The sequence below is a fragment of the Microcebus murinus genome, chromosome 10, assembly GCF_040939455.1.
Source record: "Microcebus murinus isolate Inina chromosome 10, M.murinus_Inina_mat1.0, whole genome shotgun sequence".
In the NCBI taxonomy this organism is placed as follows: domain Eukaryota; kingdom Metazoa; phylum Chordata; class Mammalia; order Primates; family Cheirogaleidae; genus Microcebus; species Microcebus murinus.
In genome coordinates, this window is record NC_134113.1 from 58,436,340 (window position 1) to 58,576,762 (window position 140,423).

The 140,423-nt window shown below is 47.2% G+C and overlaps 5 protein-coding genes and 1 pseudogene across 10 annotated transcripts in view; 1 reads left to right on the forward strand and 5 right to left on the reverse strand.

Moving 5' to 3' along the window:
- The first annotated feature begins 14,577 nt into the window (after window positions 1-14,577).
- On the forward strand, window positions 14,578-35,960 carry COPZ1 (coat protein complex I subunit zeta 1). 3 transcript variants are annotated; one of them, XM_012764457.2, is made up of 10 exons: window positions 14,632-14,653; window positions 24,681-24,760; window positions 26,583-26,651; window positions 27,984-28,065; window positions 28,694-28,785; window positions 30,105-30,160; window positions 31,826-31,903; window positions 32,058-32,109; window positions 33,356-33,394; window positions 34,568-35,960. In XM_012764457.2, the coding sequence occupies exons 2-10, from the start codon at window positions 24,758-24,760 to the stop codon at window positions 34,613-34,615; spliced, it is 519 nt and encodes a 172-aa protein (XP_012619911.1). In that variant the 5' UTR covers window positions 14,632-14,653; window positions 24,681-24,757; the 3' UTR covers window positions 34,616-35,960. The 3 variants fall into 3 exon arrangements, with proteins under 3 accessions (XP_012619903.1, XP_075863443.1, XP_012619911.1); XM_012764449.2 differs by lacking the exon at window positions 24,681-24,760 and having other exon boundaries at window positions 14,578-14,653; XM_076007328.1 differs by lacking the exon at window positions 24,681-24,760 and having other exon boundaries at window positions 14,602-14,653; window positions 26,499-26,651.
- Window positions 35,961-46,718: 10,758 nt separating this feature from the next.
- On the reverse strand, window positions 46,719-48,740 carry GPR84 (G protein-coupled receptor 84). Its single transcript, XM_012764469.2, has 2 exons — window positions 48,665-48,740; window positions 46,719-48,132 (listed from the first exon to the last, which is right to left on the reverse strand). Exon 2 carries the CDS (start codon window positions 48,122-48,124, stop codon window positions 46,934-46,936), a length of 1,191 nt encoding a protein of 396 aa, XP_012619923.1. The 5' UTR covers window positions 48,125-48,132; window positions 48,665-48,740; the 3' UTR covers window positions 46,719-46,933.
- A 3,626-nt stretch (window positions 48,741-52,366) lies between these two features.
- Window positions 52,367-73,515, reverse strand: ZNF385A (zinc finger protein 385A). Of its 3 annotated transcripts, none has more exons than XM_012764481.2 (8): window positions 73,452-73,515; window positions 66,799-66,935; window positions 58,726-58,836; window positions 56,892-57,054; window positions 54,681-54,923; window positions 54,151-54,320; window positions 53,851-53,946; window positions 52,367-53,706 (listed from the first exon to the last, which is right to left on the reverse strand). In XM_012764481.2, exons 1-8 carry the CDS (start codon window positions 73,459-73,461, stop codon window positions 53,476-53,478), a joined length of 1,161 nt encoding a protein of 386 aa, XP_012619935.1. In that variant the 5' UTR covers window positions 73,462-73,515; the 3' UTR covers window positions 52,367-53,475. The 3 variants fall into 3 exon arrangements, with proteins under 3 accessions (XP_012619935.1, XP_012619943.1, XP_012619953.1); XM_012764489.2 differs by lacking the exon at window positions 73,452-73,515 and adding an exon at window positions 68,032-68,137; XM_012764499.2 differs by lacking the exons at window positions 66,799-66,935; window positions 73,452-73,515 and adding an exon at window positions 61,954-62,084.
- A 4,423-nt stretch (window positions 73,516-77,938) lies between these two features.
- On the reverse strand, window positions 77,939-100,479 carry ITGA5 (integrin subunit alpha 5). Its single transcript, XM_076007329.1, has 30 exons — window positions 99,998-100,479; window positions 93,152-93,282; window positions 91,808-91,920; window positions 91,542-91,662; window positions 91,300-91,361; window positions 91,163-91,208; window positions 90,771-90,896; window positions 90,497-90,541; window positions 90,312-90,355; window positions 87,832-87,888; window positions 87,607-87,659; window positions 87,098-87,306; window positions 86,628-86,819; window positions 86,359-86,404; window positions 86,084-86,185; window positions 85,835-85,890; window positions 85,549-85,703; window positions 85,140-85,277; window positions 84,938-85,005; window positions 84,447-84,597; window positions 84,269-84,361; window positions 84,025-84,104; window positions 83,833-83,913; window positions 83,619-83,724; window positions 83,073-83,225; window positions 82,022-82,105; window positions 81,798-81,911; window positions 80,771-80,872; window positions 79,681-79,803; window positions 77,939-79,024 (listed from the first exon to the last, which is right to left on the reverse strand). Exons 1-30 carry the CDS (start codon window positions 100,366-100,368, stop codon window positions 78,941-78,943), a joined length of 3,306 nt encoding a protein of 1,101 aa, XP_075863444.1. The 5' UTR covers window positions 100,369-100,479; the 3' UTR covers window positions 77,939-78,940.
- A 29,875-nt stretch (window positions 100,480-130,354) lies between these two features.
- LOC109730922 (thioredoxin-dependent peroxide reductase, mitochondrial pseudogene) lies at window positions 130,355-132,560 on the reverse strand (annotated as a pseudogene).
- A 2,754-nt stretch (window positions 132,561-135,314) lies between these two features.
- Window positions 135,315-140,423, reverse strand: part of GTSF1 (gametocyte specific factor 1) — a 16,617-nt gene continuing 11,508 nt past the window's right edge. For both annotated transcript variants that reach the window (XM_012764516.2, XM_012764506.2), the window contains exons 6-9: window positions 140,011-140,074; window positions 138,751-138,845; window positions 137,783-137,819; window positions 135,315-135,416 (exon numbers count right to left, since the gene is read on the reverse strand). In XM_012764516.2, the coding sequence (XP_012619970.1) occupies window positions 137,803-137,819; window positions 138,751-138,845; window positions 140,011-140,074 (176 nt within the window). In that variant the 3' untranslated portion in view covers window positions 135,315-135,416; window positions 137,783-137,802. The remainder of the gene's footprint in view (window positions 135,417-137,782; window positions 137,820-138,750; window positions 138,846-140,010; window positions 140,075-140,423) is intronic.

Sequence of the window (140,423 nt, forward strand, 5' to 3'; positions counted from 1 at the left end):
CAATTCACTTCAGAGAAAATCCTTTCAAATGTTCAAGTATCTCACCTCCTGTTTACTATCTTCTCTCTTTCCTTCTCATATCCTATTACCCATCTTCCTACCCTAACATCCTTCCTGTCACCCTAATAGCCCTCCTCCCACAAAGATCTCTCAACCATTGGTACTATCTGTTTATTTTTTTATTTGTTTTATTTTTTGAGACAGAGTTTCCCTCTGTTACCCAGGCTAGAGTGCAGTGGCGTCATCATAGCCCATTATAACCTCCAACTCCCGGGCTCAAGTGATCTCTAGCTGGGACTGCAGGTGTGCATCATCATGCCCAAAAAATTTGGGTTTTTTTGTTTTTTGAGACAGAGTCTTGCTCTGTTGCCTGGGCTAGAGTGCCGTGACATCAGCCTAGCTCACAGCAACCTCAAACTCCTGGGCTTAAGCAATCCTCCTGCTTCAGCCTCCCGAGTAGCTGGGACTACAGGCATGCACCACACCCAGCTAATTTCTTTCTAATTTTAGTAGAGACAGGGTCTTGCTCTTGCTGAGGCTCAAGTGGTCCTCCCACCTCTGCCTCCCTGAATGCTAGGATTACAGGCATGAGCCACCATGCCCGGCCCCAACTAATTTTTTAATTTTTTTTTTTTTGTAGAGACGAGGTCTCACTGTGTTGCCCAGGCTGGTCTCAAACTCCTGGCCTCAAGCAATCCACCCACCTCAGCTTCCCAAAGTGCCAGGATTACAGGCATGAGCCACCATGCCTGGCCTTTTTATTTTATTTTTTAAATAATCCATAACTCCCCTTCATATCCAGAGCTATAAACTTGCAGATATTGTTGACTTCCTTGCCCCCTTCCCCTCCATCAAACTTTCCTGGAAAAAAAAGTTCTAGTTAAATCTAGCAATTAAGCTTCTCCACATCTATACCTGGGCAGAGCTAAATACTGATGGAGAAAATCTCAGAATCTTGCTGATAGTATCACTTTAAATTTGTGCCCCCAAAACTCAACACTCCCAAATAATTCTATATTTCCCAAGTAAATTCTCTTTTCTACTCTGTGCAATGACTGTTTCACACCTTCTCTCTTCTAAAATCTCCAATACCACCTTTGCTCTTAGCAGATGACCTTGCCTTATGTTTCATTAATAAAATAGATGCAATTAGATGAGACTGCCTTATTTTTCCAATACCAAATCCACCAGCTTTTTTTTTTTTTTGAGACAGAGTCTCACTTTGTTGCCCAGGCTAGAGTGATTGCCATGGCGTCCTAGCTCACAGCAACCTCGATCTCCTGGGCTCAAGTGATCCTACTGCCTCAGCCTCCCGAGTAGCTGGGACTATAGACATGTGCCACCATGCCCGGTTAATTTTTTGTATATATATTTTTAGTTGGTCAATTACTTTCTTTCTATTTTTAGTAGAGACGGAGGTCTTGCTCTTGCCCAGGTCTCTTGCTCAGGCTGGTTTCGAACTCCTGTCCTCAAGCGATCCACCTCAAGCGTCTCGGCCTCCCAGAGTGCTGGGATTACAGGCGTGAGCCACCATGCCCGGCCCTACCAGCTTATTTAAATCTATTCCCACATGCTTGGCCTTCTACATAATTAAGATGAAAGAAGTATCCCTCTTTCTAATGAAGACCTCTGTCACAGTTCTGTAAAGGGACAAACAGATTAGATTTCTCTGAAGGCACAACTAATATTCAATTCTGCCCCACAGTGATGTTGCTCTCTCTGCAGTTGGCTATGTCTGATGCAGTCCTGAGGAAAGGTTGATGAAGTAATTCAGAGGTAGGGGTGGATCTCAAGGTCTAAAGAGTTCATCCAGAAAGCACTCCCAATCCTTTCCCTTGGATAAAAGCAGCAGCTATATAACTCCAGGAATCTTTCTCTGCATGGTCTTAAGTTTTATTGTAGTTGTATGTTGGAGAGACACCTCCTATACCTCAGAGACAAAGCCAGACAGACTGTTGTTAGGTCAGAAAAGTGCCACTCTTCCACTGTCTCCCCAAGACCTGCTTTATTCCCAGAGAATGTCCCACTGAGAACCAAAGACGCAGGGAGTCCTCACGAGTCATCTTGTGGAGGAACTTGCCCACATCTGCAGGTCAACAGCTGTAGCTGCCTACTCCACTGTGCTGGCCACTGTTTGTGCTGCTTCCCATTCTGCAGTGGCTGGAATAGAAGCAATCTATGATTGCTGTAGCAAGAGTCAGAGTAAGCCCTGGGCTGGGAGTTAGTGTCTAGAGCCTAATCTAGGTGAACCGTGTGGTCCTAGACTATTTAAATTGCTTTTCTGAGTCTCTGGTTTCACTCTAGAATGGAAAACAAAACCGCAAAAGATTCCTCTCACTGTCTCTCTGAGCACTTGAAATAAGGCTCCTTCTAAAGTGGGTTGATATTAGAGTGGCAATGATGGAAACATTGCTGATTTTTTTCTCTAAGAAGATCTAAGCCTTGGCTTGAATGCCCAGAAGTTCAATTTTGGTCAATTAATTCATCTTAGGAGAACTGACTTATGCTGCCCAAACTTAGAAGAGCATAATGTATAAGCCACATGGTTGATTTACATATTACTGCATAAAACTTACAGTGGTCTAGACAATTCTATTGGCTAATCATAATCATTGACTACTTTGAAAGTCAAATATGATAATTAGAAAGAAGATCACTTAGTGAACAAATGGAATTAGTTAGATAATTTTAATGACTAATAGAATAGCATCCACCTCCTTTATAACGATGTAAGATGTTCATTCATATTGGCCAAACAGGTAATCCTCTCCCGTAAATGTCACCAGAGAGATATTGACAATTTTTGCAGGGGGAGGAATTCTTTGTAGACTACCTCCCTACTCCCCCTTCTATGAAGACAAAGTTCAATTCAATTGATTGGGTTTCAGCTCTAGCCAAGTTAATATAATTGATTCTGTTTATATTCCCTTCAGCCATTTTATTATAATTGATTGGGTTAGAGTTGGATTGTGTTAGGGCTCCAGCCATTTTACTTTAAGTGATTAGGTTGCTAGAACTTTAGATATATTGATAGAATTATGTTTTCCTGACACTATACCAGATCATTTGCTACTTCTACACATGGCTGATCTCATTTTGACTTTTCCTAATTTCGCTTGTGGTGAACATCTTTTGGGGACATTTTCCTCACTGTTACTACTTTGTGTTCATTGTAACCTGAAAAACTGCAATGGCTTCCCAGTTGATCTTTCTGCTTTCCATCCTTCTTCCAATCCTTCTTGCACACACAGCTGTCAAATTAATCATCTTAAAATTGCTTCCATACAACCTACAAAATAGGAAAAAATATTTCCAATTCATGTATCTGATAAGGGTCTAGTATCCAGAATATATAAAGAACACTTACAACTCAACAACAAAAAGACAAACAACCCAATCTAAAAATGGATGAAGGACTTGAATAGACATTTCTCCAAAGAAGATATGCAAATAGACTGCAAGCATATGAAAAGATGTTCAAATCATTAGTCATCAGGGAAATGCAAATTAAAACCACAATGAGACACCACTTCATACCCACTAGGATGGTTGTTAAAAAAATACAAAAACAAAAAACTCAGAAAATAACGAGTGTTGGTGAGGATGTGGAGAAATCAAACTTCATGTGTTGCTGTTGGAAATGTAAAATGGGGTAGCCACTATGGAAAGTAGTTTGGCGGTTCCTCAAAAAGGTAAAAAATAGAATCATGTCCCAACAATTCCACTCCAAAATTGAAAATATTTGTTACATGAATGTTCATAGCAGTGTTGTTCACAATAGTCAAAAGGCAGAAACAGGCCGGGCGCTGTGGCTCACGCCTGTAATCCTAGCTCTTGGGAGGCCGAGGTGGGCGGATTGCTCAAGGTCAGGAGTTCAAAACCAGCCTGAGCAAGAGCGAGACCCCGTCTCTACTATAAATAGAAAGAAATTAATTGGCCAACTGATATATATATAAAAAATTAGCCGGGCATGGTGGCGCATGCCTGTAGTCCCAGCTACTCGGGAGGCTGAGGCAGGAGGATCGCTTGAGCCCAGGAGTTTGAGGTTGCTGTGAGCTAGGCTGACGCCACGGCACTCACTCTAGCCTGGGCAACAAAGTGAGACTCTGTCTCAAAAAAAAAAAAAAAAAAAAAAGGCAGAAACAACCCAAATGGCTGTCCAGCAACGAATGAATGGATAAACAAAACAGTACATATCCAGCAGTGAAATATTATTCAGCCATGCAAAGGAATGAAGTACTGATACATGCTGAAAAAATAGATAAACCTTGAAAACATTATGATAAGTGAAAGAAGCCAGACAAAAATGCATACATATTGTAAGATTCTATTTATTTTAAATATCCATAGAGACAAAAAGCAGATTAGTGGTTGCCAGAGCTGGGAGGAGGGGAAAATAGGGAGTGACTACGTTATGGGTACCAGGTTTTCTCAAAGGGCGATGAAAATGTTTTGAAACTAGAGCGAGGTGGTGGTTGTACAACATTGTTAATATATGTAACACCAGTGAATTGTACACTTTAAGATTGTTCATTTTTCACATGTATTTCACCTCAATTTAAAAAATTGTTTCCAGGCTGGGTGCGGTGGCTCACGCCTGTAATTCTAGCACTCTGGGTGGCTGAAGTGGGAGGATTACTTAAGGTAAGGAGTTTGAAACCAGCCTGAGCAAGAGCGAGACCCTGTCTCTAACAAAAATAGAAAAAATTAGCCAGGCATGGTGACTCATGCCTGTAGTCCCAGCTACTTGGGAGGCTGAGGCAGAAGGATTGCTTGAGTCCAAGAGTTTGAGCTTGCTGTGAGCTAGGCTGATGCCACAGCACTCTAGCCCGGGCAACGGAGTGAGACTCTATCAAGAAAGGAAAGAAAGGAAAAAGAAAGACAGAAGAGGAGAGAAAGGGAAGAAAGGGAAGAGAGGAAGGAAGGAAGAAAAGAAAAGAAAAGAAAGAGAAGAGAAGAGAAGAGAAGAGAGAAAAGAAAAGAAAAGAAAAGAAAAGAAAAGAAAAGAAAAGAAAAGAAAAGAAAAGAAAAGAAAAGAAAAGAAAAGAAAGATTGTTTCGGGGCAGGCGTGGTGGCTCTGGCCTGTAATTCTAGCACTCTGGGAGGCCGAGGCGGGAGGATCACTGGAGGCCAGGAGTTTTTTTTTGTTTTTGTTTTTTAGATAAGAGTCTCACTCTGTTGCCCCAGCTAGAGTGCCATGCATCAGCCTAGCTCACAGCAACCTCCAACTCCTGGGCTCAAGCAATCCTAGTGCCTCAGCCTCCCGAGTAGCTGGGACTACAGGCATGTGCCACCATGCCTGGCTAATTTTTTCTATGTATTTTTTTTTTTTTTTTTTTTTGAGACAGCGTCTCGCTTTGTTGCCCAGGCTAGAGTGAGTGCCGTGGCGTCAGCCTAGCTCACAGCAACCTCAAACTCCTGGGCTCAAGCGATCCTCCTGCCTCAGCCTCCCACGTAGCTGGGACTACAGGCATGTGCCACCATGCCCAGCTAATTTTTTACATATATATATCAGTTGGCCAATTAATTTCTTTCTATTTATAGTAGAGACAGGGTCTCGCTCTTGCTCAGGCTGGTTTTGAACTCCTGACCTTGAGCAATCCGCCCGCCTCGGCCTCCCAAGAGCTAGGATTACAGGCGTGAGCCACCGCGCCCGGCCTCTATGTATTTTTAGTTGACCAATTAATTTCTTTCCATTTTTAGTAGAAACAGGGTTTCACTCCTGACCTTGAGTGATCCACTGGCCTCGGCCTCCCAGAGTGCTAGGATTACAGATGTGAGCCACCATGCCCAGCCGAGGTCAGGAGCTTGAAACCAGCCTGTGCAAGAGCAAGACCCCATCTCTACTAAAAAAACAGAAATAAATTAATTGACCAGCTAAAATATATAGAAAAAATTAGCCGGGCATGGTGGCACATGCCTGTAGTCTCAGCTACTTGGGAGGCTGAGGCAGGAGGATTGCTTGAGCCCAGGAGTTTGAGGTTGCTGTGAGCTAGGCTGATGCCACGACACTCTAGCCTGGGCAACAGAGGAGACTCTGTCTCAAAAAAAAGAAAAAAATGTTTCCGGTCAGCATGCTGGTTCATGCCTGTAATCCTAGCATTTTGGGAGGCTGATGCAGGAGGATTGCTTTGAGGTCAGCAGTTTGAGACCAGCCTCAGCAAAAGTGAGACCTTGTGAGATATTCAACACTTATTATAAAATAGGCTTTGTGTTAGATGATTTTGCCCAATTGTATGTTAATTTAATTGTTGTGAATACATTTAAGGTAGTCTAGGCTAAGCTATGATGTTCAGTAGGTTTGGTGTATTAAATGCACTTTGTTTTCTATTGTTGTTAAGAAAGTCTCACTCTGTCACCTGGGCTAAGCTCACAGCAACCTCAAATTCCTGGGCTATAGTGATCCTCTTGCCTCAGCCGCCCAAGTAGCTGGGACTACAGACGTGTGCCACAATGCCTGGCTAGTTTTTCTATTTTTTAGTAGAGACCGGGTCTCACTGTTGCTTATCAGTCTTGAACTCCTGAGCTCAAGCGATCCTCCTGCCTAGGCCTCCCAGAGTGCTAGGATTACAGATGTGAGCCATCGCACCTGGCACCTCAGGAACTTCTTGATGTTTAGTGGCTTGAGGTTGTTGATCTATGACTTCCATGATGTATTAAAGTAATGGGGTCTTGATAATAAGTTACTGAAATTGCCTTGTCCTCCCTGAAGTACTGCACAGACAATGTGAGATCTTCAAAGAAGCACACAGACCAGAGCCTTCTTTTGAAGTCCTGTCCCACTTATTTTAAGGAAATTTTTATTCCTAGCTTGTGCCCTAAATAATATTCTCTGTAGAACATTTAAACGTTAAAAAAGAACAGAGAAACTAGAGAATCAAATTAAATTACTCAATGATCCTGCTCCCTATAAGCAGCACACCATTCTTCACATTTGACATATTTCCTTCTGGTCATTTTTCTATGCATGTTAAAATTTGAGATTATACTATATAGTTATGATTATTTTTAATTTATTATTTTAATTGACAGGTTTAATGGTATATCATCTCATAAATAATTTTTCTTGTCATAAAAAATTGTTTTCATAATTTCACACCCTTTGTCAGAAGGGTTCAATGGTGTCCACTTATTTATAAGATTATATCAATAGTAGGGCATTTAACAGTTCACACATATTTTCACATGTTATCTTATTTAATCCTTATTTTATCCCCATTTTGACATTCACTTTTTTCTTTATAAGATTTCTTTTGTTTGTTTGATAGAGATAATGTCTTGCTCTGTCACCTGGGCTAGAGTGCAGTAGCCTCATCACAGCTCACTGCAACCTTAAACTGCTGGGCTCACAGGATCATCCTGCCTCAGCCTCCCAAGTACCTGGGACTACAGGCACATGCCACCACGCCCAACTAATTTTTGTATTTTTGTAGAGACTGAGTCTTGCTTTTGCCCAGGCTGGTCTTGAACTCCTAGCCTTAAGCAGTCCTCCCACCTCGGCCTCCCAAAGCTCTAGGATTACAGGTGTGAGCCACAGTGCCTGGCTTCTTTATAAGGTTTTTGTATGTTGTGTTTTGTTTTTAGAGATGTGGTCTCTCTAAGGTGTGCAGACTGGAGTGCAATGACTTACAGGCATGACCAGAGTGCTCTAACTCCTGGCCTCAAGCAATCTTCTCGCCTCAGCCTCCCTAGTTGCTGGGACTATGGGCGTGCCACCACATCCAACTCTTTATAAGTTTTTAAACTGTAAACACATGCTTGTTGTAAGAAAGTTAAAAAAATACTAACATATATAAAGAAAAACTATTTAAAGTAAAAAAAATACTAATGTATATAAAGAAAAACTATTTAAGAATCCACTCTTTCTATCTCACCCTATAGTAATACTTTTTTTTTTTTTTGAGACAGAATCTTACTCTGTTGCTTAGGCTAGAGTGCTGTGGTGTCAGCTTAGCTCATAGTACCTCAAACTCCTGGGCTCAAGCAATCCTCCTGCCTCAGCCTCCGGAGTAGCTGGGACTACAGGCATGCGCCACCATGCCTGGCTAATTTTTTCTATATATATTAGTTGGCCAATTAATTTCTTTCTATTTATAGTAGAGACGGGCTCTTGCTCTTGCTCAGGCTGGTCTCAAACTCTTGAGCTCAAGTGATCCTCCTGCCTCGGCCTTCCAGAGTGCTAGGATTACAGGCCTGAGCTTCCATGCCTGGCCAAGGTTGGCATTCAATAAATATTTATTGAATGAATGAATAGAATAGAAAAATTTACAAACATAGTTATTCATGATTATGGTTTTACATTTTCTTAAGTGAAAAAATGGAATCATACCACATAAATTACTCTGCAAGTTACTTTTGTCAATTAACATGCCATTGCTATTTCTTCAGGTTAATTACATATAGATCTAACATTCCTTTTTATTAGTTGCATATTATCTCACAGTCTGGATGTACGATAATTTAATGAACTCTTTCCCTATTGATAGATAATGTTATTTTTTTGCCATTGTAAATAATGCTGCAATAAACATTCTTACATATATATCATTATGTATTGGGTTGTGTTTTTATTTCTTTAGGAGAGGATGTATTCATGTTTAATTTTACAGGATATTGCCAGATATCCTGTAATCATACCACATAAATTAGTTTCCAAAAGAGTGTAGCAGTTCCAATTTCCATATCATCTGGTCCCTCTATATTAGCTACCTAGGTTTACTTTCAAGGTGTTTCATAATCTGGGCACAAAGTACTTTTCCAGTTTTATCTCCATTCTCTTCCCTGTTTCTTGATTTGAATTCTCTGTCCCATGAAATCAATCCCTCAAAGATTTTTTTTTTTGAGACAGAGTCTCACTTTGTTGCCCAAGCTAGAGTGAGTGCCGTGGCGTCAGCCTAGCTCACAGCAACCTCCAACTCCTGGGCTCAAGCAATCCTAGTGCCTCAGCCTCCCAAGTAGCTGGGACTACAAGCATGTGCCACCATGCCCGGCTAATTTTTTCTCTCTATATATATTAGTTGGCCAATTAATTTCTTTCTATTTATAGTAGAGACGGGGGTCTCGCTCTTGCTCAGGCTGGATTCGAACTCCTGACCTGGAGCAATCTGCTCGCCTCGGCCTCCCAGAGTGCTAGGATTTCTTTTTTTTTTTTTTTTAAAGCCAGTCAAATTTAGCAGTGGGGTGTTGAATACCAACTTTAGTGACACTAATGGTTTTTTATTTTTATTTTTATTTTATTTATTTATTTATTTATTTATTTTTATTTTTATTTTATTTTATTTTTTTGAGACAGAGTCTCGCTTGTTGCCCAGGCTAGAGTGAATGCCGTGGCGTCAGCCTAGCTCACAGCAACCTCAAACTCCTGGGCTCAAGTGATCCTGCTGCCTCAGCCTCCTGAGTAGCTGGGACTACAGGCATGCGTCACCATGCCCGGCTAATTTTATATATATATTAGTTGGCCAATTAATTTCTTTCTATTTATAGTAGAGACGGGGTCTCGCTCTTGCTCAGGCTGGTTTCGAACTCCTGACCTCGAGCAATCCGCCCGCCTCAGCCTCCCAGAGTGCTAGGATTACAGGCGTGAGCCACTGCGCCTGGCTTGTTTTTTTTAAATATGTGCTAGTGGTGATGGTTGTGTAACAATGTGAATGTAATTAATGACACTGAACTGCACATTTAAAAATTGTTAAAATAGTAAATTTTATGTTACATATATTTTACCATAATAAAAAAAAGGTTAAAAAATTTTCTTACATTTCCTACCTGCCATACTTTTATTCACACCAAACCCTACCTGTCATTTCTTCAATGCATGAATGAATTAAGGCCTAACTCAACATCCTTTCTTCTCCTTGACCTCACATTCCACCAATTCCCAGGGATCATTTCCTTCTCAGTATATGTCTCTTTTTTTTTTTTTTTTTTTTTTTTTTTTGAGACAGAGTCTCACTTTGTTGCCTAGGCTAGAGTGAGTGCCGTGGCGTCAGCCTAGCTCACAGCAACCTCAAACTACTGGGCTCAAGCAATCCTTCTGCCTCAGCCGCCCGAGTAGCTGGGACTACAGGCATGCGCCACCATGCCCGGCTAATTTTTTCTCTATATATATATTAGTTGGCCAATTAATTTCTTTCTATTTATAGTAGAGACGGGGGTCTCGCTCTTGCTCAGGCTGGTTTCGAACTCCTGACCTCGAGCAATCCGCCCACCTCGGCCTCCCAGAGAGCTAGGATTACAGGCGTGAGCCACTGCGCCCGACCAGTGTATGTCTCTTATATGACATTTAATCCTGCATTGCCCTTTGACACAGCCCATTCATATTTGCATCTTGCATTTTCACAAACATTTATTCCATTCAGTAAACACTGTTTGAGTGCACTGTTTGAATGCTAGGTGCTAAGGAAATAAAATAAACGGGACAAACACTGCCTTGGACAGCACGTCTGGTGAGTTAAACTGATATGTTACAATATGGTTGTGACCAGAGTCAATGAGGGCAGCAAGGAGGAAGTGTCCAACTCCACCTGGGGCTATCAGGGAAGGCTTCACGAGGAGAAGACTTTGATTTTTGTCCTTTACAATATTTTCCCCAGTATAACATAACTCTCACACGTTTTAGAACACCTAGAAAATATGGAGTCACTGAAAAAGCCCTATTAAGTCAAAACAGCCACTGGTTACATTTTGATGTATTCCTTTCCAGTCACTTCTCTCTATATATTTAATAAATAGTTTGTAATCATATATACATGGGTATATGATGAGAGAGAGAAACATAAGCATATTTTTTTCCATTTGATTGGCTCTTAAATGTTGAGAAACAGTTTTTCTTTTTTTAAAAATTGGGAGGGGTGGTTGTGAGGAGGGTTGTTCAGTTTCCTTGTTTTACTTTGGTTGTTGTTGAGACAAAGTCTCACTCTGTCACCCTGAGTAGAGTGCAGTGGCATCATCATAGCTTACTGCAATCTCAAACTCTTGGGCTCAAGTAATCCTCCTGCCTCAGCCTCCCAAGTAGCCGGGACTGCAGGCATGTGCCACAATGCCTGGCTATTTTATTTTATTTTTTCTACCTTTGGTAGACACGGAGCAGGTGTCTCACTCTTGCTCAGGATGGTCTGGAATCCCTGAGCTCAAGCAATGCTCCCACCTTGTCCTCCCAGAATGCTAGGATTACAGGCATGAGCCACCATGCCTGGCCCAGAAACAGTTTTCCAAGTGAAGGGGAGACAGAAGCAAAAAGAGCAGCAGTGATCATAGAATTTTGTTTTATTCTATTTTATTTTTTAAAGACTAGTCAATCCAACTTTTCACAGAAGCGTAAAAAAAAAATAAATAAATAAAGACTAGTCAAATGTGAATGAAGGAGGAACAAGGACATCTGTAACTGGCTGTGATGAATTAGATGTAAACACCACTGCATTTGGACGAGCTATAGAATTTTAAAGCTAGGTAGAGCTCTAGAAAGCTGTGGTCTGAACCTCTCCCCTTTCCAGACGTGGCAGCTGTAGTCCATCCAGAGAGGGCACAGGGACTTGCCAGAGGTCTTTCACTGATTAAATCAAAGTCACTACAAAAACTAATGTCTCAGATCCTGTCAGTAGTCTTCCCCCCACAGCATAGTTACCCAACGGGCTGGAGAGCTACGAATCAGCCATCTTCTAAATCAATGTCTTATTGTTAAAATTCGTCAAAATCCACAATCACAGAAAGAGGAGCAAACTACCCCCATGAACCAAACATATCACACATTTTTCCTCCTCATAGTCCTTATAGAATATCTGGCACTGGTATAGGATCCTTCACATAGGACTGGGATGCACAAGAGGCTGTACAGCAAACTAGAGGCGTGGATTACAGGTAAGAACATGGTTTTAGAACCAGCTTTTCTCTGTTCAAATATATGCCTACCAAAATAGTACTAAAACCTTAATTATTTAACTGCTCTGAGCTTCAGTTTTCTCATCTGTAAAATGGGTGTGATAACCATCTACTTCATAAGAGTTTTTAAAAACTGTGTTAAATAATATATTCAAAGATTTAGCTCTGTGCCTGGCACATAAGAGGTCAACAAATGTTAGTATTATCATTAAGCTGCAAAACCATGGACAACCCACTGACTGTGATGCCAGGCACAGTATTTTTTTTTTTTATTTCGGCATATTATGGGGGTACAGATTTTAAGGTTTCAATAAGTGCCCATTTCCCCCCCTCCAAGGCACAGTATTAAATGTTTGAACAACTCTCTGTTCTTTCTGTTAGAAATGGTGCAGTGGCTCGTGCCCATAATACCAGTACTGTGGAAAGGTAAGGCAGGAGAATCACTTGAGGCCAGGAGTTTGAGACCAACCTGGGCAATACCGTGAGACTAGTCTCTACAAAAAAAAAAAGAAAAAAAGAAAGAAAGAAAGAAAGAAAGAAAGAAAGAAAGAAAGAAAGAAAGAAAGAAAGAAAGAAAGAAAGAAAGAAAGAAAGAAAGAAAGAGAAAAAGAAAAAGAGAAAAGAAAAGAAAAGAAAAGAAAAGAACAAGCCCTTACCTCTTCCAGAGATTAGGTATATGAGGTATGAGGCTTGTCACCTGGAACTTCACCAGAAAATCACTTTCCTTCATAGCATATATTAACTCTGTAGTTTTCCCTTTCTTTTCTGTTTTGAGACAGGGTCTTACTCTGTCTCCCAGGCTGGAGTGCACAGGTGCAATCATATCTCACTGCAACCTTGAACTCCTAGGCTCAAAAAATCCTCCTACCTCAGCCTCCCGAGTAGCCCGGACTTCAGGCATGTGCCACCAAACTTGGCTAATTTTTTCTATTTTTGGTAGAGATGGAGTCTTGCTCTTGCTCATGCTGTACACCAACTCCTGGCCTCAAGTGATCCTCCCTCCTGGACATCCCAAAGTGTTAAAATTACAGGCATGAGCCACCATGCCTGGCCATTTTTTTTAAATTAAAGATAATGTTTTGGCTGGGCGAGGTGGCTCATGCCTGTAATCCTAGCACTCTGGGAGGCCAAGACGGGAAGATCATTCAAGGTCAGGAGTTCGAGACCAGCCTGAGCAACAGTGAGAAACTGGCTCTACTAAAAATAGAAATAAATTAGCTGGACAACTAAAAATATATAGAAAAAATTAGCTGGGCATAGTGGCACATGCCTGTACTCCCAGCTACTTGGGAGGCTGAGGCAGGAGGATCGCTTGAGCCCAGGAGTTAGAGGTTGCTGTGAGCTGGGCTGACACCATGGCACTCTAGCCCGGGCAACAGAGCAAGACTCTGTCTCAAAATAATAATAATAATAATAGGGGGGAAATCCCTTTAGGATAATTAAGGCAATAGGTGTTCCTGACCTAAGATGGGTCAAGGACCAAGGAATCGAGGGGTAGGGGAAAGCTAACTTCATCAAAACCCTTTCCTATTGTGAAATCCCTGCATTCAGTAAACTTCTCTTTTTTAAAAAAAAAAAATTTTTACAAGAAAATTCAGAAGAGAAACTTTTCTTATTTTGCAACGACTTGTCCTACTGAAAAACCGCAGAACCTATTCCCTATACCCTCCCTTATTCTAATCCTTTTACTCCTTTGCCCCTCCTAACTACTCTCCTCTGATCTGTAAAGCATCCTATTCCCTGTTTTTTTTTTTTTTTTGAGACAGAGTCTCACTTTGTTGCCCAGGCTAGAGTGAGTGCCGTGGCATCAGCCTAGCTCACAGCAACCTCAAACTCCTGGTCTCATGCGATCCTCCTGACTCAGCCTCCCGAGTAGCTGGGACTACAGGCATGCACTACCATGCCTGGCTAATTTTTTAAATATATATATTAGTTGGCCAATTAATTTCTTTCTATTTTTATAGTAGAGACGGGGTCTTGCTCTTGCTCAGGCTGGTTTTGAACTCCTGACCTCGAGCAATCTGCCCACTTGGGCCTCCCTATTCCCTGTTGAATCAAAGGAAAGCTGCTTTTAGAAACTCGCTGGCTTCTTGTCCTTCCCTGGGCCCAGCAAATCCTCGGAGATTGTTACTGTGACAATCAACTCCTGGCGACCTTGGTTTACCTAGTTAACATGTTGGGGATCTCTTGGCTGTACTGTATGGTTGTGCAGACTTTCTGTGAGGATGCAGAAGTGACTTTAACAAGCCTGAAGGGAGAGATAGGCGTGTTTGCTTCGGCAATTACCAATACCATGGACCTAATGGAGGCGCTGGGAATAGGGATTAGGGTATGATTCCTGTCAGGAGGAGCCAGTGTTAAAGCCTAAAAAGACATGGCGCCCCCTAAAGGGAGTGCGGATTAAAGTCGCTGAAGCAGGCCTATAATATCACGTGCCCTCGGTCCTACCAATTGAAAATTAACACTCGCTTCCTCTGTTCCCCATGGAAACAACCCCCGCCCCAGTGACCCTCCCGCCCCAGTCAGACGTGAGGTTTTGGCGTTTTATTGAGGGTTCAAGCTGACAATCAAGTACTTGAGCCTTTTGGCTGGACACCTTGCTTCCGCTAAGCAAGCTAGTACAATGATTGGTCAACAGAGTAATGGCTGGTTTATCTTTATCCAATGATGCTTATCCTGGGCGGGGTCTGGTGAGGACGTAGAGCCAATCAGCGGCGGCGTTGCTTTTGCGGCTCCACGTCGGCACCAGCTGCGGGGCAAGATGGAGGCGCTGATTTTGGTAGGATCCGGAGGGGCGGCGGAGATGCTGCGGTGTCCAGAAGGGCCTAGAGTCAGGGGTGCAGGCCAGTTGAGATGGGGGGAAAGGGAGTTCCGGGTAATCCTCAGGGATTGAAGGTTCTGCTGGTCCCTGGAACAAGTGTGTGGCCTAATGCAGGAGCTAAAGCCTTGATTTAGAGTAGGGAAGCCCTGCTGCAGAGAGAGGATAGAGTTGGTGGAAAGTTGAAGGGAGCACATGGAGTCCTTAGAATACATAGGATTATAAGCCTACTGGATTGGAGTCCTTCAAGTTATCCCTTATTTTTATCATTGTGGATGATATCCTGATTTGAATTTCCCCAAATGTCCAAACTCGCCCTAAATTTTAATAACAGAATACAGGTGTTTTGTCATCACAGGCGCTTCCTGATGGTTTTCAGAGTTTGACTCTCCTTTGATAATACCCTGTCATATTCCTGCAAAAAATTGTTTTCTGTTTACTTCGGTTTTCTGTTCATTTCTATTGTATAGGTTTATCATGATAAAGAATCAGTATTCCATCAAAGTTCTGGAATGCCTGATAGAGTCAGCATGGATTGTGGAATGTTTTTCCAGACTACTTATTCTCTTCTCCTTTTCTCTATCCGTTTAGACTTTAGGAATTCTTATTGTAGGATCTAGGATGCTAATTTCTCCCTCTTTGGTTACATGAGAAGGGAGGTGGCTAACGAGGTGTATTAGTCCTCTTGTCCATATGATCCTTTATTGCTTGTTCAAACAAATAAAATACTTATTACATCTTTTTTAGCACTGAACTAGAGCATTTCTCTCAAAAGTGCCCTGTTTTGTAATTTGGAGAAGTGTGTGTGTGTATGTGTATGCGTAGTGTAGTGTAGGAATTTAGCTCCCAGCCTCCATCCTTAATAGAGTGGAGCCCTAGGCCTCTTTTCAAAGAAGGTTGCTTGTCTTTTATTTTCCTTCAGATCTTGTACATGAACATATCCAGATCTTCATCAGGTAAAAGAGCGTAACAGGTTTTAATTCCCCTTTCAAACTGTCAAAAGATAGAGATAATTCCTTCTCATGATATGGGTTGGTCAAGTCTAGGTAAAAAGCTTAAAATCTGAGTAGTTTTAATATTTTCTATACCAAGCAGTTAACAAGTATTCTTAATTAAGTAGCAGACTAGGATATATTTTAGGGAATTGTTTTCTTCAGATGTTTTAGACTGTTCCCTACATATAAGGGAGCTTGCTTACAGATAAAGGAGTGAGGAAGGTGATACTTGGGGAGCCGTTTTAACAATGGGTTTGTGCGTAGTGTTGAGTTGGGAGAGTTATATGTGAAAGTCTCTCTCACATTTTCTTTTCTCTTAGTTTTCTTGTCTCTGCTTCCTCAGTGAAGTCTATTTCAGCCTGCCTCTTCCTTATTCCTTCACTTTATGCCTAAGATGCTACATTGACAGATGCCTGCTAATTTGGTCAGATACCCCTGAACTTTGCTTTAAAAACCACACTGATTCTTTGTCACGAGGAATCTATGTAATGGGTTTAGGGGCAACCAAGGAATGGGGAAAACGGCTTGTTCAAGGACATAAAATGTAAAAACTGTGATTAGATTTTGATTTCCTCATTCTCCCAGAACAAGTCTCTCTCTGATGTTACTGTTAGGTTCTCTCATCATGGGCTTTCCACCTCTTTAATATTCAAAATTGTCCTTTCAACCATCATTTGTATAAAGTTTTTGTTGGGGACAAAGTACCAACAGGTATCAATTCTTGTGCTGGTCTTCAGAGTTCTTGGGATATTAAACTACTATCCTGCTTCATCTTTATCAACTCTTTCTAAAATTTTTTTTCTTCTTTGCAATTCTGATTTATTTGGGGCCTCCAATTAAGAATCTGTATCCCTTTCCCTTCATTCCAACCTCTTTCATCTGGAGTTTTGTGAGAGAAGTAAATCCTAAGGCATTCATTGTATGTAATGAATCAACTTCTCTGTATCCACAGTGGCACTAGTTTTGTACTATCCTTGGGAGAAGTGAGAAAATAATAATTTAAATAATTTTATATATTCAGTGGTTCAGGAACCTTAGCTGAGAATCAGCAGATATTTCCTAAATTTCTATTTCTCTTCTTACTGCCCACACATACTGGCCCACAAAATTAGCTCCATCTGATTCACAATCACTTTTCTTCACTGCTCCTTGTTGTCTCATCCCCTCTTCTGTCTACTCAGCAATATCTCCTGATTCATAGGTCTCTATGTTCATTATGAAAAGTATGAGGAATCCCTGAATCTCACCTTACATCTCTACTGAGCTAAAGAGTTCACTGTGCCTGGATAGTATTTAACAAGCCACTCCTTAGAGAGGTACACTCCTTCTAAAGTTCGTATAGGCTTCCTTTTTTTCCTGGTTTGGCTGGACTTTTGGGGAATATGATTAAAGTATATTTTTCTATCCTCACCTCTATAAGGCACACAGCTACAGGATATTGAGAAAAAGGGAAGTATAAGCTAGAGGGGTTCAAGAAGAACCATTGATCAAAGTTTGAATGGATTATGGAATTTCTAAATAACAATAGGTTCCCTTCATTTAAGTACCTTATAATGGGTCACGTTTCTTTCTTGAATTATGTAATCCAGGTCTAGCTTTCAAACTGATTCATCTCTTTCTCAGGTCTCCTTGTAGTTTCTAAAGAAAGAGACCTTTTCATCTCTTGCATTCCCGGTGCTTAAAAATAATGCTCTCAACCTTCATCTTTTGACTCAGCTTCCTCTCTCCTGCTCTTTCTGCTAGTTCTCCCTTTTTGAGTTGTGAATGGAGAGGGATCTCTGCAGGTCACTATTCTCCATTAATGACTTATGGAATGTTAAAGGTAATGACTTATCCCCTTCCTCCTTTCCTCCTTTACATTTTTTCCCTTAAAGCTGAATTACTCTAGCAGTCTAGATCCTTAAATCTTTCTTCATAAGTTTCATTTTTTTCAAATCCTCTATGGATTCACTTTCTGAATGCTTCTCCATTGCTTTACAGACTAATCTTCTAATTCTGTCCTTTTTCTCCCCTTAATAGTGTATCCTGCAACAATGACCAAATCCTGAATTCTAAGCCTCATTTGAAAATCAGGCCATACAAAGTGCACAAGGGTATGAGTATATGTGGAGGAGGAAACTATGCAGAATACATCAGTGACTCTTAAAGGTTGATTTGGCTTCATGGCCTTTGCTTCCTGAATCATCTTAATGAGGCTTTTGTTAAATTCCTTTGGCACTAACAGTAGAGGTACTTGGCCTAAATGCCCCCTCCCCCTGCTCTGGGCAAAGGTATCAATTACATTAAACCCCCAAAGCACTCCCATCTCATTCCTGGCAGTCCCCTGTGCCTCTCTCCCAGCTGCGTCCTTGCTGGTGTCTGGGCTCTCCATTTCGTTAGGAGAAGCAATCTCCTCGTTCCTGCGCTGTGGAGATATATTTCTAGGCTAGGGCGTGAGCAGTGCCAGCACTGCCCCCAGTGAGGTCCCTGGCAGCCATAAAAAATTTTATTGTGATTATGTTGGTGTCGGGGTGTCCATCTGGGTTATTGCACACCTAGTTTAATTGATTGAAGTTTAATTTATTGACACTTCAAATTAAATGATCAGAATAAACTGTGCTGTTACTCTGGCCGGCTTGTTTTAATGGTTGATTGCTGGAAGCAGACCTCGGCTTGAACTAAAACCCCCAAAGAGCAATTGACGCTGCTTCTAACTCTCACCATGTCTTGCCCTCCAAGAAGACCTTGTTATAGATTTCCGACATATTTATATATATTTTTTCCCTCTCCTTCACAGTGGTGGGAAAGAGTTGGTCCCTGGCAAGATATAAATTATATCAAAGGTCTAGGGGAGCTGTCACATGGTCAAAAGAGGAGGAGGGGGCCTCCACGTGAAGAAAACCAAACCCTTGAGAAGCCAGGTCCGCCCTGGGAGGCAGAGGATGAATGCAATTACCCAGATATTTGAGGGAGCCTAGTGGCAGGTTTAGGGTCTTTTTCATCTAGATACTTGCTACTGTTTCTTACTTTACTCCACTGAGGGGACTTGGTTAGAATCAGGATATTGACAAGAAAACAAGTTATAGAAAGGAGAACTTTGCTGTGAGCTAGGCTGATGCCACAGCACTCACTCTAGCCTGGGCAACAAAGCGAGCGAGACTGTCTCAAAAAAAAAAAAAAAAAAAAAAGGAGAACTAGAGGAGGCAAATAAAAGATGGAAGAGGAATAAAAAATCAGTACCTACCTACTCACTTGTGCTGAAATAATTAGGGAGACAGAGTGCCCAAAGGGCAGCTGATGAAGATGGGTTGGGAGGCTGAGTCCACATGCATTATAAGATGCTCATACTGGCAAACGCCCTCTTGCATTCTGCCTTCCCTGTTTGTGAGCTGAATAGGTTTTCTCTCATATCAGGTTATTAGAAGGATCTCTCCTAGTCTTAGATTCCCTAGCCTGTGTCATCTCTGGTGGTGCTTGACCACCCCCATCTCTTCAGGAGGCCCTTTCTGTTATATAACCTAAGTTATATATATACTGCAGATGAAACCTGTCTCGTTTGGCTTTTTTATTTTCTCACTATCAACACAGATATCCCATCCACAGCCAATTGGCCTGGATAACTCTGACACCCAATTTTCTCTAAGCACTTTTTCTATTGTGTAATTTTAGAGGAAGACTGAAACCAGAGAAGAGAGCAGTTCTTCCTCAGGGTTGATTTGAGGGCATAAATAGACTGAAAATAACATAGAGGCTGTCATTTCAGTCTTTCAAAGACTAGCTTTTTGTTTTCAGGAGTAGATGTTGGGAGGAGAGAGGGATAAATCATGATATAAATCATGACCAAGGATGCATCAGAAATGGATCTAGCTCCATTTGATTTTTTCCTTTTCTTAGTGATGTTTAAGTGAGGGCTCCTGGATTAAACTGGGAAGGCAGGAAGTTCTGATGTTGTTCTCAGGCCTCAGGTGTAGAGTACAGACTGATACGTCTGTCTTCCTGGCAGTGCTGTTTTGCCCCTCATTTTTGTGATTCATCACTTCCATGATAGTTGAAGAATTAGGGACCTGGTGTGGTGGCTCACACCTGTAATTCCAGCACTTTGGGGAGCCAAAGTGGGAGGACTGTTTGAGGCCAGGAGTTTGAGACCAGCCTGGGCAATGTAGCAAGACGCTGTCTATAAAATAAATTTAGAAATTGACTGGGCATGGTGGCATGGCCTGTGATTCCAGCTACTTGGGAGGCTAAGGCAGGAGGATCACTTAGGCCCAGGAGTACAAGGCTGGCATGAGCTATGATGGCGCCACTGCACTCCAGCCTGGGCAGCAGAGTGAGACCCCACCCCCCAAAATAATTGATTTTTAAAAAAAGAAAGAAAAAAAGAATTAGGAGCTGTGTGACCCCTGGGCAACAAATTCTGCAGCAGACAGGCTTTCTGAATTTTAAGAAAGGACCTGAGACTTTGCATTTCTGAAGAAAGTGTGGCTGGTTATCTTTGTCCTGCCTATTTCACAGTCACCAAATTCAGCCATTGAAAGCTAGAAGGGTGTGAGCTGACCTTTACTCCCCCTGGTGGTTGTGGTTTCTCAATCCTATTTATTAATTTGTGAAAGCTACATACACATTTATTGAAGTCATTACTAGGTGCCAGGCAGAGGAGGGGGGGTAATTTATAAAAGTATTACTCAATTTCTCCTTTTTCCTCCCCCCTCCACACCATATTATTATCTTCAGAGAAAATCTCTTTTAAACCTGAGTCTATGAACTCCTTGTAATCATAAAAATTTGTGCATTTTACTGGGAACAAGATCCATAGATTTCATCATCTTATCAAAGAGGTCTCCTGTAACTCCAAAAAGGTATTACCCTTAACTGATCTAGGTCAAGCCTGATTTCTCCTATGAAGAAGCTGAGAAAGGGAGAACTTGAGTTAACAGCTGATCCAGACTATGATACAAGGATTGTGGCAGTTTCAAGACATTTTCTCCTATGATGTTAGAACTCTTGGTGACTGTGTTTTCCACACTTTGTATCTGTTTCAGGTAGGAAGATTCTTTGTAGTATCTCTTTCTGCCATCAGTTCTTCCTAAGAAGTGTTCAGTTTCCACTTTTTTTTCTTTTCTTTTCTTTTTTTTTAATTTTGGCATATTATGGGGGTACAGATTTTAAGGTTTCAATAAATGCCCATTTCCCCCCCCTCCCCCCAAAAGTCTGAGTCTCCATCATGACCATCCCCTAGATGGTGCACATCTCACTCATTATGTATGTATATACCCGCCCCCCTCCCCCCTCCCACCTGCCCAATACCCTATTACTGTAGCACCTATGTGTCCACTTAGGTGCTACTCAGTTAATACCAGTTTGCTGGAGAATATATCTGGTGCTTGTTTTTCCATTCTTGGGATACTTCACTTAGTAGTATGGGTTCTAGCTCTAACCAGGAAAATATAAGATGTGCTATATCACCATTGTTTCTTAGAGCTGAATAGTACTGGTATACATATACCACATTTTATTAATCCATTCTTGGATTGATGGGCACTTGGGCTGTTTCCACAGCTTTGCAATTATGAATTGTGCTGCTATAAACATTCGAGTGCAGGTGTCTTTTTTTGTAGAGTGTCACTGGATCATTTGGGTAGATGCCCAGCAATGGGATTGCTGGATCAAATGGTAGATTCACTTGTATCGCTTTAAGGTATCTCCATATTGCTTTCCACAGAGGTTGAACTAGTCAGTTTCCACTTTATAAACAATATTTGGTCTCATGTCAGCTGAGTAATGTTTTGTGGTACCTGTGACTCCTTTTCTAAGCTGTGCTTCTTTTTTTTTTTTTTTTTTTTTTTTTTTGAGACAGAGTCTTACTCTGTTGGCCCAGGCTAGAGTGCTGTGGCATCAGCCTAGCTCACAGCAACCTCAAACTCCTGGGCTCAAGCAATTCTTCTGCCTCCTGAGTACCTGGGACTACAGGCATGTGCCACCATGCCCAGCTAATTTTTTCTATATATTTTTAGTTATCCAGATAATTTATTTCTATTTTTAGTAGAGACGGGGGTCTCACTCTTGCTCAGGCTGGTTTCCAACTCCTGACCTTGAGCGATCCTCCCACCTCGGCCTCCCAGAGTGCTAGGATTACAGGCGTGAGCCACTGCACCTGGCCTGAGCTGTGCTTCTTGAATCTAATCTGGTATGTGAAAACTGCTCTTCCCTGTCCAAGCCCTTAGCTAATTCTTTTCGTCTGAAGTCCACAGGCTTGTGGCTGGCAAATTGGAGCCCTTAACCCCAGAGGAGCTTTTAATTTTAAAAAAGTTGGCACTGAGTCAGAGAGCAAAATACTTACTGAGCCACATGGATCTGGAAGTGGTATGTAGGAATTTCTCCTAGATTTTACTGTCTTGGTTTTACTTTATAAGTAGGATGAGAGAAGAGCATCTTGTCACAATTTCTAATTGGTCAAGACCTATTGCCAAGTCAGGGTACCCCCTTTTGGTATGGCTCTAAAGATTTCTTTTTAATTAGGGAATGAAGAAGTTTCCAGGAATCTCAGCCAGATTCTTACTTGTGATCTTTCAGCTTTGTGGATAGCATCCTCTACGTCCATGAAGGCTTCTTAGGTTCCCACCCCCCCAAATGAATCAGATAATTAATCTAACTCCTAAATATACTGTCTGCCTGCTCCAAACACTCTTGCTTCAAACTTTTGGTGGCTTATCAAGATTTTATCCCAAAGTGTTCTCTTACTATACACATTGTGAATAGACTTAATTCAGTGGTTTTTCAGAGCCCATCTCTACTCGTCTGTTATTTATTTATTTATTTACACACCGTGGAATACTATCTACTAGTTTGTTTTACAAGACACACAAATAGAGAGCTTTTATCCAGAGCTTCCTTTTTAAGTATTTTTGCTGACTGCAATCCTGAGGAAGCTGCAGGTCATCCAGAAGGCCCACAGGGGGCAGCAGTAGGAATGACTCTTCCTCTCTAGTCTTCTATGTGCTGGCGAGGTGGTTCTGGGAGATGTTGATGTTTTTCATCAGGCTTCAGAAGCCGCTGATATCAAAGACTCATTTTCAGCAGCCTGGTTGCTTATTTGGTAGTGTTTTCCTTGTCCAGAGGAGAACATTCTAGTTTTCTTGATAATAAAAACATACATGAAAATCTATCTAAGCCACCCAACCTCCCACAAACCAATCTGTCTATACATCATTTCCAGGCACCATTAGCATTTGAGGTGAAGTTCTGTTATACACTCAGGCTGTGGCTCTCTGAAAGTCAGTGCATCACAGAACTTTGTCTCGAAAGCTTTCTAGCAGCTACCCATTTGGGGAATGGGAGGGAAGAACAGACCTTTTAAATCCTTTGAATATGGCCCTAAGCTTATAGGATCTTTCTCAACAATCAGCATTTAATGTGTTACAAGGTCAAGCCTTGTCCATTGTCCAGGAAACCCATTTCTCAGTAGCTGGGAGTTATTTATAAACTTGCCCTTTGTAAAAACTTAAAATGAAATTACATTATCAGTAATGGCTTCTGGGGCCTTTAAACTGGCTGGTTTTATGGCAAGAGGAGAACTCCTAGCCCTCCCCACTCCTGAGAGGTAAAGGCCCCAGGCTGAAGTGGAACCAGCTGCAGTCAGGAGGTGGCAGGAGAAGTAAAGGAGAAGCTGCTGGCTCTAACTGTAGCAGAGTGGAGAATTAAAGCAGCATTTAAACTCTTGCCTAAATTCTCAGCTTTATTTAGTGTGGTTCTTCCTTTGGAAGTTTGAAATGAGCAGCCTTTTCTGTAATGCCTTGTTTCCCCTTTCAGAGCACTAATAAGTCAAATCTGATCTTTCCCCTTGCCTTCCTTAGCCTGTCTTTTATTCTTCCCTGGAAGATCCAATGTTTCTATTTTAGAGGATTCTTTGATAGTATCTTCTATGAAGCCAGTGAAAAAAAGCCAGGAGCAGAACCCAGGGATGTCTTTCTCTCCTTGCGAGTGTGGCTGTTTTAGGCATTCATACCCTGTTGGTCACAAAAGACATTGTCTGACTCTCCCAGTTGGCTGGTGGCCATTAGGGCTTTGCTTTTCTTTGGGTTGTAGGGATGCCAGACTCTATGGCTACAAGAACCACTTTCCTATGCCAGAGTAATACCCAGTTAAAACCAATGGGCAGCTCTCTAAAGTTGCTGTGAATGTGGATAGAGGAACAAGCCAACAATTTCTAGGGGAAAAGTTGTGGGGAAAATGATTTCTTCCAAATTTCCTTCCCTTTGGACTTCTTTTCTTCTGTTAAGGGAACTCATTCCCATTGATGTCTCCCTTTTGGTTAATTGAAGACCCAAGTTACTGTTACTATAGAAGTGAGCCTGCTTAATGGGAAGATCTGTCTGTTAGGAATTAGGAGTTGGGAGAGCTGCTTCTATTTTGGCCTTCTAGATTAGACTGTAGAGGACTTCCCTCTAGTAGACAGCAGAGTTCTTTAGTTTGAGAGAAGAGTTCCTTATGCCTTGTTTATTTCAGAGTGCAATGTTTATAGGATGAGCATCTCTAAGGAGTATTTATCAGAGGAGAGAAGATTGGTAGTAATATCACTCAAAATGGCCACACCAGAAAGTCTATTTAATACTTACATGTGGAAGTCTAATTACAAAAAGTCTCCCAAGGTGCTTACTGTATCAAGAAAATTTTACTTTGTTCTCAGATTTCCTTCATTCTCTCAATTATTCAACAAATATTGAGAGTTTAGTATATATCAGGCATTTTTCTGAACAAGTGTGATAAATCAGTGAACAAAACATAAAAATTATAGTCTTCAAGAATTCAAATGGGGAAAGTGCTCCTTTTACTCCCATTCTTAATCCTCCTCCCTTCCCCCAGCTAGGTTGGTTCTTTGCATGAGATGATAAACCTGGAGCCTCATGAAACAATTTGCCTTTGTAGAGGCTGGAGTTTCTTGATCCCTGACGCTGATTCTTTCCTCTTTCCTCTTGGATCTTTGTTAAACACATGCTTTTGTGTTTGGCCCCTGTCAGGACTGTGGGTTTCCTAAGGAAGGCCAGGCAAGAGGTAGCAAAGGCAACAACCTTGTCTCATAGCACAAGGGATATCAATGGTAAGTAATGTTCATTAGAAAGTCAAGGAATAGGCTGGGTATGGTAGCTCATGCCTGTAATCCCAGCACTTTGTGAGGCCCAGGAGGGAGGGTTACTTGAGGCCAGGAGTTCGAAACCAGCCTGGGCAACATAGAGACCTCCTCTCTACAAAAACATAAAAAAAGAAATAATGAAAAAAAAAAGTAGCTGGGCATGGTGGCAGCACATGCCTATAGTCCCAGCTACTGACGAGGCTGAGGCAGGTGGATCCTGTGAGCCCAGGAGTTCAAGGTTGCAGTGAGCTATGATCACACCACTGTATTCCAGCCTGGGCAACAGAGTGAGACTGTTAAAAAAAAAAGTTGGCTGTGCGCAGTGGCTCACGCCTGTAATCTTACCACTCTGGGAGGCCAAGGTGGGCGGATTGCTCGAGGTTAGGAGTTCAAAACCACCCTGAGCAAGAGCGAGACCCCGTCTCTACTATAAATAGAAAGAAATTAATTGGCCAACTAATATATATAGAAAAAATTAGCTGGGCATGGTGGCTCATGCCTGTAGTCCCAGCTACTCGGGAGGCTGAGGCAGCAGGATTGCTTGAGCCCAGGAGTTTGAGGTTGCTGTGAGCTAGGCTGATGCCATGGCACTCACTCTAGCCTGGGCAACAAAGTGAGACTGTCTCAAAAAAAAAAAAAAAAGTCAAGGAATGTGAAGCTGCAAACACCTTCCATACCCATATCAATGTCTCCTCTCCCTTCCAGTTTTTCCTCTCCTGCTGGTTTTCTAGAAGTTGCAGTGATAGAGGACAGAGCACACCAGATCACCACAGCTTTTGCAAAATGATATGCTTGTAGTTGAAAAAGAGAGTTGAGTGTAACCATTAAGACTGAGGCTGTGATTCCTTTTCAAGAGCTGATATCCTTAATTTTATTCTTTTTTATTTTTTTGAGACAGAGTCTTGCTCTGTCACCCTGGGTAGGGTGCAATGGCATCATTGTAGCTCACTGCAACCTCAGACTTCTGGGCTCAAGCCATCCTCTTGCCTCAGCCTCCCAAGTGGCTGGGACTAAAGGTGTGTGCCACCATGCCCAGATAATTTTTCTATTTTTCGTAGAAAAAGGGTCTTACTCTTGCTCAGGCTCATCTTGAACTGAGCTCAAGCAATCCTCCTGCCTCAGCCTCCAGAGTGCTAGGATTACAGGCGTAATTCAGGTTGGTTTATGTCCTAGGAAGTTAAGTAGTAGTGATTAGGGTATAATGGAGGGATTGGAGATCATAGGAGAGGTTTTAGAAGATGGCTGTCTTACTAGGCTGCATTCAGAACTGGGTGTGCTCTGTATACTCATTTTCCTCTGCTCAGTGTGTGGGTGGTTTAGAGAAGGCTTGCTTTATGCCTCTGCATTGCTACTGCATTGGGACTGCAGAAACTTCAAAGTATACTAGGGCATTCAACCCTATTTTCAAATGGCCTTGTGTAGTGCCTATTAATTAATCTGATCACATTCCATACCTACCTGTGCATGGGAGACCAGGGAAGGAGGTTAATTTGGAAAATAACTGTACTATAATAACAGCATGACCTATCTTGATTAAACTCCCTATGAATCAAAGAAATTATTTCTCTGATGCTGCTTTGTAGTTTTTTGTTGAAATATTCTTCAATTCAGTTTATTTATGACTTGATCATTCTCAATGGGAAATGTCAAAATCTAACCATGTTGGGGTAGAGTACATATAGAGGCACCTCTGTATGCCTTGCAGCCCCGGTGGGATGAAGGGAAGATATCTGGTTTGCCAGTGGTAGTGGGATCCTTCAGGACTGAAGGTATGTTCATATCTCTTCAGGAACCCTCCCTGTATACTGTCAAAGCCATCCTGATTCTGGACAATGATGGAGATCGACTTTTTGCCAAGGTGAGATTCCCTTTGAAATTAGTTTAGGAGCAGGACAAAGACTTATTCTGAGATTTGAATCTTGGAACTGATCCTATTAATGCATATTCCTTGATAGTATAATTTTGACAATTTTTCCATCTTGCCTTGACTATTCCAGATAAAACCTAAGTTTTCTTCTGTCCCTTAGTTGCCCTGCTTGCCTACGTGCTATCCTCAGACTTTGACCTCCTTTATTTTAATCAGCATTAGGATAGGAAAAAGCTTTGGAACCTTGGTTCCTAACAAAGCGGTATCTAGACATTGCAGGCAGCCTGCCCATGTGCGTCACTCCTGTCCCCTTCCCTTCTACCTTGTCAACCTGCCTGGGCATTTCAGCATATTCTCTTGCAGTTATAGGGTTCCAATCCTAGGTCTACGGTTATCATCAAGCTTGTTTCTCAGGGTGATGTTTCCAACTTTGGATCTATTGAAAGAGAGAGGAAAGGACACCCCTCTCCTTTCCCTCCATATTCTCCCCCTCCTGTAGAAATTTCTTCTGTCCCTGGTGTATTAACTCCGGGCAAGCATAGCATAAATCAATCAGCAGGTAGAGATTAGTTTAGAATTCACCAGCTGTTCCTTCCTGTAATTGGATGTAACTATGCAGGACACCTTTTGAAACAGTTATCCAGTTACTAAATGCCAGACCTGTCATAGGTCTTCAGCTGACTGCGACGGATTAGCCCCTAAAGAGCAGAGCGATTTAGCAGCCAGAATCTCCGCCCCCTTGCCAGGGAGAGCCTGAGAGTGGGCTAAGTGATGTGCTAGATTGCCTCCTGCTTCTTTTAGTTTGTGCAGAAAAGAAAGCTAAGGTATAAGAGACCATAGGGCAGGGTTTGCCTTTCTTTGGAGGAGGTTTTTGCAGCCTTTCCCCATTCCTCAGCTTCATACAATGAGGGAGGGCCTAAAGGAAATGTTCTCTGCTTCTAGTATTTTGAGTATTCTCTGGCACTGCTCCATGACATGGGGTAGCTCTTAGGAAGCACTTGATGAGAATGGTCTTAGGAGCACTCTCCTAGAATGCAGATAGGAGCAGAGCCTTGTCATAGGGCTATAGGCCTCTCCCCTCAGATAGTCTTAGAAATGTGAGGTGGGATTCCTTACAGCAGGGTCTTTAATTTTTATTTTTTAATTTGATTATTCACTGCACATTGCCTACTACTATAGTCTTTCCTTCTCCATGTCAATATTTCTCCCTTGCCCCATGCCTTGAAGGAGAGAAATCTAAGATCCCAGGGTAAAACATAGTCACTAATCATTCTGGGCTTCCAGCTCTAATGACCCAACCCTGTATGCTTTCCCTCTGACCAGTACTATGATGACACCTACCCCAGTGTCAAGGAGCAAAAAGCATTTGAGAAGAACATTTTCAACAAGACCCATCGGACTGACAGTAGGTCATTTTCCTTTCACTACTCCCTGTGTTGGGGTGAACCATGTGGTGGGAAGGGGTGGCTACAGGATTTTACAGAAAGGATAAAATGACTCTCCCTCCTTTTTCTCTTTTTTTCCTCCTCCCCTCATATAATAAACTCTTCAGAAATGTAATGGGGAGGTGAGTGTACCTCACACGGGAATACCGTGCTGGAAGGTTGGCTGTTAGCTACCTGTCTAGTCCCTGGATTTATGAGCCTCACTTGACAAATTTAACTGCAGCTCTGCTTATTGTACCGCATCCATTAGGGCAGGTAAATGGAAGTCTGTAAAGGTGACCGCTCTGCATTTTCACCTCCGAAGGATCGACTAGTATCCTGTCTCATATACAAGGAGGGAAATAAGTGTAGTGGGCAGAAGGAGGGGAGGGGGTGGTTAGAGGAGAAGATACATTTAGACTCCCCCAAGTTTATACTTCTCTTCTCCTGCTACCACCCAAAAAGAGCAGATCAACTTCAGTCTTTGTAGGTTATTGCAGTCTGTCTTACCTCAGCCCCAAACAGCTGGATACCAGGAGTTCATAATAACTCCTTCTACTTCCTTATCAGGCCACCCACTCCTTCCACCTTTTTTTCCCTCCCCACCAGGTGAAATTGCTCTCTTGGAGGGCCTGACAGTGGTATACAAAAGCAGTATTGATCTCTATTTCTATGTGATTGGCAGCTCCTATGAAAATGAGGTGAGCATCCCATCCCCATCCCTCTTTGCTATCTCTGATTCTACTTCCTAAACCACAGGCAGTACAGAGCCACTGGTTTGGGGGCCTGGTAGAGGCATATCCCTCTGCTTCACAATGATGACCCAGCAAATGAATCAGCCTAGAAAGGAAGTTTTCTCAGATCTATCTTTTATCTCCATGTAGTAAACTCTATATATGCATAAATACCCTTCCCCAGATAGTATAGTGTTTTTTAAGATAGATTTCTAAGGTGTGGTCAAGGTTGCAGGGTGGGAGGGGGGAATACTTGCTCCTGCTATGAAGGGTCCATACCTGAGTTTGGGTCAGTTAGCCAATACCCTGAGGTCATGTTGAAGCCATACGTTCTGAATGGGTCACTTGAGAAGACTGGGGGTATAGTCCTAACTTGCTTCCTATAGCAGGAAAAGCTATGTGCTTCAATTAGCAACTTCTAGGAGAGTAAATAAATAAAAATAAGCCCCCAGGTAATTTGAGGCAGGAGTAAAAGTTTGAGAGAATCAACTCTTACTGAGCTCCTATTATTGTTATAAGTGCTTTGTGAAATACATTTGTTTTAAAAGACCCTGGTGGGGGGAGGGGCAGTGAGTGTCTCAGGGTAGGAGGGTGGGGGGATTGTCTGGCTATATTGTGCAGGCTTATCTCTACCTAACTACACCTCAGCCTCCCAAGTAGCTGGAATTACTGGCACCTGCCTGGCTTGAAATACATTGTTATTTCAACCTTGCACATTTCTATGAATTGTAGAAGAACAGTAGTGCCTTTGTTTACAGATGAGGAAACCAAATCATGAAGAACCATATCAAATTACTTGTATTTGACCATTGTAAAACTATAAAAGTGGCAGTTTCATGTGGTTTAACCTAATAACTTTTTCAGGGTCACACAGGTAGAAAATGGCTCAGCTGGGATTCAAGCCCAGATCTGTCTGACTCAAAAGCCCATGCTCTTTCCACTAACTCTGCAGCCTTCCTCTTACCTCAGTTATTGCTTGGTTAATAATTTCTCTACCTAAGACATCAGGTAACACATATACAGTAGGTAAAGACATGTAGAGGACTATGACAGGAAAGTTCTGTTTGAACTTTTGGCTAAAAAAGATGTCAAATTATAGGATCATATAGCAGAATTTATTTCTGTGAGAAATCACAGGTCCTCTTCCTGTATGCTCTCACTTCCACCTTATGTTTTTTTGTCCTTTGTGAAAGCCTGTGTCTTTTGAGGCTTAATGAATTAAAAGGGTTTTGTTTTTAGATAGCAGCTTTCAGGGCATTGAACCTTATCCTTCTGTCTCCCGACAGCTGATGCTTATGGCTGTTCTGAACTGCCTCTTCGATTCACTGAGCCAGATGCTGAGGTGAGCAGGCCATTCTTGACATTGGTATGAAGAGAAAGTAACTATTCTTCAGGCCCAGAGATTTGTGGGGGATTGGGAGAGGCTCCAGGGAGTTGATTTAGTTTAAGTAGTTGGGCTTATTATTTCAGAGTAATTCACGCTGATGGGGAGGACTGGATGGAGAGTATGTCCTTCCCATGGACATCTCTTACTAAGGAAGGGGATTAGGAGGGAGCAGAATCTTCACCTCCATTTCTACTCTTGTAATCCCCCGTGGCTCTGTCAAAGTTCTGAGCACCGCCAACGTGCTTTCCTGGGCTTCATTCTTTACATTAGAAGTAGGGAAAGGGCAAGCAGAAAAAGTGTCCCAGACGAAGCATCAGTACCTTGGGAATAGAAGCAGCACTTGAAATTTTCAGTTCTAGCATTGAGTTTTTCCCTTCTATAGAATAGAACAATGTGCTATTTACCCTCCTCCCTTTCCACCTCCCCACTAGCCCTCTGGTCTGCATGTAGATGGGCAATAGAAGAAATATAAGATACTTTTCTTGAAAACATCCAGGGCTCTGAATTTCATTCCCCCAGCAGCTCCCAAGTGAACCCAATACAGACAGCCATCCGGAGCAGAACAGCAGGCGCTCTCAAGCCTGCAAAATCAGCAGGGCAAATGGCTCAGATTTCCTCAGGAAGAGGATAATTTATTTCTTAGCCAGGTGAATGAATAGACTTCATTTCGGGTAATCTAGTGAAAGAGTCAAACTGACGAATGTGACAGGCCACATGCACCAACCACAGGATCTGAGGCTGGTGTATGCAGACCCTGACAGTTCCCTAGCCCCCTTGTTGAGCTTCTTTTCAGGGCCTGAGCAGAGCTGGTAAGGGAGGGGGGAGGAGGGGAGCAGAAACATGCTTTGGAGGTTTGTCAGAGCTTGAGTGCAAATAGGGTTTGCATTCAACCCCTTCCCACTTCCTACAACCTCCAGATTGAGTCTTAGCTCTGTTTATTTCCTTTTTCTACCCACTGATGTCAGTGTTTATGAGCAATATCATGAGCAGCATCATGGCAGATAGGAAAGAAATAATAGCTGTGGATAATCAACCCTTGAATAGTCAGAATTGACTATTTTTTTTTTTTTTTTTTTGAGACAGAGTCTCACTTTGTTGTCCAGGCTAGAGTGAGTGCCGTGGCGTCAGCCTAGCTCACAGCAACCTCAAACTCCTGGGCTTGAGTGATCCTTCTGCCTCAGCCTCCCGAGTAGCTGGGACTACAGGCATGCGCCACCATGCCCGGCTAATTTTTTAAATATATATCAGTTGGCCAATTAATTTCTTTCTATTTATAGTAGAGACGGGGTCTCGCTCTTGCTCAGGCTGGTTTTGAACTCCTGACCTTGAGCAATCCGCCCGCCTCGGCCTCCCAAGAGCTAGGATTACAGGCGTGAGCCACAGCGCCCGGCCAGAATTGACTATTTTTTGAATTTCCAGAAATCCCTGATCCTTACTTAGCAAACAAGAGTAGGAAGGGGTTTAGAGTGGATTAGCTAAAAAGTTCTTTACTTTATTTACTTCTTTGTCTGTATGGTTGGTGGAGACATTTATTGGTCTAGTTTAGGATCCCTGATTCAGACTGTGTCCTAGGAGTCCTTTCACACACAGGCTGGTTTTTCTTTTCTCTTGGGGATGCAGGAAAAATGTAGAAAAGCGAGCTCTGCTGGAGAACATGGAAGGTCTCTTCTTGGCTGTGGATGAAATCGTAGATGGAGGGTGAGTTCTCTGACCTCCCTGGATCTGGGGTGAGGGGGTGGGATAAACTGCCCCTGTCTTAAGTCAAGCAGGCTGAGTGGCCAGAGGTCCTGTCCCCACAGTAAGTTGGTTTTTCAGGACAGAGTGAACAATGATTTCTTCTTTGTCTTTGTAGAGTGATCTTAGAGAGCGATCCCCAGCAAGTGGTACACCGGGTGGCATTAAGGGTAAGCAAGAATGTGTTTCCTTGTGTCTCCCCATCTATTCACAAACACCCTTCAGAGCCAGGCCTGCTGAATGTGTTTACGGGTCAAGGTTTATAGAATATATACAATCTTCTCTTTTCCTTTCAAATACATACAGCCTTCTCCCTCTCTTCCTTCTCATTGTCCCAAAGAAGGGAAGCAGAAGGAACTTATTTCTGCCCCTAACATGGTGCCTAGCATCATCTTATACAATCCTTGCACAAAGTGGACCTTTAATACACATTGAATGAATGATGAAATAAAACAGACTGTAATATGCATGGTTCTGAAACTATAAAGGAACTTGAAGTTAGCTTATTCTCCTCTTCGGGGATGGATCCAGTCACCTGAGGCAAAGGAGTGCCTTTCTTGTCTTTTAAAATCTTATGTAACTGAGAATAATACCTCTCCATCAGAAAGTACTTATTTGTGAGAACCTCAGTCTTCTTTGGCATTAGTGATATCAGAAAGGGTCCTCTGAGTTAACTGTAGAAGTCTCTGTGTCTGCTGGAGAGACAATGGCAGTTGCAGAGAGAGCCCACTGGCAAATTGTGGGGGTGCAGAGACATCTGAGCAAAGCAAACCTTTCCATTCACAGAATGTCCTGGCTCTGACCTCCACAGAGTGAAGGCTGACAGTGCCGGGTAATGGGAAATCTTCTCCCTTAACTGCAGTGGGCTCCATTTGCATAGTTTAATCTTCTCCTCTAACATATGTCTCTATGTGGCAAGAGAGAGGGCCCCCCCCAGCTCCCCCTTTCTCTTCTCAGGCTGCTGTTGCAGCAGTTTATTTCTTCAAATTAACATGCTGTCGTTACCCATCAGGCCTTGCAGGATCTGTTAAACTACCCCTGGCTCCCCCTCATCCTTTCCCTAGCGATATTGATATTCAGGAAAGGTCTTCTCTGACTAGGGAATCAGGTCCCCTACCCTCAAGTAGAGAGAGTTGAGCACCAGATAACCTGATGATTACTTGGAATGGAATAAATCTTTTAAGAAGTCCTCCTGCCTTAAAATGGAGGATGGATGAAATGACCCTTTTTTGTTCATGGTCCCTCTGGTCAAGTAAAATTGTGGCTGTACTAATCCCTAAAAGGAACTGAGAAGTTTAGTGAATCTGCACTTTGCTTCAGTTTAAAGGATCACCTTTTTCTTCTCTACTACCAGGCTCCAATCAGGTCTTACTTGAGCTTTCTCCCACACTAAATGCTTGTCTCTCTGTGCCATAGGGTGAAGATGTCCCCCTCACGGAGCAGACTGTGTCTCAGGTATGACTTTCTCCCTTCTTCCTTTCTAGATGGATTGAGTCACTAAAGAGGCTAGAATAGCATTCCACCCTACCTGCCAGGTCTGAATGAGACTAGAGGACTGAAGACACATCTTCAATCCCTCTTATTTCTGAGAATTGGGACTCATGTAGGCAAACACTCCCTAGCCCCACTCCCAACTCCTCTCTCAGTTTCTTGTGAGCAGTGGCTGTCAGATTTGCTCTGTACCCTTCAAACCCTCCCTGCCTGATGCCTCATTCAGTGATTTATTCCTCAGCAGAGGTTTGCCTTAAGCAGATGGTCTGTGTGCGTGTGGGTACACACTCTCTCTCTCTTTTATTATTCAAATGAGGGCTAAGCTGGAAATGCATATTCCAGAATATGCAGCTTTTGCAGATAGTCTTGCTACCTTGACTGCATTGACTGCAGATAGTTTGTCTACCTGATGTGGGGGACAGGGGAGGGGTTCTGTTTTCTACCTAGTTGGAATTTTTGCCAAGAAGTCCATCTGGATGTGGTAACTACCCCCTGCCTTTTTAACATATGTCTAATAACACCCAGTTTTTTTTTCTCCCAGGTATACCTCTTCTTTCTTCAGTCCCCCAGTGGATTTGAATTTTTTTGGAATTTCCCAAAATGAAAATCCTATAGGGCCTTTTTTTTTTTTTTTTTTTTTTTTTTTGAGACAGAGTCTCGCTTTGTTGCCCAGGCTAGAGTGAGTGCCGTGGCGTCAGCCTAGCTTACAGCAACCTCAAACTCCTGAACTCAAGCAATCCTACTGCCTCAGTCTCCCAAGTAGCTGGGACTACAGGCATGTGCCACCATGCCTGGCTAATTTTTTCTCTATATATATATTAGTTGGCCAATTAATTTCTTTCCATTTATAGTAGAGACGGGGATCTCGCTCTTGCTCAGGCTGGTTTCGAACTCCTGACCTCAAGCAATACACCCGACTCAGCCTCCCAGAGTGCTAGGATTACAGGCATGAGCCACTGCGCCCAGCCTTCCTATAGGGCCTTAGAGAGCTTCTTCCCATTCCTCTACCCTTGCGGATTTTCCATTCCCCATTCTTCTAAAGATAGGGAAGGCAAGTGAGGGGAAGGAGATCCCCAACCCCTATCCCCATCCTGACTCCTCAGCAAGTCTCCCTCAATACTGCCCTTGTCTCTGCAGGTGCTGCAGTCAGCCAAAGAACAGATCAAGTGGTCACTCCTTCGGTGAAGACCTCACTGTTCCTGGCTCTTCACTTGCCTAAAAAAAAATCCACGTCTGCTGTGAATTCTCATCCAGTCCCCCAACTGATACTCTCAGGGCCATCTCAGGGATCGTAGGGATCCTTAAATCTCCATCCTGTCTGTGGTGGTCCCCCCACCCCAAACCCTAAACTCCCCTACACATTTCCCATTCTTTCTCACTCTTTGCAGTGCTGGGAGTAAAGCTCCCAGCAGGCTTGGATACAGGGCAGGAGAAGCACCCTCTTCCTATCTAGGCTGTATTATGCTCCCATGCTCTCCTACCCCCTTATTTTCTCCTTGACTTCTGTGCCCTTTGCTATAACTACACTTCAGATCAAAGCAGGAGAAAGAATGTGCTGAGTGTTTTCCTACCTTTGCCTTTGCCCAGCCATCATCCCAAGAGCCCATATGTCCAGCAAAGGGGAGGAGGAGATAATTCTTTGTTATAGAATGAGTGGGGGTGGGGATGGGTAGGGATATATCCAGTGTCAGCTACAGCCCCATTTATGGGCCTCAGCATTTTCTTCTATTCCTTCTTACTGTCCTGTCTTCTACCTTGGAAAAGAGATTGGGAATAGCTCATAGGGAGGGGACAGAGAGGAAGAAACTGATTTAAATTTTATTGAATAGACTTTATAAAATTCATTCGTCTACCTTGATCCTGGCATATAGCTTCAAAATTGCTGTGGTGAGCGTCCATCTTGTGGTCAGCTACCTGCCTTAACTCTCTACCTAAATATCCATGGGGTATTTGCATGGTTTGTCTTCTGTGTGTCCCACAGCAAAGCCAGTCCCTGGGACTAAAACTCTATTCTAATCTTGGGAAGAAGGGTTTCTGGTCAGAACCGGAGAAAGTGGAATTTATGACTTGGCCTCTAGGCTCTCTTGGTCCCCTCAGCTCCCCCACATGGCTTTACTCCTTTGCCTTGGGTCTGCAATCTGCTGCTTAACCCTGTTCTCTCTCTGCCTCTACCTTATATCCAAGTAGTAGGTCTGAGCTGTTCCCCCTACGTTGCTGAGAGTGGCACCTTTCTTCATAAAACCTTTGGGATTTGGATTTCCCCAGGAAGATGGAGAATGGAATACCCACTCTTGTGTCTAATTTTTCCCCTCCACCCAGAACTTCCTCCCCACAAAAATGTCTTAACCTTCCTGAGATGTAAGCATTCTGCCCCATCCACTAACTGCCAGTTCTTCAACACTGAAGTGGGGCAGACAACTGGGCATACTTAAGGGGGCATCTTCGTGTGAGAGATGTCTGGAGCCAGGAGATAGCCACCTTCATATACTGCTCTGTGCAAAGAGGAATAAAACAGATTTCTTTTTCCAAACTGCCTTTGTGTGATGTTTCTTTTCCTCTTCCTCTCTTTTTGGCAGCTACCCCTATTCCTCTAGCCCCCCCCACTCCCCATCTTATAATATTTCTTCCCTGCTACCTCAGAGACTCCCCAGCAATCCCCCCCATCCCTAATTTACGGGGCTGTTTGCCTCCTTGGCATCTCTCCGTCCCCTCGCCTGGAAATTGGCGCCAGGGGTGGGGTGGGGATGGTATTTTCTCAGTGGGAGTCCCAGGGAACTGAGTTCTTCCCCCACCACCCCCAAAGCCAGCTGCCTGGGCTCCCGCCTCAGCCATTAGTAACCCGGAGACGCGCACCTGCGTGGGGGCTCTCCTCCAGCTCCTGCTCCCTTCCTGCACCTCCCACTCCTGCTCTGAAACGGCGCTGAGCGGGTTATTTATCGGAGCCAGTGCTGCTCCAGAAGGTCAGGACGGTGGTGTAAATAACCTCTTCTCGCCATTTCCCCGTCCCTCCAGAGCCTGCTCCCCTCCCCCTCCTCCACCTTTATTCGCACAAATGAATGTGGCTGGGCTGGCGCAGAGCCTGGCCCTGCATCTTAATGGGGCGGTGAGCTCACAAGATGGATTTAGCTGGGGGTTTTATGGTTGCCGCGGCGACAAGAGAATGCTTTGGTTTTCTTTTCCCCTTCTTCTGCAGGATTTTAAGGAGGAGGGAGTGTGGGGAGCCTCCTCTCCACTGCAATTTGAAGGGTCTCCTTCTCAGTCACCTCTACTGCTCATAAAATGGGCCTGTAATTCCAGGATTAAGAGAGACCGAACTAGTATCTCAGATGGGAAAGGATGAGGGAAGGAAGGTAACAGCAATGGGGAGAATCTCTCTAGCATTAGGACGTGAAACTCAGAGTTGTCCGGTCTTGTCTGCTATTCTATGAAAACCTGACAATTAAGCTCACCAACTATAGGTGCCCAGGATTGCCCTCAGCAGGTAGAAAAGAAAGATGCCTGGGTGTACCACCTCTGTCTGCAGTCCTGCCTTGAAAGTTGGGGTGCAGGAGGTTGGGTGAGAGCTGAGTACCTCTATTGTCTTTGCTTGTCTGAGCAGGGGAAAGCAGTGCCCAGCTTTACCACCTGGATCTTCCTACTCATCACCCAGCATTGACGAGTCAGGAAGGGTAGTGTCAGTGCCAGAGCTGGGGGTTAGTGATCAGTGACTGTGTGGAGAGTGGAGTTCTATTCAGTTCTCAAACTTGGAATTCTCAGCTTTAGTTTCTCCAGACTGGCCTGGTTTGAACTTCTTCTGCCTTCTCTTTCCACCTAGGAATGGAACTTTGGTGCCCTGTCCTACCCAGTCCTTTGGCCAGTAATTTTCTTTTGGGACTATGAGCAAATCCATCGCTAGCACTGACTGAAGCAGAGACTGGGGAGCAGGCTCTGGTTATCTCCCTCCCTTTGTCTCTTTCTGTCTGATTGTGAGCCTCTTTCTTTCAGTTTGTGAGCTTTTCCCTCTTTCCCAGGGGACCCCGGGAGGCCCCTCCTCTCCTCTCCCCTCTTTCCTCCCCTTTGGCTGGGAAAGTGACTATAGCCTGAACAGTGCCAGACACCTGCCTGCCAGATGTGGCGATTCTACATTCCCCCCCAATGTCTATCCTTTCCCCACCCCACTGAGCTCAGGCAGAGGGAGCCCCCCCACAGGGTGATTTACTGCAGCAGCCTCTCTTCCTCAAGTCCCCCCTCAGGCTGCTCTCCCTCCCCCTGGTGCCCAGGCCTCCTCTTTTCCCACCGTGTCCTGCAGTCGCCCTCCTGATACAGCCTCCTCCCACTCCCACTCCAGGGTGCTGGGCTGTGTAAGCCCGAGCTCCTGGACGGGAGGACAAACGCATGGGGCAAGGGTGATTGGCTTCTGTTTCACCCATGGGAGAGTACATCAGCAACAGGGCTGGGGACTGTGGCAGCCAGCACTGATGTCATTCTCACTGGGGAAGGAAGGGAGGTGACAGGGGAGGAGGAGGTGAACGCGGAGGCAACCAGCTCTCCGAGAGACTGTCTGCAGAGGAGAAAGGTCTCTGAGAACTTCCTAGGCAGGCAAGAGAGTCCAGAATTGCCGCTGCCTGGTGGACATCGCATCTTTGTTTCTCTGGCGGGGTCTCCAGACCTTGTCTCTGGATCTGTATCTCAATATGACTCAGTAAATTCCCCTCAGCTCCTCCTTTCACACTGACCCCATACACATACTTAGAAGGAACCTAAGTCCTTACCCCCTTCTCTTTAGTGTTTGCTCTTCTGTCTTTTCTTGATCAATCTCTTCCCTCCCATTTCACCGCTCCTCCCTTAGTTGTGCTTCTCTCCCTGCTCACCTCCTGGCCTCTCCCTGCCCTACTTCCATACCATATCATAGCCTAGTATGATTCCCAGATGTCCCACCAAAGCAGGGACTCAGAGCCCCTTTTTTACTTCCCATTCCTTCTTGCAACCTGACTACCAAAGGTCCCCCCTGGGGCAGAACAGAGTTCTAGGGTGGGACTGAGGTAGGGGGATGGCTGGGCTGTAGAGTACAGAGATAGGACAGATGTAAAGGCCAAGAAAGTAGGAGTGGGAGGCAAGAAGATGGAAAGAGAAACACAACGAGAAAGAAAAGATGATCACTGAGAGACAAAGAGGCAGAGACTGAGAGTTAGTAGAATGCGAGAGAATAACAAACCAGGACAGTTAGAGAAAGAAAGCAAGGCTGAGCAGAGGAAAAGAATGGAGAGATGGAGGCAGGAAAGTCACAGCAAGAGAAGGCCACTGGGGAGGGGCCAGGCAAGGGGCAGGCTGGCTCTCCTGGGCTCCCTCATGGTGAAGGGTCATAAATCCTGTGTGTGTTTATGCGCATGTGCACACAGCACACGTGTGTAGGGGTGTTTAGGGGTCTGTGGTGGGGATACAATGATTTCCACAATACTATTTCCCATTTCTTTCAGCCACCTCTTTCCTTGAGGCACCCCATAGAAACCCCGTATCTCCCAATATTCCTAATGCTCCAGGGGCTACTCTGAAGGTATTTCCACATCTCAGGAATCCTGGCTTTCTCACTTGGAATGCAGGCCTGCTGGAATGTCCAGGATCTGTAGAATCCAGAGGCCCCATCCCCTCACTGCCCACCCCCCATGCCTGCCCACCAGCTGCTCCTGTCCATCTTCTCCTCCCACTCTCCTTGTATCTCCTCCACACTGACCCCTCCCCCAGCCCTGACCCCCAGCCCTCCTGGGGCCTGGGTCAGAGGGGAGACAAAGGCAGGATTTATCACCAGTATTGAGAAGCAGCCAGAGACCAGAGCTGCGGGCAATGGCTGACCTCCCTGGGATGGGAGGGAGTACCAGGCCAGATACTGGGAGGCTGGAAGCCTGGGTTCCAGAGGCTTCTACTCACAACCCCAAACTTCTCCCACTCCAACCTTGCTCTCTCCCTTATCTCCAAAGACTTAGAAAACAGAGAAGAGGATGACCCTGGGATGAGATTGATGTCTTAGGGTTATTCTCTTTTTTTTTTTTTGAGACAGAGTATTGCTTTGTTGCCCAGACTAGAGTGAGTGCTGTAGCGTCAGCTTAGCTCACAGCAACCTCAAACTCCTGGGCTCAAGCAATCCTGCTGTCTCAGCCTCCCGAGTAGCTGGGACTACAGGCATGCGACACCATTTTTCTATATATATTAGTTGGCCAATTAATTTCTTTCTATTTATAGTAGAGATGGGGTCTCGCTCCTGCTCAGGCTGGTTTCAAACTCCTGACCTCGAGCAATCCGCCCGCCTCTGCCTCCCAGCGTGCTAGGATTACAGGCGTGAGCCACTGTGCCTGGCCAGGGTTATTCTCTTACAGATACTGAGGAGGACTCAGAAACCAGGGCAATCAGGCACCGATTATTTCCAGGACTAGGAAGGAGTTCAGGTCTAATATTGCAACAGATGAGATGCAGAGGGTTTTCCCTCTAATATAGAGAGGGACTTCTCAAAAACAGGCCCTGATTGACAGTAGGGAGGGAAACAGGGGTGTTTATGGGTCCTGAAAGATGGGAGACACAGTCTCACCTGAAAGCAAAGAAAGAAATGAATTTGCCAAGGGTTAATTCTAGCTGTAGCCCCTCTGAGACAGCCTTCCTCCCTGAGATCCCCAACTCCCTCCCAAGATGTATAAGGAGCAGTTGGACCCTGCCTTTACAGTAAATAGGCTATTGGCCTGAAATTGTCTCTACTCAGCAGACAGGGCGTATGCTTAAGGAGAGGGAACGGTATGATCCAGGAGTTTCCGAGAAACCAGACTGTATATCTTTCATTGGACAGCTCCTGCAGCGTCCCTAGCTGCCTGTGGAGGCCCACCACCAGCCCCTCCAGAATCTGTGTGTGAAGGGCCTTCATAAACCCAACTTGGAGGCTCTCATGCCCCTTCCAGCCCCTGACACCCAACATCCTGCCTCCTGCCTTCACCCTACTGTCCTGGGAGAAGACTGCTAAAGTTAACTCCAAGTGAGAAGAAGGTGGAAGGAAGAGAAACTGAGGGAACTGGGAGTTTCCAATCTACCAGTCTCTTACCACAATCCCACCAACCCATTCCCACCTGGGTCTGGCGAAGGAAAATTTCTTACGTTCTTCTCTCTTGCAAACAGAAAACCATTTTCTTAATTTCTGATGGAAAGCCCAAAACTGTAAATTTTGGTGAGAAGGGGTCAGGGATTGGGAGAGGATAAAAGAATTGGGAGCTGGGGTGGACACACTGTGGTAAGGAAGAAACAGGAAAAGGGAGAAGAGAGCATGTCTTTTTTCCTCACTCCCCCTTCCCCCAATTGAGGAGGCAGATTTACAGCCTTGGTTTGGGGAGGGGGGGGGTGAGCATAAGGAAGACAGATCTGCAGTTCTGCCCTCTGAGTGTCTGGGTACTTAGCTTTAACTCCCCCATTAGCATCAATCCCCATCTTGCTGCCCATCCGTCTTCTGACATCAGCTCCTTCCCCTCTCCATAGCCCAGGCTTTCTGACCCTAAGTGGCTCTTAAAGGGCCAGTCTAGCCCCTTCTCTCCCCCTCATCCCCCCTCCTGGCAGCAGTCTGGTGTGTGTACGCATGTGCCCTGTAGCCAGCCCTGCTAAGGCCATAGTGGATGGAGGGAATGATGGGGGATGGGAGAGTGGGTGACTCCCAGCTCTCTCTGTTCTCCTTAGACCTCCCTTATATCATGGACCCCCATCTTTGTTCACTATCTACCCAAGCTCAGAGCAAGCCCTCTTATTGGACTGGGGGTCACAGACACATGGCTCTTGGAGCTGAGGGCTGGAGAAGGCATGCGGATCCACAGGCAGATCCTTTCTCCCTCCCTCATTTCCTGGAGGCCCAGGGCAAGGGATGTCAAGAACTACTGGCTGTTTTTAATTCTCAGCCAGCAGTGGGGGTGGACAGGTTGGGGGCTGAGATTCCTAGGAGATGCCCTGAGCCCTACATTCCTAGCCTCCTTTCCCAGGGATCCAGGCTGTGGTCTGTGGGAGGTGGGGGATTTCAAATCTTCCTCTCCCTGTGAGGGAGGTGACAAGCCAGAGAAATCTGCCTCCTAATTTCCTGGCTTCTCTCCTCTATTCCTCAGCAACTAAGCTTAAGGGGACAGAGGGGAAACGGGTTCCTCCCCATCTTCTACAAAAATGCTGTAACTGCACTCCAGGGGCTATAAGAATGCCAGGATGCTTTGAAAGTTCCTCCCCTATCTGCCTTCAATCCTTTCTGCTGCAAAGCTCTGCAGTCCTCTGAGGAGCTCTCCAGGATAGTCAAACTCCCTTCCTGATATCTGAAACCCATTCCCCACCTTCCTCCTCTGGCTCAGGATGAGAGGGAATGGGTGGGTGGGGGCCTTGGGAAAGTGGCCATGTTAAATATAGGAGCCCCCATCAGCACCCCCCATGGCCCCTTATTTATCACCTTCCAAACCTCACTCTCAAAGAGGCATAAATATCCCTAATTCCTGAAGGCCAACAACCCTGGACTCATAAATTTAACTGGGGAGGTGGGCAAGGGGGAGGAGTGAGGTGTATGGAATGGGAAGCCTACTGCAGCCTTGAAGCAGAATGTCTCCTGCGGGAGGTGCCTGACTTGTCCTCATGCAGACACCAATGGGACTGCATAGAGAGGGGGAGTAGGAGTCCTTTCTCTCAATACTTCCTCTGGGGATTAGTCTTTTTTTCACTGCACCCTGCTCTCCCCCCAAATCCCCATCCTTAGGTCTGGGTCTGGTCCTCCCCATTAGTTCTTTATCCTTCCCCCTCCTTCTTTGCTTTGCTATTACCTTCCAGTTATCCTTTCCTGCTTCTCGCTCTCTTTTTTTAATTAAAAAAATTTTTCCCTGATATTAAGAATCAGTCCAACCTTTTACCTCTTTATTGCGCCTTTCTCTATGTCTTTGCTCCTCTCTAAGCCTTAAGCCTTTCTCTTTTCAGAGCTGTTGTCTGAAAATGAAATTTGTGTGTCTTATTCAGTCTGAATAGTGAGGTTTGAAAAGAAAAGTCCCTCTCAGTGCCCGGATCTTCCTGCTTTAGCCCATTTGCCCCTCAAATGCGCCCCTTCCCTTCAGTCTCTCCTCCTTCTCTTCAGACGGTCCTCCCCTTATCTCCTCTACCCTCTCTCTCCCTCAGCCTTTTCTTTCTGTCATCACTTTGCCCCCTCAGTTTCCCCTTTTCACTCCAGTTCAGTCTCCTCTCTCCCTGTTCAGTGTCCTCTCCTCTCCCTGCTCGGCCCTACCGCACCCCTCAGACTCCCCCGCCCACAGGTGCCCTCTAGACCCCATCTTCCCTTCAGTTCCCACCACCACACCCCGTTTTCCCCTCCCAGTGCACGAGGGGAGGAGGGGGCTTGAGGAACAGGTAGAGGGAGCACGATTCTTTGAGGGGAGGGAAAGAAAGAAGAGAAAAAGCAGGGCAGAGGGAGAGGGAGAGGGAGAGGGAAGCGGTGGCGAGGGGAGGGGCATCCTCATTCCCCAGCTGCGCCCCCTCCCCACCCCCTACCCCCGCAGCCACTGAGCCATAAATCAGGGCCAAGGCGGTTTGGCCAATGGTAGAGTGACTCGTAAATCGGCCTGTCAAGCTCAGCCAATGAGAGGCGGCGTTAAATCAAGTTCTGTCAGCGCTTGGCCAATGAAAGGCCCTGGGCTGACCATAAATCTGCCTGTAAGAGACAGCGAAAGAGAGAGAGTGTGCAAACGAGCAAGAGCAGCCGGGCGGGGGACTGGGGGACTGGGGGGCGGGGGCCGGGGGCCGGGGGGAGGAGGAGGGAGAGAACGAGCTTAGGAAGAAAAAGGCGATAACAGAGGTGGTACAAGAGATGAAGACAGCCTACAGGAGAGACGGACAGATGGGGAGAGACAAAGAGAAGCCGTGAGAGATAGCGTCAGGAAGTCAGCGATAGAGCTGGGCTCCGGCGGGAGACTGACAGAGACAGAGAGACCAAGCGAGACAGACACTGGCTCACACTCATGTGCATACAGGGCCCCCAGACGCACACACTTCCCCGAGGCACGCGTGAGCCACGCACCGTGCGGGACCTGGTGTATGGACACACGGGCCAGGCACACCCTCAAGAGAGAACGCTTGAAGGAAGCTTTGTTTTTCTTCCCTTTCTTTTCCTTCATTCTGCCCTTATTGAATTAGGAGCGTTGGTGGGTGTGTGGGGAGTAGGGGGTGAGAAAGGAAAAGGTTGCTTTCTTGCTAAGATCTTTCCTCTCTGCTCTCAGACTCCAGGGTGTCCCCCTGTTTCCCCTGAGTCATTTTTTCCAGCGTCCCCTGAGTAATTTTTTATCATCCAGTGAATGATAATTGGGAAGTCCTTTCTGAAGTCTAACCTCAATCCCTACTGCAGCTCCTTTCTACTTGACAAACTTTTGAATTGCCTTCAAGGACTACGAAGAGTAAATCCTTTTACAGCCCTCCAGAGAGTTGTTGACTTCCGGATTCTTAGAAGGTCTGAGTAAGAAGGACAGTTAGGGATATCTGATCATTTGATTCTAGTTTTAGAAAGGCAGCTGTCCTGTAGTGGTTAGACTTGGCCCTCAAATCATGGTCATATAACTCAGTAGCCCTTCAACATCTGACAATTATTTAACCTAAATGTGCTTCAGTTTTCTCATTTGTAAGGAAGAGATTATAATAGGTACTCATGGTACTTCTGTGAGAATTACATGAAATAATATATTTATAGGATTTAGGCCGGGCACGGTGGCTCACGCCTGTAATCCTAGCACTCTGGGAGGCCGAGGTGGGAGGATAGCTTGAGGTCAGGAGTTCAAGACCAGCCTGAGCAAGAGCGAGACCCCCATCTCTACTAAAAATAGAAAGAAATTATCTGGATAACTAAAAATATATAGAAAAAATTAGCTGGGCATAGTGGTGCATGCCTGTAGTCCCAGCTACTCGGGAGGCTGATGCAGAAGGATTGCTTGAGGCCAGGAGTTTGAGGTTGCTGTGAGTTAGGTTTACACCACGGCGCTCTAGCCTGGGCAACAGAGCAAGACTCTGTCTCAAAAAAAAAAAATGGATTTAGAATTGCACTGGGCACACGGTAAGAGTACACCCCACACCACACACTCCGTTTTGTACAGATGATAAAACTTGAGGCCCAGAGTGGTCCAGAGATCTGCTCAAGTTCACAGAGCTAATTATCAGAGAGCCTTGACTAAAACCATCTCTACACTCCTAGGCTGAAGTTCTTCATTGGTCCTGCAGTTTACCTGTCTGGATTCCTGCCTCAGTAGCCCCACTTTGACTCAGTTTAGGTTGCTATGATTTTTGTGGAAGGAAGTCACCTAGAAGTGCATGTTCCAGGTTAGGAGTCAGGATTCTTGGGCCATGGAAGTGGGTAGCATGTGAGGGTATTGTTCTGTCCGCCACAACTGTGGTTCTTTCTGCCTTTGTTTGAATCTCTCTAGACTTCACTTTGTTCCCTCAAACCATGGCTGTAGGGGTAGGGAGGGGACAGCATGTAGCCAGAGTGTTCATGTCAGCATGACTCTCATATTCCATCCTCAGTGCCACCATGGTGCCCACCCTGCTACTCCCCCCGGGCCTTGCCCCAAGTAGATAATAACTACCTCATGAATAACGAATATCTCATTCTTCACTTTTCTTCCTAAGCTTTGGGAAAAAGCGACAGTGCAGGTCCCTGGGTCTCTACTCTCCGGTCAGGAGTCTGGCTTCCCAGCTTCTGTGCTCAACAAGGAAGCCAGAAAGGAAACACAGAGAACCAGCGTCACCTGGTGGCCACAGGTGCTTTAAGGATGTGTGTAAGCATGCACACAGTGATGGGCTGTTGGTAGTGCTGGAGAAAAGGAATGGTATGGTCTCCCCTTGGCCTGGTCCCCTAGCCCTCTTAACTAAAATCTCTGTTCTTCTGCTTTCATAAGCCAGGATAACAAGTGCAAGGGAAGCGAGGGCCTGGGACTCAGGTGAATTAGCCCCAATGAGTGAGACCCTGCTAGGGCAGCTGAAGCCTTTGTCTGCCTTTGCCTCAGCCAAGCTCAGTTCCATTTCTGTAGAGCAAGGAGTCTCCCTCCATGACCATTCCCTTTGTATAGGGAAGGGCCAGGGAGCTAGACTCACTGTAGTAGATATCAAGGCTGAATTATAGGCCTGGCGCGGTGGCTCACGCCTGTAATCCTAGCACTCTGGGAGGCCGAGGCAGGCGGATCATTTGAGCTCAGGATTTCGAGACCAGCCTGATCAAGAGCGAAACCCCATCTCTACCAAAAATAGAAAAATTTAGCTGAGTGTGGTGGCACATGCCTGTAGTCCCAGCTACTTGGGAGGCTGAGGCAGAAGAATTGCTTGAGCCCAGGAGTTTGAGGCTGCTGTGAGCTAGGTTGATGCCACAGCACTCCAGTCGGGGTAGTAGAGTGAGCCTCTGTCTCAAAAAAAAAAAAAAAAAAAAAAAAAAAAAAAAAAAAGCTGAATTATAAAACTTTTTTTCTTTTTTTTTTTTTTGAGACAGAGTCTCACTCTGTCACCTGAGCTAGAGCAAAGTGGTATCATCATAGATCACTGCAACCTCAAACTCCTGGGTTCAAGTGATCCTCCTGCCTCAGCCTCCCTAGAGTTGGGGACTACACAGGTGCCACCACACCCAACTAATTTTTCTGTTTTCTATAGGGTCTTGCTCTTGCTTAGTCTGTATAAAACTTTTTTTTTTTTTTTTGAGACAGAGTCTCGCTTTGTTGTCCAGGCTAGAATGAGTGCCGTGGCGTCAGCCTAGCTCACAGCAACCTCAAACTCCTGGGCTCGAGTGATCCTTCTGCCTCAGCCTCCCGAGTAGCTGGGACTACAGGCATGTGCCACCATGCCCGGCTAATTTTTTATATATATATATCAGTTGGCCAATTGATTTCTTTCTATTTATAGTAGAGACGGGGTCTCGCTCTTGCTCAGGCTGGTTTTGAACTCCTGACCTTGAGCAATCCGCCCGCCTCGGCCTCCCAAGAGCTAGGATTACAGGCATGAGCCACAGCGCCCGGCCTGTATAAAACTTTTTTGAGCTGAATAAATTTGTTTGCAGAGATGGGGTGTCCCTGCAGCAGTGGGGGGCAGGGGCCATTTTTGGGAAGTTAAATAAAAAGGCTAATCCTCTTAAACCATTTTATATGTTTTACAACCTGGAAACCTCTTAGCTGAAGGCTATATCCCAGGCCAGCTGCTTCCTGCCCCTACTCTGACTAGGTTCCCCCAAATCCTCAGCTGTTAGGTTCCAGCTCCAAACAAACCCTGACTTATTTCCATCTTCCTCAGAGATCACATCTGAACATTAAAAGCATATAATTCATTTATTAATAATCAATAATACTCCTTAGGCAGCCTAGGGCTGAAACATTGATTAAGGGACAAAGACACTGGTTTGGGAGTGGGGAGAGGTTGTCTGTGAAAATGCCCACAGGTCTTGCTTTCACCTGTTCTCGTATCAGCTGGCCACTTTGGTTCTGCAGGAAACAGTTCTGGGTTCTGGTGACTGGCGACGCAGTTCTAACGAAGCCTACGGAAACTCTGGGGCCCTCGTTTTATGAGGGAGCCATATGCTTGGCGGAATTGGCGGTTCATGGCTGCATAGAGCACAGGGTTGATGCATCCATTGAGCCAGGTGAGGTTGGCAGCAAGCATGTGGACAACCCGGGGAGCCTGGACCCTGGCGTCCAGGATGTTGAGTAGCAAGAAGGGGATGTAGCTCAGGGCAAAGCAGAGGAACACAGCAAAACACATTCGAGTAACCTTTCCAAACTCTGATGAAGATTCCTGAGCTCTTCGGGCTCCTTTAGTGGGCCGGGCTTTGGCAGATGCTTCTGGAGGGCTTTTCTCTGCCATCTGCTTAGCTACTTTGCTGTTGCTCTGGTCTCCCACTTCTGATGAGTCCCCTTCCAGGGTCTGGGTGGTGGCAGCACTGACTGGTTCAGATGAAGTCCCCTCACTGGGAGCTCCTGATGCTATCCTGCTGTCCAACTCCTGGAAACGACCAGGAATGGCCTCATCTGTCCCAGCCACATGGTTGGAGCGGATGCTTGCCTGTTGCAGCTTGTATTGGTCCAGCGCCTGTGCTGCTCGTTTCACCTGGCGGTGGATGAGGCAATAGAAGATGCCAACACTGCTGAGCCCAAGCACAAAGTAGATGCCCATGAGGATGGTGGTGTAAGGCCGGCCTCGGATGCGGTCAAAGCTGCAGGTGCAGACTACAGGAACCAAGATATAGATAGGCCAGAGGGGGGCAAAGCTGGCCACACCCACAACCCAGGTGCCCACCAGTGCCAGCATTATGCCCTTTGCACTGAAAACTTGGGGAAAGAGCTTAGGGTGGGCAATGAGGAGGTAGCGTCCCAGTGCAATGAGGCAGAGGGTAAGGATGGAGACAGAATTGGAAGCAAAAAGGAGGAGTCCAAATAACCTGCAGAAGGTGGCACCAGTGCGCCAGTGCAGGTGGAGGTAGGTGTCCACAGAGAAGGGCTGGAGAAGGGTGCAGTAGAGGAGATCAGCCAGTGTGAGGTTGGCAATGAGCAGGTTGAATCGGGTACGGAGCTTGGGCTGGATGGCCAAGGCCAGTAGAGTGAGCACATTGCCCACAGTGCCTGTCACAGCCACCACCACGCCCCAGCTAACTGCAACATAACGATAGCCTAGCACAGACTGGTGGTAGCAGGAGAAGTTGGCGTCAGAGGTGTTCCACATGATGGAGGCTAAAGAGGCAGGAGGTAGAAGAGGAAGAGGGAATCAGAACCTGGCCATCAAGTTAGCTCTCTTGAATAGCTCTGGGCCTTTGGACATCTGAATGGCTACTGGAGCTCACCTTAATTCTCTATCCTTCTGAGCCATTCCTAGCCCTCTTAATCTCAAAATCCTCACCTCTCTCCTTAGGCTCTTTTTAGTTTTTTCCCATTCCCAAAGATTTTCCCAAGTTCTTATCTAAATATCTCTTAGTTTCTATCTAACCCCAGGCCTCTTCAATATCCATCCAGATGCTCTTAGTAAACCCAGTGCCCTGCAACTTTTCTAATTCCTTGCCTTTCCCCAATGATCCCTCTCTGTTTCAGGATACCGCTACAGTTCCCTCTGTTCCTCTCCACTATATACACATATAGGCTTCAGTTTTTTTTGTTTACCACCTGGTAGATGAGGAGACTGAAAAGGTAAAAGTATACCCATCACAAAAGTATTTATCTGAGTCTCCAAGCTTCTAATTCTCTTTCCAGCGGAAGAAGTTCAACTCACCCAAAGAGCAGTCCTTTCTGGTGGACAGTCAGGCTTTAAGCAGGAGGTATCCTGCTGTCATGTATCCTATTATAGTAGACTGAAAGAATAAGAAACTCCGCAGTTACCCAACCTCAGCCACTTCCTTCCCCACCTCCGGTCCTACGCATTTTCCTTTGGCTAGTGAAATCTAGGCTTTTCTGTTGAAATTACTCTGCTACTTACCCCAGAGTCATTTCACTCTCCTTTATCCTTCCTGAGACTCAAGCTGTTTCCTTCCCCTCTTTGCATGACAGACCACTTATAAGATCATTGCCAAGAATTGTTGGGACATAGAGACAGAGCATCAGAACATCTGGGCTGCTTCTCAAGGGGCCAAAAGATAAGACTAGGTTTCAGGAGCAACTTTAAGCACCCCAGAAACCTTGGGTTTATTTTGGAAGAACCCTGCCTTTCTTCTTTCCAGGGCTTGGAGAGACAAACCACTAGGACAGGTATTATTTGCCTCCTCATTTATAGATAAAGAAACTGAGGTTCAGAGAGGAGAGGTGATTTGTTCAAGGTCACACAGCTAGTAAGTGGCAGAGCTGGGATTCAAACCCAGTCTAGCTGTTTGTTACTCTTGAGCTGTATTTTCCTACATGGTTCAAATCATATGGCTCCATGTGACACCTTAGCACATCTGAGAAAAGAAGTCTGATGAAGAAAGGTGGCAAATGAGGCATACAGGTTTCTGGCTTCATTCCCCACAGGGGTTCAGGCTCCTGTTCCATCATTCATTCATCCATTCACTCAACAAGTCTGTATTGAGTGCCTACTGTGCAGCTGACTCTGAATAAGACACTGGAGATACAAGAAGGTCTGAATAGTCCAAAGGGGAGACAGATATATATATATGCTTAATTGGTTCTCTAAAGCAGGGGTCAGTAAACTTTGGCCTATGGGCCAAATCTGGCCTACCATCTTTTTTTGTATGGCCCATGACCCAAAAATGTTTTTTCCCATTTAAAAATGTTATATAAGTACCTATGTGTATCCTCAATTTTGTCTCTTGGATAACACAGTTTAAAATATTTGCTATCATGCCTTTTAAGAAAAAGCTTGCTGAGGCTTGCTTTGAAATATTGTATTTCACCACCCTGAGCAAAAGCAAAACCCCATCTCTACAAAAAAATAGAAAAATTAGCTGGACATAGTAGCACACACCTGTAGTCCCAACTACTCCAGAGGCTGAGGCAGGAGGATCTCTTGAGCCTTGGAGTTTGAGGTTGCAGTGAGCTATGATGACCTCACTGCACTCTAGCCTGGGTGACAAAGTGAGACTTTGTCTCAAAAACAAATACACAAACAAGGAAAACCATGCATATCAAGGGCTTGAGCAGAAAAGGAGCAAATACTAAGGAAGAGGTCAGGAAAGGGTTCACAGAGAAATACCTGAGTTGAGTTTTGAATGATGAACTGGGAGATTTTTGGGGAGATAGGTAGAAAGACATTCTAAACAAAACAAAATATGCATAGAAGCACAGAGGTTTAGGTAGAAGCTAACAAAGGGGTGTGAAGTATGGAGCAACACAGAAGAGCCTGAAGAGCCAGATAGGAGGACCTTGTGTATCATGATAAGGAGCTGGGGTTTTATGCTGAAGGAGATGGGGAGATTTGTACTCTGCTGTGAGTAAGGAGTGAAGGCATGCAGGCTGGAAGACCAGTATAGAGACACAGTTCAGACAAGAAGTAGAAAGGCCTGTGTTAGGGCCAGGCTACCAGTGTAATAGCACAGGGCCCTGCACTTAACAGGATCTGGTGCTTGGTTTAATGCTCTTCAGTCATTCTCTTGGAATTCTTAATACTTTTTGAATAAGGGGCCCTGCTTTTTCATTTTGCACTGGGCCCTACAAATTACATACCCAGACCTGGTTAGGGCAGAGGTTGCAGGAATGGAGAACAATGATCAGGATCCACAGGCCTTCAAGAGATCAAATAGGACTTATTTAGTGATTCATTGGATGAAGTTAGGAAGAAGGAGGAACTAGAATGACTCCCTGTTTTCCAGATTGATGGTAGTGCTCTTAATCAATAGAATAGGGAATATGGGAGGAGAAGCAGGTGTAGGGAAAGGGGTAAATAATGAATTCAGTTTTAAACTAGCAGGTGTGAGGTACCTATGAGGCATGTTAGTATCCCAACCTAACCCCAATTTCTTCCAGCCTTTAGCTCCCTCCAGACATGTGACCCAGCTCCTGTTTTTCTCTTCTTTTTTTTTTTTTTTTTTTTGAGACAGAGTCTCGCTTTGTTGCCAGGCTAGAGTGAGTGCCTTGGCATCAGCCTAGCTCACAGCAACCTCAAACTCCTGGGCTCAAGCAATCCTACTGCCTCAGCCTCCCAAGTAGCTGGGACTACAGGCATGCGCCACCATGCCCGGCTAATTTTTTCTGTATATATTAGTTGGCCAATTAATTTCTGTCTATTTATAGTAGAGACGGGGTCTCACTCTTGCTCAGGCTGGTTTCTAACTCCTGACCTCCAGCAATCCGCCCGCCTTGGCCTCCCAGAGTGCTAGGATTACAGGTGTGAGCCACCGCGCCCGGCCTCTACCCACTCTTCTATAGGCCACTCTTGCCCCTCATCCTTTTGGAACTCCGTTTTTTTGTTTGTTTGGTTGGTTTTGGTTTTAAGCTAGATTAACCTGAAAAACAACAGCAACAACAACAACAAAAAGCTTCTTGTTGGGTTCCATTTCTGAACCCATAGTGAACCCTCACCCCCAACTTCACAGTTGACAAACCTAGGAGGCCCCTATTCCCTTCTTCCTCTTTAACAGTTATCATTCCACCTTCCCTCCTCCTTTCTTCTGCAAGACTGGGAAGTGGGTAGAGAGGGGGAACTGATCAAAGAAGAAGCAAGTCAGAAGTATCTCACATAGCTGCTGGGTTTTAGTCAGATTTTTTTGGTTTCAGCTTCCTGTCACTCAGCAGGGCTAGAGAGAAGGGGTCACAGGATTACCGACTGCCAGTGTATGGTTGAATTGAATTTTGGGTTTAATGAGGAAACCCCTCCCCCACGCACCACGTGAGAGGCAGCTGAGCGGTGTGCTCTTCTGTCCTATAGACCATTTAGGGGGCTAGATGAGAAGGTATTTTGCGCATTTGTAAATAGCACAGTCCCAGTTTTTCAGTCTTGGACACATGAAGTCTCAATGAACCTTTAAATGACTCAAACCTGCTCATTTTTGCAGATGGCGACAGTGAGACCCAGAGAGGGCAAAGACTGACCCAAGGTCACTTCATATAGGGCCAACCAGAACCTAGAGCTCAGACCCGCAGTCCCTGCCCACCGGACGCACAAATTCCTTTGAGACTGTGTCTAGACCCGTCTCCCTAGAATCGCGAGACACGTCACAGGAGCGGCTTAGCTTAGGGGAAACTCCTTTTCTGGGTCGTTGGCGCCGCCTGGTGGTGTTGCGGCAAATTTCCAACAGCTGCAACTGCAGTTCCAGACCGGGACTCGAAATGATTCCCCTAGCTAGGCCAAGTTTACACGAGCTGGGCGGGAGTGGGGGTGGGTGGGATGGGAGCCTCTGCTCGCTTTGCAGGAGCCTCGTATCTTGCCTTCCCCCACCCTGTCTTCCCGTCCCCCTGCTCTTTCTTGCTCCCTTTTCTATGTGTGCCAGTCCCCTGCACCCTACAGATACATCTCCTGGCAAAGACAGAGTCTGAGTCTGGGGGGCGGAGGGCAGAACGAATTCAGACTTTATTGTCAGGGAGAGGAAAAAGGGGAGGACGTGGGTAAGGGGCCGGGGTTGCTACATTGTCAAGCAGAAAGAGTTGATGGGAAGAGGAAGGCCAGTGGGGGCCAGTCCACTCCCGGGTCTGCGGCAGGAGGGCTGACAATACGGAAACCATAAGGGGGGGGGTGTCACGCCCCCACCCGAGTTGTGCAGTGGAGGTGTCTGGTGGGAGGGGACAGCCATGAGGTCTAGGAGCTGGGACGGGGAGGCTACAGACTCGGCGAATCCTGCGGAAAGGGGAGGGGCGGGGGCGAGGCTTCTATTGCTTTTTGCTCACAGTTTTGCGGAAGGCGAGGCGGGGGTGGGCTTGGATTGGACACCCCTTGCCCCCCTCGGTACCCCTTGGGCGATGGGTGCTGGTGAAAAGAATGGAACCCGGACTGGGAAGGAAGAAGGCGAGGAAAAGGTCTATGGGGGGCATCTCCTTGGTCCCACCCAAGTGCCAGAGATGCCCTCAAGTGCTGCCCCCTGCAATGGGCCCGGCTAGACCTGGGGCTGGGGCATGGTGCGGGGTGGGCACAGTGAGGTTGCAGGCGGTAAAACCAAAGTGCTTATGAGGGACCCAGGATCCCACCTGCTCCCCTCCCCCTGCGGAGGACGGGGGTGTTCACGGAAGCGCTTCAGTTTGGGGTAGGGGGCCGGAGTTCCAGAGTCCGCTTATTGCCAAGAAAATCCATTTCTGCCCCCTGGACCCCGACCATGGCTTGTGAACCCCGTTTTGTGCTAGGTTTGGGGGGGAAAGGATGGATGGACATGGCTTTTGGGAGGGGGGGTGTCTCCAAGGGGGCTCGGGGGTGAGACGGCCCCCCCTTTTCTAGGGGAGAGGGAAAGGCAGGGGGCGGGGTTCCCTGAGATCTGGGGTGTTCCCCCCCTTCTGAAGCCCCCCTCCCCCGCTACCCCTCCCCTTTCCTGGAACCCCGAACCTCGGGGTGTGGGGGGGAAGGAGAGATCATTCAGGGAGTGCCAGGAGGAGGAGCGGGCTGGGAGCCCGGAGGCCTGGGTCCCGGCTGGAGGTGGGGAGTTGATTGGGAGGGATTCAGGGTGGAGGTCAGTAGGGGGAGAAGAGGATGGGTCCGTGCGCAGTTCGGATGGGTCCGGGGGCCGGGTGGAGCAGGGGGTGGGTGATCGGCGGTCCCTGGAGAAGAGGTGCGGCTGGAGCTGGGCGCAGGGACAGCGGGGAGCCTGCAGCCGCTGCCATCACCGCAGCCACCGCCAGGGGGCTGGGGAGGAGGCCACCCGCCAGGGACTTGGGCAGTTCCTTGGAGAAAGTCAGCGTGCCCTGAGCGGGGAGAGAGGTGGGGTGAGAGAGAGAAGTCATCCTGCTGTCCGGCAAACTCCACCTCTCCCGGGGCCAGGCCCATGTCCCTCTCTGCTTCTCGCCCAGGTCCTCCCATTGCCGCATTCCCCAGCGTCCAGAACTCACCGCCAGCTCCCCGGCGCCCCTAGACTTCTTGTGACGGCTTAGTAGTGGGTTGGGCTTCCCGGCAACGCCATCTCGGTGCCTTCGGCTGGAGATGTGCTGGGGGGGGGGAGTGGGTAGGGGTCTGTGAGCTCCAGAAAAAAAACAACCGCGAGGGGGCACGGCCACAGATCACGTTGAAAGCACCTGGCTTTGCCTCCTTTGGCGACCTTGGGGAAGACCCTGAAGAAGGACCCTTACCCAAGCTGTTGTTCTCCTTCCCACCCTTAGCAGGGAAGGGTCTGGGACCGACCTTAGACCCACCTGTTTCAGTTGGACCTCCGAGTTGACCTTGACATTGCAGATCTCACAGTGGAAAGTTCGGTCCTGGGCAGGAGCCTCTGGTTCCCCCGGGGTGGGAGGTCCCAGTCGAGGGTAAGCTTTGATGGGTCCCAGCCCACTTCGGGCCTCCAGAATTGTCTTGTGCTTAGTACCTAGAGCCCACAGAGGGCAAGAGGTAAGGGGTAGAGGAAAAAATTCTCCAGGCCTCCTAGGATTCAAACACCCACCTTCCCAGTTACAATGTTGGGGAAAGGGGGGAAGGAGGAGAGGGACAAGTGTGGGGTTTTTTCCAAGGCCCTTGAGACCTTCCCAAACACAAGATAGATCAGAGGACAGTCATAGGTAAAGAAGTAAGGTGGAGGGGGAGCTGAGGGCTAAGGAATAGGGGAAACGACTGGGAAAGGAGATAGGCTGTTAGGTCTTGGAGCATCTATAGACATTGGAAGCCAGGCACAGGGGTCCAGGGAGGGCTGAGGACAGGAGAGTGTGGGTGGGGGCAGGGGAGTCCATACCTTTGTTATGTGCCTCAAGCTGGGACAGGGAGTTCACAGCCACCTTGCACAGAGCACAGTAGAGCAGCCTCTTGGCTTTCTCTTCCTCTTCCTTGCTACCCCCAGGCAAGGAGGCTGGGGCTGGAGTTCCCCCTTCACCCTTGATTGCACCCTGGCCAGTCTCCGGAACACTGGGAGGGGATGGGGAGCCAGGCTGTTTCTCTGGGGATCCTGGGGCTGGAACCAGTCCATTCTCCATGGAAACTGTTGTTGGGGGAGAAACATGGGGGTCACCCTAGATGGCTATTGGAGAAGACTCTTCGTGTGGAAGAGTCCCACCCCCGTTTCCTGAAGGGCAAGGGCCCAAGAGTCCCCACCCTGTGACAACATGCATGTTCTCATGCCCTGGGCCAGAGCCAGATGTGGTCCAGCAGCCACAGGCTGGGTGTGAGACTCCAGTGCCTGGTTCATTCCCTGTAAGCTAGGAATAGCCAAGGGGTCTAGCCCCACCAGCCTACCTTCAGGGTGAAGCTGGCAGCCAGCCCACCTTGGAGGGAGGCATGAAACAAGGATTCACCCCTCAATGGCCTGCCAGCCAGTCTGGGCTTTCTGCCAGGACAGCCCCTTCCCAGAGTCCTGCCCCACCCCCAGGAGGCATACAAAGAGCCCTAGGAAGGGATGCAGGCAGGGTGAGAAAAGGTCTTTAGAGACAGACACAGACATGGCAAAAGGGAAACAGAAACAGCAGAACCAGAGAGGGAAGAAACAGGGATGCAGGTTGCTCTATAATTCATGGCTCGATTAAAGATGCACAGGCCTCAGGCCTCAGTGCTGGGTTCTGGCCTCTGTACAGGGGAAACTCTAGTGCTCCCATTCTAGCTCCAGCAGCCGATCCAGTTTCCGGGTCATGGGGAGGCTGAGAGTGGGGGAGGAGCGCTTGTGGGAGGGGAACTCCTGACCCTTGCAAGTGTGTATTTGCTTGTCCATCCTGTGATCCTTCCCCTCATTTCTTTTCCTCATTTCTGACATCCTCCACCTCCATCCCAATCCAGACAGCAATCCACATCCCAGTCTGATCAGGATTTCACGGTTTATGAAAGCAGGACAGGTATGGTTATCCTGTCCTGTATCCTCAGAGAGATACTGTAGGAACTAAATGAGGTAATATGTGTAAAGCACTTAAAACAATGCTACTCAAGAAATGTTAGCTATTACCTTCATCATCATCATCATCATCATTATTATCATCCTCCCCATTTTACAAAGATGTTAACAAACTAACCTAAGATGAGCAGGCTAAGAAGCAGCCAGAGTACAATTAGAACTCTGCTCTCCTACCTGCCCACCTGCCCACTCACTTTGTGCATGCCTGAGGGTGTTTCTGTGTGTGTGCGTGTGCGTGTATGCTCGTGTGTGTGCACGTGGTAATTATGGGGGCCGGGTTCCCAATCTGGTGGTTCACATGCTTGTTTCTCATTCTTCTTAGGCTGTGGCAGGAAGGACAGGCAAGGGTAAGGACAGGCAAGGAGGAAAATGGGGATGTTAGGTCTGGAGCTGGCCATGTTTGACATTTGATGTGGAGGGTGGGGCTGATATCTTCCTGTCTTGATATTCCCTCTTTCCAGTTTCTTGGCTGGAAGTATGGTTGAAGATGGCCACCAGCCATGAGGGAGAAAGAATCTCAGAGTTGCTTTTTGTAAACCTGGAAAAGACCTCAAAGCTCTTAAAAGCCTCACTCTCCTATTTCCCAGAAAAAAAACAACAAAAAACTCTGGTCCAGAGAGGTCAGAAGGTCTACCCAAGATCATCCAGGGAGTTGCCCGGGTTTCCTAGACTTTGTCTTCCCTGAGGGGAGCCCTAGTAGGGCAGGCACTCAGGTAGCCTGATTCCCTCCCCTGTCCCTCTCCCCATGAGGAAGAGGCCTCTCTCTAGATTTGATGGTTCCCTTTTTCTTGGGGAGGTTTGCCAGGTGGCCTCACCCTAGCCCCTCTCTGAGTCACTGGGCAGTGGGGAGGACAGACAGTGGGGACTCTGTACAGAGGAGCTATGGCGGGGGTAGGGGTGACAGGATGGAAATTTTACATCACTGTGCTTGGCTCCAGGACTCACCTTGGGTAGGGGTAGGGGTGGGGACTGAGGAAGAGAGATGGAAACAGAGGAGAGTTCTGGGAAATGGGGAGAGAACAGAGAAGACAGAGATCAGTTGAAGAATGCGGGGGGATTCAGACACACCTGGACGGGGTGCTACGCCATCCCCACTTGGGGGGGTGCTGCCTGGGGGAGCTGGGTCTCCAGGTTCCCGGACACTAGGCTCTCTGCCTCGGGTCTTGGCGGCCTCGATGCCTTTGACTCGCCGGGCATGACGATTACCCTTGTAGTGCGCCTCGGCCTGGCTCTTTGGGGATGGAAGAAGAAAATGGAATCTGAGGTCACCTTTCATGTGACTGATTTCCCCACAGAGCTCCTTCAGGCTCTGGGGTGGTCTCAGCAGGCTGCAGTGAATCTTTCTCTACACCAGTGAGATGTAAAGCTCCATGCCAATAAGTTCTGATTATTCCTGGGGCTCAGACTAGCTTCTCAGCTTGAGTCTCTGGGAACCTAGATCCCCACCTAGCCCAGACTCCACCCCCCACCACACCCAGGGCCTGGCTGCTGACTCAGGCCCCCACCTAGTCCTGGGGTGGAGGGTGGGGGACCCCAAACCTATGGAAGGATTATAAACTGGGTGGGGCCTAGTAATGCAGTCAGTCAGTGTCCCCTTAGATCCTAGGGACTCCTCTTAGTCCCCTGACCCCAGGATCCAGCCTTTGCTGTTTTCACCCTCAGGCTGGGAGTCCCAGGATCTCTATAGCCTGGGCTCTGGGCTCTATCCTGACTACTCCCTCTTGGGTCTCATTTTTCCTGAAGCCTCTGTGGATACCCTGGAGGACCCTGGCCTCAAGCCCAGCTCTAGGGACAGAGACAGCAGCAGAGACAGCTGTCAAAACAGAGCCACTTGATGGGGGAGGGAAAGAGAGGGCAAAACGAAGGCAGGGCTGTCTGCTATTGGCTCCCTGCCTTCAGTCTTCCACCCTCCACCAGTGAAGTCAAGAGCCAGGATTGGTAGAGAGGAAGCCTGGGGTCCAGCTAAAGGAGAGGCAGAATGCTGGGTTAGTCCTGGCTCTGCCTCCCCACCCGCAGCTCCACTCCCATGCACACCCTCTGCTAAGGACGTACAGTCCTGGAGGTGCATGGTCACCTAGACAAGGGTAGAAATAAAAAATATGGATAGGCAAGAAAAGAAGATTGACAGCTTGCAGATAGAGTAGCATAGAGTGTGCGTGTGTGTACTGGTTAGAAAAATAGAACATGCTTGTATTTTACCCTACTCAGCAGAATGAAGCTCTGCTGTTTTTCTCTAAAAGCTCTCAGAGCTTGTACCCCTCAAAGTCCCCTCTAGACCCACACAAAAGTCCCAGTGGAGCCTCAGAAGATTTCCAAGAGGAAATCTTGGAGGCCAGACATCTGGGTTCTGGGTTTTGGGTGGCTTCTCTCCATGAGAAAGTCCCATGGGAGGGGAGTGTAGGCCAGGCCTCGTGTATGATTTGGAGGGAGGACGGTAGAAATGGGGTGGAGAGAAGAGGAAGCCAGGAGGTTAGAGGCAAGTTGGTGGGCTGGCAGAGGAGTTTAGCAGAGGCCAATGAGGACAGAGGCTCTGTGGGGGAGGCAGTCACCTGACACAGTCCATTGCCCAAGGACCAATGGAACAGAGGTCACACTCCCACTCAGACACTGATGGCCACCTATGTTCCAAGAAGCTGTGAGCCAGGGATGCCCCGGTCCCAAGGGAGGGAGGAGTCAGTCTTAGAGGACCAATCTACTTCACGTCAAAATACACAGCAACCTCTTTTCCTTTTCGAGTGCCTTCCCCATCAGCCCCTCCGGCAGTATCCCCATTCCCTGCTCTTCTCCTAATATCCTCTTAATCCCTGTCCCTCTCCCAGAGCTTCCAGCCTTTGCCCTCTCTCAAGGTCCCCTGGCAGCCCCTGCCCCACTCATTAGGTGGATGAGCAGCTGGGCTTCTTACCTGAGAATTGAAGCGGATCTGACAGACATTACAGGAAATGATGGGCCGCTTGGTCTTGAGCAAGGGTCCCCCAAAAGTGTGGGAGAGCACAGCCTTCTGTACAGGGTCCATCTGTGGAGGCAGGCTGGGGTGAGCTGGGAACCCCAGCACAAGCTCATGTCTATCATCCCCCACTGGCAGTATCTGCATTGAACCAAAGTCCCCAGAGCCCCCTCCCCTCCCTCAATATGCCTGGGGGCTCTGAGACTCAGTCCTGATTCTCTCTCAGTCCAATCTTCATAGCACTGGAAGGGACCTGATGCATCAACTGGCCCAATGTTCCCATTTTACTGAAAGTAGAAGTGGTTTGCCCAAGGTCACACAGGAGTTAATAGCAGAGTTGGAACCTGAACCTGCATTCCTGCCTTGGTCTATGATACTATGAAGATCCAACTCTGTTAACCTTGACCTATCTCCTACAGCTAGGCCAATCTACTAGAGGCTCCTTGACATGAAATCTCAAGGTACCCCAGATCCTAGGGCCTTCAGCTGAAGCCTTTGAACCCTTTTGGCTCCTATTCTGGGGTAAGACTATCTGCCAAACCCAGCCTCTGGTCCCAGGTGACAGATGTTCCCAGCTTCCCATCTCTGGGCCCCATGTTGCCCTAACACACTCACTGTCTGTACCTCTTTAAGGCAGTAACTTCTAAGGGAGTAAAGGAACTCAGGAGAGAGTAGGTGTCTCTAGTGAATAATGGGAAATAAGTACAGGGACCTAAACAGCTGGGCTGGCCTGAGGCAGCCCAGGGATCTTCTAAACCCTTTCTCCCGGATCAACAGGCCTTCTGGGGCAGGGCCGTGGGGCTGGGCGGGACTAGGAACCATTTCTGCCCCCACCCTGGGTCAGCAGATGTCTTTGCAGTCTCCTGCCAAGAGTTCACATAAGGAGGGGGAAAGATGGGAGTTTCTCTGAAGGCTTCTGCTATCAGGGGATGAAGCCAGGGATCTAGAGGCATGAAAATTGCCCCCCTCAACAGTCTTCCTCCCATCTGGCCCCTAGACAGCTAGAGAGAGGAGAGACTGAAATGCATCTGAGGCTGAAGATTTGGTGATGGCTGGGACCTTGCCTAAGAATGGGATTGAATTAGGGCAATAACCTTATTTTCCAAGTGGAGGGATCAAGAAAAAATAGTTGCTGGGGACTTGGGGGTCCTTAACTCCTCAGCTGAGCCCCCCTGGACACCTAGGTCTTTGGGTTCTCAGTGAGACACTGGTGAGAGACGGAACATGAAACACAGGATAAGTGGTGAGTCTGGAAAGCCCAGAGATCTTGACTTTCCTTTGCCTCTCCTCAGTGGTCACACTGGCTGGTTGGGGTTAATGTCAGCAAAGGGGCTTTAACATTCCTATGAAATGGAGGTGGCCTCATCACTCTGCCATTTTCGTAGTGCTGGAGGCAGGAGACATAACTGGGTTCAAATAACTGGTAAGATTGACAAGTGTCAACTTTTTGGCCTACGTTTGACCAGAAACCAGCCCTCCCTGGGGTTTAGTTTTTACCTCCCTGTCAGCTTTCTGGAAGCCCCAGTCACATCTAAGGAAAAGGCAAACAGGAGAAGAATGGGTGTGTCTGTGAGTGTTAGGCAGGCTGTGATCAATCTGTGCATGGGTGGAGTGTGAATGAGTGTCATGTACTGTGTGTACATCATTTATGTATCAACAGTTCTGCGTTGGGGGCTTTGCCGACACCACGAATGGTCAGGTTGTGTAATCTTCAGCTGTGTGTTTATCTGTGTGAATGTATGATGTGTTTGGCAGAAAGAAAGACAGACCAAGTTGGAGACAGGTGTTAATCAGAAGCTGCTGTCAGCTTCCAGTCTCTAGGCCTCAGTCCTTCCTATTTAGAGACCCTCAACTCTTCCCTAGGGTCCTCCTAACCCCCGGGGTTTCCTCACCTGCTGGGTGGGGAATGGGAATTCAGCCTAAACAGAAACCCGATCTGGGTCAGGAAACTTAAGTCGGATGAAAACTGCAGAGAGAGAGGAGTGGGATGGAAAGGGGAGAGCAGAGTCTTCTGGTGCTATCCATGCCCCACCCCACTGTCCAGCCTGCTCCCCAGAGGGGCCGAGGACCTAGCACTCTGAGGACGACCTGTGGACTGACCGTCCCAACATCCATCACCTGAGAATGGTCTCCGCCCTCCCTGGGTCCTTTCTCCAGGGCGAGAACCTTAGCTTTTGCATGATCCCCTCCTCAGATTTAAGTTCATAAATGCCAGCTAAGAGTAGGGGTGGGGGATGGAGCAGAGGGCAGCAATGGAGTCACGTGGGGCCTTGCCACCCTCTCCTCCAGGAACTGAGGAGACACCAGGCTGAAGGTGAGGGCTCCTGGGCACAATCCCTGCGCAGGTGGAACGTGAGCCACTGAAGTGCTGCTCCAGGCCAAGGTCAGGAGGCCCCGGTGACCTAGATGAGGGCTCCCTGGGGAGGAGCAGAGGCCAGCATCTCCCAGAACCCATCTCACTCCAGAGCCCCTTCCTTGGGATGTCGGCCTAGTCACTGCCTGGAAAGGTCCATGAAACAGTCCCCTCCCACCTGCCCTCCAACAGCAGACATGAAGGGGAATCGCTCCCTGAAGCTGGGGCAAAATGAATCAGGAAGGGCAAGGGGGAGGGAAGGGGGGAAACCAGATCAGGAACGTGGGGGGGTATGATTATATTTCCTTCCACTGCCCTTTATCTGATAGAACTCATTGCCCCTTGTCTGATCACCCCAGTTCCTCACCCACCAAAATAAAGACGAAAAGGGAAAGGTTGTGGAATCTCAGGGATGGGCAGACCTGAGGGACAGGAAGGATTGAGATAGGAAAGAGAGGGAGCTAGGGGCTGTCTAAGGAGCAGGTGGGAGCTGGTGGGGGACAGATGCTGGGAAGAGGCGAGGGCTGGAGAAGAGGGATCTGGTCAGTGTGGTAATTAGAGGGTAGGTGTAGGACCTGACGGGAAGTCTGAAGATTTTGGGACTCCAAGGATCTGGAAAGCAGAGGCTAGGGTATCCAGTATGGTGGCAATAGTCTGGGGGCACCAACTGGGTCCAGAGATTGGTTAGGGCCGCGCCGGCGTGGGGGATGGGCCGGATAACCCGAGGACTAGGCGAAGGGAGAGGTAGCCAGCCCCGCAGGGGCGGGCGGGGATGGGGGGTGCGCTGCGGCAGCTGAGGGATCCAGGGAGAGAGGAGGGGCCGGGTGGCTTACCCTGCGAGACCCTGGGGGCCGCGGCTCCATGGCCCGGGGTGGCGGACCCGGGCGGGGGGGCCGAGCCTGGCCGGGCCGGGCGGGCCGGGCGGGCCGGGGACGCGGCGCTCGTTGCCCGGGCGTCTCGGGGCTGTGCGGCCCGGCCGGCGGGGAGAAGGGGAGGTGGCGCCGGCCGAGTCCGGAGCCCGCCCCGGAGGCGGGGCCGAGGATGGGGGCGGGGACAGGGAGCTCGAGAGAAATGAAGGGGGGCTAGTGCAAAAGGGTAGAGGAGGGGATGTCCATATCCAGACATTCCTTCCAAGAAAGACCTTGTTCTGGCCAGGGGCCACTCGGTCCTGCAGCAGGGGCATTGACCTAATGACCTCTGTTGCCTCCACTGGGGTTCCTCCTTGGGTCCATCCAGTGTGCCCACCAATCCTTTGCACGATCCTGTTTGTCTAGCTCGGACTTTTCTCCTTTATTCCAACCCTAGTGCCCCAACCTTCCCTCGCACCTCTGCCAATAGTCTCTCTTCTCAGTCCCCAGACGACTCTTCCCCAGCTCCCTCTGCAGACGACCCCCGTGCTGCTACCCTTCCCACTAGGGATGGGAAACCGAGCCCAGGTGCCCAGGTGTCAGGCACTGCTTACTCAGCTACTTCTCCTAATGGTGGCCCAGGGCAGAAGCGACCTCAGACTGGGAACATCGTCCCTCTCTCACCTCTTCCCACCTCCTCCCCTGGCCCGCCACCTGCCGGAGAAACAGGCTCCCTAACAGCCTACACTTCGTGCACTTGCTGCCCTCTGCCGGTTGAGTGGGGGGAGCACTGAGGGACCAGCGGCAGGAGAGCCAAGCAGCCCACTCCCCCACACCTCATTCTGTTTAGACAGGTCCGTCCTGGGATTCCCACTGTCTTATGTCTAGGTCTCATCCCCTCCCGTTCCACCTCGACAGAGAGATTAGTGAAGCAGGGGACTGGATCTAAACAGAGGTTGGCTTTAGAAAACAGTGAGGGACATCCAAGGGCAGAGGAAAACAGTGAGTGGAGGGAGAATGAGGGGAGACAGTGATGCTAGGATGGGTCTAAGGGGTAGGAACTGCCCAAGTAGGAGACAGAGCTGGAGGCACCAGTTCACCGGGAAGGACTCTGTCATGAATAATACCACCACTACCACTAATGTTGATTGAGCTCTTGGAATGTGCCAGCTTCTGTACTGAGCTCTTTGCATGGATTATCTAATTTAATCTTCACAACCACTATTTGAAGTAAGTACTATTATTATCTTCATTTTATAGATGAGGGAACTGAGGTTTAGAGAGGTTAAATAATTTGCCCAAGGTCATAAGCTAGTAAGTGGCTGAACTGGGATTTGAATTTAAACCTGGGCAGCCTGACTCCAAAGCCGTGTACTTAACAGCTGCACAGTACTTCCAAAGGCCTGTCTGCAGCTTTTCTGCAGTACTCATTCCCCTGCAGAATCTGACACTATTGATGCAGCCCGCTACACTCTCTCCTTTGGCTTCTCCAACTCTACAGGAACATATTTCCCTCTCCACCCCCTCCAGAGGCTCCTCCATTTTCTTTGCTGGAGCCTCCTCCCGTTCCCACTGCCTAATCTCATTTATTCTCCAAGGCCAAGGATGGCCTGGACCATCCTACCTTTTTCTCTCTGCTCCTCCCTTAAATAAAAATAATAGCAATAAGATTAATAACAACATAGATATCATAGCAGCTAACACTGATTGAGCACTCAGTTTGTGCTGGGCATTATGATTATGTAATACGATTCTCACAACCTTGTGAGTTGATGTTATTACTAACCCATTTTACAGCTGGTAAAAGTGAGATTCAGAGCAGTTACATAATTTGCCTAAGGTCATACAGCCAGTACTTTGGAACACCAATTCAAATCCTGCCAGCTAAATGCCGGAGTTGGTGCAGTTCAACACCCTATGGCACTCTTCAAGCTTATCCATGCAAGAGGCAGAGAAACTATTAACTGTGCAGGAGTCACACTCTGGGAGGCTGAAGAGGGAGGATTGCTCACGGTCAGGAGTTCAAGACCAGCCTGAGCAAGAATGAGACCCTGTTCTACTAAAAATAGAAACAATTAATTGGCCAACTAAAATCATATAGAAAAAATTAGCTGGGCATGATGGCGCATGCCTGTAGTCCCAGCTACATGGGAGGTTGAGGCAGGAGGATTGCTTGAGCCCAGGAGTTTGAGGTTACTGTGAGCTAGGTTGATGCCACGGCACTCTAGCTGGGGCAACAGAGTGAGACTGTCTCAAAAGAAAAAAAAAAAAAGGCCAGGTGCGGTGGCTCACGCCTGTAATCCTAGCTCTCTGGGAGGCTGAGGCAGGTGGATTGTTTGAGCTCAGGAGTTCGAAACCAGCCTGAGCAAGAGCAAGACCCCGTCTCTACTATAAATAGAAAGAAATTAATTGGCCAACTAATATATATAGAAAAAAAAATTAGCCGGGCATGGTGGCGCATGCCTGTAGTCCCAGCTACTCGGGAGGCTGAGGCAGCAGGATTGCTTGAGCCCAGGAGTTTGAGGTTGCTGTGAGCTAGGCTGATCCCATGGCACTCATTCTAGCCTGGGCAACAAAGTGAGACTCTGTCTCCAAAAAAAAAAAAAAAAAAAAAAAATAAGAAACCTTGGATTATCCACATCAATCAACTAAGGAGCTTTGTGACCATGGACAAGTCACTTGACCTCTCTGCGTCTGTGTTTCCTCATCTATACAATGGGGAGACTGATGGAGTTGTGAAGATCTGAGGTCAAGTGTAAGTCAGGTATTTAGATGGGGGAAAGTATTCTCCCCACCTTATGCTCTAGTCACACCCAATCAATTGTACTTTCTCAAATGTTCTTTTCTAGCCCTTGTTCATGCTATCTGCTTCAGTCTGGAATGTTCTCTAAGGCCACTTTTTAAGTCTTACCAATAATTCTTTAAAGCCCAAATCATATGTCACCTGCTGCAGGTTAAATCCCTTTTCCCTCTGCTCTCTGTTTTCCTGCTTAACTCTAGTTGGTCCCATAGGCACCACCACATCCAGCAAGTCTTTCTTGACATTCCCCTGGGCTTCCTTGCAAGCTAAATGCTTCTGACACAGCTCTTCTCACACTACAGGGTAACTGTTATCTTTCCTACCAAACTGTGAGCTTCTCAAGGGCAGGGACTGAGTCCTGTGTCCCTAACACAAGTAACAGTGCCCAGTACATAGTAGGTACTCAAAAAAATTTTTTTTGTTAAATTGAATCTTTGTTAGTGTCTTCGTGAAAATATTTGCAACCTTTCTTCTGTTTTGCTGTGTACATGTCTTTCTCCCCTGATATAAGGTTCTTCAAGATAGGACCGTCTCAAATTGTATCTAGAATATCTCCATTGTATCTCAAACAGTGCCTTGCTTATAGTCAGTACTCAATTTTCTCATCTGTAAAATGAGGATAATAATAGCTATCCCATTAGGGTTGCTATAAAAGTTGAGATATAAAAAAACACTCTGTAAACTTCAAAGTGAAATGCAAATGTTTGTTTGGAGGAATTTGGGAGGAGCAGCTGTGGCATAAAGGGAACTCTACTTAGAGTCAGATGCTACAGGTTCAAATCATACCTTAGGCACATACTGTGTCAACTTATATAAAATACTAAACCCTTTTGAGCCTTAGTTTCTGTCTTCCCATTTGTCAAACAGGAATAATAATGTCTACCTGGTTGGGTTGTTGTGAAGATTAAATGAGATTCTATGTAGAAACACCTATTGCAGCGCCTGGTGCCATAGATGATGCTCAATACAAGTTTCATGGCTGAATATGGTTTGGTGGTGGATTATTTGAGTTAAATAAGGCTGACTTCCTCCAAACCTTTAGCTCCATTCCATTCTCCAGGCCTCAAATTCCAACTGTCTGTTGAACATTTTTGGCTCAACATCCTACACCAATCACCACGTTCTATAGTGAGTTCACCGCCCTCACCCCAGACCAGCTTCCTCCTTCAACCCCTGCCTCTGTCAATGGTGACTTCTTCCTCCCAGTCACAGAGGCCTGAACCCTGGAGTCATCCTTGACTCATCCCTTCTCTTCTCCCCCACCCCCAAACACCAGTTGGTCACTATGGCCTGTCTTGTCAATATTTCCTTAGAAACTCCTCACACGTCCTCCCTTCCTCTCCACTCATACTGCCACTGCTACTGGCCCAGTCTGGCCCACGAGGCTTCCCTGCAAGCCTGCATTACTGGGACAGCCTTCTAACCGGCCACCCTCCTCCAGCTTCTGCTCCCTTCTATCCAGCTGTCCCCCTCAGCTTCCTCAAATACTGCTCTTGCCAGGCCACTCTCCTGCTCAAGAGTGGACAGTGGCTCCCTATTTCAGATTGTGTTAAATGTAGACAACCTTGCCAGTCCTTCAAGTCCTACCCCATTGATCCTATACACCTAGCCATGGGCTCCAGAGAGCTGGAACTTACAAACTGTCATGCTTTTCTTCCTGCTTGTTCCCTTCTGAATTCAGCACCTATACTCCTCCCACCTCCCTACAGTCACTACCACCAATTTAAGTCTCACTACTTCTGTAGATGGTCGGGTGACTCACTGGTGGACTAAATGAGATAATTCATCTAAAATACTTAGCACACTGTTTGGCCCATAGAAAGATCTCAGGAAATATTAGCTATTACTATTGTTGTTAATAGTATACCAGATAGCCAACAACACTTGTAATTGACTAGAATTAAGGAAGATGGAGTCATAAGAAGAGATAAGGAATCAGATATAGAAGAAGAAGAGGGCAGGAGTGGGTACGAGGGAGAGGGGGGTTGGGGTCACAAGAGGATGGGGAAGGCAAGCAGGCTGCTACTCACCGTGTTGTAGTTGCTGAAGAGGCCCAGGGTAGGGGCTGGCTCCAGTGGGAAAGGCAGGATCTGCTTGAGGTCCAGTGGGGGCTGCATGATGGGGGGCTGCCGTAGCAGAGGGAGGGGACCTGCCCGGCTCAGGCTGCCTGAAGGGCAGAGAAAACATTCTGTGGGTCAGGAAAGATTAAAGGTTGGGAATCCCACCCAAGTCTGTGTCAGTCCCACTCCCTAGCTGGGGCCCCCACACTTAGAAGTGTGCCCCCCAGCGCATGCACACACTTCCCCAGCTGGCTCCAGAGTAATGGAGCACGGTGCCCTGTGGGGAGGGTGCAGACCCCTCCTTCCCTTCTGGGCGGTTTTCACTTCCTTCTTCTCCATCCTCCCTCCCCCAAGAACTTTAGGCACTTTATACACCCAGGAGGAGCCTAGACCTTTTCTGCAGGCTGCCTGCTAAACCAGCAGGACTCCTGAGCCCCAAGCCGCTGGCCACTCCCTTCTCCTTCTGGTTTTGCTTTCCCCCAGGGGATCCTAAAGCTTGGTTTCACTCCAGGAAGAACAGAGTCAAGTGGGTGATTCATCCCATTGATCAGAGGGGAATATTAAGGCCTAGACTTGAAGGCGGGCTGCTGAATCTTTCAGATTTCCTAAAGTTATGATTTTGTTCCAACCATAATTCTTAATTAATTATTGACATCTCTGGAGGTAGGTAGTGGGTGAGTGGCATTTGCTCTGGGAGGTGGACCACCTGGGCCATTCTCAGAGCCCCTTCTCCCAATGTCTCTCATTCTTCCCCCATGCCCTTTTGTCTCACTGGGAGTGCTCAGTTCCAGCTCTGCAGGAGGAACCTCAACCTGGCCTCTGGGAGGGGAATGCCTGGGTCTGACCCCAAGGGGAAATGAAAGTCCAGGCCAGCCATTCAGCTACCCTCCCCTGAAACCTCCTCCTCCTCCCAGAGTCATGGGAGGAACTCTACCAGGCTCCAAAGAAGTAGCCAAAGGCCCTCAGAAACCCTCTGGGTTTCCACTGGCCTAGCTTCCTTCTGTGACCCCCTCTGTCCAGAGTTGGGGAGCTCTGGCCGCCTTCCACTGCTCTAGCAACCCCATGCCAGCAACAAGGTTTCCCAGGAACAAAGGCAAACAGAGGAGGCTGCATGCTTGGCCCTGTCCTCCCTTGACCTTACTAGGGCAGGGGGTCCCCAGGATCCTTTCCTGTTCCCTCCATAGAGACCACCCCTTTTCATACCTTCGGTTTCTGGTGCCTGCTGCCCCCAGGCAGTGGCCTGGCCCCGGCCCCCCAGGGGCCCGGGCCTACAGCGTCCCCTTCCCTTGGTTCTGCCCTCTGCCCCCTCCCTTGCCCGCCCCCTCCCCCCAGCCCAGTCAGTAGAATCAGCCAATCAGAATCCTGGAAAAGTGGGGCAGAGGGGAGGGCGGGGGAGCAGGGATTAGGGGAATCTGAGGCGAGAGGGAGGGGGTGGGGAGGGCTCAGGCACAGCTGGGGGCAGGGAGCTGGTCCAGAAAAGTCTGGAGGGGTCTGTCTCTTCCATCCAGTTCCAGGACTGGGTGGCCAGGGTGCCTGAGACAGAGAGGGGTCAAGGCTGCTGGGGGCTTGGGCTTCGGAATTCTAATGGCTAAAGGACAGGGTAAGATGCTTGGCTTTGGCCCTTGAGCAGCTGGGGGTCTGTATGCCTTGTTTCCATTCCCTCACCTGTCACCTTCAAGATTGGGATGGGCTGTGGAGAGGAAAGACAGAGAGAGAGAGGGACAGACAGACAAAAGTGAGTGAGAGAGAATGGGAAAAAGTGGCAGAAGCAGGAATAGGTGACTGAGAAGAAGGACAGAGACACTGAGAGGGAAAGGATAGAGAACAATGGAGAGATGGAAGAGAGTGAAATAAGATATAAAAACAGAGAGACACAGCAGAAAAGCTGGACACAGAGCTAGAACCCAGGGTAGAAAGACCAAAAGACAGAGACCAGAGAGAGAAAGATGGAAGAGAGGGACGGACTGATGGGGCAGCTTGACTATCTCTCCTTCCTGGTCTGTCCCCCTCATGGCCTCTCCCTTCTGTGCCCCACACTCCCTCATGGCCTGGCACCCACGGCCAGGGCAGCCTTAACGAGCCCTGAGCAGCATCAGGAATGGTGAGAGAAACCTGAGCACTCCCAGAGTCCCCAGGACCCAGCACCCACCCCCTGCAGCTGGTTTGGGCTGGCACTTGCCCCGTGGCAGAGACATTAGCTTGGCTCCTAGACCCTTTCCTTGGCTCTAGACTCTCTAGGCTCCCACCCTTCAAACCTATCTAAGAGGAGACAGCAGAGTTCCAGAAAAACCCACAGAAAAAATTTATTGAGGAGCCACTATATGCCAGGTAATTAATTCCAAGTATTATCACATTTAATCTCTGAGGCAGCTCAATCTATGAGGTAACTGTGATTCTACGAAATAGCTGATATTTTTTTCCATTTGACATGTGAGAAAAACAGAGACTCAGAGATGTTAAAAAACTTGGCCAATGTCACACAGCCTGTAAGTATCAGGGCAGAGATTTAAATCAAGATCTGTCACACTCTAAGCAAATCCTTTCTCTGCTACATCACTCCCAAAGGGCTCGAATTTAACTCTGAAGCAGAGATCTAAGTACAGGCTTTCATCTTATTCAAGGGGAGAGCAAGTTACATGCAGTTCCTGGGGTTGTAGTCCTCATTTTTCCTCCAGAAGAGGGATAGAGGAAGACAGGTAGCAGCCACTCAGTTCCCTGTGGCCAGCAACTCATCTTTTCCACTGATGTGAGCCCTGGGTGAGTTGGGGGTGGGGGAGAAGCAGGAGAGAGGGGTGAAATGAGGTTAGGGCAGGGAGGAAGCAGGGTGGACAACGGGAGACTCTTTCCCAGATTCGTGGGTCCACTCTGAGATCGGAGGTGCAGAGAGGGGCAGATGGCAGCTTATGGGTTGGATGGGCAGAAACAGAACTCTTGATTTCAAGTAGCCCAGGCCTCAGGCCCATGCTCCTCTTTTTCTGAGAATAATAGAAGTTGCCACTTTTTGAGTATTTACTATATGCCAGACACCTTACATATGCAATCTCCCAGTCGGTGGTTTTACCACTCACTAGCTGGCTGACCAGCCGGTTTCTCTGACTCTTTCAGTCTCATTTCTCACCTGTTAAATGAAAACAACAGTTCCTGCCTAATAGGGTTGTTGAGAGGATTGGACAAAGCCACGTAAAGTGCTGGCATGTCCCAATGAGAATTCAATGAATGTTTGCTGAATAAATGAATCCTCATCTTATAGGAGATGACAATGGGCTCAGAGAGGAGGAGTTACTTGGCCGCCATCACACAGCTCATGAGGGATTTGAACCTGTTTGTCTGGCTCCAGGGGACAGGACTTTCAAGCACTGCACTTTTCTGGGTAGACTGGGAAAGGGGGGGGAGGGGAAAGGCAGGAATACAGGAGGAGCTGGGGAAGCAGGAACTGAGGTAGGAAATCAGGGCTTTTGATATCTGGCTAGGCGAAGACTTCAGGCAGGCCTGAAGGAAGAGGCAGAGAGCAAATTGGAGTATGTGTGTGTATGTGTGTGTGCATGTGTGTGTGTGCATGTGTGTGTGTGGCAGGGCAGGGAGGAGCTGGGGCCTGGCTGTGGCAGGCCACTCCACAGGGAAGCTCATTAGAGTAATTACCTCCCGCAGATAGAGCCCCACCCAGTTCCATGGGGAATTGCTAAATGCTTTATTAAAGACAGCTCCCTACACATTTTAGAGAGGGTGCACCCCCCAGACCCTTGGATGGATGTCCATCGGTCCATTTCTCTACCCTACTTGCCTTAGGCACTTTGATCCTGCTCAGGTTTTTAGCACTAACGTACAACCAAGCTACATCTGGCTCCCTCCATCCTTCTGAAGTCTGGTCTTTTCCTTTCTCTCTTTCTCAGAAATTGTGGCCAGGTGTGGAGCGGCAGCCTCTTGGCTATCCTAGGTTTGGCTGGGGCCTCAGCCTGGTGGTAGAGAATGGGAGTGCCTGCTGTGAGCTGGCTCAGGGAGTGTCTGCACCGGCTAGGAACAGGAGCCAGGAAAGGTGTAAGGGTAGGGCTGTGGGTTAGTGTTGGTCTGAAGACTGGGCCAGGATGAGATTAAGATCAGAGAGAGGCATTGGGGTTAGGGTTGCAAATTGTTAGGGCCTAAGGTGGTGAAAAGCACAGGGTCAGCACTGGGTTAAAATGGGAATTAGACTCTGGGACCAAGGGAGAACTTGGGATCTCATCTCTAATTCATTTTTTTTCCTTCAGACATTTGGCCTCTCTTCCCTTCCCAGATATACCTAAAATCAGGGGTGGGGGCAGGAGGAACCCTTGGGTCTTATATTCTTGACCAAATCCCATGTATCTGTCCCCTTCTGCCTCAATTTTCCGTCTTGGCAGGAGGCAGGCTGAGGGCTGGAAAGGCTTTGAAGTCAAAGATGAAAGAGACAAGGGGATGATTATGAACAACTACTCAAAACACCATCCCTAATGCCCCCAGGCTGGATGTGGGCGGGGGCAGGGCCTAGAAGGAGGAGACGACTGGGAAGGGAAGAACAGGGAGACCCCTGGAAGATCTTTCCCAGCCTGACTGGAAGGGGCCTCCTCCAGTGGCTCCCCACCCTTACCGCACCAGGGACTCAGTTGGAAAGGATGGTACAGAAAGCCTCAGAACAGTGAACCTGGGGCCCAGACTCGAGATCTTCAGGGCAGGAAGATCCTAGGCCCCTCTATGGCCACTGTGCACATGGATTCAGTGGACCTCAGCATTCAGAACTGAAAACCTTAGTGTGGTCCCTGAGGGTGGGGTCTGAACCCTGGCTGGCAGTTTCCTCCTTCTTCCTTCCTCAAAGAAGGCTAAGGTGTGTGGGCCCCACCAGACTTCCCGCCCCTCTGTGGGCTTGGCACAAGGAGGGAGTTAATTACAGCATCCTCCAGGGAGGGAAGGGTGGTGAGGGTCTGACTGGTGGCTGGGGTCCAATTTCAGAGAATCTGGACCCAGGCATTCTTTCTGTCGCTGGAGTTTTGGTTGGGCTCAAACAAGGAGGTCCCTGATACCCTCTTCAGGGCCTGCTGACTGGGGAAAGTGTGGCTCATGCCGGCTTGTTCTGGGCAAGTACGATGCTGCCTCTGGGACCTGGGCCCAGGGTGGAGCCAGGGTGCAGAGATCACACAGGTTGGAGGAATGTGGAGCCTGTGCTCTGGGGGCCTGAGTCCAATGTGTGTTGGTGGGGGTCGCCTTAGGGTGGGGGTAGTGCTCATAGAAGGGTGGGGAATGTCTTCCCCTGTTAGAGATACTCTGGGAAGGAGGCAGGCAACTGGTCATTCATGCCCTTGTTCACTTATTCATTTAATAGATATGATGGAGTGCCAAGGTGGAAGGGGGTGAAACAGAAAGTGGTGAGACTGAGGACACACAGGAGGAGGAGGGAGGAAGAGATGGAGGAAGGAGGACAGAAGGAGAGAAAAACTGCTTATGGGAAGTCAGTAGGGATAGGGGGTGAAATGAAAGAAGGAAAGAAGGGAGGATAAATAGCAGAGGGGCTGGGAGAGGGGTGAGGGCAGGAGCCAGTCAAGCCCCCAGGGCACTAGTGTGGAGCCAGGTGCCCTAGTCGGGGGCAGGGAGACCACAGGTGTCTGGTCCTGGTGGGGGGCTCCCACCATAAACAGGGCCCAGGAACCGGCCTAGCCAGGGTGGAGGGCAGAGGTCAGAGCAGGCCTGTGGACTATTGTGTGGAGGCAAGGTGGAGGGCAGGGGCCTGGAGCCGGAGCTGATGCAGAGTCCAGAGCACAGCTAGGCCCTCTCCTCCCCCACCCCTGGGGCTCCCTTCCCGATGTAGGTCATGAGGATGGGGTGGCTGTGGCTGATGGGCTGTCAGAGCCCAGCAGGAGTTCCCATCCCCCAACCTTACTCTCTGCATCACCCCTCCCTCTCCTGGTGCCCCGGGCCCTAGGCAGGGGTGGAAGGGAAAAAGGAAGACGGGAAGGAAGGGCCCAGGCAGCCAGAGCAGGCAGAGAGAGGGGCAGGTCCCGGCGTGTTGGGGCAGGATGGCTGCAGAGACAGGATCTGAGCCGCAGGAGCCCTGGGACGGACAGTTTCCCACCCCCTTTTCTCCCCAGCTCCCTTATCTCCAGCCCTCAGGTTCCCACCTCCCACCACACTCACCTCGAAGCTGCACCCACCATCTTCTCCTTCCACCCCCCACTTCCTCCTTTCCCCCTTATCCTGGGCCCAGAAGGATGTCGGAGTGTCTAAGCTCAGGGTGGGGGAAGGCGCTCGGGGGGACGGGTCAGAACCTTTCCCCCAACTCCATCCGGCCAGGGCCAGCCCCCTCCCCAGCCCCTCGTAGATTGTCATATAATATTCATGAGCCTCATGAATACGCAATGTTCTAATTATGGGGCGGGGGTCTCACTCAGCTCTGCCTCCCCCTTTACCACTCCCTAGATTACCCGGAGAAGCGGCAGCTTGGGGACGAGGGGACGAGGGGACCCCAGATGTGGAGCCAGATGAAGGGGGAGGGGGAACCGGTCGCTGACGGGCGGCCGCAGTCACCGCGGTGCTGGGAGGTTGGGGCGGGAGAGGGGTGGGTGACCCACAGAGAGGGACCCAGGAGCCTGGAGCCTGGAGTCGCAGAGACCACTCACCGAGGATCATGCTGGGGACCCAGGCGCCCGGGGTTCCGCGTCGCTCTGTCCCGGGGGCCGTTCTGGCCGGGCTGGGGGTACGGGGGGAGGAGTCGGGGGAGGAGCAGAGGCCGGCCGAGGCGGAGCGGGGGCGGGGCCCGCAGCAGGTGAAGACGCGAGGAGGGGGGCCGGCCCGAGGGCTCCGCGAGGGGGCGACCTGGCCTCCTCCCGCTTCCTCCCGCCCTTCTACTTGCTGCCCCTGGGTCTCCTGGGTTTACTGTTGTCACTTCAGCCAGGGCTGGGGGAGCAAGACATCTAGAAGACGGTGTGAGGAGATGGAGGAAACTGGAAGCGAAGATGCCTGGGATCCCAGGAAGGGCTGAATCTGAGGGCAGGAAGTCTGGTTCTAGGCTGATATGGGGCAGGGGAATGCCTAAGTGCTCTGAGAGAAATGGAGCTTGGGTTGGGCTGGCGGGAACACCTGGGTCCCCTCCAAAGTGTTGGGCTGGGGAGGGCGGGGGTAGGTGCGGCAGAGAATGTTTGGGTCCTAGTTTGTTTTCCTGGCTTTGGAGCAGGATGCCTGGGGACTGGGTCTCAGAGGTGAAATGGGAGGTTGAAGATGGATCCCACCGTGATCTCTGGCTGGGGTTCGAATGCCTGGGTCCTTAGGGAATGTCTCAGGGAAGAGGCTGCGATCAATGGATCTGAGGAGGTGGAAATAGAAGCCTGTAACGGAGATCATTAGGGCGAATGGAAGATGACAGAAGACCCAGAACTGAGGCATAACCTTGTAGAGATGACCCTGACTGGGGGTGGGGGGGTGGGGAGCATGTATCCATGGCCTAAATCCAGGGCATTCCCCACTAAGGTGAGTTTCCACCGAGGAGGACTGGTGGGGTGTTTGGTGAGGTGAAGGGGAGTGTAGGACAAAATGTATGAGGGGAGAATATCTGGGGGGAAAGGGAGTACAGGACACTTGGATGCATTCCTAAGGGACCCTAGCAGGAGGCTGGAGTCTGGGAGTCTGCGAGAGATGTCTGGGGAAGATGCAGCTGCCACAGCCTGGACCTGTTTGTACCTGCCTCAAGAGGGCGGGTGGCAGGCAGATTTCCCAGAAAGCTGTGCAGCCAGCTTCAGGCCAACCCCAGCCAGAGGGAAAGGGGGTGTGACTGGGAATGAGAACATTTGGGATTTAGGGAGGGTGGAGGCAGAGGGGAAGAGGTCAGTGGAAGAGTGACAGGAGTGAAATTTTTTTTCTGAGACAGAGTCTAACTCTGTTGCCCTGAGTAGAATGCCATGGAGTTGGCCTAGCTCACAGCAACTTCAAACTCCTGAGCTCAAAGGATTCTCCCGCCTTGGCCTCCCAGAGTGCTAGGATTACAAGCATGAGCCACCAGGATGGCCAGGACTGAAATCTTAGAACAGTTTAGGAAGGGGAAGGGAACTGGCATTCCTGGGTTCTGGAGAGAAGTTGGGAGTAGATGGCCAATTAAGGTGTGGGAAGTTTGAGTTCTTATTTCTGGGCCCCAGCAATCTCTTGCCTTTATCCCATTGATCTGATCTGAAAAAGATGTTTCTGTACCTGCCAAGATGCTCCAACTCAAGGGCAAGAGAAGTCTGGGGGCATCAATGCCTTGGTTTTGTTCTGATCCAGTGGGCCAGAGATCTCAGGGGGCTGTGGCTTTGCCATCCAAGTCTGGCCTTGGGGGAGGTTATGGGGTCTCTGGGTCCAGCGGAGGATGTCCTTTTGCTCTGGATCTGATCTGCCACCATACTGTTCAACTCCAGTATGACAAAGCCTGCTTCTCTTTAGATCTTGCTTCTCCTTTCCTCTTCCCACTTTTCTTCTCCTGGGTTGATTCCTTGACTAAACAACGGTCTTTCAGGTACAGTTGATTAGTTAGAGAGGCCCCTTTGCCCCCTGCCATTGTCCACCCTCCCACACTGCCCCCAGGGACTCTGGGCAAGGGAGGTCTCAGAAGAGGGTTGCTTAGCTTACCAAGGGAAGGCAGCTGGTTAGAGGGTGGGGTGACCTTGCAGGCAGCTGTATGTGGGGGGGGGAAGGTGTGTGGGGTGAATTCATTATTGATGAGCCCTGCACCCCAGGCTACTAATGAGCCCAGGCCGGCTGCCCTAATTGATGTCAAGAAACTTGAGACCCCCAGATCAGCTTCCCGCCTGCCAGCTGCCTCTCCTGAGCCCCCTCCCCCTCCTCGCACCCCCAGCTGCTCTGTTCACTTCCTAGGGCCTCTTTCCCTCCTCCTACACCAACACAGACAAGTATAGGGCTCAATGCTACTGGCATGAGAATGTAAAAAAAAAAAAAAAAAAATGAGGCTCAGACATTCTGGTCCCCCACCCTCATGTTCTCTGGACTACTCAAGTCTCAAGGTGGGGCTTGTGCTATAGGGTTGGGAGAGGAAATTTAGACCACAGTCTGAGAATTACAGTTCAGGGGAAGAGAGGCTTGCGCTACATTACATCTGTGGCATTTCTGAGCCCAAGGAATTCTTTCCTTGCATTGTGCATCCTGACAGAGACCTTGTCACGCTCTTGAAAGTACAGGCCCAGCCGGGCGCAGTGGCTCATGCCTATAATCCTAGCACTTTGGGAGGCCAAGGTGGGAGGATGGCTCAAGGTCAGGAGTTCGAAAACAGCCTGATCAAGAGCAAGACCCCATCTCTACTAAAAATATAAAGAAATTAATTGGGCAACTAAAAATATATAGAAAAAATTAGCCGGGCATGGTGGTGCATGCCTGTAGTCCCAGCTACTTGGGAGGCTGAGGCAGGAGGATACCTTATGCCCAGGAGTTTGAGGTTGCTGTGAGCTAGGCTGACGCCATGGCACTCTAGCCCGGGCAAAAAAAAAAGAAAGTACAGGCCCTACACGGAGACACACCCACAACACCAGCCCAATACTCAGAGCCCACTTCCTTTCATTTACTCCTCACAACAGCAGAAGAAATTTCAGGTCTGGCCCCTGGAGTTTGGCTGCTGCCACCCCCATCCCTCTCCCAAGAGGGGGAACTACCCTCGGTGTATCAGAAGCATGGGCTTTTCTTCCTTTAGAATTTCTGGGTCTTGGCCAGGTGCAGTGGCTCACGCCTGTAATCCTAGCACTCTGGGAGGCCAAGACAGGAGAATCACTTAAGGTTAGGAGTTCAAAACCAGCCTGAGCAAGAGTGAGACCCCGTCTCTACTAAAAGTAGAAAGAAATTAATTGGGCAACTAAAAATATACAGAAAAAATTAGCCGGGCATGGTGGCACCTGCCTGTAGTCCCAGCTACTTGGGAGGCTGAGGCAGGAGGATTCCTTGAGCCCAGGAGTCTGAGGTTGCTGTGAGCTAGGCTGATGCCATGGCACTCACTCTAGCCTGGGCAACAAAAAAAAAAAAAAAAAAAAAAGAATTTCTGTGTCTTGTTGTGCCATGGCTGCCATCCTTAGAAATACTGGCTGGTTCTCTGCCTGATCATCTCTGCCTCCCCATTAGTCCCTCTTCACTTATGGGTTCTGTGGAGACATTCCTGAGCTATAGAATTCTAAAAGTCACAGATTGGAGTGTGGTCCAGGCTTGGTCCCAGGAGGGATAGATATTTTGAGGTGATGCAGGTACTACTAGGCAGTTAATAAGACTAGACCTGGTGATGGGGAAAGAGGGTGAGGTGGACCTCACATCCTGCCGTCCCAAATTCCCATAAATTTGTGGGTATGCTGCCCTCTGGTGGCTGAATTCTGGTCTAGCCTGACGCGGACGTCTTTGCCTCCAACAACTCCATTCTTCTCCTTCCTCTTGGGGCACATTAGGACCTTGAGGTCTGAATGATTTCTCTTCAAAGACCTGAACCCTACAGGCATGGTGGTTAAGAATAAGGGCTTTCACAGTCAGACAAGCTGAGGTTGATTCTGCTCTGCCACTCACTGTGTGACCTTGGGTAAGTTATATGACCTTTCTGGGCCTCAGTTTCTCCTTGTGTGAATGTGGTTAATAGTACCTACCTCACAGGATTGATATAAATTAAATGAGATAATTATGCAAAATATTTAATACCCCCCCCAATAGCAATTTAAACAATAGGGAAACTTAACTGGCTTTCTTCCAATTTAGCTCCATAGCTTTTTCCTCTCAACTCATTGCATTATTCTGATTTGGGGAAGCCCAGGTGAATTTCTGAACCATCCTCCCCCACCTTCAACTTGGACCTCCTCCTTTGTATTATTCTCTAATTTTCAAACCCAAAGAGAAGGGATTCCTTTCCCTCCTCCCTTCTTGGGAACCAGATCTGGTGGAGGCTGAGGGAGGTGCAGAAGATCAAGCCGTCCTTTCTTCTCTTCCATCACACCTAGGGGAAGGGAGCTCAGAAACTACTTTCACAGTTCTTGGGGGTCACATTCCTGGCTCCCAGTGGAAAGAAGCTGTGAGAGAAACAGGCATCTCCTTCCTACCAAGTCATCTAGTTTCAGAAAGGGTTTGGAAAAAGGAGCTCACAGATTCTCATTCCAGTAAGTAGGGGCACTGGGTGAGGTTTATTGCACTTGCAACAGAGTTTAAATAAGTCCTGGGTGTCTGGAGCCAAGGTGAGGGAAGGGTTGGGCAGAGAAAAGAGGGGCAGCGTCAGTGCAGCTGGAAGGCAGAACCCAAATTCTGTAGGCCCAGGATTGGGCTCCCCTTTCTCTGGGGGACTGGGAGGGCCTGCGTCTGGCCAGGCTGAGGTTCCAGATCTGTTGCCATCATGGCCCCCTCAGGGTTCTGGGCAATTCCTGACTTCTCCTAAGTCAGAGGTGAGGTGGGCCAGTCTGGAACAGGCCCACATGTAGTCCTGGATCTGCCTGGATTAGGTTACCAATGTCTGAGTCTGGGTTCCAGATCAACCCCAGGCCCCAGGCTGGATCTGGCCCCATTTGAGTTCTGATTTCCCCTGGAGCTGGGTCCTGGGCCAGCATCGATCCTTGTTTGGGATCTATCCTGAGCTGGTCCTGGGGCACCATCCATAGTTAGTGTTCCTTGTTGGCCCACCAGGGCAAGGGCTGTCCACAGCTGCCAGGTCTCATTCCCCAAGTTCCAGGTTCTTAGCTGGAGGCTTCCTTTGGATCTCTGGCAAGGGTGAGGACAGATTTCTGCAGGCTGGAGCTGGACAGGAAGTCCTTGTGGCATGTCTGGCCCAAGAACTGGGAATGGATTCCCCAGTTATGGTTCCAAGTTGTTTTCAAGAAACTCTCTCCAAAACACAAAGGCTGCAGGGAGGTTGGGGCCTCTGTCCCTGGATCTGAGTTCCCCCATCCATGAAGAGGGCATGTGTAAACAAGGGTCCTTCACAGTGCATGGGGGGGAGGGATCTCCCAGCTTCTCGCCCCCCTGGCTCTGGCCCTTCAAGTATGTCTCTGGGCTGGGGAGAGGAACTTCTCCCTGGCCCTCAGCACCTTCAGGAAGTGCCCAGTCCCCTCACTTTCAGTATCCTGAGGGTGGGGGAACTGGGTCTTCTGGATTGGGAGTCTGGGATCGAGAAGATTCAGGCATCAGAGGTGGCTGGAGGCTTGAGCTGAGCTTTTTCCATGGCAGTGCCATATGGAAGAGAGCGTTTGAAGAATCCGAGCTGATGAAGGGGAAAGGAGAGAGAGTTTAGGTATTCTGGCTCCCATTTCTCCCCAGCTCTTATTCCAAGAGGGAATGAGGAGGATTCTAGTGCCTCCAACCTCTATATCCAGCAAAACTGGCTTCTGGGTTCAGGCTAAGAATACCTCTACTGGGTCCAATGGGCCCAGGAGGGCTAAAATTGGGGGTGGTTTTGTATAGGAGTATCTTTTACCAGTGCCTTAAAAATACCCCCAGTGAAGCCAGCAATGGCAAATCGGTTTGAACTCAAGTGCCAAGGCTGATTGCCTAGTAGTGGCTGCCTCTTGAGAAAGATTTTCAGGCCACTTCTAGGATACAATCAATTAGTGATGGCTGCCATAAATTTTGGGGAAAAAATGACAGCATGAATGCCATATATTTGCCATCTCTGGGTTACACTGATTTTGCAAATATAGACAAATTTATCTTGAGTCTAGAGGACTTTTTCTGAGCCAGGGGCTGCAGAATGAAGGGAGGGATCCTATAGGAAGGGTCAGAATGGGATGCATCTAGCCAGGACAGAGGTAGGGGTATACAGCTGGAGAATTGGTTGAGGGGTAGATACTTGGGACTGTGCCAGGACAAGGACAGAGCCTGATGAGAGGGTGGCCAAGTCATAGGCAGGGTGTGGCTGACCTTGTAGAGGATGTAGATGAGTAGACCCAGGAGCAGGAGGCCAAAGAGGATAGCTAGGATAATGATCCATAGTGGGACACCATGGCTGCCTTCTGCCTTGGTCCACTGCAAGGCTGTGGCCACCTGGTGAGCAAGTTGGGTTAGGTTACTGAGAACCCAGAAATTCTTTCTACCCTACACTTGGCTCCCACTTGTCATTGGATCTAGAGCCACTTCCCTCCTCTTATTTTGAGCTAACAACATTCTGACGATTTAAGTTCCTAAAATATGCAATATTGTCTCTTACTTTTGGGTCTTCACATCTTCTATTCCTTCCCTCCAGAATATTCCTTTCCTGAATGGTTAAACTGGTCAATTCCTATTTATTCTTCAGGTCTCAGCTTGAACATCACTTCTTTTTTTGAGACAGAGTCTCGCTTTGTTGTCCAGGCTAGAGTGAGTGCCGTGGCGTCAGCCTAGCTCACAGCAACCTCAAACTCCTGGGCTCGAGCGATCCTTCTGCCTCAGCCTCCCGAGTAGCTGGGACTACAGGCATGCGCCACCATGCCCGGCTAATTTTTTATATATATATATCAGTTGGCCAATTAATTTCTTTCTATTTATAGTAGAGACGGGGTCTCGCTGTTGCTCAGGCTGGTTTTGAACTCCTGACCTCTAGCAATCCGCCCGCCTCGGCCTCCCAGAGAGCTAGGATTACAGGCGTGAGCCACCGCGCCCGGCCTTTTTTTTTTTTTTTTTTTTTATTTCGGCATATTATGGGGATACAGATTTTAAGGTTTGAACATCACTTCTTCCAGGAAGCCTTTCCTAACCCAGCATGACTAGATTCAGGTGTTCCTATAATGTGTTTTCATAAATATCATGGCACTTGTCACACAATGTTGTTATTGCCCACTAGACTGTGAACCCCAGGAACAAAGATATCATGTTGATCTTGCTTACTATTATATCTCTGACACCTGCACAGTGCCTGGCACATAGTAAATGCTCAATAAATAGTTATAACTCCAACTCCCACCCATATCTCAGTCCTAGTTCCAGCACTCTGAGCCCTGTCTTCCTTGGCTCAGACGTCTGGCCCTGGACTCACCTGAAGTTTCTTTTTGGGCAGCTGCCGAGGCAGGATTCTGTAGGGCATCTTCAGGGCTTCATATACAGCTTCACACTGTAGGCTAAATGATTGGTGCTCTTTCTGTGGGTGAGGGAAAGTTGGTCAGGGCAGCCCCTTTTGGGATCTAGAGGACATAGGGTTCTTCATGGTCTGGCTCAGGTTGCGATCTCTCCCTATTTTGGACTTATCCCCTCTTGAGTCTCTTTTTTTTTTTGAGACAGAGTCACACTCTGTTGCCCAGGCTAGAGTGCCATGGCGTCAGCCTAGCTCACAATAACCTCAAACTCCTGGGCTCAAGCGATTCTCCTGCCTCAACCTCCTGGGTAGCTGGGACTACAGGCATGTGCCACCATGCCCGGCTAATTTTTTCTATATATTTTTAGTTGTCCAATTAATTTCTTTCTATTTTTAGCAGAGACAGGGTCTTGCTCTTGCTCAGGCCTTGAGCGATTCTCCTGCCTCGGCCTCCCGGAGTGTTCAGATTACAGGCGTGAGCCACCGCACCCGGACTTGAGTCTCTTTTGATGTATTATATGAGATAATAAATGTGTAATTGAATAATCATAACTACATAAGTATAATTAGATGATTATATGTTTAATACAAAACTTTTTTTTGAATCATTAATGTGGGTTAACATCCAGGGAAATTCCTGGCCCATAGTGTGCACCCAATAAATGACTGCTCTTTATTCTTCCTACAAATGCTTTCCTCTATGGATTCACTTTCCCTCTCACTGTCAGAAATTCTATCATTCTTTGCACACTGATCTCCCTTCAGCCCTCGCTCCTTCTGTGAATGGGCCAGGAAAAAGGCTGTTGTGTTGCTCCCAGTGTGGCCACTAGGTGGCGCCAAGGACACACAGCTTGGCCTAGACAAGGGTGAGGGAGGGGAGCTGGAGTGCCTGGGTCTCATTCACCAAAGAGGAAGTGGCTAGCGCAGTAGAGAAAGGGGAAGGTCAGTCTAGGTAGGCTCAGGGGTCAGGGCTGAGGTAAGGCTCCCTCACCTGCAGGAAGGTCTTGGCCCAGACTCGGAAATGCAGTTGGAGACTTAGGCTCTCTTGTCGGTGCAGTGGCCCGAGCTCACAGCGCAGCCTGAAACACTCCGCCTCTGGGCATGTCTGGGAAGAAAGGGGAGACTGGAACCTGGAGTTCTGCCCCTCTGGTGGTTCTGACAACCCAAATAGCTACTCAACGCTTGGGCTCAGACCTCATTCCCAGGATGACTTACCAGGATCCGAGGTCCTGAGGAGGAAGGGCTCTGGCCTGGAGCATCCCGTCTTTGAAGGTGATGCAGGGAACCCTCGGGATCCAACTGTAAGAGGGAGGAGACTGCTGCCATTCATATCTCATTACAGCGTCCAAGTTGGCCTGCACCTGGGTTTGAATGCAGCTTCAAACTATTCTTTTATCTACCTCTTTATCCATCCAGCCAACTGTCCACCCACTTCCTATGTGCAAGTAACTGAGCTCAGTAGTAAAATAGGGAGATGAATAAAACTTGGTTCTTGGAGTTTACACGGAAGAGATATGTAAATAAATAATTAGGTCCTTGGAAGAAACAAATGCAGGTAACAACAACAACAACAAAAATTAGGTCCTTGTTCCTGCCTTAGGGCCTTTGCACTGGCCCTGCCTCCGTTTGGAATGCTCTTCCCCTAGTGTTCACAGGTGGCTCCACCCTTGCTCTCAGGCCTCAGTTGAGCAGCTACCTCTTCAAGAGGATTTCCCTGATGACTCAGTGTCCAGTCTCCCCACGGAATATTAAAACTGCACTTTCATCACTTTGCAATACCTGTTAATTTCTCTCTCTCTTTTTACTTTTTATTGTCTATCACCCTCCAGTAGAGTGTAAGCTTCCAGAACATGGGGACTCTGTCAATTTTGTTTGGTGCAATATTTCCTGAGCCTAACGGTGTTCAGTACAGGCACTCATTTAATTAAGTGCTAATGAGTAAATGAACTATAAAACAGGTATTAGGGCCCAGAAGAACCAGTCTGAAGAAGGCTTCCCAGAGGAGGTGGTGCAGAGCTGGGCTCTAGAGGTATGCCAGGAAATGAAGGAAGGATATTTCGGGTAGAAAGACAGAAATGCAGTGGATAAAGGTCTTCCCTCCCAGGGCTCTGAGGTGTCAGTGGGCTTTCTGACCCTCTTCCCGTGGCCTTGGTCCTAGCTATAAGCACATCCTCATTGCCCCTTCCAGGTCCCCAGCAATCTTCCCCAACCCCTCATCCTTGGTTCCCTAGGCCTGCTCCCCCCTACCAGCATCCAGGCCCCTCACCTCCAGGCCCTGTGGGTTGAGGGAGTGACTGGCAGTACAGTTGCTGAGTCCTGTAACCCTGGTCACATAGAGGAGCTGCTGACCTTCCAGAGCCTGGGGACAGCTGAGCTCCAGCATGCCCCGGCTAATGGAGCTGGGGCCCCGGTTGATGAGCTGAGGAGAGAAGAACACAATCATCAGGAGAAGGAAGGGATGGGATGCTTCTGCCCCACCGAGACCCTAGATCACCATGGCCCACTGCACCCTGCTGCGGGGCTCCTATCTCAGCCGTGAAGGAGGTAACCAGTGGGCAGGGATGAAATCCTCTCTAATCAATACCTTTGAAGGCACTTCTGTTCTAAGTCACTCAATTCTCTCCTCTGGCTGTCTCTCCCAGGACCCTGCCCATGCCTTTGCCTGACACTCACCCCTTCTTCCTCTTCTTCTTCTCAGGCCCCCTCACTCTGGTCCTAGCCGCCTGTCACTCAGACTAGCTCCTACTATCCCATCATTCATTCCTGCCCTGCCCCTCTACTCCCTCTAGCCTGGACTCGTATTCCTGCTCACCTCATAGACGTGGTGGACAGCAGGGCCCACGTCCCCCTCCTCCTGAAGTTGGTCTTGGAGATGCCAGTCGCTCACCGGGAACAGCACTGCCTCAGGCTTGGAGACACTAAGGAGGAGGGTGGTTTAGAGGAGCGTGGAAGGGACCTCATATACACCCTTCCCTAGAAGGCTGTCTCCCCTCCCAGTCAAGGCCCTGTTCTGCTCTGGCACTGACCCGTTAAGGGAGACCTGGGCCTGAGCCTCCACGGAGAGCCGGAAGTAAACCATGTCGCTTTGCGAGTTGTTGAGGTTCTTGCTGTGGGATGGAGGCAAGACTGAGGCGGTGCTGGAGCCCAGCCAGGACAGCTGTGCACGGCCCTCCCTTCCGCTCCCGACTCAGCCCCGCCTGGCCACACCCGCTGCCCACCTGAGGATCTGGAATTCAAACTGGATGGTTTTCTTAGTGTCCCGGAGATGAGGGACTGTGAACCGAAGGCCACCCCAGAGCTGGAGGACAGGGAGGGAGGAAAAAGGGGCTGTTAGATTGAGTGTTTGCCTCATTCCCATCCTGGCCCCCCTTCCCTATCCCACAGCTATGCTCTCCACTGGCTGGTCACAGCCCGCAGGTCCTCTCTCCCTCCGGCCCCCTCTCCTCTGACATCCAGACTTACGCTGGCTCCCGCCTTCATAGGGTTGCCCAGGTCGCACACTAGCAGGCGGCTCTGGTTCACAGCAAAGTAGTCACAGCTCAGGCTGGAGAAGTTCTGGAGGTGGGGTGGGTGCAGGTCAGGGTTTGGTGCCCTCTCTGGAGGGGTGTTCTCCCAACCCCCACTGAGAGTCCACTCTTACCCCTGGGTGTCTGACGAGTCCTGAGTACTCAGCCTCTGGAGGGGCCGTGACTCGAAGCTCAGCCTCATAGGCACCACCCTCACCCACATTCTGGGCATGGAAAGTTAGGTTCAGGGAGTTCTTGTCACCCAGGTACACATGGTTCTGATCTCTGGAGGGGGCACACAGGGTAAGGGACACTGGAGAATTCATCCTCAAACCAGGACAATGGGCCATAATAACAATAATAATACACTAATAATAGACACCATTTACTGAGTTTCAACTCTATGGCAGGCAGTAGGCTAGATGCTTTATGTACATTATTGCATTTAATTCTTCCCAAAAGTCAGAGAAATAAATGCTATTATGCCTACTAAACAGATGAAGAAGTTGAAGCTTGGAGAATTTCAGTAACTTCCGAAGGTCAAACAGTTAATATGTCCCTCCTCTACTTTTCCAGATGCCAGGTGCATCTGGAGCTGCCTGGCTCAATGTCAGACCCCACTTACCCAAACACTTCCAGCTGCAGGTCAGGCACACAGATGTTGTCTTCTCCACAGTCCAGCAGGATCTGAGCCTGGGGAGCAGGGCAGCCTTGAGAGGGGGAGTTTAGACCCGTGCCTGGTTGTAGGTTCTCCTTTCTCCAGGGCCCTACCTTCTGGTCTCCAGGCCCCTGTCCTCCCAGGCCCCTCCTCCCTACCCCGTCCTCACCTTGTCCTCTATCCGGCTCTTGCTCTGGTAATGTAGCACTGGCCGGAGGCCATGGCTGTCCACAGGGGCTTGGGGATCCAAGGAGAAGTTGAGAGCGATGTGAATTGGGGAGAGTTTGTCTCGGAATTCTGACTCATTCTGGGGCCAGGGGAGAGATTTCAGAGTTAGGAGACTCTGGGACTTGATGGTCCTGCTCCTTAGCTAGTTATATCTCCCTTTGTCCACTTAGGGCCCAATTATTGCTTCAGAGGCCTTGGCAGCCAGGTTCCCAGCCCCTTCGACAGAAGGGCCCCCTTTCTCAGCCACCACAGGAATCCCAAGCCCTTCACTGTAATCTCCCAATCTCTTGCCCTAAATTCTATGTGGCCACCCTCCCTGACCAGTCCATACCCCACCCTCAGGACCATACCCTGAGGTAGATCTTCATCTCTCTGCATTCCTCCCGGGCCCCATTCTGGATGAGCAGGGTCTGGGTCAGGGATGCCTGTCTGGAGGCCAGGAACAGTGCCCGCCGTACCCCTCCCTTCTGCTTCTGCCAGTCCAGCTGAAGTTCCACCGTGAAGCCTGCAGCCAAGGACATATAAGAAGAATCTGCCTGTTTACTTTAATCTATTCAGAGAGAAGACAGGTGTCCAGGTCCCCAGTCCCTTCATTTCCTGTCCCACTGCCAGAGAGATCCAGGCAGTCTCCCTCACCAATGGAGTCAGGAACGTGTTTTCCAGAAGCATTGAGGCAGAAGCTGAGGTTGATGCTGGAGAAAGACCAAGAATAAAGCTGGTGAATCCAACAGGAACAGGCACCCTATCCTCTACCTAAGGATCCTCCCAGACCAGGACACCCCCATGCCCCCTTCCTAGGGCAGACCTGGTACCCCTGCCCACCCCCAGGCACAGACTGAGGTATCCCAGGCTCAGATCTCTGCCACCTCCTAGGCCCCAGCTCACCAGGCCACAGGGTTCCCCTCCAAGCTGCAGCTGCGCTCCTCTGGGTTGAACATGGCGGGGAAGATGGTGAGGGAGGCACTGGCAGACACAATGGGGCGACCCCTGCCGAGAGTGGGGTAAAGAGGATGCAGACTGTAACCTGTGCATGGGAACCTGACGCCCAAGCCCCAGGGTGCCAGTGTCCCCTGCACTGACCTTCCCAACCTTAGCCCTACGGAGAGATTCCCAGTTCCCAGCTGTCTCAGCCTGCCTCCCCAACCCCTTGGAGTTCGTACCTGTACACCACAGCCTTGTCCACACCAAAGGACCCCACAATCAGATCTGCAAGAAGTCAAGAAACCACCCCTTACAGCAAGCCCCAAATCAGGATCCTTTCTTCCTAATCCCTTCTAGTTTCATCGCTGGAGGCTGATGTGAGAAGACAGTGCCATCTGGTGGCATTATGCCAGAACTGCACCCAGGAGCTTAGGAAAGGTGCAGAAGACGGGCTAGGGGTCAATAACCAGGGAATTCTAAGGCAAAAGGGGCCTCAGGCACAACTTACCAGGGTATCCATTGCCGTCCAGGTCTCGGCCTCCACGAAGGGCAGAGCCAAAGAAGTCTGGGGTGTGGGTGGGTGTCCACAGTGGCCGCAGAACCTGGGAAGGCTTGGAGCCCAGCCCTCCTGGGCCCCCAGGAAATACAAACACTACTCCCTGCTGGGTCTCCCCTCCAAAGGGAGCCCCAATGGCCACATCTGCAAGACACAGAACACATAACAGTCAGCAGGCCAGGAATCCTGGAGTGCAAATCTCTATCACCAGACCCGAAGACCTAGGATCCTATTCTTCCCCATCTGTCAATCCTGTGTTCTAATCCCTTCAAACCTTAAGACCCAGACATTGGGATCAAAGTCTATACCGGTCCCTGGGAAGTCATGGGGCTCTGGGTATCTTAGCTAACAGAGACCCACTCCAAGCCCCCTCTGACTCAGGCCCCCGACTCGTCCTCAGCTCCCTGAGCCATGGTGCTTACCATTGTAGCCGTCCTGGTCCAGGTCCCCCAGAGGGGTCAAGGAGCTGCCAAATCGGCCAAACTCATCATGGCCAGTGAGGGTAAGGGTGGGTGTGGGTGCTATGCCAGCCGGGTGCTGCAGGTAGACATAGACCCTGCCCACCTCCTGAGGCCGCCCATCAGCTGTCCGTTCCATGAGCAGGGGCGCCCCCACCAGCAAGTCATCCAGCCTGAGGGGGAAGCAAACCCAGGTGTTCAGATACCCTGTCTTGCCACCCCTCCCCCAATCCTAGTGCTAGGGATCCTAGGTATCCTGGGTCCCAGGCTCCCTCCCACCAAGTCAGAAGACCTGAGGTCTCTGATCTTTAGCTCCCAGCTCTCTCCTTGTCCTTGAGCAAGAGAAATGTAGGTGTAAGTGAGAATCCAGAGAAGAAGCCCTGGAGAAACCTCCTTGCATTTTCTGTCCCATTCACACTCTACCCTCCTGGATCCAGGAGGGCATCATGGTGTGTCCCTTTCCCAGTGCTCACCCGTCCCCGTTGATGTCTGTGGCAGCCACTGCATAGCCAAAGTAGGAGGCCATCTGGGGAGGACAAAGGGGCAGCACTGGGTCAGGACAGAGGGGTCAAGAAACAGGATGAGCGGGGACTGTGAGAGGCAGTTCAGAGACTTCAGGGAGGCTGGGAACTTGGGCTGGTGTGACTGGGTCAGGGCAGGGGTTTGGTTGGCAGAGGGCCAAGCTGGGCTGTCCTTACCTGTTCCCCTGAGAAGTTGTAGAGGGATCGGATGTCTGAGCCATTAAGGATGGTGACCTGGGGGATGAAGAGGTAGGCCCATTGGTCCTGCACTCCCAGACCACCCTATGGTTGGAGGAGTGATGGGTACAGGACGCTCAGGGGCAGGCATTCCTTGGAGACACAGACCCTGTGTCCCTAACTCCCTCCTGAGCTTTCCCTCACATTCCCATCGCTATGCTGGGTAGCTCCCCCACGCTTCTCTGTTTTTCTTTATATCACTTAGTGACTACTGACAGATCCCATATTTGTCTGTTTGTTGTCCATCTCTACCACTAGAATGTAAGATCAATGGGGCAGGAGCCTGATGTAGAGCCTGGCGAGCAGCAGGCACTCAGTAATTATGACTGAATGCACACTGGGGCCTCACACCCATCATGTTCAAAACCTGAGTCATCCCTCTTCCTTCAGTCCCCCAAACCACACACACTCTTGTCTCCCCCTTAGCACTGGCCCCACCAGGCCCCCAAGTCTCTTGAACCTTTGTTCGCTTCCCAACTTTAGCTGCTGTGTCTCTGATTTGAGCCCTCTCCCAGGACTGCTAGACAGCTGCCTCCACAGCATCCCTGCCTTGGGTGCCCCCTTTCCTGAAGGCACCCTTCCCCCTACCCACCGCAGCCAGACGGATTGATTGCCCTAGAGTGGATCTAGGATGGTTTCCTCTGGCTTGGAAATCCAGTGGTTCCCTGGAGGCACTGCCCAAGGTCTCAGCTGCTTGGCTGGTCCTCCAAAGCTCTAAAGAATCTGGCTTTAACCTATCTGTTTTTGCTCAACCTTTCCTTTATTCTCCTCATCCTCAATGAGCCAACGAGTCTATTGAAGTGGGCTGAAATTTTTTCCTTCTCTTCTATCTCTTTTATGCTCCTGCCTAGTATGCCCTCCTGCCTCATCTACGCTGATCCTTCATAGGACCTTCTCTGATCTGTCCTCTCCCTAGAAAGGAGGTTACTTCTTCCCCTAAACTGCTGTAACACCTAATCTTCTCCTCTCCTTGTCTCGTCCCTTCCTTTCCTTTCCCTTCCTCTCTTTCTTGACAGGGTCTTGCTCTATTGCCCAGGCTATAGTGTAGTGGCGTGATCATAGCTCACTGCACCCTTGAACCCCTGGGCTTAAGCAATCCTCTTGACTCAGGCTCCTATGTTGCTGGGACTACAGGCATGTGCCACCATGCCTGGCTATTATTTTATTTTTTGTAGAGACAGTGTCTTGCTATGTTGTTCAGGCTATTCTCAAACTCCTGGCCTCAAGCAATCCTCCTAACTTGGCCTCCCAAAGTGCTGGGATTACAGGCATAAGCCACTGCACCTAGCTCTACTTTTCTGAAATTTATAAAAGTACAGAAAGAATGCTGACTTTGGAATAAAACAGACCTGATTTTAAATCTGTATCCAGCTATTTACTAACTGGGTAATCTTAGGGGTGACTATTTACTAACTGGGTAACCAAGCAACTTACTTGGTTTCTTAGAACCTCAGTTTTCTCATACATAAAATGTGAATGGTAACATCTACCCCATAGACTTGTGAAGAATAGAAATCATGAATGGACAATACCCAACGCATTGAGGGGCTCATGAATAGTGGCTCCACCTTAGATTATAATTGTATGTGTGTCTTATCTTACATACTTGATTAGAAGCATCTTATGAGATGGGGTATGATGTCTTATTCATCTTCTTAGCTTTTACCTTGCCTCAATAAATGTTCTTAATTGAATGAACTCCTATGGCCTTCTTACCTGTATCTTTTTTTTTTTTGAGACAGAGTCTCGCTTTGTTGCCCAGGCTAGAGTGAGTGCCGTGGCGTCAGCCTAGCTCACAGCAACCTCAAACTCCTGGGCTCGAGCGATCCTTCTGTCTCAGCCTCCCGAGTAGCTGGGACTACAGGCATGCGCCACCATGCCCGGCTAATTTTTTATATATATATCAGTTGGCCAATTAGTTTCTTTCTATTTATAGTAGAGACGGTGTCTCGCTCTTGCTCAGGCTGGTTTTGAACTCCTGACCTTGAGCAATCCGCCCGCCTCGGCCTCCCAGAGAGCTAGGATTACAGGCGTGAGCCACCGCGCCCGGCCCTTACCTGTATCTTTTTTAAAGCACTTGTCATGGTCTAATAATAACAGCTACCACTCAACATTGCCTAACAACTCACTAAGTACTTTCACATGCATTTTCTCATTTCACCTTACAAGAGCCTTGTGAGGTCAGGACTATTATTATCCCGTCATACAGAGAAGAATAAGGCTTAGCGAGGTGAAGCAGGAAGCAGGGTATGAAGAGAGTACAGCATGACGCAGCCAGAGTAAGTGCCAGAACTTGCACCCAGTTCTGACGCCAGAGCCTGTGTTCATCGCCACTTTTCAAGCCCTCCCAAACTGCCGTGCATGGCTCTCTGTGATTAGCCAGCGGAAGAGAGGAAGTGAGAGGTCAGGCTGGGTCTTACATAGCCATAGGTGAGGTTCCCTTTGGGTACACCAGCAACAAAGTCTGCAAAGAGAAGAGAAAGTTATGGGTTAAGGGTGGGGAAATGGAAGCAGACAGGAATGGGGAGTGTTCAAGTTCATGGGCCCTCAGGTCCTGGTATCTGTCTGCCTCCCTTCCTTGGCCCCAGACTGGGAACACACTCACCTTCTGTGTCATCACCACTGAATTCACCCACAGCCACAGAGTATCCTGGGAGAGAAGGTGAATGGATGTTACTGTTCCTGCTTTAGGGACCCCTCTGTCCTGGCCTATCCCCCAATCCCTTCCCTACATTGCCTGGGCCTTCGTAGTCATCATGCACACAACAGTATGGCAGGGGGTTGGGGATGCCCGAGTGGGAGAGGGGAGGCAAGGGGCGAGTGGAGATAGGAGCACGTGAGGTTCTCCCCTGCCATCCCCTCTCCACTTGCCTGCTTACCTAGGTAGCTGTCGTCGTAGATGGAACTGGCCTGGCGAGTCTGCAGCTGCCCCGGAACCAGGTTGATCAGGTACTCGGGGTAATAGGATTCTGCAATCTGCTCCTGAGTGGCGGACAGGATCTGGCCTGGGGAAGAGGATGAGGAGGAGATGGATGGAGCCTGAGGTGGAAGAGGGGGCTCTGGGGGCTGACTGGGTATGATTTTGAAGTCTGGTTGAAGGAAGGGAAGCATGTGAAGAAGGGAAGAACAGGATATGTAAGTCTGGAGAAAGGGAAGAGGATAATTGGGAGAAGGGCAAGAAGGCAGAGGAGAAAAGCAATGACGACTTCAGGCTGGGAGGAGGGCTGCGAGGCTGCGTGCCAGAGAACGAAAGGACGGCAGAAGGACTTACCTTGCCAGAAATAGCTCCCTGGTCCACCCAGGACCACACGGCCAGTCTGTGGGTAAAAGGAGGGGAGTCTGACATCTGGTCCTGATCCCTCTGTGTCCACCACCCACAGCCCCTTCCCTCACTGACCACCGTCTCACCTTGGTGAACTCGGCACTGAAGCCTCCTTGGCAGTAACCCTGTCCTGCTGCCCAGCTGAAATCTGTAAGAGGAAGGAGGTGAGAGAGGAAAAGACCAAAGAAAGGGCCTCCCTGGGTTCTATGAAGGACAATGAGGATAAAGGCTTATGGCCCTTGGGGGGCTGTGGAGAGTCAACCCTGAGTATGTGAGACACTCACATGGAGATGGCAGATGTGGGGCACAGATCCCCTCTTGCCCCTACCTGAGCGGCAAGGTGCATATTCCAGAATTCGGGTGAAGTTGTCTGTGGAGAGGTAGCAGGTACCCACGGGGTCGCTCAGGGGCTCCTTCTCTGTGCGCCAGCTGTATAATGGAGCACATGCCTGGGAGGGCCCGGGAGGAGGGGCTTCAGGTTTAGTCCAATAAGGCCCCTCCCTCCCTCCAGGCCTGGCTTACCTAACCACTGCCCATCCCCTAACCACTGCCCATCCCCTAGCCACCTCGCCACTGAGTGCGCTTGTTCCTCACCAAGATGGAGGAGCCATGGGCTCGAACTGTCGCCCCGAACCACTGCAAGGACTTGTACTCCACAGGCTCCTCTCCCTCGGAGCTGGACAGGGAGGACTCCAGGAACCGAGAGCCTTGGGGAAATTAGAAGGGGGAGTCTTGCTGCCATGGACCTTGAGCTCTAGACCAACCCCGAGTCTCAGCCTGGGGGTGCCCACGGAACAGCTCCAAGCCCTGAGGCCCGTGACTTACTGGGAGAGGAGAGTGGGGTGCTGCATTGTGTAGCCTGACTCATGCTCCCTACACACGCGTGTGCACGTGCACACAGAACCTGGGCTTTCTGGAGTTGCCCACCCCTGGTTTCCTCTGCTTTCTCATCCAGCTGAGACAAGGATGCCCGCAGCGGGGTGGGGGCAGGAGGGTGGTGGGGAAGAGAGCCTATTTCCCAAGAGGGTAACCCTTTGGCTGCACTTGTTTGTCTGTACCTGGGCTGTGTCTCTGACAGCATCTCGTTCCATCTCCTTTCTTGACCTTTCTCTCTCTCTGTCTTTTTCCAAGCCCTCTATATGACAACCTTTCTTATTCCTCTCTCATCTTCCAGGCTTTTAAAAAATCAGTCTGTTTCACCATCCATACCCTCCACTGCACTACACTGTCTCCACCGTTTTATGCTGTCCCCCCTCTGTCCTCTCACCGAGTCTTTATCTGGGGACACAGACCTGCCCCGCTCAGGTCCTTGCTCCACCATTTACTAGCTGTGTGACCTTGGACAAGCTTCCTAACCTCTGTTTCCTTGCTTATAAAATGGGGATAATAATACCTTGTACAGTTGTTGAAAGGATTAAGTGGGCTAATATATGTCAAGTGCTCACAACACTTAAAGTGCCTGGCCCAGAGCAAGTGCTCTTTAAGTGATAGCTGTCGATCCCTCTCCCCATCCGTGTCTACCTCTACCCCAGACCTTGAGCTCTTTGAGGGCAGTGGCTTAATCATCCTTCAACCCCTGCAGCACCAGCACGGTGCCTGCCACGCACGATCACTTAGTCAGTACTTAGTTAAAGGAACTGAATAGTCTGCGACTCTCCCTGTCTTTGTCTGTGGTATGGCCCTGGCCTCCCTGAGTTGTGGGTGATTCAGGGGAAATGAGAGCCACATGTTTCTGAATCACGCCCGCCTTCCTTGGGCTGGGCTGGACTGGGAACGTGGAGTGAGTGCCATGGGGAGCCACAGTGCGAAGCTGGCGCTGGGAGGGCACTTGGCCACCAAACAGAGCAGACTCCACCCCTTGCTCCAGGCCCCACCCAGGCCCGCCCCCAGGCTGCAGTCCCACCTCCCCCAGTCCCTCCCTGAATTTCATCCGCCTACCTTTGCTGTCAAATTCGATGGGGGTGCATTGTGTGGGGCTTGTGGCCCAGGGACAGAGGTAGACAGCACCACCCTGCAGCACTCCTGGCTGGCTGGTGTTAGCCTTGGGCGCTCCCACCAGCACGCTGACCCTGTGGAGGGGAAAGGCGTTCAGGGTGGCTCCTAGCTCTTCATCAGTCTCTGGAGGCAGGAAGGACCCAGGCCGCTAGGCCAGGGCTGGCTAAGGGTGGGGTAGGTGCCCCCTGGGTTGTATTTATATCTCAGAAGATGCCACAGATGCCAGAGGCACAGGCTGGAGTCAGGCGGTCCCCATGTGCCGCTGTCACTAACATAACCCTCCCCTCCTCCCACCACTCTCTCTTCTCTCTTACCTTCCCCTGTTACTAAAGAGAGGAGGAACCACAGTCAGTTCCTGGAAGGGGAAGAGGGCCCGAGAGCCTGGACCCCTGCTTTTCCATCTCTTCTATGCACCTGCCAAGATTAGAAGTGCAGGCCCTGGAACTTCAGGGTCCTTTGGAGCCTCAGGGTCCTCTCACCTAGCCCATACCCTCTTGTTCAAGCTAAATCCCTTCCCTGGGCAAGACCCAGGCATTCAGCTGCCCAGCTGCTCAGCCTTGGGGCGTGTAGGAGGAAAATGTGAGTCTTGGAAATCAGGCAGCAGAGGTGGAGAGAGAAGCTGGAGAACGGTGAAAACAGATTGTTCCCCTGGGCCTGGGCCTGCCCTCACCCTAGGCCCTGGCCTGGACCTCCCTTTTCTGGCTGGGTCTCCATCTCAGCCCTCTAATCCCTTTCCTATATGGCGTCTCCAGCAGACTGAATTCACAGCCTGATCTACTGGGGTCCTAGTTTGGGACACAGTGCCTCAGTTCCCCCTGAGATGAGGAGAAGGTTGCCTCTTTTGGGGGGTCCTAGCTAAGGGCCTGGGCAATCTTCCTGCCTTCAGCTCTGCCTCTTCCATCCCTGGGTTCCTTGCCTCCAAGGCTCCACACAACTCTTGGCTCTCTCGGCTTTCCCCTCCGGGATCTCCCGCCAGGACTGCATCTGGCACCCTGGGCAATTCGACCTGTCCCCTGGGCCAATGTCCCTGCCAGCTTTGGCCTCTGCTCTCCTTCTCTCCTCCTGTGGCACTGCTTCTCTGTCCCTCTGCCCCTATGACTGCTTGTTCATTTGGTTTTGTTTTTTGGGTGTTCTCTCTCTTTCTCTTTATCTCAGATCTTAGAAGTTTCTTTATCTCTTTATCTCTTTGGTTTCTTTCCTCTTTCAGCTTTCAACCCACCCAATACCTACCCCTTCCTGATACATGAATACCTTCCCCAGCCTTTCTTTCTTTCTTTTTTGTTTTTGGAGATAGGATCTCACTTTATTGCCTAGGCATGAGAGTAACGGCATGATCATAGCTCACTGCAACCTCCAACTCTTGGGCTCACTCGATCCTCCTGCCTCAGCCTCTTGAGTAGCTGGGACTACAGGCACACACCACCATGCCTGGCTAATTTTTCTATTTTTTGTAGAGACAGGGTTTTGCTATGTTGCTCAGGCTGGTCTTGAACTCCTGACCTTAAGCAATCCTCCCGCCTTGGCCTCCCAAAGTGCTAGGATTACAGGTGTGAGCCACCGTGAATGGCCACCTCAGCCTTTCTTATTAGGAAAGAAGGCCCAAATGGGGGATTATAGTAAAGGTCACAAAAGCTGGGGATGTCTTCCAAGAAGACCAGGTACATTGAGTTGGGAAGGGTTAGGGACCAGGAGGAATTAGGGGATGGAAACAACAGAGAGAGCAGGACCAAGGGGAATGAGGTAGGGAATGAGGAAGGATCTATGAGGGCCAGAAGATGGGAACTAGGGAAAAAGAAGCCAGGGTCCAGAGGAATAAGAGGGGGGAAGCAGAAGAGGGAGAGTTCCTGAAGTTATGGGGGATGGTGATGGGAGGTGCCAGCCTCGGTTACCCTGGGGACAGGAAATGTTTACTGCCTGTAGCTTCCTGTCTGTTTCCAACCTCTCACTTCTCCATTTGTCTCCCACCCCACATCCCCCAACCCCCTGCCAGGCCCCACCCTTCTCACTTAGGCATTACATCCAGCTGGGAGGTGAGGGTTGGTGATGGGAAGAGGTCGCTTTGCCCCAGGGCTGGTATACCGCTGTCTTAGCAGGAACAGTGCCCAGAGAACTTGGTTGCTGCCTTCAGGCTCCAGAAAGCAGAAAGGGCCACCAAACTGAACTAGGCCAGAGAAGCTGTGGTACAGGAAGCAGTGAAAGGAGCACTGGACCAGGAGCCAGGAGTTCTGGTTCAGGTGCTAACTCAGTGTGGACTTCGGCAATACCTTTTCTCTTTTCCTGGGTGAAAAGGTTATATCTGCCGGGTGAGGTGGCTCATGCCTGTAATCCTAGCACTCTGGGAGGCCGAGGCGGGCGGATTGCTCGAGGTCAGGAGTTCGAAACCAGCCTGAGCAAGAGCGAGACCCCGTCTCTACTATAAATAGAAAGAAATTAATTGGCCAACTAATATATATATAGAAAAAACTAGCCGGGCATGGTAGTGCATGCCTGTAGTCCCAGCTCCTTGGGAGGCTGAGGCAGCAGGATTGCTTGAGCCTAGGAGTATGAGGTTGCTGTGAGCTAGGCTGACGCCACGGCACTCACTCTAGCCTGGGCAAAAAAGCGAGACTCTGTCTCAAAAAAAAAACAACAAAAAAACAAGGTTATCTCAAAGTCTCCTGGCCTCCTCAGCACAGGGCTGAGGCCAAGGGGCCCTGTTCCCACTCCCAATTTCTCTAACGCCCTGCTCTTGGAGAGGAGCTGAGTCTGAAACGCCTGGGATGGCCTGAAGAAGTAACCTGGAGTCTAGCAGGGTTGGAAGGTGAGAGGGCTTACAAAACTTGTAAAGCCCATAGCCCCATGGGCCATGGGCACATCCATTCTAGCTGTGTGAAATGCAGGCAAGTGACACAGACACAGACCTGTTCCCTCTTCCCCCTGCAACTACACATGGCTTATACCTGAAGATTCAGCAGGGCTTCAATCCCAGCAACCCCGTTAATCTAATAAATATTGCTCCCCCTACATGCCAAGTGAGGTGCCTGGTGCCAGGGATGGCATGGAGACTAGTTTGTCCTTATTCTCCTACTCATAGTTCTTGCTGCCTAAATCCTGCAGCAGGGGTCCAAGAAGGTAACAAAGGAGGGTCCTTGGGCTTTTTTCAATATTTCAGAAAGCCAAACAGAAATTATGCATTTATCAAATAAGGTGGACCAAGCTAATTTATACCTAAAGTGTATTTGCTTTTGGCTGGAATTATATCAACCCATGTGGGGAACCTGGTTATCTCAGGCTGGTTGGAAGCTCTGACTGACAGCTATGGATATTTTTGGTTAATAAAAATGAGAAAAGAAATTATTTATTCCTTACTAAATGCAATTTGGCAGGTAAGCTCTTCCAAAATAGAGTCCAAGGGAAGAAATAATTGCTACAATTTATTTCGAAGCCTCAGAACCCTGACATTCTAGAGTTGGTCCTTGGAGACAAACTCCTACAGCTGGGAGGCACTGTAGAGAGCACCCTCTGGGTTTAAGACTTTATTGTAGATGCCTCGGGGTGCCCCATGGAATAAGGAGAAAAATTCAAAACTGCTTATCTGGTGCCATGTCCTTATTTCACAGAGGGGAAACTAAGTCCCAGAGAAGTTAAGTAACATGTCCAAGGTCACTCAGAATTCTTCCCAGCATAAGAAGCAGAAGCCAGGAATCCTGATTTCTAGGCCAGCGTTCTGGTCCACCCCATTGTCAACTTATCCCCTCCTTTCCTCTCCACTATCTCCCTGCCAGGCTTCTGATTAACCAAGTCCCTGTTCAATACTCAGTTACTGTTTGACTCCCTTGGCCAGACAAGGTTGGGGGTGGTGAGCAGCAAGTGATCAGGGCCCAACCTTTGCAGGACAGGCCAGAGGAGGACACCCGGTTGTGGGTCCTCCCGAGTGTTCACAAGGGATGTGTCTGCTTGGCTGAAGAGGAAGAGCTGCCTCCACTTGTGGCAGCTGCAGAAAGGAATAAGGAGCTGAGCTGAGACTGGTCCTCCTTTAAGCTCTCAAGTGCCCTGGGCCAATCACTTCCGCTCTTCAAGCTTTGGATTCTCTACTCATAAAATGATGGGTTTCCTTTGAGTGGTCCCTAAACTAAATTCTAGTTCTGAATTTCTATGACTCCCAAAGCCTCAGTTTTTATACATCTATAAATGGTGCAATAATGCTTCTTCTGCTTAACACAAGGATTTCTGTAGCAATCCAATGAAAAAATCGATAAGAAAGTGCTAAAGAAATGTGAGAGACTATTGTTACTATCACTATTAAAAGCAAGTACTAAAAGCAAGTAAGAAACGGGACTATACTTAAACAAAGAACTAGGTGGTCACCAGGGAGGAGAGAACCAGAAACAGAAAGAGCTACCCCATAAAAATCATACACCTCCCATGTAGTAATCACTCTCTGTGGACCGAGTGCCTTTTATGTATATTTTCTCATTTAGTCCTCAGAACATCCCTGTAAGGTAGGTGTCTGATATTCATAGGAAGACCAGGCTCCAAGCATGTAGGTACCTTGCCCCAGGTCATCGGAAGAACTAGTGAGCAGTGGGGACTAGCACCCAGCTCTGTGTGACTTAAAGCTTTGCTCTTTCCTACCATGTCACCTCTTTGGTGCTCGCCCTGTCCTTTGATGCTCTTTTGGTGTTCTCTAAGAGAGGTGATGCAGGAAAGAACAAGAGCACCGGGGCCTTCCCCCTCTGGCAACAGCCCTAGGTGAGGGGCTGTTCATCCCGTGTTGTGGGGAGGGCATTGAAGGCCTAGTTGTGGTAGAAGGGAGGTCACTGGGGAGGCAGAATGTTCGGAGTACTATTCTAAGAGGATATTGTAAAAAGAAAATGAGAGGGGAGGAATGCAAGTTGTACACCTGGGTTCTCTTGGGAGGGGAGATGAGCAGAAGAGGAGGGGAAAGGATGAGAAAGCTGGGTCCTGTTTTAGAAGAGGGCTTTAGGGACTGTGGGATCAGGTCAGGGGCCAGACAGACACCTAGGGGACCAGGAGTATGTGAAAGCCCAGATGTTTTAGAGGAGTGCTTTAAAAGGGAAATAACACTCTTATTTGGGGGGTGGGTGGGTAAGGGGAAGGTTAACTGCTAGACAACTAGATACCTTGATCTGGGGGAGGAGACTCCATCCCCTCCCTCCCTCCCTCCTTTCTATTCCATTAGGGTTGTGGTAAGAAGTTTGAGGGGGCCTAGGGGAGACCAGGCCCAGCAGAGGCTCTAGTCCGGGGTGATGCAATGGGGTTTGGGCAAAAGGCCACGGGGGTGGGGTGGGGGGTGGGTGGGGACCTTGAATAGCCCAGAATCAACAGCTGGGCCCTAACCATCTTTCTGTTTTCCCATTCCCAAGTCCTCCAGACAAAGGAGAAATCTGCCCCTCTATATTAGCTAGATTAACCCTTTTTCTCCAAAGATTAGAGAAATCGGGTAGAGATCAGTTAACTGTATCATGTGTAAAAACAGGTCACTTCTGACAGAGTTCCTATCAAACCCTGAGATACTGGGTTAGATACTGGGCAGGGGCGGTGGGGGCAGTGGAAGTGGGTAGGGTGGTGGTGGTGAGCAGAGGGGAAGCTCAGAGCTCAGAGATGTAGGAGAAAGAGGCTTACTCCAGTCACTGTGGAGGATCAGGAATCTGGCATCTGGGGCGTCCCTGTCCCAGTCCAGGAGCAGTCACTTTCCTCTCTTCCTTCCCAGTTCCCCCCTCACCCATTTATACAAACACCCGTGTTCTAATGTTTCTGCGCTAACTCCAGTTTTCACAAGCCTGGAGCACCACATTTTCTAGGCACTCAGGATCTGGGTCCGCTTGTCGCTCTGCTGAGTTGGAAATAAGGATCCTCCTTGGAGACTTCCAGGATTCTGAGTCCTTCGTTCGGACGCTTTTGGGCCCAGCAAGCCAGCGTCTCCACAGCTTCCTACCCCAGCCCTAGAAGTCATGGTCTCAGTTCAGCTCCAACCGACAAGCTACAGGAAATCAGCTTTTCTCTTCCTCCCAAGAGCTAGAGGAAGAGGGAAACCGCCCACCCCCCTTCACGCGCTCACACACACCCCTCCCGACACATCCGAGCACCCGCCCTTGGCTGAGCCTGCCCCCAGCCCCAGCGCCCCCAGTGCCAGGGTCCCAGCGCTCTCCCCAATTTCTCGGATCCCCTCGCCTGAACACAGATTGGGGGTGGAGGGAGGAGTAGGAGACAGAGGAGGAAGGGGAGAGAGCCGCCGGCCCTTTCCCCAGTTTGAGTTGAGGGGGAGGGGAGGACTAGGCTGGCCCCCATTTAACCTTCCGACCCCCGCAGTCTCTGACTCCCCTCTCACTGCACATAGCTCATTCGGCCTCGACCCGTTCTCTCCGCACAATGGCCCCGTGGATCCCGGATCCCGAGCAGTGTCCCCCAAAGCTCTTCCTGGCCTCCCGGCCCCTCTCCGCCCCCACCTTCTCAGGTCCCAGCAGCCCACAGCCCTCAGCCGAGACCCTCAGCTCTCCGTTCACTCGCTCTGCTCTTCTCCCTTGGCCCTGAGACCCCTGCCTGGGCTTCCCCAGCTTTCAGCTTCACGTCTTCTCCCCACCGACACATGTCTCCCCATCGATCTCCCCCAAGCTCCAGGCCCCCCTCCATTCTCGCCGCGGTCCCCTAACTACTCCAGCGCAGGCCCCCAACTCCAGCCCTAGTCCTTCCCAACTCCACCCTCAAACTCAAGCCCTGGTCCCCTCCAGACCCAGCCGCGCTCCAGGCAGCCCCCCACCCCCATCCTGTCCAACCCTTCTCACTCACCCGTCTGTTCGAGGCCGGTAAAACTCCACCGCGAAGCCGAAGAAGGAGCCTGGGGGCCCAGAGAGCACTGCTGGGGCCTCCGATTCTAAGTTGAAGCCCCCGGCCCTGGGTGGCGGCGGCAGCAGCAGCAGCAGCAGCAGCAGCGGCGGCAGCGGGGGTCGGCGCCGGGGGCCCCAGCGCAGCTGCACGGCGTGGAGAGGGGACCCTGGCGTCCGGCTCCCCATAGCGCCTGCTCTTCCCTGTCCTGGGGCCACCGACCCGGAGCCGCTTCCTAAACCTCCCAGAGGCGAATGACTCAACGCGGGGAGGAGTTTGCCAAACTCCGGGCTGAGCCCTCCCCCCGCCTGCCGAGGGGGCTGGCGGGGGGGCATTCCTGGGTCCTGGACCGCTGAGCCCGCGCCCCCCACCCCGAAGGGGCGTGGGGGGGCCGCACCTCTCCACCCCCGTTTCCCCAGCCCCAGCTGGAGACCGGTTGTCTGGACTGGGTCAGACTGGGCGGGTTTGCGCTCTTCCCCCTCCTCTCTGCTTCCCCCTCCTTCCTCTCCCCTCCTTTCCAGATGTACAACGTAAACGCTCGGAAAAGGAGTCGGAAAAAGAGAGCGGAGAATTTCCTAATGAGGAAAGGAATCACCTCTGGTGGGTGGAGGGAGCCTGTATATGTGTGTGGGGTCTCCCTCACTGCTTCAGGGAGGAGACTTTGGGGTCTAAATAGACAGGAGACTCCTTTGGCATGTGGCCAACTGGGATTCCCCCTTGCCTTCTGGGGCCACCGGGTGCTTGGGTTCTGGCCAGCTGGATTTGGGACTCAGGAGTACAGAGCGCTCGCAGTCACCCTAACAGAAGACCTACACGGCTCCTCGAGTTCAGCTGCCTTCCTCTCCGAGCAGAGCAGCTAGAATTGAAAACCCAGGAGTTTGGGGTCACTCACCAGGGGGATTCCGCCCCAGTTCACCACCTTCTTGGTTGTAGGATATGGAAACCTGTACAGCTCTTTCCTTGGATTTGGCAGTTGACCAAAAGCATGGGAGTGGCTGGGCCGTCAGTACTTTCTTGATTAAAGTGGCCTGATTGCTACAAACCTGGAGAATTGTGAGGGGTGGTGGTGGTAGTAGTGGGGTGTCTTGCAAAGATTCTATTGGCTCTAAGTATTGGGACCTTGAACCCAGGACCCCCTTCTCCCTAGACTCCCTGTGGAATTAGAGGAAGGGACTCCAGTAAGGGAAGGCAGTGACCCCCTCCCCACCCCTTCCCCCAGCTCTGGCTCTGTGTGATGAGATCACCTTTCAGGATTCTAGTCTTTATCTTAGTCTGGGGGAGGGGGACCAAAGGGCTTAGATTCTCTCCTAACTTCCTCTCCTTTCCAGTCTCCTTCCTCCCTTTTTCCTCCAGGACTCCTCCCCTTCCAGAATACCCTCAAAGTCAAACCCTGTCCCCTCTCTCCTCAGTCCTCTGCCCCACTCTGGCCTGGGAGGCTCAGAGTAAAAGTGCCCAGAGTCAGTGTTTTTTCCCTGCCATGACTCTCCCCCTCACACTACTACTCTACTTCCTGTCCCAAATCACCCATCTGTTTTTTCTGAAAGCCCCCTCCAGAGCCAGCTGCAGCCCAAGGGAGAGGCCGGCTGGTCAGGCTGTGGGGCGATGATGCTGGCCCCCATCGCACTCTCACATCTGCAGGTCCTGACCCTTTCTCAGGCGAGGAACCCAAGGAATCTCTGGGTCAGGATCTTAAGCACAGTGTTGCCACCAAGGTAACCTCTAGGTGAAAACTACCCAGCCACAGAGCTGGGAACCCACTTTGGGAGAAGAGCTGAGGCCTGATAGCTGTATAGCCCAGCAAAGCACACGTGTGTGAATCAAACTCTCTCATTTCTCAGTCTAGGCAAACTCTTTAGAAATTCCCAGGATTTAGGAGCTTGGAGATAGGGATGGGAGGGGTGCGGGGAGGGTGCAGGGAGGGAGGTGTGTGACTCAGCTCCTCCCTGAAGGCTTGGTAGGGGACAGGGGACATAGTGTCCTGCCCAGTCCAGTCCTCCTCCCCACTCCACCGCCCATCCCCCCCAGCCAGGGCCAACTCAAACAGGCCCCCTCCCTGTCCATTCCCTGCTCCTGTTTATACCGGGAGCCCCTTAGTCATTCTCTGGCTGGCTTTTCTACTCTCCCCAATATCCCTCCTCTCTTGGCTGTCTCTGCCCTTATAAGTCCTCTCCCAGTGGCCCCAACACCTCCTGCCTTCCTTCTTATCATGACTGCCTTTGCCTGGCCCTCCCTTCCTCTGCTCTGGGTTGTGCTTGAACTTGGGGTTCCCTCCCAGTTGGCAGGAACTTCAACTTCAGCACTGTCCTCCAGGCCTGGAAGCTGACCTAGAAAGGCCAGCTAGGAGGGAACCTCATGGCCTAGAGGCCATCAGTCTAATCTTGAGAAGAGGAAATGAGTGTAGAGAGATGAAGAGACTTGTCCAAGGTCACATGGCTTGCCAGTGGTGAATCTAGAACCTAAGTGTTTTTACTCAAAACCCGATGCCCTCTCCTCTAAGCCCACCGCCCCTCTAAATGCTCTGTCTCCTCTCAGCTTTTTCTCTCTGTCTTGTGTATCTCTCAGCTTGTCTCTGGCTCAGCCTGTGTACCTCCAAGTATGTTTTTTTCTCTCCAATCTGACCTCTCTGGTACCCTCTGTCCCTTCATCGCTCAGTAGGAATGATTTGCTCTGATGACTGACTATTATTAATCATGGTCTGCTCGATGGAAGGGCAGAGGAGTGAAGGGCAAGGCCAGGACACTCACCAGGCTCCTGCTGTTACCAGCCTGCCTGCCCTGAAGGCTGGAGGTTTGGAACTACAAGAGTGAATTTCCACAGAGGAGTTCAGGACACAGGTGCAATTTCTAAAGCCAGGAGTCATGCTGAGTTTCAACAGCATGGGAGAGGGGTGGGGAGTATTAATAATGGTTTATTTAAGGCCGCTCCGGTGGCTCAGGGCTCATGCCTGTAATCCTAGCACTCTAGGAGGCCAGGGTGGGAGGATCACTTGAGCTCAGGAGTTTGAGATCAGCCTGAGCAAGAGTAAAACCTGTTCTCTACTAAAAATAGAAAAAATTAGCTGGTATAGTGGCACATGCCTGTAGTACCAGCTACTTGGGAGGCTGAGGCAGGAGAATCGCTTGAGCCCAGGAGTTTGAGGTTGCAGTGAGCTATGATGATGCCACTGTATTCTACCCAGGGCAAACGAGCAAGACAAAAAAAAAAAAAAAAAAATGGTTTATGCCATCTCCCTGGCTCTGGGCTTGATCTTTAATCTGCCTCTATCCCATTTAATCTTCCCAACTATCCAGCACTGAAGGTATCATGATCAGGAAACTGTGGTCTAGAGGAGAGAGATGACTAAGCCAAGACCAACAGAAAGAAAGGAGCAGAAGTGAAATTCAAACCCAATCCCTACAGATTCAAAGCCCTTGCTTTTCCCACTGCACTCTCAGTCCTCTAAACTGGGTTTAGAGGGTTTCAGTGGGGCGTGGGGGCGCAGAGGTGTAGATTCTAGAGTAGGGATCTTAACCTAGATCCATTGACCCTGCGGTAGGGTGGGGGGAAGACTGGGTATATAATCCATTAATCCTCTGAAACTGGATGGAAGTTTTTGTTTGTTACGTATGTGATTTCTCTGGGGTGAGACTCAGTGGCTTCTTTCAGATTCTCAAATGCCTGGAAATTCTGAGAGTATTGAGGCTGGATGCCTTGATTTCAAGAAATAGGCTCAGGCCTTGTTGGGCCTATAAAAAGCCCAGGGTGGGTAGAGGTGGCTTAGGCTGTGAAGTCCATGAAATAAAACTTCTCAATTGGTGTGCTGGAATAAACACAAATGGGTTACAGGTATGCTGAGACAAATATTGGTCCCTCTTAACCTTCAAAGCCTGGAGAGATCTGGGATTGCTAGACACCCTAGGCTGGTAGCTTCTGGCCAGAGCAGCCTCTCTTGCTTACTCTGGGCGACTGTACAAAATATAATTTTCCCAATGTGCTATGGTGCAAGAAGGATTGGGAAGAGTCTATGAATAAAGGGGTCAGAGGAACTTGTTGGTTTGTGGCTCCTAGATTTGGCCCTATGGCTCATTCTTCCTGCCCTGTGGTGGGTTGATGAGTAGGAGTTGGATCTCACAGAGTGAAGGAAAGAGGACATTTATGAAGATTATGAAGCTATTAGGGGGTGTTTCAAGAAGTAGAGTAGGAGCCCAGTTATACCAGGAGTCTGGATCCAGAGACTGCTGAAGTTGGAGTGTTGTTGCTGGTGTTGTTGTTGTTATATGTGTGTGTGTGTGTACGTGTGTGGGTCTGAGAGAGGGAAATTGGAAACCATAGGAGCAGGCTTCTGAACCCCTGCTGCCCTGACTCAGGTCTCTGCCTAGGAGAACTGATGGCTCTATCATCTGTGAGTCACCACCCACAACTCCCACCCCCTGTCTGACCCAGGAGAAACCCTTCCCCCATGTCCCAGACCTAAAATAAACTCTGACTTCCCTCCTCTTTCCACCCCCGTTTTGCTCAGAGCACAGGAGGGATGGATGAAGGATGTTTGGTAAGGTGACTAGAACAGTCCTGGGAGATATGATGCTTGGGTTCTCTTGGTGTTCCAGGACTCTGAACCTTGTGATTGAGACTGTGACCTGGTATCTCTGTAGGGACCAAACCGGAAGTTTTTCCAGGCTGGACTAGGCTGGGGAGGTGCAGAGGGACAGGGACTAGGGGAAGGGTCCTGAAAGAAGAGAAGCAGAGCTAAGGATATAGTGGGGTAAAAAATATAAGACTCAGGAATCCAGAGTAAGTAGATCAATGAAGGAAATTCCCCCACTCCAGCTAGTGTCTTTTCTTCCAAACTTCCTTCAGTTTTTCTTTTTCTTTTCTTTTTTTTTTCTTTTTTTTGGCAATTTTGGAGACACCAGAATTCTACAACAAAATGTAATGACCCCAGATAGGAAGTTAAAAGGAATGTTTAGTGTCCTAAACATTGACCTCATTTTATTTGCTCACTCACCCCACCCCCATTACTTTCCTTTTTCTCCCCTTCGCTGCCAAGTACCTACCTCTGGAGAGGAAAGGGGTGCCTAAAGCTTCTCAGCTCAAAGGCCTAGAAAGCTGGAGGAGAGACCCATCTTGAGTGGGAGCTGTGGGCAGGAATGTCAGCTTCCTGGGATGGTCTTCCCAGACGCAAGCACATCTGGAGCCCATCAGGAAGGGACCTGGAGCATCAGGATCCCCAATGCACATCTGATTGGGGCTGTGAGGGGTTGAGGATCAACCAAGCATTCCCTCCCACCCCCACAAGTCTGCCTGCCATTTTTAGCCCTCTCTTGGGAAGGGCTTTACCACCAATCCCGACGGAAAGTTAGAGCACTGAAAGGGGCTGGGGAGGAGGGCAAGAGGGCCAGGGATTGCACTCAAAACCCAGACATGCTGTTTGACTAGCTTCAGCTCTTTCTGGCTCTGTGGAGGTGACATCATCTCTGATCAGGTAGGGGGTGTATGTACATAGAGCATAATATGCTATCTGTCCTTAACTCAGTGACATGAACTTGGGTATAGGGACCAGCATGTTCTCCTTCTTGCTTTTCATTAGCAGGCATAAGTCTTCTCCCCTGAGTTCTCTGGACCTCTGGCACTCCTCACCTCTCCACCCCACGACAACTTCGTTGGCTGCAAATTCCTCCCTGTCCATCATCACCTCACAATGAACACGTTTGTTTTCCAGGAATCACATACAGGGCTAAGAATAGGTCTATCCCCTTGCCCTTCCCTTCAGGGAGATATAACCTATCTGGGTGCTGAACTAGGGGGTAATTGTTTACAGCAATCCCTGCAGGGGTTCCAGGTGTTCCCAACAGCCAGCCAATAAAAGCACAATGGAGATTCTCTGGTGCTGAGACTCATGAGCCCAGAGATATGAAGCACTCCTGGGGAGAAGAGCCCCTCCCTTTCTTCCAGAGCTATCGCTTGAGGAGGAATCAAGCCTTAGAAGATTATTAAACAACTCCAAGATTGTTAAACAAGATTATTAAACAATGGACTCCAAGGTTGTGGCTTACTAAATTGAGAAAATAATGTAAAAGACAGTAATGATGTATACAATTCACAGATTTACAACTTACAAGTGGTTTATTTCTGGGTCTAATATACAAAAATATATTGGACTTCCTGCCTTACCTGTAGCAAAGGTTGAATGCACGATGCCCTTTGGGCACGCCCCTCCCCATCTCTGGCCTCAATCCTTGATTGGACTTCAAAGCCCCAGGGGAGAAGCCAAGAGGAGGTGCTCTCTGACCCTTTGGCTTAAATCCCTTTCAACAGCTAGCTGTCCAGCAGCTCAGAGGTTGGGCATCGGAGACCTCTCTGTCCCAGTCTCTAATCCACATTTGCCTAGAGGGCTCCAGATGACAGAATTGTGGGGCTGGGCTAGGGCTAGGGCCTTTAGGTCTCTAAGACAGAGGAGGGATGTGTGCTAGAGATTGACCTGGGAAGAGAAGTTTGGGTTTGAGTAGAGAGCTGGATGCCTGGGGGCAGAAAAACTGCCCTGGAGCGCAAAGTTTTTACCTCTGGAGTAAAAGCCTCCCTTCAGGCCACACCCTTCCACCCAGCCTGCCATGGCTGGCCACTCCCCCACAGCTGGCTGGGAAGAGATCTCAACCCTACCCCCCTCCACAAACCGATTGCTTACAGATGTTCTAGGAAGGGGGGGATGTTGAGAGGAGGAAGGGCAGGATAGGTAGTGTAGGGAAGGAAAACTGAAGGAAGGGTGGGGGAGATTCCTGGAAGGGAGAGGGGAAGTTATGATCAGGTGGGGAAGACTGTCAAGATGGGGAAGAAGTCAGAGAGAAAGAAACAGTTGGAGAGAGAAAGAGAGAACATGAAAGAGGGTCTCATTTATCCCTGTAGTTCACCCTACTCACTGCAGGCAAATTAATCTTCCTAAACCCAGGCTCTTGATGAAGTTACTTCTCAGCTCAAAACCTTCCATGGCTCCAGATTTTTAACCAATAAAGATCTCAGTCTGCTCTAAAGTGCCCAGAACAGTGCAAGGGACATAGTAAGTGCCATTGATCTAACTCAGTATACAGTTTTTGAGTACTTACTATGTACAAAGCTCTAGGGGCTATGTGGGGGGAATAAAGAAAGAGAAGTGGGGGAAATTGGGCTAGGTTGGAGACATGAATGAGAGCAAAGAGGTACATGGAGACAGGGCTCAGAGGGAGAAAAAAGGCAGAGTGACTACGGATAGGTGAAAAAGAAAAGGGTAGAAGAACCAAGAAGGAGAATCCTGGATAGGCGATAGAAGGGAGGAAAAGAGAAAGGATAGGAGAAGCAAAGAATAGTGAGGAGGGATAGAGGGAGAGGAATGGGGAGAGAGGGAGGGCAGGGGTGCAGAGGCGTGGAGAGTGGGAGATAGACTTTGGAAGGCTGGACGGAGGGACTAATCCTTTTCTCCTGCTGGACAGGAAGTGGACCACCTGGTCTGCTTCTTTCCCTGCGACTCCCTAACTTCTCATTTAGGACCCAGTTTTCCATGTCCTTTGTCATATTTGGGTTCTTTCTTGGGTTCCCTGCTTTCCTCACCCCCACCTCTTGGGCACAGATATCGGAAGTCAACTTCCTCCCCACTTGTCACACTGCAGTCTAGTCTCCTGTGTCTCTTCTGGCCCTATTCTCTGGGTTTATTTCCCTGAGGTGGGTAGGCAGGGATGAAACAGACTGAGGTGCTTCCAGCTCCAGTCTGCCCTTCACTCAGTGTCCCCCTCCCTCTCCCCCCAGCCCCAAACTGAGATGTTTGTGTCACAAGTCTCTTTGGCCCCTTTCCTGCTCCTGAATCCCTGGGGTGGTATTTGGGGTGGGAGGAGGGGTAAGGTCCGAGGTGGAAATTCTGACGCTGAGTCCAGGCCCCCAGCCCCACTCAGACTGGCTGAGCTCATCTCTCCAAGCAACCACAGCTGGACATTTTCCATGTGATCACCTCAGGGAGGGGGACTGGCTTCCAGAAGCCCAGACAGAGCTGACTGAGTTTCACAAGCAGGCTTAGGAATGGAGCACCCTCAGGTGCCTCTTTTCTACCTTCTGGTGTATTCTGCCTGGGAAAGCCCTGGGGGAGGAGCAAGAAGAGGAGAAACAGGCCTGGAGAAGAGCCAAAGCTGGAATAGACTTTGGGCCTGAGTTGGCCCAGGTTTCTGTAGCTTTTCACGTGAATGTTCACCGTTTGTGTTGGCCAGGCTGGAAAAAGATCCTGTGTGATGTGAACGTGTATATAAGATGAAAACCTCTTTGTGTGTGTGTGTGTGTGTGTGTGTGTGTGTTGGGGGTCTGAACGCCCGAACATGCTTGTGTTGGTGTGTATGCTTGAGTTGGGTATCTGTGTCCTGAGCAGTAGACAGGCCAAAGTTGGGGTGATATGTGTGAGGATGTGATCACCCCTGCTCTCCTCCCAGTGCAGTAGGAGGTAAGACAGTGGTTTTGGGAAGAGGACTGCCTGTTCTTACAACTCCCCCATTTCTCCCCACCACCCCACCCTTTTCCTAACCCACGGCTTTCTTTTTCAACTGCAGGTAACTGGTGGGCCGGAGAAAGCAAGTCCTGAAACAGAGACAGGAATGGGTCACTTTAGTGGAGGAAGTTGGGGCGGGAGGGACTGGCTGAGGTGGAAGTGATCATCTTGTAGTGGATGCAGGGGCTGCTGTGAGAGTAGCCTGGGTCCCTGCCATAAAGGCTGCTGTGCTGGAAACCTTAGGGGGTGTTCAGTGTGGGTCTCCGCACCCCTTTCCTCCCTCTCCCCCAGGCCCTGAGGTGTCTGAACAAGCTGGAGGAGGTTGGTGGGGAGGCAGGGAAGGGGATGGGCAGGAAGCACTTGGCTGTTTGTTCTCTCTCTTTCCTGACTCCTTTGTGGCAGCAGACTGGCTTCCTTCCTCCCCTCAGCACCTTGGCTCCCAGTTCATTTCCGTTCTTATGCCCTCAGTCTAGCTCTCAGTGTTGCACAGTGCAGCTTTTCCAAGCTGGCCTTCTCAGCATCAGGACCCCTAGATGAGTGGGGTAGAGGCTGAGGAATGTGAATGAGATGCCAGTGTGCCCTTTCCTCAACGCATTCAAAGTCAGAAGTCCAGGATAGAATGAATTGGGGGAGAAGCTCATTTGCCAGGGGATGGGAAGCAGGGACCCAGGTGTTTGGTTACCTGGGGCCTGCCTCTCCTTTAGCCTGAGATATGGAGAGAGCAGGGCTAGGAGGACACCCCACCCCCACCTCAGCCAAGCTTCCTTTTTTGTGTCCCTACTTGGCTGTCCTTGCCTCAGTCTGCCCCTGCCCCACCTCCCACCTCCATCCACTGCCCTACAAGTCAAGGAATGTAAGTTTCCTCTCTCACTCTCTCATTGATTAGTCATGGGCACCCCGATCCCCACGGGAACCGTTACTCACCCTTGGGCCCCCCTCACGGGCAGTCTCCCCAGAACTGGCTGAATTCCTGTAGGAGGAGCTCATAGCCAGCCCTTGGACATGGGGAGGAGGTAGTGGGGGTTGTGGGTGGTGGGCAGTGTCTTAGAGACAGCCACTTTTGGAACAGTGGTTTGATTTTATTATGGTCCAGAAGCAGGAGTCTCTCTGTTTCCCCGCCCCCCAAACACACACATATACACTGGGAGGTTCTACTTCTGGTTCTAGCCACTTTAATCTGCATGGAGGTTTAGAAGGGGTGAGGTTGGGGTAGGGAAAGTGTGCTGTGACTCTCTGGAGAAGGATCCAAAGCAACTGAGCAACTAGTCCCTTCACCAGTGCTGTCCTTGGGGCCAGGACTAGGGCTTGGGGCCCACTCTTTGCACTTGGCTGAGTGCCCAGGCCTGGCCTCTGTCTGTCAGAATCAGACAGGGGCCTTTCCCAATAAGGAGCCTCTCAACTCTGGGTCCACTCCCCTGCTGTCCCCACCCCCTCTACCCTCTAACAGCTCCTCTGTCCTAAAATGGCCACGTTTTCCCTTCCCCTCCTGCATCCCTTCCCTATACCCAGGTTTGGGCCCCAAGAGTAGAGATGGGGGTCCAGTAGGGGTAAGACTGCCAGGGGCCAGATGGGCAGGTTTAGAGAAGGGTAATGAGATCCCAGGAAGCAAGAGGAATAGTCCAGGTATGTATGGGGGTCCGGGTGGAGGAGAGCTTCCTGGAGTTATTGTCTCTCCTATAATAATAATAGTTTATGTTTTACGGCACCTACTACTATGTATTCTAAGAGCTTTATATGTATTAACTTACTTAACTGACATTGCCCCTCTATGAAGAAGGTATTATTGACCTATCCCATAAGACGAGGAAACTGAGGCACACAGTGGCAAATTAACTCACCCAAGGCAAGTGGAAGAGCTGGGATTCAAACCCAAGCTATCTGGCTTCACTGTAGGAGAGTCCAACGCACTCGGTGTGCGTTTGGAATGCTCGTGCCTCACTGGCAGAGACATGAGGAATGCCCTTATGGGGATTATGGGCTGGTGATGCTCACAGAAACTGCCAGCCAAGTGTGTACCACTATGGGCCCTTGGGTATTTGGATTCAGACTAAACACTCCCAAAGAGAGCCACTGATCCATTCTTTTAATTTTTTTCTTTTTTTTTGAGACAGAGTCTCGCTTTGTTGCCCAGGCTAGAGTGAGTGCCATGGCATCAGCCTAGCTCACAGCAACCTCAAACTCCTGGCTCAAGCAATCCTCCTGCCTCAGCCTCCCAAGTAGCTGGGACTACAGGCATTCGCCACCATGCCTGGCTAATTTTTTGTATATATATTAGTTGGCCAATTAATTTCTTTCTATTTATAGTAGAGACGGGGGTCTCACTCTTGCTCAGGCTGGTTTCGAACTCCTGACCTCGAACAATCCGCCCGCCTTGGCCTCCCAGAGAACTAGGATTACAGGCGTGAGCCACCGTGCCCAGCCCATTCTTTTAATTTTTTTAAAACAAATTCATTTTTCTTAAAAAAACAAATCTGTTGTTAAGTGACATGCAAATGATATGCGGGTTAGCACAGAAGACAAACAAGTGTGGCTGGAGGGAAGAGGGAACTGAGAAGGGAGGAAAGCATGAAGGTGAAGAAATGAGTGAGGGAAGACCTGGGAGAATGAGGAAGAAACCAACAGGGTGTGTGTGGAGGGACTTCCTTAAGCTCTTCTTCTCCAGCTTTTGCTTATGTTCTAAGCAGTTAAAAATAGTGATTTATTATTCTACCCACTGAAAGAGAGAAAGGAAGAAGGGGATGAGAATTCTTTTATCCTTGAAAGCAGATAGGGACCCTCTGGGCTGGATCCAAGTCTTGCAGAGCAAGACTCTGCCCTTCTTTGGCTCTCAATTTTGTCTTTCCTAAACCAAAGGAATTGGGCTAGATGATCCCTGAGGTTCCATCTTACTCCAACACATTCATATTCTTATATAGGAACTCAGGGGAAAACCAGGGTGGGAACTGGAACCCTGGTGTGTGGGGGCCTGGAATAAACAAATAATTGGTAACCAGGATGAGCTCAGGGCTCTGGGGGAAAGGCTTTGTAGGGGGTAATGGGAGGGAAGCCAGGCCAGGGGAGGCCATACCCCAGGAAAGTGAATGGAGAATGGACTCATTCATTCATTCATCTGTGTATCTTCAGAAACTAAAACCTAGGAATTTGAGCTTCCCATCTAAAGAAGCTGTCATGAGGGCATGAACTCTAGATGTCTAAGAAGAGCAAACTCTCAGGTCCCTCCCCAAGTTTTGAGTTATTATAGGAAAAAATAGCTAATAGTTATCAAGTACCAAGTATAGATCTAAGTATTTTACATATATTACCTCATTTAACCTCAAAATAATCCTCTGAGGCAGCATTTTATATCCTTCAAATTGATTTCCTTATTTAATGTTCCTAACAACCCTCTAAAGTTATAACAAGGGCTTTTTACTGATGAGGAATTTTTAAAGCAGGAAAAGATGAAATTAGATTTTTAGTAGGACTTTTAAACTGGTAAAGGTGGGAGGCCATGGAGGAGTTAGGGGACTCTTACTTCCTAGTAAGATCTGTCTGGCTCTGGGCTTCCAGATTAGGGGGGTGGGATGTGCTTTCCAGCCCTTGACAAATGGTGTAGATATACACCGACATCACATGATCAGGAGCAAGAAAATGGCACCCTGATATCTTTGAGAATGTTTCTGAGAAGTCTTGAGATAGAAGCAATTACAGCTTTGGGGTATTACCTTAAATTTACATAGAGATCTTCAGAGGCGTGAGGCAGAATTTCAAGTGAGCTAGCTCCTCTTTGTTTCCACTAACTATTGGTCCAACAGCAGGAGAGAAGGAAATTAGATATATAGAGGGACTTCCCTATTGTTTGAGGTTGATAGAAAAATCTTGCCTCCTGTAGGTGATTGTAAAGTTAATGAATTCTACCCTCACTGTAATCAGCAGGAGGTAGAGGTGTGAGTTGTGGTGTTAGTGGAGAAGGGGGATGGTAGTGAGGGTGGGATTGCCTGGAAGACCTCTGACCAGTTGGAAGAGCCTGAGATTTCTGAGGCGCAGGAAGAAATTTGCCGAAAGGGTACTTTGGGGGAGGGTCCATGTGTTTGGGCTCCAGCCTGGGGTGAAGTCAGAGACATAAATCACACCTCCCAACTGCCCGTTTCCGCTTTGAGTTCAATTCCCAGCCAAAAGCCCCAGCTAGCCTGCCAGAGGAGTGAGTGTGTGGATGGGGGAGGGGCCAATGAGCTGGAAGTGGTGATTGGGAATGGGAGTCAGCTGGGAGTGGGAATCTGGTCTCATCAGGATCATGAAATGGGCTCAGGGTCAGGGCTGGTAGGGCAGGGATCCCGAGAATCTCAACAGAACTGGGTTGTAGATTTCTCATCCCACTCAGGACACACCCACAGCCACACCCTGTTTGCTGAATTCTCTCCCAAGCATAATACCAGAGTTACAGACACCTACAGAGACACACTCCCATCCCTCCTCCATCTAGCTGTTGCTCACTTCTGCCAGAAAACCCCAGATCTTCTGGGTAAGCAGAACTGGAAGTGAGTGGGTGTTGAGACAAATAAGAGGATCCTGGATCTTCATTAAGATCTGGAAGCATCCTCCTCTACTAATCTTGTTGTTTTTTTTTTGATAGCTGTAATCCAGTATGACCCTAGTAATCTTAAAGGCCTACTCTATGTCATCTTTTTGTCCTTCCCCCCTGGGAACGGGTCAGGATGTTTTTTTTTCTCATTATAGGAGACCTTCAGTGGTCTGTTGTTCTCTTGGTGGGCAGCACTGCCCTAACCACAGTGATGGCAGAGCAGGAGGCATGAAACTGAGTGTGCATGTTGGGCTGGGTAGGTGTTTAAGGGCAGGAAATCCAGAAAGCAACAATGGCCTTTTCCGCTGGCTTGGGTCCAGGCTGCTGGATCCTGTCTGACCCTAACAGCACCTCCTATCGTTCCCTTTGGTTAATTTCCCACTCAACTGCTCGTTTGGGGAAACAGGAGAGGCAGGATTCCTCTGGAGGAAAGAATCCCTTTCATCAGCCCTTTTCCAGGTGACTGTTCTACACTGACCACAGGGATCTGGGGGCATAAGTAACTTCAGCAAGCCTGGGGCATGCTACCCACGCCTAATGTCCTCTTCCACGTAGCGTTTGTTGTGGCCCCCTACGTGGTATAGCTATAAGCACTTTGACATCTTAAAAGAATAATGATGCTTTTATTTTGGACTAAGTTTGCCCCATTCTGTTCTCTGAACTGTCTGCTTGTATCCCATTAGACTGGAAGCTTTAATGGAACAAGGATTGTGTCTGTGCTTGGTATAGGCCCAAACCAGAATTAGGAAAATTATATATGCCTTTTTTTTTTTTTTTTTTTGAGACAGAGTCTCGCTTTGTTGTCCAGGCTAGAATGAGTGCCATGGCGTCAGCCTAGCTCACAGCAACCTCAAACTCCTGGGCTCGAGCGATCCTTCTGCCTCAGCCTCCCGAGTAGCTGGGACTACAGGCATGCCCGGCTAATTTTTTAAATATATATCAGTTGGCCAATTAATTTCTTTCTATTTATAGTAGAGACGGGGTCTCGCTCTTGCTCAGGCTGGTTTTGAACTCCTGACCTTGAGCAATCCGCCCGCCTTGGCCTCCCAAGAGCTAGGATTACAGGCGTGAGCCACTGCGCCCGGCCTATATATGCCTTTTTATATTCAAGGTGACAATATGATTATACTGGAGAGGGTATATCTTGGGAATGCTGGAATATATTTCTTCCTAGAAAAGGGTGTGTAGGATCACAGCTACCAGTGTCACTTAAATGGGGGTAACCTGACAATGAATTCTCTCCATCTCTCTCCCCTCCAGGCACCCTGTACCTTAGAGAAGCACAAAGGTTCTTTCCAATATACCTTCTACCCCAGTCATGTGGGCCTCCTGTCTCAGTATTGTTTCAGTAAAGTGCCCAGTTTATCTTTATTCCAGTGTCTGGAATACATTGCCCTCTGTATTGTTCATCAAGGCTCATCCAAGCCCTGCATAAGCTTCCCCAGCTCATTCTAACTCTCAGCAATGTCCTACTCTTCTGAAGTCCTACATTTCCATAGTCTGGACGACACAGTCCAGCACTTAGTTATTCAGGGTATTTATAATTCAGGGTATTTATAATTCAGGGTATCTATAATTTAGAAATTAAATACATCTGGATATACATATGATGTAACTATAAATATTTTATAAAAGCATATAACATACCATTTTTAATGCGAATGCTTGTTTTTTGTTAATGTGCTTTTGTTTGCACAGGAAAGGTATCTGTTATACTGGGATGACTTGAGTCTGAGTGCTGACTCCCTTACTTAATGGATATGTGGCCTTGGCAAGTTACTTAACCTCCCTGGGTTTCAGTATCTTCATCTGTAAAATGGAGATATCTTTCTCACAGATTTGTTGGGAGAATTAAACTAATATATGTATAATACACTATATGTATATTACAGTGGTTAGTTGCAAATATTAAAGCCTTATTCACTGTGTCTGATGAATCTGAAATCTATTCAAAATCTGATGTGATTTCTGAATGTAATGTATTTTATAGGTCAATTCTCAGCATAAACATTACTTCTTTCAGGAAGCCTTCCTTAATTCCCCACCCAGTATCCCAGATTTCACGAATCACAGCATGTATCTCACTTGATTGTATCTTCCTGTTTCACTGTCTCTCCTACTAGACTGAGTTCTGTGAGGTAAGCAACTCTGTCTCAGGGCAGAGGCACATACATCTCCAGTGATAAAGCCTGTCTCCAGGGAAAGGCAGGGGAGCTAACTCTTGGACTTTAATATGCTACCTCCGCTTCTGTTATCAGCCTGCCACTGAGAAGACAAAAAGGAGTGGATGCAGCAATTTCTCAACTGTATCCCACTAATTTACAACCCCTCCCTTGTAAAAAATCTAAATAGCTGGTTTTTGAGGCCACCACATTCTTCCTTTTTCTACTTCCATGCAGGCCCTTTTTCTGCCCAGGAAAAAGTAAATAAATTTCTCTCTATCCTAATCTTTGTCTGGAGAAATCTTTCTCAAAACTCATGTACACTAGCTCATACCCTAAACAGTAAGGATCTTGTTTATGACTGTTTTTCCATTGCCTAGCACATTGCCTAGATCAGTAAATATTTGAATAAATGGAGCCTTTCTTTAAAAACAGTGGTAAACATAACACATTACAAAACTAATTTCTGAACTGTATGACAAATAATTTTTTTCTTACAAGGTAGTCAGCTAGCAAGATAGCACTTCTTGCTGTCATGCTTTTAATGTGCACATCTAATTCTTGAAATGGATCTGGAGATGGGGTCCAATTACTTGTTAACCTTGGTCATTTGACTTATTCCCACAGAACTAGATTTTGTAAGTGTGGCAGAGACCACTATCTTCCATCATCCAGTCTCCTCTTCTTCTTTTTAGTAATATGACACTATCCTGCCACTCCCAAACTGAGTGTTAATAGGGTACATAGCTGCCAGCTAGATTCTACACTGCCTAGCCTCTCACAGTAGGCGGTGGCCCCATAACTAAGTTCTGGTTAATAGAATGTGAGTGAAGCAATATGTGTAATTTCTGGGTCATGTGCTTAAAAAGGAAAGCTGGCTGCTCTATTACTCTTTATTCCTTCTGCTTGCTGGGACATGGTGACACATTAAGCAGCCAACTTGGACCCAGAGATGTGAGCCTTTTCTACTAGTCCATGACTGCTGTACCCCATATATCCCTGGACTATTACTTTACTTGGAGTAAGAGGTTCACTTCATTTGTGGGTCTCTTTGTTATAGTAGCATGGCTTTTTGAATAAAGATGAAGATCACCAGGCAATTTATGAAATCACTTAGCTTACTCTAAAGAATGTTTTTAAGGAGTTTAAAAGAAAAACCAAGTCTCAATGAAAACAGTCTCCTGAATTCTAGTTTGTTTAATGGCATTTTGTGAAAAACTATGATGTTTGCTCTATCATGAGTACATTCAAATCTTTTGTAGGTTTATATATTAGTTCTCCTATTAAGCATCCATCTATCTATCTTTCTTTCTTTCCTCTTCTTTCTTTCTTTCTTTCCTCTTCTTTCTTTCTTTCTTTCTTTCCTCTTCTTTCTTTCTTTCTTTCCTCTTCTTTCTTTCTTTCTTTCTTTCCTCTTCTTTCTTTCTTTCTTTCCTCTTCTTTCTTTCTTTCTTTCTTTCTTTCTTTCTTTCTCTCTCCTTCCTTCCTTCCTTCCTTCCTTCCTTCCTTCCTCCCTCCCTCCCTCCCTCCCTCCCTCCCTCCCTCCCTCCCTTCCTTCCTTCCTTCCTTCCTTCCTTCCTTCCTTCCTTCCTTCCTTCCTTCTTTCCTTCCTTTCTCTCTCTCTCTCTCTTTCTTTCTTTCTTTCTTTCTTTCTTTCTTTCTTTCTTTCTTTCTTTCTTTCTTTCTTTCTTTCTTTCTTTTCTTTCTTTTTTTCTTTCTTTCTTTCTCTCTCTCTCCCCTTCTCTCTCTTTCTCTTTCTCTCTTTCTCTCTTCTCTCTTTCTCTCTCTCTCTCTCTTTCTCTCTTTCTTTCTTTCTTTCTTTCTTTCTTTTTCTTTCTTTCAGACAGAGTCTCACTCTGTTGCCCAGGCTAGAGTGCTGTGGCATCAGCCTAGTTCACAGCAACCTCAAATTCCTGGGCTCAAGCGATCCTTCTGCCTCAGCCTCCCCAGTAGCTAGGACTACAGGCATGTGCCACCATGCCCGGCTAATTTTTTCTATATATTTTTAGTTGTCTAGCTAATTTCTTTCTATTTTTAGTAGAGATGTGGTCTCGCTCTTGCTCAGGCTGGTCTCGAACTCCTGAGCTCAAACGATCCGCCCACCTCAGCTTCCTAGAGTGCTAGGATTACAGGCGTGAGCCACCCCACTGTACCCTGCCAAGCATTATTTTCAATAACTTTGAAATCTCAGATGGATTATGTGGTAGGCAGCTTCCAAGATGGCCTCAATGACCTTCATCTCTTGGTATTCATGCCCATTCTGTGTTCCCTTCCTACACTGAATAATGGCTGGCTCAAGTGACCAACATAATACAGTGGAGTGACTTCTGTAACTTCTAAAGCTAAGTCATAGATGACATCACAGTTTCTACCTATTTGGGAAGTTTCCAAATGGGAAGTTTCCAATATCCTATAGAAACTCACCTGGACAAAGGCAGTGAATCAATGCCAAGGAGGGGAAAGTAAAAGGATGCCTCTCTTCACAGGATAAATTCAGGCACAGGTCCTTTCTCAGGGACCAGGTCAACGTTGCAAAGGTATCCAGAACTAATAGAGTCAGCCCACTATGAATAAAAAAGGGGCAGGAAGAGACTTGAGTGAATATGGAGTGGCTCTGGGGGCAATGGAGCAGAGAACAGAGACAGATCTGCATTTCTCTCTCTCGGATCACTTGCTCTGAGGGAAGTTAGCTACCAAACAGCTTACTCAAGTAGCCACATCGAGAGGCCAATATGAAGAGGAACTGAAGCCTTACACCAAAGCCAGCACCAACTTACCAGTCATGTGAGTAAGCCATCTTGCAGTACAGGATGGCTAACCCCAGTCAAGCTTTCAGATAACTGCAGCCCTAGCAGACATCTTGACTGCAACCTCATGAAAGACATTGAGCCCAAACTGCCTAAACTGTTCTTAAATTCCTGACCCACAGAAACAGAGAGATTAAATGTTTATTGTTGTTTCAAGTGACTACATTTTGAGGGTAACTTGTTATCAATAGATATTTCTTGAAAGTAGGATTCATGTCTTACACTTATTTTACTTCAAGTTATTGTATCAACTACCCTCCTGTTCCCAACCTGGGTGACTAGAGCATAGTAAGACAACTGGTGAAAGATGAGAGGTAAAATGAGATTCTCTCTGAAATTCAGCAGAACGCAATTGAATGAGAGAAAATGAGATATGAATCAGTCTAACTATTCTTATCATTTTTCTTCCCTGAGGGCATTTAAGATTTCCTAGGGTAGAGTGAAGACAAGGGTTAGAACTCAGGTCTCAGATGAGTGTTGTTATTTGTCATACTAGAATATCCCCAAATGTCTCTTCTCTATTCTCAATACTTAAGTGGAATATATTCTTGTTTTTTTTGAGACAGAGTCTCGCTTTGTTGCCCAGATTAGAGTGAGTGCCGTGACGTCAGCCTAGCTCATAGCAACCTCAAACTCTTGGGCTGAAGCGATCCTTCTGCCTCAGCCTCCCGAGTAGCTGAGACTACAGACATGTGCCACCATGCCCAGCTTTTTTTTTTTTGTATATATATATATTTTAGTTGGTCAATTAATTTCTTTCTATTTATAGTAGAGATGGGGTCTCGCTCTTGCTCAGGCTGGTTTCGAACTCCTGACCTCGAGCAATCTGCCCATCTCGGCCTCCCAGAGTGCTAGGATTACAGGCGTGAGCCACCACACTTGGCCCAAGTGGAATATATTCTTAAACCTGGGTATGTACAAAAGCTCTGGTAAATGGGAAGTTTCCAAATGGGAAGTTTCCAATATCCTATAGAAATTCACCTGGACAAAGGAAGTGAATCAATGCCAGGGAGGAGAAAGTAAAAGGATGCCACTCTTCACAGGATAAATTCAGGCACAGGTCCTCTCTCAGGGACCAGGTGAACACTGCAAAGGTATCCAGAACTAATAGAGTCAGCCCACTATGAATATAAAGGGACAGGAAGAGACTTGAATGAGTATGGAGTGGCTCTGGGGGCAATGGAGCAGAGAACAGAGACAGATCTGCATTAGACTGAAACTCCATATATATTATTATAACGAATGCTACCCAGATAAACATCACTTTCTTTTTTAAACAGTAGCTCAAGCCTCCAGCATCTTCAGTATACAGAAGACTAGGAGATCTGGATTTCTGATCTTCACATCCCTGTAGTGGGTGCCTAGTGGTGGGAAATAGATGGTGGGGGAAGGACATTGGAAACTCAGAACTTTCACTTCCCACACTCCTATAGTACATGGTTCCCTTAGTTCAGATGTAGTTTAAGCCTGGGGTCACATGGGGTTCTGCGGGTGTTAGACTGGTCACCCTCAACAAGGGAAAGTCAATTACTTCTCAGAACTGAACAGCAGATATTGGAGGAGGAAGATACTCTAGATATCATCTAGCCGAATGTCCTCATTTTACAGATAAGAAAAATGAGGCCCAGAGAAAGGAAGTGACTTGTCCAAGGTTATATAGCTAATGTGGGATAGAATTCAGGTGTCCTTATTCTAAGTTAGCTCTACCATGCCACATTTGCCTTCACTCTACTTCCATCATATATTACATTTTATCTTACTGACCCCCAACTTCCAATTCTGAAGGTTCATTTCCAGACTTTTCTTTTCCAAAGATAGGACTGGAAAAGAGACTTTGCTACTATTTTTAGGTAAAGCAGAGCATTGCCTCCTTTCCTTCTCTTTCCCGTTGCTTCAATGAGGAACTGGGTCTATTTTTCCATAGGCAAAGGGCTCTCAAGTTCTGAGTTCCATTCAGTTTATGGCAGGGAAGCTGATGGGCACAATGCTGTGGGATGCCCTACACCTTGGCTAGACTGATTGCACCCAACTGGTGGTCATGGCCTAGTGCCCACTGGCAGACAGGCTGTCCATCCATGCATTAACTTGATGTCTGTTGTCCATGGATGCCAGGTGTCTGGTTGGATATCTTGTCTGGTCTGCTGTTTCTGATTTGTCTCACTTTTAGATTTGTATATATGTGGGAGTTTTAGTAGGGTGGTTGGTCCCTCCATGGATTTCAGATACTGGCATTTCCAGGTTGGCAGGAAGGAAGATACATTGCCAATCTATTATCTGTGCTGAATGGCACAGGACCTGGACTTCAGAAAAGTCCTTCAAATGTTTCTGTGATCTCTCTCTTCCTAACTTTTCCTCACCATAGAGTTCTTGGTGTCACCCTTCCCTAGTCTAATACCAGAAACTGACAGATCACACATAGTATGTACCTTAGCCTCAGGCCAAAGTTTCTGAAAGGAAAGAAAGAAAAATGAGGCATATGTGGGTTAAGATGAGTGGACTGAGGAGCAGAAAAGGTATCCTGCTTACTCTCTCCCACCGGTTTCAGAAGGCTCTGTAAGCTACCTATTGCCTTAAAATTTCCACTGCAATCCCAGGCAGCCTTAGACTGTATCTCCACCTACTGGACACCAAAGAGATTGACAACTCTGTCACTGCTTTTTCTTTACAACTAGCACAGAAACTTGAACCACCAATACTCTACCTTTACCCCAAGGTTAAATCCTTCCTTCTCAGAATCTGTTGAGACAACAGGAGCAGACTGCCATTGCAGAGAGATCTGTGTACAAATTCCCCTATGTATGTCTTTTCCTTTTCAAAAAAAATCTCTTAGAGGCTGGATGAAGAGCCTTACTTCCTTGCTTGAGTTGCCCTGAGTGTAGGGTTGTTAGATTCTATTCCCCTCCTATGCCCACAGACAGGGAGCAACAGGTAGGTGGGATTAGATCATAGCATCCCCGTTAGCCTCAGGGCAGAAAGAAAGAAATCCTAGATAAAGAATTGCCTTTTATTTGTCTTTTGGTCCATGATATCTGATTCAGATATGAGAGATACTGGGGGTATCCTCTCCTATTCTTTTCATAACCACCAGCAGTTTTCCTCTTTCTATGCCCATTAGCAAAGATAATTCCATAAGAACCTATTAACAGTCATTCAGTCCATGTTGAAATCATGGGCTAGCTATTCACTAAAGTTCCCGAACTACATCTTCAGAAGTGAAGGTCATTTATAAGTGGTGACAGCTCTCAAATGAATCCTTTATTGGTGAAATGGGGACAATGTCAATACACATCCATATAATTGATTAGACTGTATAATAACAATCCATAGAGGTTATAGGACTAGGAAAACAATTTAAATCTACAGAAATCTACTCTCATTTCCCAGCTGACATTGTGATCTACTCAGGTTAAGTAAAATGCAATCATTTCTTTGTAAATTTTTAGATGCCTGGCTTTGATTTAAAGGATGCCCTTTAAGTATCTTTCAAATTTTTGTTTTAAAAGGAAGGCATCAAGAATGAATTAAGACATGGCCGGGTGCAGTGGCTCACACCTGTAATCCTAGCACTCTGGGAGGCCGAGGCTGGCGGATTGCTCGAGGTCAGGAGTTCGAAACCCACCTGAGCAAGAGCGAGACCCCCGTCTCTACTATAAAATAGAAAGAAATTAATTGGCCAACTAAGAATATATAGAAAAAATTAGCCGGGCATGGTGGCGCATGCCTGTAGTCCCAGCTGCTTGGGAGGCTGAGGCAGTAGGATTGCTTGAGCCCAGGAGTTTGAGGTTGCTGTGAGCTAGGCTGACGCCACAGCACTCACTCTAGCCTGGGCAACAAAGTGAGACTCTGTCTCAAAAAAAAAAAAAAAAAAAAAGAATGAATTAAGACAAAATGTTGGGGATAATCTTGTGCTATATGCACTTCATGTCATTTCTCTATCAAGCATCTTCAGTTTATTAATTATAGCTAATATGTATGAGTGCTGTTAACTTTAATGCATTTTCCCCATTTATACCTTTAACCCTTTGCACTCGCTTGCTTTTTTCTCGATTCCTTTATTCTACTAGGGATTTAAGTTTTTAAATACCCCAGATTTTACAAAGCGCGGCAGTAGAATAAAAAACTGGAGTTTCTTTTCATACAAACTTATTTATTTGGATTTTTTAATATTTCAAACTATTGATACATTCAAAGAGTAATTTTAATCTCTATAATTTTTGCTAACTGTGTCGAGTCACACTCGACATTCAAGTGCAAACGGTTAAACAATGTTATAAGGACTGTACCTTTATTATCTTCATGTTCTTTTTTTTTTTTTTTTTTGAGATACAGTCTCACTCTGTTGCCTGGGCTAGAGTGCCGTGGTGTCAGCCTAGCTCACAGCAACCTCAAACTCCTGGGCTGAAGCAATCCTTCTGCCTCAGCCTCCCAAGTAGCTGGGACTACAGGCATGTGTCACCATGCCCAGCTAATTTTTTCTATATATTCTTAGTTGGTAAATTAATTTCTTTCTATTTTTAGTAGAGATGGGGTCTCGCTCTTGCTCAGTCTGGTTTCAAACTCCTGATCTTGAGTGATCCACCTGCCTTGGCCTCCCAGAGTGCTAGGATTACAGGGGTGAGCCACTGTGCCTGACCTATTTTCATGTTCTTAATCACTACTATTCTATACTTTATGATTCGTGTGTGGACTTTTTCAGAACCTGGGTCCTTAGAAACTCATGTAGTACATGTATCTTCCTTGTAAATTCCTAAAAAGACTTTATTTAATAATATGTTGTTTCAGAAACTTTATTGTGCATACAGACTAATATGAGGTATACTGCGAAAAATATTAATAGATTCTTCTGTGCTGCTTCCAGACATTCTGATTCAGGAAATCTGGACCAAAGCCCAGGAATCTGCATTTTAAAATAAGCATCCAAAATAATTGTGATGTAGGTAACAGTTGAACTATGCTTCCAGAAACACTGCCTTTGACCACAAATGGCCTGAGGCTAGTTCTGTAACTAAAACAAATCTTCATGTGTACATCCAATGGCTAAGTACTAACCCTGCTCATTCACTTTTTTTTTTTCCTTGATTTCACAGTGTTTGGAATAATTTACTCTTATTTCATTTTTCTTCTGTAGCAAGAAGAGGCAGCCCTGGGACCTGTCTGTTGGAAAATAGGCTGTATAATATTTTAAGTGGCTTTTTTTTTTTCCTAAACTGAAACATCTCTGTGCAAAGGTTTGGTGAAGGCTGTACAATTTGACATATTGGCCCTGGTGATTCTGCAGTCTTCACTGAAGAGGGCTGAGAAGAAGCTGCTATTTTTTTCTACCATTTGAAATGCACAATGCAGGGGGCAGGGAGAAGGGAGGAGAATCAAGGGACTATGCCAGAGTTGGTAAACAAGCTATGAAGCAAAATAAGAAAGCATATTAGCAGGGGAGAAATGAAAGGCTGTATGTGGCTCGTGTAATACCAAAGCATTCTCTGAAGACAGCACCAGTCAAGGCTGCATATCTACTCTATTTTGGGGGAAATAACAAAAAAGCAGTACTGGCAAACTGACCCTTAGCTAACATCTGAAGGTCTGTAAATGGTATATTCCACAAAGCAGTTCATATCAGAGAAACTAGAGATGAAGGACAAGTCTTGAAGAAAAAAAAAAAATAGGGCGAAAAACACAGCAAGCACCTCAAATAGCCCAAAGGAGGTTGCAGGGATTTGGCGGAAAGCTCCATTTAATCTCTGGCCTAGCTAACATAGCCTGGAGGACACTTTCAATGTATTTTTTAGAATAAGCCTGGCTTTTGAGGTTGTGATGAGCCCTTCTAGCTTCTAGAATCAGTGATGGTTCTTTGAAGAATTTTTTTTTTTTTTCCCCTTTAACTCCTGGGGACAGATTAAAACCTCCAATTGGGAAATTAGGGAACTCCACTGCTGTGTGTTTTATAAAACTGTATTTGAGGGCCGGGCGCGGTGGCTCACGCCTGTAATCCTAGCACTTTGGGAGGCCGAGGCGGGCGGATCGCTCAAGGTCAGGAGTTCGAAACCAGCCTGAGTGAGACCCCGTCTCTACCAAAAATAGAAAGAAACTAATTGACCAACTAAAAATATATATACAAAAAATTAGCCGGGCATGGTGGCGCATGCCTGTAGTCCCAGCTACTCGGGAGGCTGAGGCAGTAGGATTGCTGAGCCCAGGAGTTTGAGGTTGCTGTGAGCCAGGCTGACGCCACGGCACTCACTCTAGCCTGGGCAACAAAGTGAGACTCTGTCTCAAAAAAAAAAAAAAAAAAAAAAAAAAAAAAAAAAAAAACTGTATTTGATTCAATATGGTGAAAGCAAAACCCACTTCATTTTCTAGGTTACTTTTTTCTCCCCACTGCTTCTCTCACCTTATCTGGATGGCCTCAGCGAATATTTTAAGGCTGACAGGAAAATTTTACAGAATGATCAAAAGTAAAGCAAGCCCTAGAAAAGGTTGTATAATCTTCCTCCTCTTTACTTTAAAAATAATTTTTTCAATTGAATAACTAAAAACCACAAAATTTTAGGGTTGGATTGAACCTTGGAGGTCATCTAGTTCAATTCTTTCACTTTATAGAAGAGAGGAATGAGGTACAGAAAATTTAACTGACATTTCCAACTGTTGTTGACCATAACAACAAAGTTTTTGGCTTTTTTTAGGGGGGATGTTAGCATATGGTACATATTCCTCTGAGCTTTTTTTTTTTTTTTTTTTTTTTGAGACAGAGTCTCACTTTGTTGTCCAGGCTAGAGTGAGTGCTGTGGCGTCAGCCTAGCTCACAGCAACCTCAAACTCCTGGGCTCAAGCGATCCTCCTGCCTCAGCCTCCCGAGTAGCTGGGACTACAGGCATGCGCCACCATGCCCGGCTAATTTTTTTTTTTTATATATATATCAGTTGGCCAATTAATTTCTTTCTATTTATAGTAGAGACGGGGTCTCGCTCTTGCTCAGGCTGGTTTTGAACTCCTGACCTTGAGCAATCCGCCCGCCTCGGCCTCCCAAGAGCTAGGATTACAGGCGTGAGCCACAGCGCCCGGCCTTTTTTTTTTTTTTTGAGACAGAGTCTGGCTCTCTTGCCCGGGCTAGAGTACCGTGGCCTCAGCCTAGCTCACAACCTCAAACTCCTGGGCTCAAGCGATCCTGCTGCCTCAGCCTCCTTTGTAGCTGGGACTACAGGCATGCGCCACCATGCCTGGCTAATTTTTTCTGTATATCTTTCTGTATATTTTTATATATTTCTGTATATTTTTCTGTATATTTGTTCAGCTAATTTTTTTCTGTTTTTAGTAGAGATGAGGTCTCACTCTAGCTCAGCTAGTCTTGAACTTCTGAGCTCAAGCAATCCTCCCTCCTTGGCCTCCCAGAGTGCTAGGATTACAGGCATGAGCCCTCTGAGCTTTGAAAATAAATGATTTCCTTAAAAGAGAGACTGACCTCAATCTTATTATAAAAGCAAACATTCAAAAACCCCAATATAGCCTACAACAAACTCTCAATGCTCTAGGTATTGATTATCCAGTTTCCTTTTCCCCTCTTCTGTTGACTATGTACTTGGACATTTACATTAGTCTATAAACATTCTGATACTGCATACATTGTGGGATTGTATGGTAGGTTCCTGATCCCTGGATTGTAGCTATGGTGCTACCTTCTCAAATTTACTATTCCAGTGGCATCTAAAGCTACAGCTCTCTTGATGAATTAGTTTGGTAGTGTTCTGGGAGTTATTCCTAGAGGCCCCACTCATACCCTGCTCTTCAACTATTCAGATGATTTTGTAAGCACCTAATTTCCTGTGTTAAATTCCCTTTCTATTTAAAATATTAAGAGTTTGTTTCCTTCCAAACCCTGACACAGGCATTTAGTAGATAATTACAACACAATTCAGTGCTATTAAAAAGAGTATGAACAGAAAAGGAGCATAGAACAGAACTTGGAAGTTACTCAAGGAGGTAATATTTGAATTGGAATTTTAAGATGGAATTGGAATATGCTAAAGTAGAAAAGCACTGGAAAGGGGAGGAAACAAGTACATTTTAGGAAACAAGATGTGCTGAGGTATGGTTATTAAAGAGCATGTAAGAGAGATAGGGAGTTCATCATGGCTCAACTATGAACAGGATGGGGAAAGATGAAGTCGAAGCAATTGTAAAATGCAGTGGGGTTAAGAGTTCTGCCTTTAGGGCTAGCAGACATGACTAATTCTGGTTCCTACATATAGTAACTAAGCAACTCTGGTCAATTCTTACAACTTCTGTGACCCTTGGTTTCCTTATCTACCAAGTGGGGACCTAATAGTATCCACTTCCATTAGTGGAATTATTATGTGGAATTATTAATGACATATGCATATAAAGTACATTATACAATGATTAGCACATACTAAGTGCTCAAAAAGTCTCTGCTATTATTATTAGGATTGTAAACAGATCATTAAGTACCTTGAGTGTTGTGCTAAGGTAAGTGGAAGATAAATTCAGGTAGGGAAAACCTTTGGACTAGTTAGGAGGTTGCTACAATAATCCAGGCAAGGGTAATGATCTGAAATAGAGTGGTGGCAGTGGAGATGCAAGAACTGGTTGGCTTCAGAAGTCATCACTGGTATCAAAATGCCAGCATTGGCCGGGCACGGTGGCTCACACCTGTAATCCTAGCTCTCTGGGAGGCCGAGGTGGGCGGATTGCTTGAGGTCAGGAGTTCGAAACCAATCTGAGCAAGAGCGAGACCCCGTCTCTACTAAAAATAGAAAGAAATTAATTGGTCAACTAATATATATAGGAAAAAAAATTAGCCGGGCATGGTGGCGCATGCCTGTAGTCCCAGCTACTTGGGAGGCTGAGGCAGAAGGACTGCTTGAGCCCAGGAGTATGAGGTTGCTGTGAGCTAGGCTGACGCCACGGTACTCACTCTAACCTGGGCAACAAAGCAAGACTCTGTCTCAAAAAAAAAAAAAAAAAAAAAAAAAAAAAGCCAGCATTTAGTGACTGAATGTGAGGGAATTCTGAAAAGACTGAGTGAACAGTAACACCATTAACCTAGATTAGTCATGTACAAGGAAGAGCAAGTCTAGGTGGCAGCTGAAGCTCTCAGCACCTTCAAGTTCAAGGCCCCTTTGAGGAAAGTTTGCCCTAAGTAATTCTTTTGTGCATAATGTTGACATGGCTCCTACCACAAGCAGCACAAGAAACAACCTGCTACTCCTTGAATGTTCTAGGGCAGCAGTCCCCAACCTTTTTGGCACCAGGAATTGTTTTCATGGAAGACAATTTTTCCACAGACCAGGGAGGTGGGGGATGGTTTTGGGATGATTCAAGAACATTACATTTATTATGTACTTTATTTCTATTATTACACTGTAAAATATAATGAAATCATAAAACTCACGATACGTTGGGGACCCCTGCTCTAGGGAACAGGACTGAAATAGACCACTGGTCCTGAAAATTAGGGTGTCCAATGGAGACATTAGTGTGAACAGAGTGGGCAGATTGCAATGGATGAAGGAGAACTGAAGACCAAGTATAGACTGAAGACCAACTCTTTCAAAAAACTTGGCACTGAAGGAAAAAAGCAAGTAATTGCTTGAGAGGGAGGGTGGAGGGTTTTATGTCTTGGTTTGGTCAGCATGCACACTCTTCTAGCATGCAGAAGCTGAAATGCTAAAGACTACATTTCCCACATTCCCTTGTAGCTAGCTAGCTTAAATCACATTGAATTAAGTTCTGCCAATCACACATACACTAGTCTATCACTTGGATTCTGAAGCCAGCAGGGGTTAAGACAGGCTGCAGGGCATCCATTTAGGGATGCTGACAATGGCAAAGGTGGTATGCTACTTGAACTGGCAGCTGTTATGGCAGCTTTTGAACTGTAGTAGAAGCAAGAGTGGCTTCCTTAGCTATCTTTAGGAATCATTTCTGGAAGTCCAGGCTAGAGTTTGTTTCTGTAGCCATCCCAAGAATTCTGTGACCCACTTAATGCCCTATAACAAGTCTTTACTGCTTCAAGTAAGTCTTTACTAGCTGGAATGGATTCTGTTCTCTGCACCTATATCCTGATCAATATGGGTAACAGAGTGTATCTTTTTTTAAAAGAATAAACATAACCAGCATTTTCATGGCTGAAAGAATAAAGGAAAGAGAATACAGTTAAGATAAAGAGAAGAGAGGGAATAACTTATGGAAGATATTAGAAACCGAGTGTGGCAGCCTGGTTCAAGACAGTCCTCATTGATTCTTGCCTCCTGGTATTTGTGCTTCTGTGAAGTCCCCTCCTACAATGAAAAGGGCTCACCAGTGTAACCAAAAGCATATTGTGGAAAGACTAGAGTATGACTTCTGGAGTTAGGTCATAAAAGAGTTTCTAGCTTCTACCTTGCTCTTAAATTGCCCATTGTGGGGAAAGTCAGTTGACACGTGAGGACACTCCAAACATTTGTGGAGTGTTCCATGTTGGGAGGAACTGAGGCCTTCTGCTAACAACCAATACTGAACTGCCAGGTATGTAAGCGAGCCACCTAAGAAGCAAATCATCCAGCTTCAGTGCAGTCTTCAGAAAACTGCAGCCCTGGCTAAATCTTGCAATGGATGTCTTTAGTGCAACCACATGAAAGACATCAAGCCAGGATTACTCAGCTAAGCAACTCCCAAATACCTTACAGAAATCGAGAGAGTAGTAAATGTTTATTATTATTTTTTTGAGACAGGGTCTTGCCCTGTTTCCCAGGTTGGAGTGCAGTGGCACAATCATAGCTCACTGTAGCCTTGAACTTCTGGGCTCAAGTGATCCTCCCACCTCAGCTTCCCAAGTAGCTAACAGATGAGTGTCACCGAGCCCAACTTTTTTTTTTTTTTGTAGGGATGGGGTCTTGCTATATTGCTCAGGCTGGTCTCAAATTGCTGTCCTCAGGCGATCCTCCCACCTCAGCTTCCCAAAGTGCTGGGATTACAGGCATGAGCCAACATGCCCAGCCCTACTATTGTTTTAATATACTGTTTTGGGCAAATTTGTTATGCAGCAATAGATAATATGAAGGGATACAATACATGGTACACAGATAAAGTTAGCATTGGAGAGGAAGCATAACTCTTGAGATGAAGGAAAAGAGATGCTGTAAGAGTTAATGAGTAAGTTAAGTTTGATGACTAGTATTTTCTCAAAGTCAAAAGCAAAGTCATCTGCTGAAAGTGGGGGGCAGGAAGTGGGGAGTACAAAGCAGAGGAGAATCGTAAAAGGGGTTCCTTCCAACAGTCACCGAGTAAATATGAAAAAGCCAAACAGGAATGAGTGCTTGAATTTTGAAACCATATATCTATAGTGGAGTCATCAGGTGGCATATCTATGTGATTTTCTATAACTATGCTTGATAACATAGAAGGAACAGAGTCAGAGATGGTGGATTACACTTGACTTGGGAGTTGATGAAGCAGAGACAGTAGAACAGGAGGTCATAGGAATCCAAGGTGTTGGTTCAGGGTACTGAAATAACTGTTCATGGACTCTATAAACTGGCAGACATGGAAATGAGTTCAGGAGGAAACTCAGCTTGGGAGAATGAGAGATTGAGTGTAGAATTAACATTTAGGGAAGAAGGATAGTACAGAAGCTAAAAGTAGTTAAGTCAGAAATCAGAAATCCTAGGTTATGGTAACCAGCTGTATATTCTCAGCAAAGATCAAATTTTCAAGGCCTATATTTCCCCCCCCCACCTGGGTTAAAATATGTAAAGTGCTAAGTTAAAAACTGAATTGCCTATGGTAAGCACCCTGCAACTATTTTAGCAATTATTCCCAAATGTTTTAAAATTATACAATATTTAATAAACACGCAGCATAACAAACACCAAGAAACTCACCATCCTACTTACCAAACAGACCACTACTAATACCCTATGTTTCTTCTTGATCCCCTTGCCCTGGACTCTTCCCTCGAGTGCTTGAACCTTGTGTTTATCATTTTCTCTTTCCTTTAAAAAGAAAATATCATGTTTCACATTTGTATGGGCCTATTTATTCATCCCTAAGATGAAGCTTTGGATTAGGTGTTCTCTAAACTCACTTCTAGTTATATATAAGATATGACAGGTCCATACCAAAGGTACATACCTACTAGAACTAATGCTTATTTTTCAAGGTTTATTTAATAAAGCTAGAACACTGACTCTTCTGTTGAAATCTCCAATTCAACAAAAGGATATCTCAATGGAGCTTCTAATCTCAAGAACAAGACTTCCTTTCTTTTCTTGTTTTTTTTTAAGTATTTTAAAATATGTTTATTTTTTCATATATTTTATAGTGAACACTTCAAGAAAGAAAATAATTATAATAATTTCAAAATGCAATCCCTGGATTGAATAAATATCCTTTATAATTATACCTAATCAATGCCTGGAAACATGTAGACACTAAGTTAGCTAATGAATACAATCAGTAAAAGGACTATGTAAACTCTAAATCTCAGGGATGAGGACCACGCATGATCAGTTAAGTCACGTTGCCGTGCTTTTTTATAACATGATTCACATTTTCTTCAATCACACATACATCCATTCGGAGATGTTAAGTTAGACTGCTGATGCTAACAACTTAAAACTGTGATCCTTGTTACCTTAAAAGAAGATTCAGTGTAATACAAAGAAATTTAAAAACAAAATTTCAGGACCCTTGATCAGAGGCTTTTGATACTTGTTGTACTACTTTGGTGTAGACAAAGGTTTAAATAAGGCTAAGCAAAAAGAGTGTTTCTTTTACCCTTTGAAGACATGATCTAAGAAATAGGTGAACAAGGCATTCTGTAGAAACTAGCTAGCTAGCCATCAAGATGTTACCAATAAAGAACTCTTTATAATACTAATAACTAACCACATTTAAAAAGTCTTAGCCAGTGTTACAAAAACAAAAGAGTAGTATTTATGAATATAAGCATAATTGATTCTTTGCCTTCTACAAACAATCATCTCTTAAATGCTAAAAGCAGGTTCCAACTGTGGTTCTTCTCTGGTGTGAGAAGCTGCAGGTACACATGGGGCGATCTACTGGTTTACCTTCTCAAAGTACTCTTTGGAAGCAGTTGGATTTGGCTTGATTGTAGGAGAATCCGGTGTCCAGTTTGCTGGGCAGACTTCTCCATGAATTTCCACAAACTGGAATGCCTTCACCAAGCGGAGGGTCTCTTCCACACTGCGGCCCACTGGGAGGTCGTTGACACTGAGATGTTTGATGACGCCATTGGGGTCAATTATGAAGAGACCTCTGAGTGCAAGACCAGGACCTTCTAACAGCACACCGTAGTCTCGGGAAATTTGTTTGGTTAAATCTGACAAGAGCGCGATGTTCATGTGGCCCAAACCACCATTCTTCCTTGGTGTATTTATCCAGGCAAGATGACTAAAGTGGGAATCCACTGACACTGCAACAACTTCACAGTTCACGTCCCGAAATTCATTGGCTTTGTCGCTAAAAGCAACAATTTCTGTCGAGCAACCGAGGCCCGGAGCAACCTGCACACTGCTGCCGCCATCTTCAGCGTGCGCGGGAGTTCTTGGTTTTTTTTTTTTTGAGACAGAGTCTCTCACTCTGTTGCCCAGGCTAGAGTGCCGTGGCATCAGCCTAGCTCATAGCAACCTCAAACTTCTGGGCTCAAGTGATCCTTCTGCCTCAGCCTCCCGAGTAGTTGGGACTACAGGCACGTACCACCATGCCCCCCTAATTTTTTCTATATATTCTTAGTTGGCCAACTAATTTCTTTCTATTTTTTAGTAGAGACAAGGTCTTGCTCAGGCTGGTTTTGAACTCCTGACCTTGAGTGATCCACCCGCCTCAGCCTCCCAGAGTATGTTAGCATTACAGACGTGAGCCACCATGCCTGGCCTCCATCACTTTCAATTTGCACTTCTACTATAAAGATCTACTCTAGAAAAAAACGCAAGGAACTAAATCTGAGACCCTGACTCTGTCAAATGAAAACTTCAAACCCAAGTCTGAGGAAACAGAACTGAAACAGACAAACTTGGAAAGTACACTTTATTTCAGTTACAAGTATTTTAATAAAAATTAAGAGGCATGGTTGGATTTATAGGCAGTTTTTCATACAACTTGTATTTATGACCCCCCACAGTCTCTCTGTCTCTCTCTCTATATACATATACACATACACACATATGAAACAGCTAAAGTTGTCTTCTTCAGGTTTCCTCAAAATCTCTTATGCTATTTTAGTTTCATGTAAAAGATTCTTTAAATAAGGTAAACACAAATACAAATCTGCTGAGCAAATAGCTGTTCTCTAGGGTTACTGTCTGGTTTAAGATGCTGTTCTTCAGGTATAAACAATCTTAGATGTCATATTTGTCTCACGTTACCGAGTTTTAAGAGCTGAGTTGGATCAGGCAGTGAATTGCTGTGTGAAAGGCAAATGCTATGTTCTCACATGGGTTTTCATTTCAGACCTTAGTATGGCTGAACACAAAGTCAGCTGAGAGGTGGTATGAGGTAACAGGTTCATGTGTCTTTAGTGGCCTCTGAAGAGGCCAACACTGTATAGTAAAATTAGAATATATTCTGAACCTTAACAATATCAGGAAGACAGTGAGCAAAAGAATGAGCAGTTGCTACAGTATTTTTCTCATGGAATTTAGTTTTTCCTTATTTTACCCATTGAATTGGTAAATGAAAATGTGTATTTTCTTAAAGGTCTCTTCTTCCCAAGGCCAGTTCAGCTTTGATGATTTAAAATACAGCATACAAATTGCCTTGATTTTTATAACCTACCTCTTAAAACAGTAAAAATAAGTATAATGTTATCTTCGGTTTTTGCCCATTTTGGAGCTTAATATGAATTGTGAAAAATACAACTAAAGGAATCCAAGAGTGCTAGTATTAATCATTTACATTTTGTCTAAGAGACTAACACAAGCAGCCACTGTTTTGCCTTACCAACAAAGGGTATTGTAGTATGTTATCTGAAATTATTAATAAACCTAATACTTTCCCTGTTTAGCTCAGGTACAGCTACCAGCAGAGTTTAAGGCATCAGTTATCACCTACATTTGTTTATTCCTGGTGAGAACACTTGCAAGTCGCAATGGTACTTCTAGAACCCCTACAGAGAGAGACAATCTTCCAAAAAGCAATGCAGGTATAGTATGAAAACCCTGGATACGACTAAAATGCAGGACTCAAATCTTAGTTCTCTGGGCTAAGCTTTGTAAACACCTCTTCATTTAACCTTTAGCCATAACACTTGTTTTTAACTGAAACTGAGGCAGAATATTCAATTGTTTACCTTTCATTGTTCACATTCCAAAGGAAAGATACCCCCTGAAAAAGAAGGTCCCAAAGATAAGTAAGCTTCCTCTCTCAATTTCTGACAGAATAGAGATCTTTATCTTTAGCCATTTCTTTGTACTAGTTTTTGGGAATCTCTAAGAATTTCTAGCAAACTAAATCCATACTAATTTTAGGCCCAGTAAAAATCCTAAGCAGAGTATTAAAGCTGGTGAACTGAAAACTGGCGGCTTTAATCATTAGTTTACTAAAGAAACAGAATTGTCTATTTTGTGAGCTAACAAAATTAAGACAGGCAAGCATTCTTCTATAGTGAGTGCTACTCACACTCTAAAAGGTCACATGTTTTATGATTAAATTCCAGCAGTCATGAGCAAAGAGATGTCCTCCTAAAATAATAAAAAGACTAACACAAGCTGCTACTGTTCTGCCTCACCAATGAAAGCTATTGCATTATATTATTTGAAATTAAATCCAAATACTCTCCCTGTTTAGCTCAGGTACAGCTACCAGGAAAGCTAAGCATCACTTATCATTTACCATTTTCATGAATGATACATGTTAGCTTACCTAGAACCTTTAGATATTTAAAAAAAGAAAAAGTATTTTCTACTTAATTCCTTTTTTGAGCATTCAAGTAGGTAATTCTTTGCAATGAGACTAACACCAATACTTTTTTTTACTAAACTAAACAGGAGTCCATCACCAAAATAAATAAAATCAAAAGGGTTTTGTATTAATATTTTCCAATAATGATTACTTTAAAATAAAGTTATTGTGAGGTGCTGACTGATATACAAACACAAATGGCCAGAATTAGAAGGGCACATGTGTGGGTTTTTTCCTCTGTAATATACTACCACCTTTTCCAGAAGAAATAGTCTAGTTATTTACTCAAGATTACACAGCTAGCAGTAGAAATACTATTGTACTGGGGCTTATCTTGAACTTGTTTTTAGAGCTTGTAACTAAATAAACAGAGGACTCTGTTTCATTAGGGGAGAATCCTGTTTTATGTAAAACTCTTAGAAAGAGGCATTCCCACAGGAGCTTACTTCCCTTTCTTATCTGTCACCTGCAAACAATTCTAGAGAGATCTTTTTCAGAAATATTTGTTAGTATGTTTCATACAAGTCCCTATCTATACTAGATCCCAAATCCCTCCTGTCCCCACTAAACAGTTTTAAAACCAAACCAAATCAAACAAAACCCTTAAATAATACAAACAAACAAAAAACTGGTCTGGAGAGATTATGAAGTCTCCTTATAAAGACCCACAAGATGTTAAGAAAGCCAGAGCCTTGGATGTTCCAAAAATCTAACTTGTTATACACATATCCCAGGGTAGTCAGCAGGGCCCTCAGGTATTTAAGCTTTGAAGCTTAATCAAATTTCACACATAGGTGGAAAGCTCAAATATTCTCCACATGTACACTTGTTCCTTCCCTCTATTCCAATCTTTATCCCTACATAATCCACACCTGGTTTGACAGCTAGTACAATTTCTAGCTGGAGTATGAGGAGATAAATGAAAACAAATCTAGTCTAGGTTGGAGACATTCAGGGAGAAAGATGTCCTAAAGATTCTCAATAAGAGGTACAATAAAAGGGTACTTTGCTATACAAATACTGTTAACATCCCAGGGATGCTGGATAATAGATGCACCAATCAGAAAAAGTCAATTTCTATAAATGCTAAAAAGAATTTGGCTTATGTCTGTCAGAGAAATAAATACACAATTACTTTTTCCAACCCAAGTTTCCTGTCTACCTTAGCTGGATCCTTTAAGTTAACTTTAAATCATTATGGTTCATTAATGTTGAATTGGATGTGATCTCCGAACCTGGGGCTATAAGTACTTAACCAAACTATAAGCTATCTACATTGATGGTTTATTTGAAAGCTTCTGAATATGAGGGTTCTTGCATCAAATGAGGACTTAAAGGGGACAGAAAAAAAGGTACTTGTCAGTTTGAAAGTCACAGATAGTTTATCATTCTATAATTAGATTAGGAGAAAAATGAAGAACACGCTGGTTGCAGGAAGAAGTAAGGGTCTTCTAGGATCTGCCATCTGCAAGGAAATGGAATGGAAAAGGTCTTAGTTCCTTGCAATGACAAAAGCACCAACTACATCTGACAATGGGCCATACAACTATAACCCGATTAATTAAATTCTCTTGGTCTGCTAGAGGAATCTGCTGTTGTTAATGGCAGAAGACCAAGTGCCTTCTGACCCTTATGTCTTTAGTACCACTGAGCACACAGAAACTTGTTAACTCAATTAAAAACATTCTATACAGAAATCAATGTACGCTTCTTGTGTCAACAGTTTCACAAATGAGGAGAACACCAGAACTGACTATCCAGGCAACTGACTCATTCAGACAATTCTGGATTAATTCCAATGAACTTATCTTGATCTTTTTCTCTTCTCATCTACTCTATTTACTCATTAATTAAACAATATTTTTGGAGCTTTTACAATATACATTAGGGGACAAAAATTAGTATATTACCTGCTTTTGAGGTACTTATCTAGTAAAAAGTGGAGTTGTTGATAAAAACATAAATGGGATAAAGCACATTAAATGTTAAGTGAACAAACTCTTCTCACATATGTACATTAAAAAAAATTCCACCTACATTTAAGTTCTTAAGAGAGTAAGTCATGTCTTCTACTTATTTTGTTCTTTTTTTTTTTAGATAGGATCTCTCTCTGTCACCCAGGTTAGAGTGCAGTGGCATCATCATAGCTCACTGTAACCTCTTACTCTTGGGCTCAAGGGATTCTCCTGCCTCAGCCTCCTGAGTAGCTGGGACTATAGACGTGAACCACAATGCCCAGCTAATTCTATTTTTTTTGTATCCTTCCAAAGAAGCTAGAGAACTCTGCAGTAGGCATTCAAAAAATGATGCTTCATTGTTATTAAGAGGATAAGAAGGTTTGTGGCTGCTTGAGGATTCTTATCTAACCTAGGATAAGTTTTTTTTTCCTGATTCCTCAGTGTGTAAAAAGTTTAACAACAAAGAGTTAAGTTCCAAAGGAGAGAAGCGTCTGGTCTTAAGTTATAGACATAGAAATTTATCCTAGGTTTTCATCTTAGAGGAGTCATTTTTACTAGATAGTTATCCAAATAGTATGATTACCAAACATCTTGTGTAGTAGTATATCAAACGGGAACATAAAGTTCACTATTTATCCAGGTCTGTTCAACGTTATGCTTTCCTTTTTTTTTTTTTTTTCCTCTCTCTCTCCAGAGAAAACAGAATCTCACTATGTTGCCCAGGCTGGAGTGCAGTGGTTATTCCCAGGTATAAGCACAGAGCTTCAAACTCCTTGGCTGAAGTGATCCTCCTGTCTCAGCCTTCTGAATAGCTGGGACTATAGAAGCATTCTATCATGCCAAATGTCTGCTTTCCTGACACACCCAGTGCTGTTGTGTCTCTTTTCCTTCTAGGGCCAAATCCCATTTCTGGCTTCCAAATGTATTAAAAAATTTGATGTCTGAACCTACCAAGGAAAATGGCTGGTACCTAGAAGCAACTGATAAATATTATTGTCCATAGCTAAGGGATGTTCACTTTTAGCATCTCTTTTCTGATTCTTACCAGAAGAAACTGGTAAGAATCTGATACAAAATGAACCCTAACTCACAGATTCATCTGCCTCCCTGTCTAGAGAGAATGAATGGACTGGAATGCAACAGACCAATCATTCATTCATTCATTCATTCATTCAATAAATATTCACTGAGGGCCTCTTATTTGTGAGACAGAGTTGGGATATAATTCCAACCCCAGCCTTTATAATATTCACTTTGGCAAGAGCAATGTGACTAAGCAACCTAAGCTAAGAGAACAGTTGAAGCATCAAACTTGGCTCTGCCATGGGCACATATAGTAACTTAAAGGAAAGGCTTCATCTGTGAAAAGTAAGAGATTTTGGTCTCCTCATACAGATTTTGTGAGATTCTGCTAAATCAAATATTCAGGTAAGATCAATGGTATAAGACTCTTAGACCCAAAACTTTAATGTGCTCATTAAAAAGAGTATGAATTTTTTGATGAGTATTAAACTGTACTGCACAGGCAATGAATTGCAGAGCAGTGAAGCACAGCTGTCTGATTAATCTCAGTCCATTAAAAGAGGCGTGATAAATCTAGAATGCAACTTTGATTAAAAAAAAAAGAAAAGCAACATGTACTAATGTTAGGAAAAACAACTTGGCGTGTTAACAGAATTCTAATTTAACCAGTAAATGCCTATTCATTAGCGTGTAAAGCCATAATAGAGGCTATATACTTAAAAAAACCACACACACCCAAAGCTTTAATTTGGTACCATAATCTGAAAGAAAATTGGACCCAAATTGCTTTATGTCCAGTTAAATCTTGCTATCATCTGAAGAGATAGTGAAATAAAACTGAAACACTTACTTGATGAGATTGATATTCAGTTACTGTGCATTTCCATCTATGAGTAGAAATATTTCAAAATAAATACATCATGTCAGATGAAATTCACTCCATTCCCTATTCTTACTGAACACAATGACCTATTCCTGGGGTAGACTGAATTATAATAAAAAAGTAGAATTTAAAATGAGTGATCAGATTCCATTCAAGAGCATGGGAAAAGAAAACAGTTCTTTGCTTATCGAGCCTCAGCATATAATTTAGTGATCTCATTTTTTGGGAAATGCAAGTATCCAAAGAGAAATGTTTTAAAGGGAATCTTCTAGCCACCTTAAAATCAGCTAAAACAAAAGCAAAGACTGAAATCAAGGTTCTGAATTTGGGGCAACATTAAGAAAACAAAGTTTGTATTAAATAAAAAGATAATTGTCTTGAGTGTTCCATATGTGGAGATTTATCAGGATAGGACACAAATTTAGTACCCGTTAACCCAGCATGGCCTCTGATATATAGGGAAGACATGTGAATACCATTCTTTATGCTGGTTCTTAGGACTTATTACTTTCATTTTCTCTCCACTCATTTCCTTTTAGGTGCTTGCAATCCACCTTTAGATCCTAATTCCCTACTGATATTATACCTTGAAAAACATCAGGGATGACTTCTTCCTAGCCAAAATCAATAGCCTTTATATTGGTCCCCAAATTTAATCATGGTATCAGTGGTCATTGATATCAGTGGTCAGCCATCTTGAAAATATTCATTTGGCTTCTTTAGTCTTGCATTTTACTATTCATAATTTCTTGTTCCTAACCAGGGCCAGTAGGGTGAACTGAGTGAGGTGCTTAGGGCACAAAAATTAAGGAGGCACTCACTTTCAATGTCATGCAAGTGCAAGGTGTTCAGACTGAACATATCTGAATCATTAAGACCAAACTGTATTTAGCACAAAGAAGAGAGTAAAAACATTTTGTTTCTATTTCACTTACTGTTTTTCCACGGCAGAACATACGGTAAAGATTTGGGAACTCGCATGCCTGAAGCCAGGTTACTCTTATGTTCCATAACTATGTTGCTTGCAGGGCTGCAAAAAGAAAGACAAATTTGGCTATGTCAGCAGATCTGTATCCTTCATGAAGGCACATATAAGACAATCAAAATGTGTTTTTTGTAATTTGGGGGAAAACAACAACCTACATTCATTTGAAATGTAAACACATTTCCATCAAAAATGTTTCTGCAATTAGAATGATTACCGTTTCTCTGGAAAGCTCCCTGTTCTATACAGACATTAAGATGGGTCTAACCATTTTCATTTTCCAGAAATTGAGATAAACAGCAATGCCATCTACTGTTCAGCTGTGTGACAGGCTCATCAACTCACTCGATAAACATAGAGATATAATAAAATGCCAAGACAACCAAACCAAAGGCAGCAAATTTCAAAATTAAAGTTGTAACCAATGGAATTCATCTTTTAAGTTTTTCTATGGTAGTATGCATAAAATAGTATACACTTAAAATTATTAATGGACCTCAGTAGCTAAGAAATAAAAAATATTCTGTTTGGGGGGAAAATGAAGTATAGAATCTTATTCCTTCATTTTCTAATCCAGAAATATTCTCATTTGGCTTTGAAACTGATCTTCCAAGGTGTGAGTCTTGGTGTTAATGAGAAATCTTATAGTTTTAAATTAGACACAAAATCAGCAGGAAGAAGAGATTCATCTTCTTTCCTAATAGATACTCTGGTTTCCCAATCTCAAAAAAGAACTGACATAGGTCTCACTATGTTGCCCAGGCTGGTCTCAAACTCTTAGGCTATTATAGGTGTGAGCCACTGTGTCTAGCTGAAATAAAGAATTTTTAAGACTAATTTTTCCTCAAACACTAGGCACCTAGAGTAAAAATGATCCAAGTGGTACAGCTGAAGAATTTTTCAAAGTATTAAAATAATGTAAACTCAGCAAAAAAACCCAATTAAGACACAAAAACGTATGGTTCCATACTCTTGCTAGACTGTATAAGGTGCTACTTTTGTATCCCCAATGATTAGTACAGAGCATGTGACCTTTTTCTGAACAGAGGAATAAATAAGGAAAAAACCACCAAAACAATATCTAGACTAAGCTACCACCAAGGAAAATAATCAAGGAAAGAGGTCAATTCATGCTTTGGTGGCTTTTTTTGTTAACAGAACACTCTGATATTGGGAAGCAGTGCTGGGAATGAGAGACCATTTCATTTACCTGTTGTTGCCACAGTAGTTGGCTGTGCCCCAGACAAATGGGGTGCTGGTCTGTTCCCACAAATCTGCCAAAAGAAGCAAAACACAGTTTTGGTACTATAAGACACCAGTTTATGTTAGCTGAATTTGTAAGATGGGAAATAATACAACTAAGTTTAGAAAAGCAAGTAAAAATTGATCAAGTACCCTGCCTCAGTGACACAGTAGCAGGAATTTAATTGAAGGATATAAACACAAGCAACATAAATAATAATAAACGTGCCTAGTAACAATCAAACACAGATGGTACAACACAATTTATGGAAAAAAACAGATGTAAAGAAGTGCTTTTTCCAATCAAGAGGGATCGGCTGTTCCACGCGTCTGCACAGCGATACAAATGTGCTCATTTTGGGGCCCAATAAAAATAATAAG

Bases quoted from the DNA above. Each gene is read 5' to 3' on its own strand.
- COPZ1 (XM_076007328.1), top strand. The intron at 26,652-27,983 runs GTGAGATTCCCT...CCCTCTGACCAG, and splicing joins GAGATCGACTTTTTGCCAAG to TACTATGATGACACCTACCC. The intron at 28,066-28,693 runs GTAGGTCATTTT...CCTCCCCACCAG, and splicing joins CAAGACCCATCGGACTGACA to GTGAAATTGCTCTCTTGGAG.
- GPR84 (XM_012764469.2), bottom strand. From the start codon at position 48,124: ATGTGGAACACCTCTGACGCCAACTTCTCCTGCTACCACCAGTCTGTG.
- ZNF385A (XM_012764481.2), bottom strand. The intron at 57,055-58,725 runs GTAAGAAGCCCA...CCATCCCCAAAG, and splicing joins AGATCCGCTTCAATTCTCAG to AGCCAGGCCGAGGCGCACTA. The intron at 53,707-53,850 runs GTGAGTTCTGGA...CTCCCCGCTCAG, and splicing joins GGGGCGCCGGGGAGCTGGCG to GGCACGCTGACTTTCTCCAA.
- ITGA5 (XM_076007329.1), bottom strand. From the start codon at position 100,368: ATGCCCCCCCGCCAGCCCCCTCGGCAGGCGGGGGGAGGGCTCAGCCCG. The intron at 91,209-91,299 runs GTGAGACGGTGG...TTTTACCCACAG, and splicing joins TCAGTGCCGAGTTCACCAAG to ACTGGCCGTGTGGTCCTGGG. The intron at 83,914-84,024 runs GTGGGCAGCGGG...TCCATCCCACAG, and splicing joins TTTGAATTCCAGATCCTCAG to CAAGAACCTCAACAACTCGC.